Source organism: Pogoniulus pusillus, chromosome 1, assembly GCF_015220805.1.
Source record: "Pogoniulus pusillus isolate bPogPus1 chromosome 1, bPogPus1.pri, whole genome shotgun sequence".
Lineage (NCBI taxonomy): Eukaryota > Metazoa > Chordata > Aves > Piciformes > Lybiidae > Pogoniulus > Pogoniulus pusillus.
Genome location: NC_087264.1, coordinates 37059554 through 37190579, shown reverse-complemented (window position 1 = coordinate 37190579; position 131026 = coordinate 37059554). Strand labels below are relative to the sequence as shown.

Here is a 131026-nt window from a genome sequence, read left to right as displayed (position 1 = left end):
CTAGCCTCTACCTCCCAGGTACGTTGGGAAGGCCAGCAAAGGGGAGAGCCCCTCCTCATAAACTACTTGAGGATCTAAGACTGGAGGCTGAGCTTACAGATCCTATCTTTGGCCCTGGGAATCTGCTGACCACCTCTTTGTAGTAATGGTGAGAGAATCAAGAGCTATGTGAATATGTACTAAAGAAGCCGTCTGGAAATTAAAATTCACAACCAAAGAAGAACCGGCACATTTTTGGCCATTCGCCAGCTGTATTTGGATGAGAAAGGTTTCTGGCAGGATCTGCTTTCCCTAGCCATGAAAATCCTTTTCTACACAGTGAGGAAAAAAAGTACACAAAAGGCTAGACCCTATACACTTGATACGCTGAAGCTCAGGGTAAAACAAACCCCCAACTTGAATCAAGAAGCCTCAATGCCTTGAAGACATACAGTAAATATCAGTGCCACTGTCTGAAGACATTCATTCCAGTAAACTTCAGTCTGTCAACAACAATTTTGATGTTGGTTTAGAGGAAATCAGGAAATAATTATATCCCCTCACCCATCACCTGGCTTTGAAAGGGAAAAAAAAAAGTTATATTTATACTTTTTGATTAAACACAAAGCCCCTTCATAAACTGAGGTGGTGTCACAGCATAATTAATGTTATCCTGATGCTGCATGTTCTCATTTCTAACAGTTTCTCTCTTCCAACATTGATTCTGTGTAATTTCAAACAATACAATAAAACTCTCTAACTCAATATCAAATCTAGTTTAGTGACCTATATATCAAATCCAGTTTAATGACCCATAATAAAGTGTGACTCACAAAAGAGCTCTAGATTTTTTGAACATTTAAAGCTCTCCTAGGTCTCTGAGGATACAGTTCACAATTCAGCAGATGACATGATGGAAACATGATTTGGGTTAGACTGATCTAAAAAATAAGGAATGTCATTACAACTTTATCAAAGTTTACAGTGTGCTGAATGTCATCCTGCTCAAATGAGATGAGTTGCTGAAAGTTTTCTTTAAAGGAACCACTTCTCATCTGTTAATCAGTATTTAAATTTTGCTACTTTTACTGCTATGGGAATTGAGCTGAACAGAGCCAGTGAGCTTTGATTTTTCTTAAGAAAATGATGAAATTCAGGATCATCACTATGGCAAGCCAGGAGTCATAACCTAGTTGATATAAGATTGTGTGTGTCAGCTAGGGAAATGCAACTGGTAGGGCAAGCACCCTGTACACTCTGGGCTAGCCCCATCACGGGTGGTAGCTGTTCCCACCAGGCATCCTGCTCCAGGCCATGCTCTAGACCAGGAGTCCTCAAACTACAGCCCATGGGCCAGATACGGCCCCCCGGGGTCCTCAATCTGGCCCGCCGGTATTTACTGAACCCCCTCGCCCCCTCCCTGCCATGGGTTGGGGGGGAAACCAACCAGCCACTTCCTGCCACTTAATCCACTCGCAGGCCTCCCAAGCACCTGCCGGGACTGGGTTGGAACCAAACTATAGTCTGGCCCCTGAGAGCGTCTGAGGGACAGTGAACTGGCCCCCTGTTTAAAAAGTTTGAGGACCCCTGCTCTAGACCCTCCAAAACACATCTGGCTGTATGTGACTCCCATGTAAGCTCCTGCTTACTTCAGGTGCTACAGGGATAAAGTAGAAGCATGTCTAACATGGAGACAGAAGAGTACAGGGAAGGAGATCAGTCAGGAGCAGGGAAGAGACCAGACTATTTTCACACAGACTTCTGCTCTTTTATGTTAACTCTGGACCATAAAAGTCTGTCTATTCAAGTACAAAATGATAATAAGAAAACTGAGACACAATTATAATGATTTTGCTGACTTTAGAGTGCTTGGTATTTTAAAAATTTTAGTCTGCTCTTTATTTTCCCTCAAAAATGTTCATCCTGTGCCAGGGCACATGTCAGATTGCGTGCAAGACAGCTACACCAGAAGCATCCCAGAAAGCGTGGACACTAAGAATTTGCCACAAGGGATAATGAATGGTACTCCAGTGACTTTTCATGGAGGACTGCAACATTAAAGCTAAGAGGAATTTCTGCATTGTGAATACAAAAGGTAACATTCAAACATTTTGCAACCTTCTAATTAAAACTCTAGATCTAGAAGAAGAGATCTGGGCCTGCCTTCTTCATACACTTCTTTAAGGGAGGAGGAAATAAGAGTAAAGTAAAAGATTTTCAGTTATTCATTCAACCCAGGAGTGATATGATTAAAACCTAAGCTTTAAAATTGCTGTCCATTTGCAATCTCTCTGGTTCACTGGAACAGGAGACAGAGAGCAAGCAAGCCCAACCCACCCTACCATCACATGGACACCTTGATCATTTTGAAGTACCATCAGGAGATTTCCACGCCAAATGTAGAGGGCCTTGGCTTTACCTCTTTCCTATTATCAAAACAGAACTATTTTATTCTACTTTCAGTCATAAGAATTCACGCTGAAGATGGGCATAAATTTCTTATTCCAAATTCTCATTTTAATCATATTCTTCCTTTCCAACACAAGATATAGTGTTTTTTCATTTCCACGTACTGGGATCCCCCCATTTAATTTGAAGAGAACAATTTTATTGATGTTCATCTGAAAGGAAAAAGTGTTTCATCTTCCTAATGCCATTATTTTAATTTACCATTAGTTTACATGGATAACTACCATTTGCACACTCCACAGAAGTTTTCAATAAGCAAGCCTTTGCCATACAAAAAGGTACTGCTTTAAACTTTAGAAACTTCTGTTTCCCCTCGGTAAGATCAGTAATAAGCCAGGGGCTAACCCTGACTTGATTTACTTTCCGCTTGACTATGTTCAAGAAAATTATTCAAAAACAGTCTCACAAACACAGCTAAACAAATGAAAATACCACTGCAGACCTTTTCTCTGCAAAATCCAGGTGGGTTTTGTTTTGTTTCCCCCTTAATATGGAGGAAAGCAGTTGCTTACCAGTTGCCAGCTGCCCTACATAAAACTACAGAGGAGGACCAAAGGAAATGAGAATTGCATGTTTAGAATTACCTGTCAGCTGAGCCAGAACCAGCCTTTAAATTAAAACTAAAATCCATAGAAAGCAAAATCGTAATTACTGAATGCTGACATGCAACAGATCAGCAATGCATAATGACATGCAACAAAGGATGACATGATTCTCGGTCAATATTTTGCAATCCAGCTCCCAGATTCTGCATGGAGTGCCTTAACTAGACAGCTATGTATCAGGGTTTCCATTCAACTGATGACCATGCCTAAAGGAAAGGCCAGGTCATACACATTTATAATAACTCCATCTCATTTCTCTAAAACAAATGGGATATAAATCAAAGTCTCATTGAATCTATTATATAGAATCCATCAGCTGAATATTGCACTGCAAAGGTCAGAGAGATACATAGCCTACCTTGACTAAACTCATTAAACATCTATGTCTAACCATATTATAGGTAGAGGATATTTTTCATTCTATCATCAAGTTCATCTGAGCCTTTTCTCCTTCACTGAGTGGAACTGCTGCTCCAGCACAAAGCTGTACCCTTGTATGAAGCAAAAAAAGCAGCAATGCTCCCACAACTACACAACTCCAACATGCTGCCCAGAAACATACCAAATTTATCATGAATTTAGTGTCTCACATTCATACAAAATCATTAGGCAGGGTAGCCTCTGCACGTGATGACCACATACACACTTGTTACTACAGCCTAAGGAGGAACTGGGTCATTTTGCAGTTTGCAATCTGCATGTGGGTCTTCAGAGAGACCATGAGATTAAAAGGCTGAAAATCCAGTTTCCCTAAGTGGGATTGCTGTGCTTCATCTTTTGGAAGATTACGAAGCTTGCAACTGATAGTGTATTTCTTTCTTCTTTGCCTATAGCATGAATGCATCTAGTACAAACCTTCACAAACTATAAGAAACAAAACCAAACACAACCAACCTGTAAAGAACAAAGACAGCAGTAACTCTAAACCTGAAAACTTTTGGTCACCCTTTTTCTATATCCATATGGTTGATTTTCTTTTTTTCCAGAATAAGCCTTATTTAGTCATGAGTCAATGTACTCTGTCAGAGAACAATGCAGCAAACTCATTCCCAACACACTTAAAGATTACACCAAGGACATGAGTAATGGAGCACTTCTGTCAGTCACTAATGAGCTGAGGAGAAACACAAAGTCCAGGTGTTTTGGTCTAGCTCTGGACCACATGCTAAATTGTTAGAACACTCCAGGGCATATTATATTTTTTTAATTAGTGTTTTTGTTTTCCTTTGGTCTCATGCTTTCAACTACTCAAGAACTGTATTATTAAGACAATAAGAAAATGCTCTAGAAAGTCTTCAGTTTATTAAGACAACATTTATATGAAGAAAAAAGCCCCACAACTAGTAAGATTAGCTTGAGATTTTTCTTCTTGCATTACTAAATACAACCTATCTGCAGCATAAAGACCAGTCTCTTCTAGTATTAAAACTTAAGCATTCCAAAATCAAGTTGTAAATCTTGCTTCTGAACTTTTCCACCTACTCCATTATTTACCATAATAGAGGTCATAGTCTTGATTTTGCCTCTGTTACAGACACATCTGTTGACTAACAAACCCCATTGTGTGCACCTTTCTGTATTATCTGAACTTGTATCTCACATTTCCTCTCCACTTACACTGCTTTAATTCACAGTTGAGACTTGATTACTTCCTGTTTTTAAGACTGTGTATAGGGTTAACACTCCTGGGGGAGTGACCCTGAACCTGACCCTAGGGGTCTTGGCCCCTCCTCAGGGGTGGGCCACACTCCAGGTGATGGTTAGCCCACTCCCCCCACTTCCTGTGGTATAAAAGACAGGAGTTCTCCTGTCTCTTGCTCTTTTCGCCCTCTTTCTCCCTACCTGCGTTCACGAACACACACACACACTGATACTGCATACCAGCCACGAGGCAGAGACACCATCACACTACTCGGGTTGTATCCATCCCTGTTTTGTATTTTGCTGTTTTCCCTTCCTTATCCTTTGTAAACTCCCCTACCTCCAATCCCTTTTTCTAAGTTATTGTTAAACTTTTCCTTTTTAACTTCCAAATCGAGTGAGATTGATTTATTGGGGTGTCCCTACCTTTTATCTCTCTCCCTGTCTTTTGGGGAAAGGAGGGAGAGGAGGGGAGGGCACTCTATAAATTCTATAAATTGTCATTGGGTCTACCAAATTTATAAGAGTCTCTGGGAACTTGCATTTGAACCCAAGACAATTTATTTGGCGTCTCAACGTGGGGCTAGGTAGAAAGAATTCTTTCAGAGAAGATTTGGAAGTTAAAAAATGGATATTCTGAAAGTCTTAATCATTAACGCATTTGCATGGCTGTTGTGGGGCTGGCTGTTAAAGTTTATAAGTTACCATGTCTTCTGGATTGTCATTGATATGCTCTGGGAATATTCTAAGCATTTGCCTGCCCGAGTCTATGCCTATTTCCTGAATTCTGTTAGTAATATCACGGTGTTTAGAAATGTTTCTGGAACATGGAATCAATCTGAGTATATGCATTGGAGCACAGAAGCTCCAGATATTTTGGGGGAAAAATGGTACTGGATAGCTGTTATTTCACTGTGTGTAAATTTGGGTTTGGGAATTAATAAGATAGCGGTGAACTGGGACACGTGGAAATATCGAGTGGGCGCCGCCATTAGGGTGCTTAGGGGGAGGGGTGGTCCTCACTGCCCGAGCTGCAGTTGCGGGGGTTGGGCGACAGGTCAGGCCGTTCCGGCCGCCCCCAGCGCAGGCACCGCCCCTAGCGCGGCTCCGCCCCGAACTCCGCCTCCGGTCCCGCCCAGGGCAGCCCCCCGGACCCTGCCCCCTCAGCCCAGCCCCCTTCACCTAGCGCCAATTACCACGCGGCCAGCAAGATCAAATCAAAACCCTCCCGCAGATACCGATCCAGGGCAAGGGACCTCTTCGGGAACCAGCACCCCCCAGCAACAGCAACCAGCTGGAAATGGACCTGATAATGGAGTGATCCTTATCAGCTCCACGCCCAGAAAGGAAATCAGGCACATAAGGCAGGAGTATGCAAGGGCAAACGGACAGTCCCTTTTAGCCTGGCTTTTGAAATGCTGGGATGCAGGAGCAGAAACAGTGGACCTAGATCACAGGGAGGCGAAGCAGCTGGGATCCTTGTCGAGGGATGGAGGTGTGGATAAGGAGCTGGGAAGGCTCGATGGTACCCACTCACTTTGGAATTAGCTGGATGATCACACGCAGAGAGTGGTGACCAATGGCACAATGTCCACCTGGAGACCGGTGCCAAGTGGCATCCCTCAGGAGTCAGTGCTGGGACCAGTGCTGTTTAACATCTTTGTCAGTGACGTGGACCAAGGAACCGAGTGCACCCTCAGCAAGTTTGCAAACGACACTAAGCTGTGTGGCACAGTTGAATTGCTAGAGGGCAGGGATCCATCCAGAGGGACCTGGACAGGCTGGAGAGGTGGGCCCATGTCAACCTCATGACATTCAACAGGGCCAAGTGTAAGGTCCTGCACCTGGGTCAGTGCAATCCCAAGCACAGATACAGGCTGGGTGGTGAATGTCTGGAGAGCAGCCCTGCGGAAAAGGACCTGGGGATTTGGGCTGATGAAGAGCTCAACATGAGCAGGCAATGTGCACGTGCAGCCCAGACAGCAAGCATGTCCTGGGCTGCATCAAGACAAGTATGGCCAGCAGAGCAAGAGAGGTGATTCTCCCCCTTTACTCTGCTCTCATCAGACCTCATCTGCAGTACTGTATGCAGTTCTGGAGCCCCCAACACAAGAAGGACATCAAACTGTTGGAGTGAGTCCAGAGCAGGACCATGAAGATGATCAAAAGGCTGGAGAACCTCTCCTATGAGGACAGGCTACAAGAGTTGGGGCTCTTCAGTCTGGAGAAGAGAAGGCTTCAAGGAGACCTTATAGTGGCCTTCCAGTATCACAAGGGGGCCAACAGGAAGGCTCGAGAGGGCACTATTTACAAGGTCTTGTAACAACAGGACAAGAGGCAATGGTTTTAAACTGGAAGAGGATTAGGAAAGGGCTCCTTACAGTGAGGGTGGTGAGACACTGGCACAGGTTGCCCAGGCAGGTTGGGGATGCTTGCTCTCTGGAGGTGTTCAAGACCAGCTGGATGAGGCCTTGAGTGACCTGTTCTAGTGGGAGGTGTCCCTGTCTATGGTGGGGGGTTGGAACTGGATGATCTTTGAGGTCACTTCCAACCTAAACCACTCTAAGATTCTATGATTCATTATTTTCTATTTTAGCTTTAAACATTCCAGAAAACTGCAGTTTTCTCCTCCTGCTCCTATAGAATTGACTGCTCTTTGCTCAGACAGTAACTTTCCAGCCTGTTCCTCCTACCAGTTGTACACTCCCTCCTGTCAACAAGAAAAATCCCTGAGGGTCTCTCTGAGTTATAGATGTATTTTTTTTAAAGACTAAAGCAGTTGGCTTGCTCACAAGATGACACAAAACAAGTTATGTCAAACCTCTGCCACAGAGGAGATTTATCTGCCTTTTCACATGACCAGCTGACTAATGAATATGTATGCAACACAGATAGGTTGAAATCTGAATGTCTGGGTGCAGTGTGTCTATTGCCACTCTTCCTTGGGCTGGACATTCCAGCTTTGTTCAGCAGCAACACCAAGTCCTGCCACCACGCTGGAGTCCCTGAAGACAGCTAGAGTGAAAACACCAAGATGCAGCACTGCCCAGTGAAACACTGAACACAGTGGTTCCCCCAGACCCACAGAAGAGGCCAAGACCACATGAAGCCACCCAAGGGCTTTTCAAAAGACAGATTAGACCCAGATTGGCTGATCTTCATGTGTGTGCTTAAATTAGATTTCTGATTCAAAGCAGGAACATGTTTTTAAAGCAGCTCTCCCAATCATCCACATTTATTGCATTTGCATTCAAATCAGTGAGCAGTTTCTGAGGACACGAAGTGCATTTCTTTCTCATAAAGCTAAACCCAAAGATAAACTCCATCAGTACATCCAATACATTCCAAACGCTAAGAAGAATTTAACCCTGGGAATGGTCTATTCTGCAGTAAAACCTTCTAGTGTCTATTAGACACTCAGAGCTAGCTCTTTTGCTCCACAGCTCTGCTTTTGCTGAGAGACAGGGCTTGCTTGAGTAGTCATTACTAGTGAAGCAGGGCTGAGACCAGACTGACCTTGCAGAGTCCCTGCAAAGCACTTTCACTGCTCACAGCTCTAGGAAACAGCTGACTGTGAATCGGCATTATTAGCTCCAAGCTGCATTAAAGCCTCAAAATCTGTCTTCTCCCTGAAGATGATACAACTGGATTCACATAGTCCAACAACCAGTCTAACCTACGCTGGCTTTGCACCACTGTTTCTTGTCCTTCCAACCTTAAAACAGATCTACATCTCCTCCTCATCTCTGTCCTCCTCCAGTGCCTCCCTATGCCACATCTTACCACTCTTTTCCTTAGAGGCTTTGGAGTTTTCCCAGGTTCTTTTCTCAGGAAGCTGGGAGTTTAGCATAGTCTCTGATCTGGTTCCTCATGATCCCAATTCATCAGAAGCCCTGCAGAGGGGCAGGCAGGATGCCCACAGCAGAAGGCAAGGAGAGCAGACAAACATGCCTGAGCAATCCAGGACATGGATAAGCCCATTTTTTGCCTATGAGGCCTGCCACCACAGGAACAAACAGGCAAAACAAACTTACAGACTCCTAGCCTTCAATCAGGAGTGCAAAAGAAATTCAAACATGAATAAGATAGTAACAATGGTACTTCAGATCTCATTTTAAAACTGCTTTGAGAATTGAAGTGTGACGTGGATGAATCAACGTTCAGAATACTTTAGAAATCACAAGCAAGCTAATTTGATGTCCACACTGAGAAATAAGTAGAAGAAATAATTTATTGTAAACAATGCAGTGAGGAAGAGTAGCCACACATTTAAGAAAGGAGCATGCCCTTTACAGACCTATTGAGACCTTTGGGTGTGTCATCAATAGTATGACCAAAAAAAGGTTCAGGTGATACTATCCACGTGGATTTCCATAAGGTACACAACAGAGTTTCTCACCATAGGCTCTCAAGGACATTAAGCAGCCTGGAAATGAAAAGGTATTCTCCGATTAAATATTGGGAAGAGATAGCAGTGAAAAACAGATTTTACAGTAAAAAGAAGTCACCAGGGAATTTCTGTCAGTAGGTGAGGAGGCATGATGTGTTATTAATTCTAAGTCATTCAGTCTGGCAAAGATGGAGGCTGCTTCTGAAGAAGAGCTTACAAGAATGACTATGCAATAAACCAGAAGATTAAATTCAACAGACATCAGTGTGAAGTAATATGCCTAGGAAAATCTATCCTTATTTTGCAAATACAGTGGTAGGTGCTGAGGTGTCAGAGTCAGGAACGAGATCTTGTAGACTTCATAACTAACTCAAACTTGAGCATAGTGCTATAAAAATGGAAAAGTAAACCAAGCACTCTATTACCTGACAGATCAGTACAAGCAAGCACTTATTCTACTGCAATAAAGGTATTTAAGCCCATGTCACTATCTTCCCTACTGGCAGCAAGCCCACAGCCCATCTATCTTTCCTCACAGAATCACAGAATGTTAGGTGCTGGAAGTTGACCTCAAAAGATCATCCAGTCCAACCCCTCTGTCAGAGAAGGATCACCTGTACCAGGTCACACTAGAACATATACAGGTGGGTCTTGATTATCTCCAGAGAGGGAGACTCCACAACAGCTCTGGGCAGCCTGTTCCAGTGTACTGTCACCCTCATGGTGAATTCTTTTTCCTTTGTGTTTCCATGGAACTCGACTTCCACCCATTGCCCCTTGTCCTGTCATTGGGCATTGTTTGGAAGCACTCCAAATTCTTTTCTTCTCTCCACCCCACCTTGCGGGTTTGAATGGGGAGGAGAAGATGCAAAAACTGCTTTCCTCCCCACGCCCTGCAGGCTTGAAGGGAGAACAGCAAAAGGAGCCTTTCCACGTATGTACTGACCTGTGGAAGCCTGCATGGTTGGCTGGGTTTTCGTGGCCCATATAAAATGGCAAATGGACACTTTGTCTAGAAAAGGATAAATAGACCAGGGGAGAAGGTGCAAGGTGGTTCTCACCTTGACAGAGCTCCCAACAGCACAGGTTCTTGCTGTGACAGAATTCCCATTTGGACCATCCCTGCTTTTGGATGGCTCCTACCTTTTTACATGGCTCTCAGTTTTACACCATCCCTGCCTTTAGACAGTTGTCCCCACTTTTGCACCATGCAGTGCAAATCTGCAAGCTTGGCAAGTCCTAGGGTCCATGTGAAAGAGCTGCTGGCAGCACCTGGACCACACAGCAGCCAGCTTTCTGGCTGCTATTCTGAACTGGGGAGATGCTAGCAGTTTGGCTCTCCCCTGCCACTGCTGAGGCAGCATCACTTCTACGAATCCCTGTCTTGTGGAAGCTGTGTCTCAAGACATTTCTGACTTTGGCAGCTTTTCCACTTGCCATGGGCTTCTGCTGCATAGATCCAGACTACTGGATATTGCTTACAGCATCAGAAGGCAGCTGAGCTGCAGAGAAATCCAGTAAGAGATCATCACCAAATACCTGTTTCACCTTCAAGAGTAAAGCCTGTTTTTCCCTTAATTCTCTGCTCAGCCTGATTGACAGTGGGATAAAGCTGTGTTTATAGCTTAGCATTTTCCATTTCCTGACTTCCTAAATCTCTGAATTTATCCATAAAATCCTTTGAAGAATTCCCAATTGAACTAGAACCTGTAAAAAAACCTAACCTAATTCTGTATATAGTTTGGGGGCAGGGTTGTCAGGAAAATAAAATAATTCTATTTTTATAATTCCTGACTCGGCCACATTACTTTCCTGCCTCCAAGACAGGCATCACTGAGCAGAGCCTGGCTCCATCCTCTTGGCACTCACTCTTTACATATTTATAAATCAGTATAGGTGCAGTAAGCTTTAAATTTGTTCAGTAATAATGCAAATAAGAGCTATGTTCAGCATTAACAAAACAGCATAATTTGATGAACAATCCCCTAATAAGTTAATTTCTCTATAAAAGTTATAGTTGCTTTTGAACATAGAGGGTTACATACTTACTGCATCATGCACTAGAGTAAAATCTTTGTAAAATCAAATCTGTAGGTTCCATATCCTAAGACAATTTGTTAAAGTATTGAGCTTTCTTCTGCCTTTCAACACATTGATTTTCCAGATGTATTTTTTAAAGATCTAGCAATAACTGAACATTATCCACAAGACATTTTTGTAAACTCTAAAACGGGAAAGGGATTTATCCCAGGAATCTTCCTTTAAATTTTATGTCAGAATTTTGAGAGAGATATCCCAGAAATGCCTTTGGGAACATCACTAGTCTTATTTCCAGACTAATTGAGGAGGTATGCCCTCTCCCAGTGGGATGAATGATGTGGTGGGCTTAACCAGGTCTTGCCAGGAAAATGGAAACACCTGTCCATTTCAATGCATCCTCTCTTCCTGGCAGCACGGTAAGTGAAATTTAGCCAATATCCAAATTTGCACAAAAGCAACAAATTTACATAGGCAACTGTACTTGGAATCTGTCAAGTGTTCTATCTGATGTTGTATGGGTTTCAACTCCGTCTTTTCTGTAGCTACTCAGTCTCTGAATTAGTAGCACTAATGTTTTTCTCTCTTTGCTTCTCTTTTTCCCTCTTTTGTGAAGTGACCAAAATTTAAAAAGAAAATCCCATAACAGAAAAGCCCACAAAAGCAGGTGTGCTTGAGTAATCTTACTACAAGGATAGACATGCATGTTACACTAACAGCAGGCAGCTTCCCTGTGAAATAAAAGAACTGAATCCCTTTACACTGGGTCATGCCCCTCCAAGGGTTTACAGCTCATGGCTGCAGAGAAGGTATGAATCACAGAAATGTTGCTTGGAAGGAACCTGTGGAGGTGCTTGGTTCAACCCATGGTTTGAATAATGTTGGGACTATAGCTAGTACTAGATCAGCTACAGCTTTGTTCTGCCAAGTCTTGAAAACCTCAAAGGATGGAGCTTCCACAGCTTCTCTGCATAACCTGCTTGTACTTTTCAGCTCAGTCTCTAAGTAACTGCACTTTCTGAAGTTAACAGCATGTTTTCACAGATAGGGGCTGCTTCTAGCAGTGAAAACACTTGGTGTTTCTGGTTAGTACCAAGGGTTGGTGTGTAGACCAGTCACTGCTAAAACTTTTGAACTACGTTGGTGGTGCAGAGTAATAGGCCACACATACAGGGAGAAGCAGACAGGATAGGTGACCCTAAACTGACCACCCAAGTATTTAATTTCATACATATCATATATAAAGCTGAGGGATCACAGGGGTCAAGCTCTCTTTTCAATGGCCTGCTTCCTAGGAGGATGATATCAATTCTGCCTTCAACCTTAATCCAGGGGCACCTGAATTCAGTTCCAAAACCCAGACTCTGAATCTGGTTCCCGCTTTCTGTCGAGTGCAGCCGGGGACTTCTTCAGTGCCCACAGCATCACTGACGATAGTGACATGATCACCACCATCAGGGTTGGGTTCAATATTGATTATTTAATATATTTATATCCTTTTTTTTTTTTTTATTAAACCTGTTTTAGCTTTATTTTCCTGTACATGTCTCTCTCCTTTATTCACCTTTTTCACCCTTTTTTGAAGGATTTGTCTAGATGGGAGTGGAAAGCAGGAAAACTCTCAACACCATTTAAAAAAAAAACCCACACTATATAAGTTGTATAATTTAATGGTAGTGTCATAATCCCTCTCTCTGATTTCAGACAAACCAGGAACAGCAGTAGCAACTTACAAAGTTGCCATACATAGCATGTAGAATCTGTGAAGTATCAGTACTGTGATGGAATAGTGACAAGCAACATGGCTACAGGAGTTGAACAGTAGTGCTCCAAGGTGGAATACAAAGTTCTCATAGTCTGAGGACTTAGAGGCACAATTTTACAGCTTAAGTCTTCAGCAGAATGAGAATGTAATGAGGAAATCACATAATCACAGAATCAACCAGGTTGGAAAATACCTTCGAGATCATGGAGTCCAACCTATTGCCCAACACCTTCTGATCAACTAAACCATGGCACCAAGTGACACATCCAATCTTCTTTTAAACACTTCCAGGGATGGGGAATCCACCACCTCTCCCGGCAGCCCATTCCAATGCCAATCACTCTTTCTGTGAAGAACTTCTTCCTAACATCCGGCCTAAACCTGCCCTGGTGCAGCTTGAGTCTTTGTCCTCTTGTTCTGCCACCAGTTGCCTAGAAGAGACCAATCCCCGCATGGCTACAACCTCCCTTATAGAGAGCTGTCATGGTTTGGGAGTTCCCCACATACACTAGATTAACCAGACTAACTCAGCCTGGTGGAAGTTAAGGAATGAAGCTGTATTTATAACATTGCACAATTTAGAAGCATATATATATACAATATATGCTGATATTTACAATTATATACAAGCTAAAAGTAATACAGAAATTCAAAATCCCTCCTGAGCAGCCAGACTGCCCAGAAGGCTTCCAATCAACACCCCTTTCCTCTCTCCCCTCCCTCTGCCCCAAAACTCAGAAATAACCGGATAAATTTCTGTATAGCTCACATGATAAATCTGCAGAGGTCTGAGGTGACATGTCAAAAGATGACAAAGAGGTTATTAGATAGGGTTACATAAGTTTCATACAAAGGAGCTAAGGCAAGATGCAACCTGACACACAGATTGAAAGACAAGAAGTGAGAAGTGAGTGCCTTATCTTATATTTTGACTACTCATGCCTCTCAGCAGGACAAATGGGCAATATAAACGTCACTATAATTTTTCTTTTCACAGCAAATGATCTAATTTCTCTCATTAAAATATTCCATTTAGCCTCCAACAAGCACAAGAGCAAAAACATCTCCCCTGAGCCTCCTCTTCTCCAGGCTGAACAACCCCAGCTTCCTCAGTCACTCTTCATAAGGGTGTGCTCCAGCGCCTCACCAGCCTTGTTGCCCTTCTCTGGACTCATCTTTCTTAAATTGAGGACCCCAGAACGGGACACAGTACTCAAGGTGCAGCCTAGACAGTGCTGATTGGAGATCTCTTCCAACCTGGTTGATTCTAAGATTCTACAAAATGTATGTCCCTAAATTCACTTTTATTTCAAATATATATTCACTGCTCCTTTTCCTTCCTTCCTTTTCCTTCCCTCCCACATCAGCCTGAATCACACTGCCCCCAGCCCTCTGAGCTTTACACTGTTCAGAGAGAGCCAGTAGCTATGTTCTGACAGTCACAACAAGAAGTGCCAGCCTGTTTATAGAGCTTTCAAAAGACATCCTATCATTTCATGAATCCTATCATTGTCTGGAACCTCTCAGATAATGAGACCATGAACACAATTTTGTGATGCTGTTTGGCTCAAAGACAGTAAGGCATATGGGCATTCTCCTGTACATAGATTTTGCAGGGAAAGTAGGGAAAATCCTGGTGTCTGTGAGAGATTTTTCTTAGCATCATTTGCTAGAGGTTGGATACTACTAACAGTGGACAAGATGGAACTGGTCAGCCACAGATTGCACATCTCAACACAGCTTTGCTCTGCTTTAAGTTTCTGCATAGAGGTGTCAAAGAAATCATCAACATGGGATGTGAAAGCGGCTACAGCTTACTAAGAGAATTAGAGCAAAACAGTTGCAATAAAATCATCTCACTTGAATTGAATTACTATTTTTTTTCCTCTTCTTGTCAGACTAAATGAGTCTAAGAGGCAGGCCGAGTCTAGATTTTAGCCTACACAGACCGAATGACCCTCCTACAGGTTACTACTATGCAACAGAACATGATAGTCTTGAGATGAAATTGATCTGGGGGGGGGGGGGGAAAACAAAATAAAAAACAAAAACCTAAGCTCCCAGCTCTTGTATTGCAGATTGAGTTGACCATTTAGAATCCTAGATATCATCCCAAATTCTTCAAACTTGAGGGTTTATTTTGGAAAATGAAAGGCAGAGATTTTACTAGAATTGTTACATGGAGCTTCAACTAGCACTTTATCTCATTCCAAAATATCACTCCTGAGCTGTATTAGGTAACAGGTTTCACATTTATACACTTAACAAAAGGTTTTATTGAGTAGCTATTGCCTCATTTGGTTCAGCCACTACCCTCCATGCCAAATCACATTCTGGTGCTTGACCTCTTTATATAAAAATTACATAGGGAAGCAATACTCAATATGCTCCCTCAAGGAGTTATGTTAAGTCTTTTGGGGAAAAAAAAAAAAAACATAAAATGAGCTTGAAACAAGAAATTAAAACATTTTCCTTCCTGCTTTGATTGTTCTACATGTGATATATATTAAAATCCTCGGAATTTACTTATCAGATGCCATATGACAGCAATAAATTCATTGGCTCTAAAGTGAATTTTGAATTAATGAAATTAAATTTAGGGTTTTTTTTTTCTTTGAGGAATTTAAATTATTTTTTCTTTTTCACTTTAAAGGGCCACATGTTGTCAGGCAAATTCTTTAACTAAAAAGATGGTAGCTTAGAAACATTCAAGATCCAGCATTTCCAGCCTGAGCAAGGACAGTTCAACAGGTTTTACATAAAGTAGGTCAAATCCTATGTGGAAAAAATCTGGAGAAATCAACCCCCTACCACTTGAACTTCTCGTTGAATAGGCAAAAACAAAGCACAGGCTGTAGCCCACCTCACTGCCTACACCAGCATAAAGCAGAGCCAGCAAATGTAACCTCTGTGGTACTGCTTTGCAGCACCTTCCACAGATGTAACTTCTCTAATCAAAAGATTCCACTCAAGAGTTTTAGATGAGCTTGGCTCTCCCAGTGATCTGGACACATTCCAGCGTAAACTTGAAGGGGTTTATAACAATGTAACAGGAAGGAGGAATAAACAGACGAAATAGAGAATGACTCGCCTAGTGGGAATTTGCTACGTATTTCTGAAGTATCAGGCCCAGTTCTGCAGAGTAGAGAGACTTCATTGCTGTCTACAGCTACCTCAAAGGATATTTTGGAGAGGTTGGTGCTGGTCTCTTCTCACAGGTAATGGTGCTGGTCTCTTCTCACAGGTAATTAGTGATAGAACAAGAGAGAATGGCCTCAAGCTGCAACTGGGTAGGTTTAGACTAAACATTAGGATTTTTTTTTCCCACAGGAAGAGTGGTCAGACACTGACCAGGGAGGTGGTTGATTCACCAACCCTGGATATCTTTAAAAGTCGTTTGGATGTGGTGCTTGGGGATATGGTTTAGGGTGCACCTTGTAGAGTAGGGTTATCAGTTGGACTTGGTGATACTAAGGGTCTTTTCCAACATTAATGTTTCTGTGTTTCTGTGAATTAAAGCTCAGCTTTGATGACTCAGCAGATGTCTAGAGCCAGTTCTCTTCAATTATATTTTACCTTTATTTACAAAAAGAAGGTAAAGTTCTTCTCCTGGTGATGCAGGCATCAAGGTAAAAGGCTGCTACCTCTATTGAGGCAGTCTTGCTTCTTTGTACAATTATCTGAGCCTAAAGCACCTGGGAGGAGATACCAAAGAATTTGGAATATAGATTTAAGGGGTGAAAAAGACATTATTGTTTTTCTTTCTTAAGCATAGTTATCTGCCTTGATATCATTCTCTACAGAGAACTAATCTGTGTCTCAGCAGTTGTATTTACACCTCAAGGGAAGCACAGATTTCAGAGATGATAAAACCTGTTACAGCCTAGAAAGCCAAAACATAAAGCTAGCCCCTGTGGGGCAGTGGTAATTCCCTTCTTCTCCATACAGTCCCCATCCAATTCTCTTTGCAATTAAAATTATCAGGGCTCAACTAACAATGAAATAGCATCTGCATACTTATCTCACAATTAATCGCCAACAGCGCAGTGAAATATATAAGTACAATAATTAAAAGTCGCAGCAATTAGAGCAATTTCATGTCCTGATAGTCATTCTCAGCAGAAAGGAGAATCTAGTTGATTTCTCCTGACTGAGTGCCAAGATAGCCAACATGACATTGAAAAATTTAACACAGCAACTTGCAACACAGAAAAACTGCCTCCTCTCTTCTGTAAAAGAAGAATGAGGCAACAATCAAAGTTCTTACTCCTGTCTGTATTGTGCTTTCCTCTGCTGTACTGCTTTGGACCCTAACCCATACTGCAAGATACAGCATGTATTTTTATTCCCTGATATACTTATGTTCACAACCTGCATTTAACTACATGTTAAAATGCAAGCAAAAACTAGTGAGCATGTTCTCTGCCACATCTGGCAGTAAAATGTAAGAAGAAGGCCAAGTGAACTAAAAGAATTGCCAAACTGAAAATGCATCCCCCAAAACCATCCTGTAAAATGTTGGTCACCTACTACATTTCTTGGAGGAAATACTGGTAGATTTCTGTCACCCAGAGCAATGAGGAGGCAGAGAACTGGCACAGTGGAACTGGGAAAAGAAATCTGTACAGGGACTGGCATTACACAGTTAATCAAAAACAAGATGCAGATATTCTTACTACCAACATGTGTACTGGATTGTTTGTTCTTACCGGGCAAATATATCTTTAGAGCTCTAGAAGCCAAGAAAGCCCAGCCAGCATAACAATGTTTTCTATCATCATCTATGAGAAGCACAGAGCTGTCAGGTAAAAATATAAATTGTATGACTAAGCTTGAAATAATTCAGAAATTGTAATAATGGATAATATAGAAACATATAAATTTGATTAAATAAATATGTTCTGTGTTTTAATCCATAGAAGCATTCAAACTAAAGAGTATAAAAGTTCATAGAATTTGACTGGAATAAAAGAAAATTTGGGTTTATTTAGAGGGGTTTGACACACATTGTCTGCATGGTCTCAGGATACTTCAGAAGCAAACAGATGAGGAATTTTACTCCTGCTCTTTTCACACAGGTTAAGTTATGCACCAAGCATCCATCTGCAGCATCAGTCATTCACTCCATATGACCCAGATCACTAAGTATAAAATGGGAAAGAAAATGACACTTTCCTCCTTATGTATCTCTATTTCCCCATCCTGATCAGATCAGAATACATTTGAGTAACATCTCATAGTATATATGTGCAAAATACCTAACATGAAAGGATCCCAAATTTGGTTGGCTTCTGTCATTCTAACAGTAGCACAAATAGGCTGAGGAAAACCTTCTGTTGGAATAGTCCATCTTTGTAAAAGCTGGACTTCCAAAATCAGAGAGGCTTTTCCTTTCCAAATCTAGTTTAAGGAAAGCATTCATGTGATCAGTGATCTGAACTGTCTATGCATGTTACATACCAAAGAAAAAGGTTCTATGTATGAGCAATGGAGAGGTGAACATAGTCATTTAAGGTCAGACACATCTGGGTGAAACAAACCATGTTTCTGAATGAAATTCATCATGGAATAGCATGTTATCCTAAGTAGAAATTTCCACATTTTGCAAGGGCACAATTTCAGTCTCTACATCCAGGCTGCATGCTAAGGGCTCAGCCAGGAATTAGAAGACAGACATTAGTAATGTCTGGCATTCAGTAGCACTCATCATAGGCAATGAACAGAAGCTGGTGTATGTCTTAGGTTGATTACATGTGCTATGACTCAATTACAGAATAGGGATGGCAACCCTTGTAAAATGAAATGTAAAAAGTTGCAGGTCCAAGTGAGGACAGTCTTATCAATACATATTGCTCAAAATGGCCAGGCCAGGGAGGCTTAGGAGAGGGAGTGTTATGAAAGTCTACACAGTCCATGCAGATAACAAAAACTAAGGAAGAGATATGGCAAGGGATTTGAAGAATTGCAAGTGGTTTATGTTTTAGTGACCTAGGACAATATCAGCTTTTTTTTTCAACGGATTTAAGATACTTTTGGATAGAACAATGATTTTTGACTCTGCTACAGCAGTTCCTAGAGCCATTTATGAAAAGAATGGATTTTAAGAACCAGATCTTTTCCATTTCATCTCAGTAGTTTAGTGATTCTTCTCCACAAGGTGGCAGAAAGACCACACGGTTGACCAATAACGGTTATACTCAACCTCTGTCTAGCCACAGAATTCCCACTTTAAAAGTCCTACCACCCAAGTGAATTAATCCTTAAACAATTAATTCAGTGTTAAATGGAATAGTGCAATACATCCATGCCATATAGCAAAGACTTAAGGAAGATGACCACAAACAGGAGATTAAACTGCTTAGTCATCCTGACCTACTCAAACATTATCATGCAAATGGCTTCTTTGCACAAATGCCGTCTGGTGATACCTTGGTTATCTGAATGGAAATGGATATGAAAGCAATTTGGATAAGAATTTTAACATAAATTAAACCAGCCTGGAGGGCAAAAACCTCATGTTGGATGAGTTTTCAGATAATAAAGCCTCAGAAAAAGAAGCTCAAGATAAAGTGACTTTTAAAGTGCAAGTTTTAAGACGGGTAATGAGAGCATGTGAGGGGAAGGCCACACATGGCTGTGCCTCTGGCCACAAAATGAGAGAAGCTAATGTGTCTGTCAGACAGGAGCATGGTGCAGGCAATCAGCTCTTGGGGAACAGGGCTAGACTGAGAGGAGGAGGAAACGGGATGCAGAGAAAGGCAAGTATGCAGAGCAAGGGCTGGCTGGCTGGCAGTGGGAGCCTTCTGGCAAGACTCCAGTTGCTGGATTCAGGACAGAGGCAGGAGCAAGACATGAATTTACCATGAAGCATGAGGCTTGGTATCGTGGGGTAACAGACTGCAGACTGGAGCAATTCATGAGCTCACCTCTAAGCATAGCAAGCTGAGGGGATAAGCCTAGGACTGAATTTGAAGCCCCACTGCCTGGCTAGGGCCCTGCAGGGCACCACAGCCTTCCTCCTACAGTAAGATTGCAAGTCACTTCTTTAAACTAGAGATTACTTTCTTCTTCCCCTTCTGGATTGCCCTAACTGGCTATAACTGATCAGAGTGATTCAAAAGGGAAGAAATTCTTGCCCCACACTGGGTTTTTTGATCATTGCCCTCCCTTCCCCCCGCCCTGAGTATCTCAGTTTTTATCTCTCCTTTTTTTTTTTTCCCCAGCAGATAAAAAGATGTGGTGCATGTACATAAGAATCCCTTTCCACTTAGACACCAGATTCTCACGGGTTCGTCTACACCTCCAATCAATAAACTGCAATTTCCTCCTCGAGGATCAGCAGTAGGAATAATCCCCACATCCTCCAGAAGGGCCTCCAGCCCTGGCATACCATATGAGTAACTGGCCTTTTAAGAGGCTTAAAAAATAACAAATTCCAAAATATCTTTTACTGGAACCAACTGTTGTAGTTATTTCAGAATACATTAAGAACCAAAAGATGACCAGAAGTCAGGCAAAAGCCAGATAAAACTGACAGAAGCATTAAAGCCAAGCACGTAGTGGTGATGGCTGTAAACAGTCATGTGCTGAGGGGGCCCGACATGACCTTTTCTAAACGACACAAACAACTTCTTCAACTTGTAAAAATGTCCATGGTTTTGCTCAAAAATTCTTCCAACATCTGTTGGAGCCAGAAAATCAAATTAAGAAAGCATTTAAAAATCAGCTTACAGTGATTAACATTTTTGTCAAGTGTGAAAAAAGGGATTTTTAAATCACTTTCGCTTGTCAGGAAATACATACATCATCTGACTGGATGTGCTGCCTACACACAAACAGGACAGCTACAAGGAGCTGAGCTTTGCTACGTGACAGCTTCAGTGCCTCACCAGAGCGGATAGCCTCAGCAGTGTCTTCTTTAACTCTCTAACTCCTGCTCCAGCCCTGGAGATCAGGGAATTAAGTTTGTAAGATGTTTTTGTGTGCAAATCCATCAGACCTGCAGAGGTGCCTCAGTTTCACTTGCCCCATCCATAGGTGCCTGACCCAAGCAGGAGGACTTCTTTGCCTTTCCCTCTCTGCTACAATCATTAGCCAGACCCAAGTTAAAAAAAAACAACCAAACAAACAAAAAAACCCCACAAACCTTAAACAACAACAATAACAACAAAAACCAACAACATCAGAAAAACAAACCACCATTAATTCACTGAAATACATCAGCACTTTTGGGATGCCACAAACAAACCTTGTAGTATCCTTTCTTGGATTTTGGTCAGTTTAAAGCAGCTACAGTCTCTAAGGTAATTTAGAGGAGTTTAAGAATAACTTCAGTTTATACCAGTAAGACTATTCTTCTGCAGAGATATCTATTGCCCTACATCTCGAGACAAGCCAGGGCATTTAACAAGATTCTCTGCACAGAAAAAGAAAATGCATTTCAAGTGTTTCTGTTTCCTATATGAAAAATATGACTCTTATTCATCATGTAAACTGGGGAGGAAAAATAAAGAAAGAAAAAGGGAAAAAAAGTGATTTTGCAGCTGAAATTAAGAAAAAAGGGATTTGTCACCCCAATGGTTCACAGGTTCTCTGCATGGCCTCAAGTGAGTTGTGTCTCTGTTCTCACCTGGGAAGTGATGAAGGCAGCATGTCACATCTGCTTCATCTGCACCTTTCAGATCTGTTTAAATCATCTTCTTTTCAGGGCAGCAACAAATGCTGAGGGCTTGTTTTCTTTTAACAGAAGAACAATAAGGTAAACATCAATAAAGTGCTCTTCTGTACTTATACTCAACTATTCATGGCAAAAGAGAGGAGAGGGGAAATAAGAACACGGCAAGCCCCACAGAAACTGTCGAGTAGGGGACCTTCTGCCCTACTTTTGCTCTGATCCCCAAGCAATTTTGAATCAGAGCCAAGAAGGAAGTGTATCAGAATAGGCCAAATGCACTCTGTCCACGAGACACTGTTTCCCAAAGTATGCTGGATCCGTATTTTTAAGTCTAGCCAAACAGAGTCAGTGCTGATTTTCCCAGTCTTTATTGCAAATTCACTCTTTGATAAACGTCTCCATGATGTACAAGGGGGATGTTCATTCTGGCTGACAGCTCCTAGGCTTTCACACTGGCAGAGCATGGGGCAGGCAGGAACGAAGGAAATGAAGCAGTACACTGCCTTTTATGTTTGTGTGGGTTTTTTTCTGTTGTTGTCAAGATCCTGTAGTCTTCTAAAGCTGCCTGGTTTCAGTGCTAAATACTTGAGTTACTTGCTAAGAAAAGCCTATTCTCTTCCTCAGAAGAATGAGCCAGAGGAAACTCTACAAGTGCTTCCCAGCTTGCAACAAGAAGAGTTTCACCATATATGAGATAATCTACTTTGCCAAGGTACTTGACATAGTTAATGGGCATCAAGGTGGGACAGACAAAAGGGCTGAGGTAAAAGGAATGTAAGTTACTGAAGCACTACACAGAAGGAAGGCACTTTGCTGCCATGCTAAAACACCACAGATCTGATGCAGCCTTTACTGATCATGTTCACACAGCCATAACTACCCTGTTCATTTTCAAAATGCAAAACTGAAGGTAGCTTTTTGCACCCTGTATTTCTTACCTAGTAGCTGTCATTTAATGTCACATGTAGATGAACAGTACAAAGTTCTAAAAGCGATGCAATCAGGAACCTTCCTTGCAGATATTTTTTTGCAGTGCCTTCTGAGATGATTTATCCCAAAGTAAGCTGTTTAACTGAGTGTGAAAGAGACGGCATGGCTACATCTTTTTCACATAAACATTATCTGAAGTGCAATCAAGTTTGAAATTCTGTAAAAGAAAGTCTCAACTCTCTCATAAAATGTGATCAATTGTGTAAAAATATGTAAGCATTTATAATGTTGCATGTTTGTTTGCTGGGAATGCTGGAAGAAGAAGAAGGAAGAATTTAACGTGACCAGAAATTTAGCCATTTCTATTGAAAAAAAAAAATCATACAGGAAGAAAATTTGCTCAGTGTCAAAAGCCTTAGTCAGTTAAGCGTTAATTGCACTGCAGTTTAAGATGGAAATTACTTACAGAGCTCATCAAATTTATGTCACTGCAAGGGCTGTCACAGAAGATGTATCAGATAGTAAGCTGAGGATACATTTGCTCTTAGCAAAAGGCCAAGAAAAAATGTATCTTCTTCCTACATCCATCAGCTGAGGCGAGAACATATAACTGGTTTAGAAGATAAGGCAGTAACTAATGCAGCCATGTGGAAAGAGCTGCCATGAAATCCCTCCTACCACCCACGACATTTTTCCACCCACATTGTTTGTACTGCTGCACAATCCCCACCTAAACTTCCAGAAACTGAAATTCATCTCTTGGCAATCCTAATGCTTTGTTATTTCAACCCACGATTCTTTGCTTTGATGGTGGCGTAATATGTTAACAACAATGAAATCTCTGCAAACCTAATTCAAGACCTTCAGCTATCCATAGCAGCAGTCACTCGAAAGGGAATCTATCCTTATTAGAGAGGAGAAGATTTTCAATCAATAACTGTCAGCTGTACATTTTCTTAAACATGCTTGTCAATGGGATTTCTCTCCTTTCCTATATCAGTCAAATGCTTTTCATACTGACAAGTGTGAGAGCCATTTAGTCACTCCATGCATCTGTTCAAATTTTAGTTTCTCCAGTGAGAATGCCAACAAGGATCACTGTGATTTTTCTGTTTTCACATATATACATGTGTAATAGAAAGTATATTGAAACTACAAACTCATTTCATGTTCTGTAGGTCACTGAACAGCTGCTGGTAATGATTTTTGCTCACTAATGACCTAGGTTATATTTGAATCAGTGCCCTAGAGGTGAAAACCCTCTGTATTCAATTACTGATCCCCTGAGTCATAAAATCCCTTGACAATTTTTCTCTATTTGGCTGTTATACTATTGTTATTTATTATCTCATTAAAATTACATGAAGTTTCAGGAAAAAATTATAATAAAAAGTAAGAGATGAAAGCAGTTGTACTGAATAAGCATCAAAATGTGGTCAGTGGAATCAACACTATGTAACAGTCCAGGGGATTGGAGGTAAAAGACTTGCTACCCATTGAAAGGAAATATTCTGTCAGGAGAACACAAGTGTATAACCAAATATATTCATTGGTTTTCGCATAGTCAAAAATATGTAGTAAATTAATTAAACATTGGCTTTCAGTCCCATCTTTAAGTAATACTTTAACATATATCACTCACATATTTAAGCTAATACAGCCATTTCTACAGGGAAAAAGTACATTTCCTCTAGTAAGATATTATAAATATAATTCCCAACATTATGACCTCACATGCATTTCATACACAGTTCTTCCGCTCCAAGTGTGGGATTAGTTAAGGAAAACTCCCAGGCCCTTAGGAGAATTTTTTTAAAAATTAAAAAAAAAAAAAAAACCAAACCCCAGAAAACAACCAACCCCCCCAATTAAAGAGAGATACAGAACTTCACTTCTTGAGAGAGCCTGGCACAGAGCCAACAAGATGATTAAGGGAATGGAACCTCTCTCTTATGAGGAGAGGCTGAGGGAGCTGAGGCTCTTTAGGCATGGAGAAGAGAAGCTTGAGAGGTGACCTCATTCATGTTTATGAATGTGTAAAGGGTGAGTGCCAGGAGGATGGAGCCAGGCTCTGCTTGGTGATGACCAATGACAGGACAAGGGGCAGTGGGGGGAAGTTGAGGCACAGGGAGTTCCATGGAAACATGAAGAGGAATTTTTTCCCTGTGAGGGTGACAGAACACTGAAACAGGCTGCCATGGGGGGTTGTGGAGTATTCCTCTCTGGGCATATTCAAAACCCACCTGGACACATTCCTCTGTGATCTGCCATAGGTGATCCTGCTGTAGCGGGGTGGGGGGTTGGACTGGATGATCTTTTGAGGTCCCTTCCAGCACCTGACATTCTGTGATTCTGTGAAACCAACTAGCCAAAAAAATCCAAAACAAAACCCAAAAAAGCCCTAAACCTTTACTGTGAATCTTAAAAACACAGACTTGTGTAACAAACATAGTAAGGGGTTAAAATGATAGATAGAATTGTCTTGGTGTCTTTATGTACCAGCACTTTTCAAATACTGCAATCTTTCTACCTGCTGTGCTAAGCTTTAAAATTCAGCACTGCCACGGGAAAAATAAATAAATAAATCTGTTTGCTTTTTCCTCCATGTACCACATGGCTTTCACTTTCATCAAAACACAGCAAAAGTGTCACAGGGGAATTATTCCCTTGGCTGCCTTAGCACTGCTGATCTTTGACCTCTGCTAGAAATGGATTCCAGGCACACTTCTGCCTGACAAGTGAACCATGTAAAATCTTGATGAGGTGTGTGTTTTGTTTTGTTTGATTAGCAAGCCCTAAAATCAAGGGAAAGCTTTCCCTAACAACAACAACAACAAAGCCTACTTCCTTTATCCATGCTTTCCTGTCGCAAATTTACTGACCTAGAATGGAAAATGCTGTTTTCTACAGAGGTAAAAAGCACATTAGTGCTTCCAAGTGTTGTTTTAGCGAGACACAAAGGGCAACATCTACACACGCAGACCTTGTGGCAAAAGAGGAAGCCGCAGAGCCATGACGTCATAAATCTCAGCAACTCCTGCAATGCACTGTACACGGCCATGCAGCATAATGAATCTGCTCCCTGGAGGAAAAACCTTGGGAGCAGGAGGAAAGAAAAGATTATTTCTAGCTAAGGGAACCCTTTGTCTTACAGCATTAAAAATCCTTGAGTTGGCTTCTCACAAAAGCAGCCTTGTGCAGTGCTCTACTTTTAACTCATGGAGTGCTGTAAAACATAACAACTACAGAGCAAAGTGCCACCTTCTGAACTTGCCTATTTGCTTTTTACTAGGTGCCCATTCAGCTCTTATTAAGATTTTACACCTATCAAAGCTCCTGTTCTCATCAATTACCAAACTAAACATTTTCTTAAGTAGCACGTAGCTAAAGAAATCAGAGCAGCAAATGTCGTTTATTAGCCTAACAGGTTTAAAGTGTAATACCTAAAAATTTAACTGAAGGTCCATTCCCATTTGAACACTTTATCCAGTGAAACGCATATCATCCTTTTCCTCTGATGCCAGAGAAATTAGATTCTATGTCCATTAATAATACCAGATGTCAGCCATAGACAACTTTTTCATCAATCATTGCATTAAAGCACTGACCAAAAAGATATACCTATAAAAGAAGAAAACACACTTCCCACTACCTTAATGTCTTTGGAAGATTTTAAGCCATTTTGCTGTAGGCTACTTTTAGTAAAGTGAAAGGACGAGTTGCACATACATCTCAGCTGCAAAGAATTTTATTTTGCATAGCAAAATAAAAAAGAAGCCTTGCAACCTACATACTCCCAAGCATCATGCTACATTTTGTTGCATACATAGCTGTTTGCTAGGGCTGGTTTTGACTGGCTTTGACCCATCTTTTAGTGTACATAGAATAGCCATAACTGCCTATTTTTGCTTCAAGTGCCTGGGTGGCCTGGAATAGCTCTGTTAAATGGTTCAATAGGGGTCAGACTTAAGATGACCTACCTGAGGTACCTCCAAAAGCATCAAGCGACAGGAACAAGACAGACCCATCAGTGCAGTATTATCCTGGCTAATAAGCAGGGCTAATTAGTCTATGTGGGAGCTTGTACTAACAAATTTCAACGAAAATAGGCTGTATCTAATTCCCTAAGAGTTTTTCTGGTTAAGGTATTACTATGAATTTGCTGGTCCAGGGTAACCATCCACACGTTTAACCTTCAGTCCTGTTCACATCTGTTTCATTCCACCACCATGCCCCCTAGGACAGACCTCCTGACTGGCCAAAGGCAGTACAAGAAAGTTGTGGAACACCTTGATATTAGAACATAGCAGTTGGTGAACAGAAAAAATGTGATCCTACCACACTATGGCTGTTCTGTACATTACTGACTTCTGCTTAGGGCAGCCTTTCAAAAATAGAAGTACAAAATAATGGAGGTGGCAGTTGAAGCAACTTTGGTGGGAAAGGAGAGAAGTATTTGCCACTCCTGCTCTATCAAAAATCTCACACTGCATTGGCCCATATCATTGGGCAGCTCTTATAATCAGATGTCCTCAGTGAAGCAGCTGGAGGCACACATCATGTACCTGCCACACACAAATTATGACACTGCAGAACTAGAGCAGACAGGGTGTGCTTGCCGCCCAGAAGGCCAATAGCATCCTGGGACACATCAAAAGCAGCACTGCCAGCAGATGGAGAGAGGTGGTTCTGCCGCTTTGCTCTGGTGAGACCTCACCTGAAGTACTGCAGCCAGCTCTGGACCCCTCAATATAGAAAGGGCATGGACCTGATGGAGCAGGTCCAGAGGAGGGCCACAAAAATGACCAGGGGGTTGGAGCACCTCTGCTACAAAGACAGGCTGAGATTGTTCAGCCTGGAGAAGAGAGTGCTCTGGGGAGACCTAACAGCAGCCTGCCAGTACCTGAAGGGGTCCTACATAAGGGATGTAGGGAGACTGTTTACAAAGATCTGCAGGGATAGGACAAGGGACAATGGCTTCAAACTAGAGATGAGTAGATTCAGATTGGTTGTTAGGAACAAGTTTTTTACCATGAGGGTGGTGGAACAGTGGAAGAGGTTGCCCAGGGATGTGCTTGAGGCCCCATCCCTGGAGACATTCAAGGTGAGGCTCAACAAGGCTCTGAACAATCTGTTCTAGTTGATGATGTCCCTGTAGACTGCAGTCTGGGGCTTGGACTAGATGACCTTTGGAGGTACCTTCCAGTCCAAACCATTCTATGAATCTATGACTTGCCATAGACACTGCCTCTTGGAAAGCAGCAAGTTTTCTGTGTGGAAATCCAGACTCTGCTCCCATTTTTATAGGTGTGATTGTTACCAGGTATGCAAACCACTGTTTACAATATTGATGTGTTTTAAAACTGCTCCAACTTTGTTTGCTACTTCCTCCAAATACAAAGAAATGCAAATACTGTATAGCTATTCAAAGACTTGCCCATCAGGAAATGCTTCAGATCTTGCAAAGCTGCCATGCTTGTAAGGAAATGTGGTAGTGGTTATTTCAGGAAAAAAAAGTGGACACTCATATACAGTATGTCTATCCTAAACAGCAATCACTAAACAGCAGTGTATATAAGGAACACTAGTCCTATTAATAGTCACTAGTTATCACAGTAATTAGGAGTCTGAAATGCTAGTAAGTAGTTGCCATTCATTCTAATTTCCTACCACATGCAGTAGATAATGTACATTGCCTACCAACATTTGATACCACGGAGGTGCTCATTTACTGGCAGCTACAGAAACCATCAGACACTAAATATATTACACAAAAAAAGTCATAACTCAAACCTTGTTATCTCATCCCTCACAGGATAAGCATCTGAAATCTGTTAATAACTTGAACTTTAGCCATGTCTTAATGAAATACAGTCTTGATCCTTTTAGCAAGCAAGGCAATGATTTCAAATGCTGCTAAAAATACAGATACTACAATGCATTGTGGCCAAGCACCTTCTTGGCATGTGGTTCAAAGAACAACACTAATGAAGCATGACCATCCTTGATGGTACAGGATGCTTAAGCGTCTAATTAATACTAACAGGCAAAGACTGATCAAGGGTCATAAAGAATGTGCCATAAGCTGATATAAAGAAGATGAACCATGCAACGCTTGCTTGAAAACAAACCCTACCCTGATTGCCAATAATTGGACTTTAATAGGCTGGCTCTAGTGCTTATAGAGAGATTTTTAGAGTGGAAGTAGTTACAGCAGGGGAGATGGTGACATGCAACTTTTTACCAAAAGACAGCATTTCCACATGGAAGAAGTTCCATTATATAAGCATTTTAGAGTTCCTGCAAGGGGGGTGATGACAGATCAACAGAAGGCTCAAGGATTACTGTATCCTAGGCTTATTTCATACATATATATAAAATTCCTAGGGAAGATTTTGCATTAAAACATTTAATTTTAAGGGTGGATGCTACATGAGAATGCAGAGAAACAGCCTTCAGCTCTGAGATTGTCACAGATGAAGGGAAGAAATTTAGTTCAGGAAAAGACATCTAATTATGAAGAGTAATGTACTCAGACAGATGATATGTTAAGTGAAAGGACCATGTTTAACTGGACTAATGAACTAAGTGTGGTCAGAGAAAAGTAAAGCATCATTATACTGAAGAAAAGATCCTGAGAAGCAACTTAGAGATAATGAATGTATTATTGAGAATCACAAAATAGGACACTCTCCATGTAGTGGAAATGCATTGGGGCAGTAGTCCTGAACAAGGAGGGAGGTTCTCCTCCCTCCTCTACTCTGCCCTGGTGAGACCTCATCTTGAGTACTGCATTCAGTTTTGGGCTCCCCAGTTTGAAAGGGACAGGGATCTGCTGGAGAAGATCCAGTGGAGGGATAGAAGAGTGACTATGGTACTGGAGTACTGCCTTATGAGGAGAGGCTGAGGGACCTGGGACTTTTTAGTCTAGAGAAGAGAAAACCAAGAGGGGAATTAATAAATGTTTACAAATATCTAAGGGCTGGGTGTCAGGAGGTGGGGAACAGGCTCTTCTCACTTGCTACCTGTGATAGGACAAGGAGCAATGGGTGCAAGTTGCAGCACAGAAGGTTCCACCTCAACATAAGGGGGAACTTCTTTACTGTAAGGGTCACAGAACATGGGAAAAGGTTCCTCAGAGAGGCTCTGGAGTCTCCTTCTCTGGAGACTTTCAAGACATGTCTGGATGTGTTCCTCTGTGACCTGAGCTAGATTATGGTCCTGCTGTGGCAAGGGGGTTGGACTTGATGATCTCTTTGGGTCCCTTTCAACTCCTGACATCCTATGATCCTGAGAACAGAGCAAAGCAATTAAATGCTACCCAGGATACCAGAAAAAGATGCAGATATTCTTCAATGGCATGCCACATGCAAGGAAGGTTATAGTATAGGTTCAGAGGTGAATAGACAGCACTGAAATTAACTTATAAAAATAATTACCAGAGGTTATCTCATTATTCACAAAGATCATTAATAAATGTAATAACACTACTGCACCCGGGTCAGGGCAATCCCAAGTACTGATAGAGGCTGAGAGCAGTCCTGGGGAGAGGGATTTCGGGGTGCTGGTGAATAAGAAACTCAATATGAGCCACCAGTGTGCATGTGCAGTCCAGCAAGCCAAGTGTATCCTGGGCTGCATCAAAAGAAATGTGGCCAGCAGGTCGACAGATAAGATTGTCCCCTTTTACTCTACTCTGGTGAGACCTCACCTGGAGTACTCACATCTAGTTCTGGAGCCCCTGTTACAAGAAGGATATGGACATGCTGGAACTTGTGCAGAGAACAGTCATGAGCATGAGCATGATCTGAGGGCTGGATCTCCATTCCTACGGAGACAGATTGAGAGAGTTGGGGTTATTCAGTCTGGAGAAGAGAAGGCCCCAAGAAGACCCTATTGCAGCCTTCCAGTATCTGAAGGTGGCCTACAGGAAAGCTGGGGAGGGATTTTTTTGCGTGTTGAGTAGCGATAGGACTGGGCAGGAATAGAGCAAAACTAGACTTGGGTAGATTCAGAATGGATGTTAGGAAGAAGCTCTTCACCATGAGGGTGTTGAGACACTGGAATGGGTTGCCCAGGTAGGTGGTGGAAGCCTCATTCCTGGAAGTCTTTAAGGCCAGATTGGATGTGGCTGTGAGCACCCTGATCTAGTTTCAACCTCCCATGGCAGGCAGATTGAAACTAGATGATCCTTGAGGTCCATTCCAGCCATCACAATTTTATGATTCTGTGATACTAAAGACTTATCTATTTCTGGATAAGGCAGTGGCTTTTATAGACTTGATAACTAAATAGTCTCTCACTTTCAGAAACAGCAATGAAAAGAGGGATTGATCTTGAATTGAGCAACCATATTTGTTGTATTGAATAAAGTCATAAGCATATATATGTATAAATATATAAATATATTATGATACATAATAATATAATTCAGGAAATATGAGCTCTTGAAATTTTCACTTTCCATAGGACACACGTGGGACATATTTAGTTGAACATATTGGACAAGGAATTTTATGGATTTAAATAAAGGTGACACTTGGAACTTCTTTACATCAGATGGGCACATTTCCCATAAGTTGTACATGACTCAAGGAAAGGAAAATCTCTTACAGGATTAACATACCAGACCCAGCTACATAAATAGCAACTACTGCTAGGCTTGAAATTAAAAAGGCCTGAGAAAAATGAAGGCTAAGCTGTCAGTCTCCAATATCTTGTCTGTAAAGCTCAGATAGCAAAACTGACAGGATCCTTGCCAGAAAGTAATCTGAAAGCAAATACTCATTTTCAGGGAGCTTCAAACTGAGTTTTTGCCTGGAAAGCACTTCCCAGTGAAGTTTTTCATGAAATGGATTTTCCCTTCTCTGGCCCATTCTGCTTCTACTTTAGGTCTTGACTTAAGTTTGTTATTTAGCCCCTCCGTCACATTCTCTCTCTATGTGTTCATATTTAGTCTTACCTTTCACTTACACAAAAAGGTTGTGTTTTTTTTTAAAGATCTGACAGTTAAAAAACACTTCCCAATAAGAAAACATCATTAGCAGCTAAACCAGGTACCAATCCCTTTAGTTGGGACAGCTGTGTTTCTCTTGGGCCTTTTTTCCTTTAAGGACAAACAGGAGGTTTTTGCTCATGTCTTGCTGATTTTCTCTTTCAGCTAACCAAGGGCTTTAAAGGATCATGGAAGGTGAAGTTCTGGCCAAAAAAGGCCTCCTTTCTAAAGTGAACAGTCCTGTGTCTGAATTTCGGAGAAGTCTGGCTGCCCAGAGAGGTTGCAGAGTCTCCTTCTCTGGAGACTTTCAAAACCTGCCTGGCTGTGTTACTGTTTGGTCTGCCCTAGGTGATCCTGCTTTGGCAGAGGAGTTGGACTCAGTGGTCTCTGGAGGTCCCTTCCAACCCCTAACATCCTGTCATTCTGTGAATATTCATTACACACTGGCTCTAGGAAAGCAGAGAAATGAACAAGGACTGGTTAAGCTCTATTTACTGAAATGGTCTTTCTGGACATTTGGCAGTAGGAAGGAACTCCACCTGGCACCAAATATGAATCTGCAGTAATTGGTGTTGATTCTCAGATGACTTCCAGTACCCAGCCAAAGATGACATTCCCATCTTCCTCAGCTGCAGCTGTGGGGCAGGAGGACAATCTCTTCTCATGTAAGGAAAAGTGCATTTCTTTATAGATTTCTGAAGATTTCACAGCCATCCCCCAAGGTCAGTGACAAGCAGGTAAGGAGAGTGAATACGCTGTGTGTTACCAAACGCTGAATGACTTCCCTTTATGCTTTCCCTTATGACACACTATTTGCTCACTGACTTTTCCCTCTCCTAACTGATCTCTGTCTAAATAAAAGCTAAACGTGACCAGCTGGAATTATTAAGCACTTGATGAAATCAGGCAAAACTACAAGAAGTGTGGAAACATAAACTGATGTTATCTTCTATACTGAAGAGATTAAAAAATCAGTTATGGCATCTCATAGGGGAAAAAAATTAGGACAAATTAAAAACAAGGGACAAGGAAGAAAAAAGAGAGGATAGTTGGTGCTCTGATATGAAGAGAAATTCAGAAGAGTACTGTATCTCTGAAAATTAAGGAGCTAATGCAATCATACACATACAGGAAAGAAGTTGAGAGAATACTCTTTTTTTCAAACCAGAGATAATTAGCAGATTCCCTTGACTTCTGCTCTGAGATATCTGTACTCACAGCTGCTAGATAAGCAATACTGATATTTCAGGTGTCTACAGAGATCTTGTGATATAAGAAGCTGTAAAACACACTACAAGAATGCAGGAAATGTTAATCCTTATGTTTCAGGATAAGTACTTCCAGGGCTCGAGAGGGTCAAGGTGACATTTCCTGCATAATACACAATTTCTCCCCTGATTAGTACAAAGATTTTCACCTCAAGGAGTCCTTGTAAAGCCAGAAGGCAGACAAAGGAGTGACAAAATACTGTACTCTGAAGTACAGTACTTCAGTTTTTCTGTTTTAAAATTAGAAGCATCAGATTTCTCAGAAATTTAGTTTCATCTTCTTTTTGAGGTCAAGTTCAAAGGAAAGCTGTTGCTGCCGATATTACTATTATCATTATTTACTACTACAAATTTATTGTGGTAAAGCCCTGAATCAGTCCTGTCTGATTCAGAGCAAATTATTCCCAAAAATGTACGTATTTCCAAAATAAAGCATTTTATAAGGCAGGGAAATGTTGTAGCTGTAGCAGAGTTAAGTTGACAGAAATTTCATGTCTGAAATATATTTCTAGCAGAAATGAAAGGAAAAGAAAAGGGAAGTGTGGGAGATGGACCTGATGGAATAAAAATTTACAAAAATGTTGCTTACTTTTGGAAGGTTAAAGGTGAAAATAAAATCCCACTCTACGGGAAGAAGCAAATAAACAAAGACCCAAACAAAACAAAACCAAGCAAACTGTGAAGTCAAAAAGGTGTAAAGCTCTATATTTTCAATTTAAGAAAGATGTTGAGGTGCTTGAATGTGCCCAGAAAAGGGCAACAATGCTCATGAGGAGACTGGATCACAGCCCTACGAGGAGAGGCTGAGGGAGCTGGGGTTGTTCAGCCTGGAGAAGAGAAGGCTCAGGGGACACCTCATTGCTGTCTACAACTACTTGAAGGAAGGCTGCAGCCAGGTGGGGGTTGGTCTCTTCTCCCAGGTAACCAGCAACAGAACAAGAGGACAGTCTCAAGCTGCACCAGGGCAGGTTTAGGCTGGATGTTAGGAAGAAGCTCTTCACAGAAAGAGTGGTTGGCATTGGAAGGGGCTGCCCGGGGAGGTCGTGGGTTTCCTGTCCCTAGAAGTGTTTAAAAGGAGACTGGATGAGGCACTTAGTGCCATGCTTTAGTTAATTAGCAGGTGTTAGGTGATAGGTTGGACTCGATCTCAAAGGTCTTTTTCAATCTGGTTAAGTCTGTGAATATTATTTTTGCAAGATATGAGCAAAAGAGGAAATATTCAGGAGACAAGGATAGGATATTTGAGTTGTTTTTATGTTGCCTTGAAGTGCCATGTGACCTTCATTGAAACCCTGTGGGCCTGTAACTAGCAGTAACTGTCAGACAAGGTGAGCCTGGGCTGCTTTGTTCATTAGCATTTCTAGCTGGCTTAGGAAGCTTGACTGCAACATCCTGTTCAGAAATGTAAAAGTCTTATCTGTATTCTGATGTAATGAGCAAACATGGTGTTTAGAATAAAAATGCAGAGAAGGGTGAGGCTGCCTCAAGCTTGTGTTTTCTGGACTGGTTACAAAAGGCTGGCAGGCTATGCAAGCCATGCCAGCTTTCAAGAAGAAGGATTCCTTTACAAATCTGTCACAGCAACATCTCCTTGCTGAATCAGATGCAATCATTATGGTTCAGCTGCTTTACTCCTGTATTTATCAGTGTTTAACTTCTTCAGATTTTTCAATGGCAACATCAGATGCAGTTGAATTTGATCACCACCATCAGAAGAGCCAGTCATGCATATTAACTGGTCATGCTACCAGATTTTTTCAGGATCATCACAGCATATGCTGTGAGCCACATTTTACCAATATTATTCTCTCTCAGCAATTTTTCTGAGAAATATCTTGTTGACTTCAATGGATAAGTGACTTTTATCCTCAGTGACAGCAGAGTTGATTGCAATTTTTATTACAGGCACAAATCATTCCCCAGCTTCCATCCCCTATCATTACCCATCAACCAAGTATCTTTTCTTGAGAGCATTTTCTACTGCTGGAAACACTACTCAAAGCTTACCTTAAGAAGAAATGCTTGGAAGCACCTCTATTATGCTACAGGACAGCTCAGATAGAAGGGAATAAAAAGCTGGTGAAAAATAAGCAGTTCCTCTAATTAGAATCACAAAATCATAGAATGGCCTCCACTGGAAGGACTTCCAAAGGACATCCAGTCCAACCCCCACTGCAGTCAGCAGGGACATCCTCAACTAGATCTGGCTGTCCAGAGCCCTCTTGAGCCTCACCTTGAATCTCCAGGGATGAGGCTTCAACCACCTCCCTGTGCAACCTGTTCCAGTGTTCCACCACTCTCATACTAAAGAATTTGTTCCTAACATCCAATCTAAATCTGCTCTTCTCTAGGTTGAAGCTTTTTGGAAACAAAACATTTCCCAGTCTTATTCTAGATGTGCTACCAATCTTGCAAATAAAGCAGCAAAGAAGATGCAGGACTGATTGGTTTAGGGTAATTTTGTAAATCTTTTTCAGGAAAGACAGAAATGTTGGGACATTGAGCCTGCTCCATGTTCTTTCTATAATACAGTGCCAAGTTTTTCTGTCTTAAAAAAAATCATATGTGTGTGTGTATACACACACACATAAAGTAAACAAGAATTCATCACTCACTTTACCAGCCTGTAGTGAATTTTTTTGTGTGTGACACTTCAAGCTTCATGAATTTGCATTTGTTGTAAATGGATGACAAGGCCTGTTAGCAAGAAAGCAGGAGTGGTATCACCACTTTTGGACAGATAGAAAATAAGTTCTAAGGCTGAAGCAAAACAGAGGGAACACAGAATTACGTTTCCTACTGAAGTAGATGCTCCTACATCACTCCATACACAAGCAGTGATGCAGATAACCTTGCCATGTGGCTACAGCTCAATTACATGAAGATTTCCTCTCCCTCTTCCTATCAAAGGCAAATAGAAGAAAAATTGTATCTAGATGTCAAGTAAGGTACAAAGAATAACACCAAAAGTGAAGAAATAACAAGAAACAAACAAGGCTCTTGTTTTTCTCCCAAACACTTGAGACATTAGAAACACACAATCATATTTATTTCCCCACATATTAAATGTCTGCTCAAGCATTTGCATACTGGGGAAAAAAAAAGTAGTAAGTGGATTCTGGCTCAAGATGTATCCCCTGACAAAAGTGTAAGTAAAAAAAAACCAAAACAACAACAACAAACAAGGCACATCCTGATTTAAACAACCCACTCAGGAACCTAAGCCTGACTTCAGACCATAATTTTGCAAACAACAATCTTTTTAGTGGGCAAGGAGCACTCATTCCTAAGATAAACGGAGTGAAAACAACATCTTCCTTCTCAGTTTTTTAATCCATTCCTGCTACCATCAATAGTTTAAAGTAAGTGGATGCACTGAATGGCAAAGGCTTTAGCCAGTTGGATGACAAAAGTTCATTGGAGGCTAGTCTGCAGCAAAGGAGTTTGCCTGTGCATGCCTTCCAAGATTCAAGTCTTTGTGAATCGTTTGCTCTTCCACACCCCTCCAGCTACACAGCTGAAGAGTAGGGGACAGAGAAAAGCAGAACTGCAGGAAGGAGCCTGAGAGAAGCTGCAATTAAAATAGGCCTGGCCAAATGCCAGCCCTGAATACCTCTAGATACAATGGGTCCTAAACCTAAATTAGGCCAACTGCCAGGCCTGGGGATGCATGCACAACCATAATCTCCCAAGGACAGACGGAGACAGACAGTAAAGTGCAATTAAGTGTTCTCAGTTCAGCAGTCAGTCAGAGCAATCCTCAGACGTTGCAATACTTGCCAAACATTTTCCACATACACCACAAATAACAAAAAAAACCCAGATATTTATTCCATTCTTATCACCTTGCAGAAAATCTGAGATCTAGGAAAATAATTACTAAAATGCATGTATGGACAGAGCTAAAGAAGATTTCAAAGCTATTTTTTGACAGAGACACATGCCTGCACGTGAATGGCACTATTCACCTTTCAGTAATAAGGGCAGTTGCAAAAATTTTGGCAGAGGCAACAAATTAGATTAAAAAACCACACAGCAATATACTTTGGCTGCAATTTATGTTTGTTGCATTCTCAGCTTGTACAAGACAGACTTCCAATAATCCCCTCTTTGACACTACCACCATGATCCAACTTATTCTCATTAAGTTCAGTTATTCACCATCTGTCTGTGCAAAAAAATAGTCTGAATATTATTTATTCCTTATAGTGTGGAAGCAGTACTGAACACATTACAGGAAAAGCAAGCAGGAGTTTGGGTGCCTCTCAGTCCGAATGAGAAAGACCTGGAATGTGAAAGACCTAATTCTGCTGAAGTCCAAATCCTGACACAGCCTTGTACCAGGAGCCAACTTCAAGGACTGCCAGTGAGGGAGAAAGCCTTAAATCACAGCCAGCACTACTTAGGGTCAAGAGTCAAAAAAAAAAAAAAGAGAGTTTTACTTATGAATAATGCCACTGCAAAGGAAACAAACCCTGGAAGCATGTTCACATGCAAAAATCAGAAGCAGTCCAGGTAGAAAGGTCTGCGAGAATGAGGTCATCCTTCCCAGGCTACTGCAGGACAGAACTCTTTCTCTGTTTCACATTAATCAGAGCCAAGCGGCAGTCTCAAATTCTGAGTATCAGGACCTTAGCATCTTCCCTTGTCCATCCCATTCCTCTTTCCTCATCATTAGATAGACTGGGATGGGTTGAAAGCAATGTTTATTACTTACCTGGATATCTGCAGGAGCCCGCTGTCCAGGAATTGCCCTGTGAAATGGTGTGCAGCTGACTGCAGGAACGTGCAAATTCAGGGTAGCAAGTGCCAGGGCAGGGGACAGTCCCAGGGGGCAATTGTGAGATGGCTGCTGCATCTCAAGAAGGGACCAAGAGCATGGCAGGCAGGGAAGCAGTACTTTCAGCTTGGGCTCAAAAGACAAAAGAGCAGCAAACAGGCATCCGCTTGTGCCTGCCAAAGGGTACTGTTCCTGTAGGTAAAACTAGGGATGATTTCAATAAACTTCATTCCCCTACAAACTCTAAAGATAAGGATACATAGACTTCAAAGAATCCACAGTTCCTAAGTGTTAGGCCTGAAAAATCTGTCCTGAATAGCCAAGCTTTGCAAGAATAAGATAAGCTTTGCCTTGATACTTGTTTCAATGCCAATAACTGTCTTCCCACTTTCTTCTATACACAACATTTATGTGGAGAGTTCATAAATAAACCTGAGGATATAGAATCTCATCACCAAGTAGCTGACAAAATTAATCAATATGCAGAATTGCTCAGTTACTGATCAGTATTGTTTCTAGGAAGCCAGAGATATTATGAGAAAGAAAGCAATACTCAAACATTTCTGTGTACCTTTTATCTCATCCTGCCAAAGAGACAATCATGAGGTATTCATTGTCTGATTTTTATTTTTTATGATTAGTAAACATGAAGAAAGTCACCCAAAGAAGCTTATAAATAATATAAATAACACACAAAGCGGTTACCAGTACCCAACTACATTCACCCTGGCTGTAATTCTGCTTGACCCTAACATTCCACCCTCAAAGCAGGTAGACCAAATGACTAATAGAGAGAAAGAAAGAATTAAAAATATCTGTCTCTTGCAACAGCTATACTATGTCTGGATATATATTCAAAATCTAAGCTGTGTTTTCAGAAATCTCTCCAGGAAATCATTTGCTGAACTGCTCTGGGATCTTTGCATGGACTCTCTGAAGTCTAAGTCATTGTTTGCTACCACAACTTGCATACCACTACTTTGAATACAGGCAATACAAAGTATGTGCAAAAGAAGTTATAGGAGTATTTTAACTCAGGGCTTCAAGCCAGAGAATGTTAAAGTATATAAGCTGCCATTCTGTCTCTGGAGGTTTTAAAAAATATGATGAATGCTTGAACTCCTGTTAGCCTTGTTCCAAGAGTTACGATGCACTAACTGTTCATCTGAATGCAAGCAGTCCATTGTAAACCTAAGTAAACTGCATACTACCCTCCAGTGAAGATGAAGCATTGGTTTTCAGAGTTTTGTTTGTTTCTGGCTGTCCTAGTTTAAGACAGCCTGCTCTCATGAGCAAGCCCCTCACACACAGACAAGAGGGAAAGTAACACAAAAAAGCCTGTACTGAGATAAGGGGTTTAATGGAAATAATACAGCATACAGTTGCCTTAGCTGTTTCACAGAAAAGCACAGCACAAGTAGCAGCAGAAGCAAGCCAGCTGTAAAATGACCCTCCCCAAGCTCACAGCCAGCCCTGTAGTAAAAGGACCAACACCTCGAATCCAGAAACATCAACCAGAAACAGGAAGCCTCTCACGTTAGAATCTGAACTTCAAGCCCCATGATACTTTGCTCCAGACAGCATTTTGATTTTAAAGCTGGCATGATGTTGGATACTCACCAGCAGAGTCAAAATGGCTAAACCCATGACAAGTGTAAAAGAAACCATTTGAGTTAAAAGCTTTCTTTTCAATACCACAAAGGTGTTAAAAGATCTTGGTTCAACTGCTCATTTAGAAGGCCACATCAAAATGGCTTTTGTTTGTTTGTTTATATAATTTGGGAGGTAAGAAGTTCTTTTTCTTGTAAATATTCTTGAGACCAAATAAATCTGGAAGCTGAATTTCATTACCTAGGGAAAACATGATTTGCTGCAGCATCCATAGGAAAATCTATCTGAAATAAACCTCTGCTGGGGGAGAGAAGAATTGCCATGGGTTGAAATGAATCTGCTGAATCCTCTTGAAATGACTCTCAAAGCATCTCCACAAGACACAGGTGATCCCAGACAGAATTAGACAGGCCCTGCCTCCAACCAGATGGAGGAGAGGGACAGCTGGGTTTATTGGACTGTGTGGATCCTATAGCTTGGCATACTGAACCCACAAGAGTATAAATCTTTAGTAGTGTCTTGGAGTCCTGAATACTCCAAAATTCCTCTCACTCTGTGGTTTGAATGGGAGAGGAAAGGCATGAAAAAAATGTTGTTCCCCCGCCCTGCAGGCTACAGTTTGCCTTCACTTGGAGGGGTGGAAGGAGTCACTGGCATCAGCTGCTGCAGGGGTGGAAACACATTTGGAGTGTTCATGGATTGATCCAGACTGTGCTAGAACAGAGTGGAGCTCCAGAGCATCTGAAGCAAGAAGTCTTCTGTGTACTGCAAAGCAATCTCATTTTGAGTGAGAATGGACAGTGACAGATGTGTGATGTTTGTTGTTTGATGTTGATTGCTGCTGGGCACGACGTAGATGGAACAGAATAAGGGCTTGAGAACGTCACGATTGAGTTGAATCTGCTGCTCATATCCAATACCAAGCTGCTATCGTGGCAGCTTCAAAGTCAAAGTGCTGTCTGGAGCAAAGTGTCAAGGGGCTTGAAGTTCAGATTGTAATGTGAAAGGCTACCTGTTCTGGTTTGTGCTTCCAGTTTCTGGGTTTGGGGGTGTTGGTCTTTTCCACTGGGCAGGCTGAGAGTCTGGGGATGTGCCATGGTTGCTGCCTTCTGCTGCTGTTTCTGCATTTTGGTGCATTTTTCTGCAAGCAGGCAAATGTAATTGTGTATTATATCGCTTCCAGTAAAACTTTTCATCTCAATTCCTTATCTCAAACCAGGAGGCTTTTTTGTGTTACTTCCCTCCTGTCTATGTGGAGGGGAGAATGGCTTGTGAGAGCAGGCTGTGTTAACCCAGGACAAGTATATTCTTTTGTTTATCAAAGCCAAAGTGCAAAGCATAAATGCCATTAAACATTTCAAAATCTTTGTCAGAGGTAGAAATATTCTCCCTAGTGAGGAGAAAACCAAAGCCAAAAAAAAAAAAAAAAACCCAAACAGAACAAAACCAAACCAACCAACCAAAAGAAATAAGAACACCAAACAAAACAAACCCCAAACCTACACCTTTTTTAATTCCTTCTATGAGATTTTACCTTTTATGTCTTTTAAAGCTCCTTTCTCATCCACAGCTAAAAAGGCATTTCCAACAAGAGAACTCAAGGATTAAATGTTTTGTAGTCTGTTTGACATATGGAATAATTTAATTAAGAAACAAATTGTTTGCGATATAAAGAAATTACTTTATGGTTTCTTAGCTCTATATTAAGTGTCAAGAAACATTCACAGAATTATAGAACCTCAGAAGTTGGAAGAGACCTCAAGAGATCATTGAGTCCAACCCCTCTGCCAAGGAAGGATCGCCTAGGGTAGTTCACAGAGGAATTCACCCAGGTGGGTTTTGAAAGTCCCCAGACAGGGGACTCCACAACCTACCTGGGCAGCCTTTTCCAGTGCTCCGTTACCTTCACTGTAAAGAAGTTTCTCCTCACACTGAGGTGAAACCTTCTGTGTTCCAGTTTGTAGCCACTGCTCTTTGTCTTAGTGCTGTTGCCCACTGAAAAGATATTGGCCCCATCCACTTGACACTCACCCCTCAGATACTTGTACACATTGATAAGATCTAGCAGTCCTCTCTTCTCCAAACAGCCCCAGGTTTTTCAGTCTCTCATCATAGGGGAGATGCTCTGTATAGGGTTAACACTCCTGGGGGAGTGACCCTGAACCTGACCCTAGGGGTCTTGGCCCCTCCTCAGGGGTGGGCCACACTCCAGGTGATGGTTAGCCCACCCCCCCCCACTTCCTGCTCCTCGCGCTTTTTGCTCTTGCTCGTTCCTCCTCTACCTGCGTTCATGATCACACACACACTGATACTGCATACCAGCCACGAGGCAGAGACACCATCACACACTCGGGTTGTATCCATCCCTGTTTTGTATTTTGCTGTTTTCCCTTCCTTATCCTTTGTAAACTCCCCTACCTCCAATCCCTTTTTTTTCTAAGTTATTGTTAAACTTTTCCTTTTTAACTTCCAAATCGAGTGAGATTGATTTATTGGGGTGTCCCTACCTTTTATCTCTCTCCCTGTCTTTTGGGGAAAGGAGAGGGAGGAGGGGAGGGCACTCTATAAATTCTATAAATTGTCATTGGGTCTACCAAATTTATAAGAGTCTCTGGGAACCTGCATTTGAACCCAAGACAATTTATTTGGCGTCTCAACGTGGGGCTAGGTAGAAAGAATTCTTTCAGAGAAGATTTGGAAGTTAAAAAATGGATATTCTGAAAGTCTTAATCATTAATGCTTTTGCATGGCTGTTGTGGGGCTGGCTGTTAAAGTTTATAAGTTACCATGTCTTCTGGATTGTCATTGATATGCTCTGGGAATATTCTAAGCATTTGCCTGCCCGAGTCTATGCCTATTTCCTGAATTCTGTTAGTAATATCACTGTGTTTAGAAATGTTTCTGGAACATGGAATCAATCTGAGTATATGCATTGGAGCACAGAAGCTCCAGATATTTTGGGGGAGAAATGGTACTGGATAGCTGTTATTTCACTGTGTGTAAATTTGGGTTTGGGAATTAATAAGATAGCGGTGAACTGGGACACGTGGAAGTATCGGGTGGGCGCCGCCATTAGGGTGCTTAGGGGGAGGGGTGGTCCTCACTGCCCGAGCTGCAGCTGCGGGGGTTGGGCGACAGGTCAGGCCGTTCCGGCCGCCCCCAGCGCAGGCACCGCCCCTAGCGTGGCTCCGCCCCGAACTCCGCCTCCGGTCCCGCCCAGGGCAGCCCCCCGGACCCTGCCCCCTCAGCCCAGCCCCCTTCACCTGGCCCCGATTACCACGCGGCCAGCAAGATCAAATCAAAACCCTCCCGCAGATACCGATCCAGGGCAAGGGACCTCTTCGGGAACCAGCACCCCCCAGCAACAGCAACCAGCTGGAAATGGACCTGATAATGGAGTGATCCTTATCAGCTCCACGCCCAGAAAGGAAATCAGGCACATAAGGCAGGAGTATGCAAGGGCAAACGGACAGTCCCTTTTAGCCTGGCTTTTGAAATGTTGGGATGCAGGAGCAGAAACAGTGGACCTAGATCAGAGGGAGGCAAAGCAACTGGGATCCTTGTCGAGGGATGGAGGTGTGGATAAGGAGCTGGGAAGGCTCGATGGTACCCACTCACTTTGGGCCAGGCTTCTGATAGCTGTGAGGTACAGGTACCCGACTAAGGATGACATGATTTTCCATCCCCTTAGATGGACAGATATGGAACAGGGTATCTCATACCTGAGGCAAATGGCGGTTCAAGAGATAATTTATGGAGCCGACCAGAGGCCCTCGGACCCTGATGATGTCCGCATGAAGCCAGCCCTCTTAAAGAAACTGACTCAGTGTGCCCCTTCCACATATGCCCCCACATTGGGAGCACTGCTGCTGGGCAGAGACCCCAACAACCTTCCCACAATCAGGGAGTTTGTGAATGACCTAAGACAGTTTGAAGACAGTTTGTCGAGGAAAACCTTAATTGCCACTGTAGAGACCCTCACCCAAGAAATGAACGAGCTGAAAGCCTCTTTCTCTGAAATGCAGAAGGCAGAGGATGACTGCTCTTCACCTTCAGAATGGGTGCAAGTCTCAGCTATAAGGAACACACGCCGCCGTGCTCCTCCTCCTCCCCGCAGGAGACCAGCCCAGAGCAGACAGGGTACACACAGGGGGTCACTCTGGAGAACACTGTGTGACCATGGGGAAAACATGGATAGATGGCAGGGCCAGCCCACCTCAGCTCTATGGGCCAGGGTAAGGGAACTGCAGGGGACAAACACAGGGAATAACTCCTCCAGAAGAGGGGTTGCCCCAGTGTCCCGCAGGCAGCGCTCTCGCTCAAGGGGTGGTGAAGCCAGTAACTCAGGTCCATGTGCCTCATGCAGTCACACTACTCAGAATTAGAGGTGCCCTGTCTCCAGCCAGGCGGAGGCCAGGGATAACAGAGTATATTGGGACGTGTTTGTGAAATGGCCTGGCACTTCTGAAGCCGAGAAGTACAGAGCGTTGGTAGACACCGGTGCCCAATGCACTCTGATCCCCTCCAGCCACAGGGGGACAGAAACTGTTACAATTGCAGGAGTCACAGGGGGGTCTCAGGAGTTGACTGTGCTGCAGGCTGAGATAAGCCTCACCGGGAATGTGTGGGAGAAGCACTCCATAGTAACTGGCCCTGATGCACCTTGCATCCTGGGGATCGACTTTCTCCGGGAAGGGTACTTTAAAGATCCGAAGGGGAACAAGTGGGCTTTTGGCATTGCAGCTGTAGAGACTGCAGACAAAGAGCAGCTGTCTATCATGCCTGGCTTGTCAGATGACCCTTCCGTGGTTGGTACCCACAAGGTGGAAGATGTCAAGTTACCTATTGCTTCTCGTGTAGTTCATCGCAGGCAATACCGCACCAACAGAGACTCCCTGCTACCCATACAGCAGCTGATTCGCCGCCTGGAGCAGCAGCTTGTCATCAGCAAGAGCCACTCGCCCTTCAACAGCCCGATATGGCCAGTGCGAAAGGAGACAGGGGAGTGGAGACTCACGGTGGATTTCCGAGGCCTGAACGAAGTGACTCCTCCAATCAGCGCAGCCGTGCCTGACATGTTGGAGCTGCAGTATGAACTGGAAACAAAGGAGGCCAAATGGTATGCCACAATTGACATTGCTAATGCTTTCTTCTCCATCCCCATTGCAGAAGAATGTAGGCCGCAGTTTGCCTTCACCTGGAGAGGAGTCCAGTACCACTGGAACAGACTGCCTCAAGGGTGGAAGCACAGCCCTACAATCTGCCATGGCATCATCCAGACTGCACTGGAGAAGGGTGGAGCTCCTGAACATCTGCAGTACATCGATGACATCATTGTATGGGGTGAGACAGCAGAGGAGGTCTTCCAGAAGGGTGAGAAGATCATTAATATCCTGTTGGATGCTGGTTTTGCCATTAAGAGAAGCAAAGTGAAAGGGCCTGCCAGAGAGATCCAGTTCCTGGGAGTTCGATGGCAGGATGGCCGACGCCACATCCCTATGGATGTGGTGAATAAAGTGGCCACTATGGTGGAACCCACTAACCGGAAGGAGACACAATCCTTCCTGGGGTTTGTGGGCTTTTGGAAGATGCACATTCCCGGGTACAGTCAAATTGTGAAACCCCTCTTTGACGTTACAAGAAAGAGGAATAACTTTGGGTGGGGACCTGAGCAGCAGGTGGCATTTGACCAGATCAAACGAGAGGTGGTCCATGCCATGGCCTTGGGACCAGTTCGAACCGGCCCAGAGATTAAGAACATTCTCTACACAGCAGCCGGTGAGAATGGTCCTAGCTGGAGCCTATGGCAGAAAGCTCCTGATGAGACAAGAGGCCGCCCACTCGGGTTCTGGAGCAAGGCATACAAAGGCTCAGAGACCAAGTATACCCCCACAGAGAAAGAAATCCTAGCTGCCTATGAGGGAGTTAGAGCTGCCTCTGAGGTGATTGGGACGGAGTCACCACTCCTTTTAGCTCCAAGGCTTCCAGTCCTGACTTGGATGTTTAAAGGGAAGGGTTCGACTCCGCACCATGCCACAGATGCCACTTGGAGTAAGTGGATGGCTCTGATAACTCAGAGGGCTAGGATGGGGACTCTCGAGCGTCCAGGCATTGTGGAGGTCATCACCAACTGGCCAGAGGGCACTGACTTTGGAAGGCCAGCAGAAGAGAAGGCAGTGACCCGTGCCGAGGAAGCCCCCCCATACAGTGACCTCCCTGAGGAGGAAAAGGCATATGCTCTCTTCACAGATGGATCCTGCCGCCTGGTAGGCAGCAAGCGAAGATGGAAGGCTGCCGTCTGGAACCCTACACGCAGGGTTGCAGAGGCAAGAGATGGAGAAGGCGAATCCAGCCAGTATGCTGAGGTGAAAGCCATCCAGCTGGCCCTGGACATTGCAGAGCGAGAGCAGTGGCCAATGCTATACATCTACACCGACTCATGGATGGTAGCAAATGCCTTATGGGGGTGGCTGAAGGAGTGGAAGAGAAATGATTGGCAGAGAAAAGGGAAGCCTATTTGGGCTGCTGATCTCTGGCAAGACATTTCTGTACGCCTGGACAAACTACCAGTTAAAATCCGACATATCAGTGCTCACATCCCAAAGAGCAGAGCCACTGAAGAACAGCAGCATAACCACCAAGCTGACCAGGCTGCCCACATCTGCCAGATTGACCTGGACTGGAAACACAAAGGTGAACTGTTCTTAGCTCGGTGGGCACATGACTCTTCTGGTCACCAAGGAAGAGATGCCACATACCAATGGGCCCGAGACAGATCCGTGGACATATCCATGGAGGCCATAACTCAGGTTATCCATGAATGTGACATCTGTGCCACCATAAAGCAAGCTAAGCGCATGAAGCCTTTGTGGTACGGGGGAAGGTGGTCAAAGTACAGGTATGGGGAGGCCTGGCAGATTGATTACATCACTCTGCCTCGGTCTCGCAGTGGCAAGCAGTATGTGTTAACCATGGTGGAGGGAAGCACGGGGTGGCTGGAAACCTACCCAGTACCTCATGCTACTGCCCGTAACACCATTCTGGGCCTGCAGAGCCACATCCTGTGGAGACACGGTACCCCAGAGAGAATTGAGTCAGACAATGGGACCCATTTCAAGAACCACCTTGTAAGCAACTGGGCAAAAGAGCATGGGATAGAATGGGTTTATCACATCCCATACCACCCACAGGCTGCAGGAAAGATTGAGCGACACAATGGTCTGCTGAAAACCACCCTGAAGGCTATGGGAGGTGGAACTCTCAGAAACTGGGAGAAGCACCTTGCAGAAGCCACTTGGCTGGTGAACAGCAGGGGATCAGTTAACAGAGCTGGTCCTGCTCAGTCTGCCCTACTGCCCACAGTTGAGGGAGATGGAGTTCCTGTAGTCTGTGAAAGGAATCTACTGGGAAAGACTGTGTGGGTTGCTCCTGCCTCTGGTGGGGGAAAACCTATCAAAGGGGTGGTATCTGCAGAGGGCCCTGGTCACACATACTGGGTGATGATGGAAACTGGTGTTATCGAGTGTGTCCCTCAGAGAAATCTCTCTTTAGCTGAAAAGGTTTTGAAATCTCAGAGTTGATTCCATGTGTTCCAGATACTTTCAGGTTATCTTGTATAATAGTTGTATCATAGTTGTGCAATACTTGTATCATAGTTGTGCAATACTTGTATTATAGTTCATAAGGGGTTACAAGTTGTTTTTGTAGTTATACCCTCACCACTACACGGCGTCCAACAGAACCTACATGACAGCAGCAGCTATCCAGAGTCCTACAACATCGCATCACACCACGGCGTCCAACCAGAACCCTGCATCTGATTCGTCACTGATGCCCTGCAGTGAGAGACTGTTCCTGATTTCCCTCCAGAGGATGTCTACAGCCATCTCATCCACACCTGTTCCCCTGATGCCAGACATGAAGAGACTGTTCCTGATGTTTTCTTCACAGAGGGAAAAGACTCTTTTCCTGAGTTCCAACAAGAACTGTTCCTGCTTCACTGACTTTTCTTCCGTTCCTGCCCTGCTCACACCTCACCAACCTGCACCGGACCAGAGGAGCACATCGCCTTGGGATACAGCCGGGGACCAAGAAGGACTTCACGAACTCTTAACCCATGGACAGTTTTCCCATCTTTGGAGAAGAAGACTGTTCTTAGGAAGGTGGAAGTGGTCTAACCAAGGGGTGGAATGTATAGGGTTAACACTCCTGGGGGAGTGACCCTGAACCTGACCCTAGGGGTCTTGGCCCCTCCTCAGGGGTGGGCCACACTCCAGGTGATGGTTAGCCCACCCCCCCCCACTTCCTGCGGTATAAAAGAGGAGCACTTCCTGCTCCTCGCGCTTTTTGCTCTTGCTCGTTCCTCCTCTACCTGCGTTCATGATCACACACACACTGATACTGCATACCAGCCACGAGGCAGAGACACCATCACACACTCGGGTTGTATCCATCCCTGTTTTGTATTTTGCTGTTTTCCCTTCCTTATCCTTTGTAAACTCCCCTACCTCCAATCCCTTTTTTTTCTAAGTTATTGTTAAACTTTTCCTTTTTAACTTCCAAATCGAGTGAGATTGATTTATTGGGGTGTCCCTACCTTTTATCTCTCTCCCTGTCTTTTGGGGAAAGGAGAGGGAGGAGGGGAGGGCACTCTATAAATTCTATAAATTGTCATTGGGTCTACCAAATTTATAAGAGTCTCTGGGAACCTGCATTTGAACCCAAGACATGCTCAAGTCCCCAAATCATCCTCATGGCTCACTCTTTTCCCACAGAAAAATATTGCAACTCCGCTGTAATGGGTCTTATGAAGCTAGCCAGATCTAAGTATCATTTGTGAACCTGAATTAGTTGTGTGAAACAAATTAATGTGTCAGTCCTCAGCCATGATATGTATGAAAGGACTGGCTTTCAGAAAGTTCCACAGAATGCAGCTGCCTCTAAACTAATCACTGATAATGGTAACGCTTCCTAAGATTGTTTGGGGAGAGCAGCGTTCCTCCCACTCTGACACACCCACACCACTGTGTGATCTTCCTCAGAAATCTTTACTGATCTTGCAGCTCAGTAAGATCTTACCTGGATATTGATTGCTGCATTCTTATTTGCATCATATGTACTGCCTTAATAGATCTTCAGTCTGCTCTACTGTCACTCAATCTCTTCACTTGTGTCTGCACTTGGAATTCAAAAAGGATTCTGAGCGATGCTGACTTTCTAAAAGTGCAGCAACACAGCTAAACATGCCCTGATTTGGCATGTGGTAAAAGCCTGCAATTATGTACAAAATACAGCTGAATCCAGCATGGATAAAAATCACTAAAGACCATCATGTGAATTTTAACACAGCAAACTCTGCAGAATTTGCTCCTTAAGAACAAATGCTAGATGAAACAAGAGTGGTTTAATAGAATTCATAGAACCTGCTTTACAAGCATAAAGAACATGTACTTTTATCTGCATGTGAAAGTAATTAAAATTCAAAGCATTAACATGAATAGTAAGAATAGCAAGAACTGTAATGCGTCCCTAAGGAGCATAGGCTAAGCTGGCTTGTTTGGCTAAACTCTCTTTCATAAATGTAACTGCACACAAAAATAATAAAGAAGACAGAAAGACAAATAAATGTGAACAAAGCAGAAAAGTAGGAATAAATGTAAATTCAGTGTAACAAATATAAATGAGAATTACAGACAAATGCATCAGCACGTAGGGAAGATGACAGCTAAACAAGTATTCCTGTCTCGCAGCCACTACCTTTATCTCCTGCTGTGTGCCTGTTTCATGTCACAAAACCAAGACAAAAGCAGTAAAAGTACTTCTGGGGGAAAAAAAAATACCAGATACATACCACAACATCACACTGAAACACCAGCAGATACACACTGCTTTTTCCAGATGACAGCTAGAAAGACACTCAAAAGAAGTTTTCCTGCAGTCCACCTCTCCTGTTGCCAACTGATTTGCGTCAAAGCAAGCAGTTCTCCCTCAGAGGAATATCTTTTAACAACTTTTTAAGTCTTTTAAGCACCAATTTTCCAAATATACTCCAAAGACGCAAAAGAAGTCAGTCACTCCAATTCCTGCTTTACCTGAAGGATTTGATTAACCATCCAGAACGTATTACCTTGGGACACATGACAAGCTTACATCTCTCTATCTCCACTACATGATTTTTCAAACTGCTTGTGAAAGAGCTTCCCAAGGGATGTATTACACTACAGTTTCAAAGTTTATGGAAATGAATGATAGTTCTCTCTAAAATGTTACATTTTAACCTAAAACGTAAGACCCTGAATCATAAACAACTTGGACATGGTCAATGTAGGGCAAGAAACTTGGAGAAGTTACTGAGAAAGTTGTCCCAGCACAAGCCTTCCCTGTTTCTTTTCCAAGGCCTGAGAATACCCTTCGTTAATCAGGCTAGATCCACAGTTGGCTTTCAGAGCACCTATTTTTCAACACTTCACGGTCTGGTACAATGCACAGCATTTAATTGGGACCTAGACTTCCATTATGATGTGTGGAAAGATTTAATAACTAAAAGAAGATCTACAAAAAAGCTAGTCTTGGCAGAGAAAATAGGGACTGAACTAAGGGGTTTTGTCTGCATGGAAATCACGGTCTTGAGCCTGGTCCTGAAATTTGGTGTCTGCAACAGGCATTGCTCATAAAACAAAACCAGAGACCAAGCATTGATATTTCAGTTTCATCTTATAGTTAAATGGTTGCAAAGCTCATTTAAGACATAGAAGAGTTGCATCCAGGTCCACTTAAGACATTTTGAATCTTTTTGTCTTCTCTCCAGTGATAGTGTGGGCTGCTTTAATCACAAAAAGCTGGGTTTTGAGTCTGCTTCAGTTAACATTTACACACAAAACATTCAGTAGGGCATGGACAGAAAGGAAAAAAATAGCAGTGGGTTGTGTTTGTTTAACGTTCATTATTTTAACCTGTTGCTAGTCAAGATCCTCACATAATTCCAACATGTAGTAAAAGTGTCTGCATAGATACAAAGCCATGGGAACAACATCTGCACCAACAAAACAAAATCCAACAATATTATTAACTTCAGGGTGAATGGGACTGATGCAGCACTAGAAATCTGAAGAGAAACAACACGCTCAGGCACATCAGTTTATGCTGCTCTGTATAAACAGTTTTTTGCAGTATTTACTCTCATCATCATCAGCCTAACTCACACTTTTGAATCACATCAGGTTCCTGCAGTGTTAAGAGCCTTAAGAGTAATAGAACAAATAGCTTTCTGATTCAAGAGATTTGCCTCTAGCACACAACCATTATTCTAGCTATGATACAATTCACATCTGGTTAAAGGAGATGTGCTGTGCAATAAAGTGTCTGCCTATCATGCAGACTTGATGCATTAAGTCTTTCCCTTTACTGTTCCTATACAATTTTTGTGCTCCAAAGTTCAATGGTGAATACAAACAGAGGTCTCACAGGTCTTACTTTACTGTTTAGAGGTCAAACCTACTGTATGAAGTGGAGGGCGAGTGGGACGGGACAACAACATTCTTTTTAAAAGCTAACCCATGGTGAAAATTATTCCTTGTGTATCTTATTAAAGAGGGATACTCAGTGTTTACAGTAGGGCCACTACTCAATACAGATATTTCAGTGGAGTATTTGCCTCCAGTCTCATTGCTGACAAAGTAAAGTAACAGCAGCAATGGCAAGTTGACATTGCTACTTAACAGTGGGAAGTTGTCACATAGATAATTATTTTAAGTGGCAATAGTGAGTCTCACAGTGGTAGAAAAAGAGAAAAGCTACTTTGTTCGGTCGGTTTTCTTGGTTTACCGTGTAGGCTTCAAGAACTATATACCCACTAAGGACACTTCAAGATAAGAGCCAATATAATAATATATATGAACACCAGGAATTCTGTTTTATCATAGAATGGTATGGGTTGGAAGGGATCTGCAAAAGTCATCTAGTTCAACCCCCTCTGCAGTCAGCGGGGCATCTTCAAGTGGATCAAGGTTGCCCAGAGACCTGTCGAGCTTCACCTTGTATATCTCCAGGGCTGAGGCCTCAGCTACCTCCCTGGGCAACCTGGTTTATACCCTAACTACATATACTCATTTTCTAATCATGAATAGGCTCAAGCAAAGGCATTTTAAAGTGGCTAAATTAGTTTAGAAACATGAAAATACTTAATTCTCTAGTTTTCCTCACATTAAAAAGTAATGCTTAGAAATCTCAGGTTAAGTCATACGCATGCAAAAAACCCAAGGCAAAACTCTGGAGAGAATAAATCTGCATAAAGACCCCTGTACAGTTTCAAGAAAGGGTACAAAGAACCCCACACTGTGAACTGAATGAGCAGCAACTTTCCTTAGGGATTACTCTTCACCTGGTTATGTTAATGAAAAGAAGTTGTTATGGCACAGTGAGCAAGACTGTTACCCTATCTTCCATAAAACCCAATGAGCTAATGCTAAATTCTAGATAGTCTGAAACAGATAGATGAAACCTTGCAAGAGCATAAAAACATGCTAAATAAATTTATATATAAAATTAATTAAATATGAAACTCAAATAAGAGAATCCCCTGTGATAGCCAAATCCTCCATTGTACCAAGCCAGTGCCTGTGGCAGAATGGGGCTTGTAGCCCATGACTCCAGTTTTGGCCTCCCCAGTTCAAGGAAGACAGGGATCTGTTGGAGAGAGTTATGAGGATGACTGGGGGACTTAAGTATCTCTCCTATGGAGAGAGACTGAGAGCCCTGAGGCTGTTTAGTCTGGAGAAGAGAAGACTGAGAGGGAATCTGATCAACCTCTATAAATATCTGAGGGGTGGTGTCAGTTGAATGGAGCCAATCTCACTTTGGTGGTCAGCAGCAGAAGGACAAGGAACAATGGATGCAAACTGGAACACAGAAGGTTTCACCTCAACATGAGGAGAAACTCCTTTACAGTGAGGGTAAGAAAGCACTGGAACAGGCTGCCCAGAGAGGCGGTAGAGTCTCCTGCTCTGGAGACTTTCAAAACCCACCTAGATGCATTCCTGTGAGGACTACCCTAGGGGATCCTGCTTTGGCAGGGGTGGTGGTCCCTTCCAACCTCAATGTTATATGACTCTGTGACTCTATTGTCTCAAACAAGATGTGACATACCTGGCCTTGAGTAGACAGGATGATGGTCTTCGCAGTTCTGGTGGAGAGCTGCTGGATTAAGAATGAAAAGAGAATTCTTGCAGAGGCAAGGTGGCAATTCCTTCTTTAAAGCCATGCGTAACAGCACCATGTGACAGACACTGCACTGCAAGGGCCTGGTGGATAGCTGCCTGCAATTTGGAGAGATGCACTCTCTCAATATGCACACCTTGCCAAAAGGCCAAAAGGACCACAATTTCTGGAGTCCATGTGTTGCATCTACAACAGAAGACTCTGCTGGGATGTTCACCTGCCACTGAAGGACTTGGACTACGCCTGTGGAAACATCTCTGGATCCAAGGAGCGTTGTATCTTTCTTCTTCTCTGACTTCTCTCTCTTTCACTCTTTTTTACTCTTCTCCTTCTTCCAATTTTCTGTCTGCTCTAGTCTATTTGAAAGAGTTGTCACTGGCTCTAACAAACCCAATTCATCAGCAGTTTGGTATTGGTTCACATTAATTTACTCTGAAGGAATTTCTGAATCCAACCAGGCCCTCCCCCAGAACCTGGAATTGGCACAGGATAACAGGTCAAGACAACACCTCATAAAAATCATTCCTAAATTTCCATGTAACAATGACATATTGTCCAGTGGTATACTGAGTTTGCTGCTGGTGGCAAAGGAAATGGCTTAACTGTTGGGCAGCTATCCAGCGAGACCTCAACTGAGGGGAGAGCTGGGCACAGAAGCAGCAAACGAGGTTCACCAAGGGCAGGAAACTGCTCTGCTCTTCTATGGGGTCTGTGGGGAGCTGCTGGATTGCCAGCCAGTACAGCCTTTGTTCCCTTTGTTTGCTAGAGTGTTCTTCAGCTTTGGGCTTCCACCCCCCACGGAACCAGGTGCAGACTGTCCAGGCGGTGGTCCACCGTCACCGAATTCAGGTGCACCACCTGAAAGCCAGGCGCAATCCCTCCCCGGTGCTCTCCCAGAGCAGTTCGTGCAGCAGGCGGACGGGTCCCCGTCCACGGTTTTGGTCGAAGGCATAAGCGAGTATTTTAGCACCACTTCCATAAGCATTTACCTCCACCCGAGCCTCACAGGAGTAGCTCTCCACCAGCGGGATGTCCTGCTCGTCGGCCAGCGCGTACCTGGCCTTGCCGGCCGCCCGGCCAAGCCGCACGACGCCCAGCTCGAAGCCATGGCGGGGCCGGGCCGGGGCTGTGGCGCCGCGCGCTCCCCTCAGCGCCCGCCGGCGGGAGTCGCCGCTGCCGCGCGCCGCGCTGCTCCGGGGCGTCCCTGCCCGCGGCGCGGGGGCCGGAGCTAGAGGATCCTTCTGGCACCGTCCGACGCTGCCCGAGTCTGTGACTCTTAAGGACAAGAGCAGTGTCCGCCACCTGGGAGGGAATAACCAACTGCACCAGCACAGCCTGGGAGGGGATCTGCTGGAGAGCAGCCCTGCGGAGAAGGAGCTGGGAGTGCTGGCAGATAGCGAGTTATCCATGGGACAGCAATGTGCCCTTGTGGCCAGGAAGGCCGCCGGAATCGTGAAGTGTATTAAGAAGAGTGTGTCCAGCAGATCAGGAGAGGTTCTCCTTCGCCTCTGCTCTGCCCTGGTGAGACCCCATCTTGAATGCTGCATGCAGTTTTGGGCTCCCCAGTTAAAGAGTTGAAGAGAGACAGGAATCTGCTGGAGAAGATCTAGCAGAGAGCTAAAGGATGATTGGGTGACTGGAGGGCATGCCTTTGTCATGGAGGGTAGCTACCTTCCGTGGCAGCCTTATGAGGAGAGACTGAGGGACCTGAGACTTTTTAGCCTGGAGAAGACTGAGAGGAGATTTAATTGTAAACATCTGAGGGCTAGTCAGGAGGAGGGGGACAGGCTTTTCTCATTGCTCCTTGTCCTATCAGAGAAAGCAACTGGATAGAAGTTGCAGCACAAGAATTTCCACCTCAACACAAGGGGGAACTTCCGTACTCTAAGGGTCACAGAGCACTGCAACAGGCTTCCCAGAGAGATTGTGGAGTCTTTCTCAGGGCAGTTGGACTCAGTGATCTCCTTGGGTCCCTTCCAACCCCTAATATCCTGTGATCCTGTGAACTGCACACTTGGCTGCACAGAAAGAGGCCACACTGTGAGGCAGCAGCGATCAATAGCACATCCGAGATGATGCCACGTGTAGCTTTGTGTGTGTGCACAAGTGAACACCTCAAATGATGAGAATAATCTCAGATGAAATATTAATAGAACATTCAATATGTTATTCTGGAGTCTTTAATTGAGGTCTAGTCCAGCTGTGCAAGCCACACGACTGAAATCTGCCTGTACAATCACACACGAAGGAGAACAGTAAGTTACATAACGATAAGCTGAAGCTTTTATCGCAATATTGCATCCCAGAGACTCATATTAACTCCATTCTTTTCAAAGGCTATACTGATTAACTGAAAGGAGGATGCCAAGAAGAGAGTAGCATTTTGGTCAAATTCTTAGTCAGTCAATAATATATCTCAGGAACGGCACTGTAACAAAGAGAAGAGATTCAAAAAGGTTTCAGCACTGCCAGAACTAAGATTTTTTAGCCAGGGAAAATACAAGCTAATCCATCTGTGAGAAAAGAAACTGAAACACAGCAATAAAAGATGACCAAATATTCAGTGGAACACTGTGACCACAGGACAGCTAGGGAAAGGTGAAGCAAGGAGCAGAGGTGTACAAATGCTGCAGGGGTTGCTTCTCCAGAGCCTGATTTGCTCACAGGGGCGGGCAGGATGCCAGCTCCCAGGCACTCTCCTGGAGATGGGAGTGGAGATGTCAAACCTTGGAGAGAAGGTATCCTGTGTTTCCTCCTACATAAACATATGCACAGGGGGCTAGGTGACCCCCTGACCTTTAGCTGTCTGTAGTGAACTCTCCTGTCTTCCTGCATGTGCCTCTGCTGGAGCATTGACTCAGAGTTGACTGCTGGAGAGAAAAGAAACTCTTATGATGTTTCTGCAAAAGGTCTGCATGAGTTCTGCTTGGTTCACTGAGCAGCATTGCTGAGCCAAAGAACTGCTCTGCACTTGATCCTTACCAAAAAAAAGAAAAAAAAGAAAAAAAAGAAAAAAAAGAAAAAAAAGAAAAAAAAGAAAAAAAAGGAGAGAAATAAAGGAAGGCACTCAGACTGAAAAGGAAACGTGAGGATCACTCCTGCATCTAACCCAGCCTTAGGACATGTGAAGCCCTTGGCAGCAAATGCTTCCAATGACAAACATCAAGATGTGCATACCTAGCTTAGAGGAGAGAAGGAATGTCAGGACTGGCCCAAGTATTTTGAGGAAAGGGAAAAGAGTTTGGTTTTTTTTTTTGTAATAGTTTAAGCAGGTGTAATGCATTTTAAAAGGAGTAAAATGTTACAGATCAAGCAAGTAGCATGCACTTTGAAATGAATTAACATTTCACCTTTCAGGTACTATTAGTGAAAGCTTGTGTCATGTAGTATTCCACATATCTCCCTGCTTGCCTGCAGGCATTATGTTGTTTCATAAAGATGGTAAAGCTAGAAATAATGAGAAATTGTTTTCTATTTTTTCAACAGGAACATTTTGGGGGTTGCTGTTTTCTTGCCCAGTCATGTGCCTTCTTTTTGCCTGCTTCCTTATTAGAAATTTGTTCACTGAGCTCTGAAGCCCAGCTGTGAAGATCTGCGGAAGGCAGCATACCCATGGTCTGTAGACAGTACTGGGTCTGTTTGGCAACCCCAGCCCACATGGCACTTTATCCTGCCTTCACAAACGTGCCATCTCAGAACCACCCTGCTCCTGATGTGTGTCAGTCAGCTGTTACTGAGAATCAAATAACCACTTGCAGGCCAAATGAGTAACACTACATCCAGCTAGCTAGTCATCAGATCCACCACCAAACTGATGAAGGAAGCTCATCTAAATCATATTCACAAGCCTTTGCTAGACAAAAAAATCCACCTGTCACTGTTATACAGATAATTTTGGTGCCTATTCCAAGTAGCACAACGTAAGTGAAAGACACAGAGGTCCTGGAGCATGTCCAGACAAGAGCAATGAGACTGGTGAGGGGTTTGGAGGGCACGGCATACGAGGAACAGCTGAGAGAGCTGGTGGTGTTTAGTCTGTAGAAGAGAAGGCTAAGGTGAGATCTTATTGCTCTTTACAACTACCTGAAAAGAGGTTGTAGTGAGAGTGGTGTTTGTCTCTTCTCCCAAGTAACTAGCAATAGGATGAGAGTAAATGGGTTTAAGTGGTGCCATAGAAAGTTCAGATTGGACATTAGGAAAAACTGCTGAGAGTGGTGAGGTATTGGAACAGGCTGCTCAGGGAGGTGGTGGAGTCACTGTCCCTGGAGATGTTCAAGCAGCTGTAGATGTGGTGTTTTGGGATATGGTTTAGTGGTTCTGGTAGTTGGGTTATGGTTGGACTTGATGACCTTAAAAGTCTTTTCTGACCTTAATGATTCTGTGATTCTAGTAGTGAATACTCCGAGTGCTTGCGTGATCTTCCAATTCCACACTAAACTCAAATACATGTGGTCAGTATCCTCTTGGTACTGATCAGCTCACTCTGGTTCCCAGACATAAATGGGGTAGAAAGAACAAATTAATCTTTTGCTATTATCTTAGCAATACACAGACATGCTGGACTGCAAAAACTATATCCACTTATATTTTTTTATTGTATATGTAACCAGAGCTGTCTGCAGTGGCTTGGCAATCAATGGATCCTATGGAAACCTCATGCTTATGTCAATAAAACTTCCACATTCTTAAGGCAGCAGACTGCATTTCTAGCACAGTATGCAGTGCATTCTATATCATACCACATCATGTCTGCATGGCTGTATCTATAAATATATCAACAAGAACATTAGAGGAATATGCTTTCAAATGGGATATTTTTCTATAAGCAATCCTTCCATGTTGTTTTCTTTTACAGGTGTACTCCAAGCTATTTGCTTTGTTATTTAAGAAACTGCTGCTTCGATATTTTGGAAAGCACTGCCAGCACTAAAGGCTGAAGGGAGTTGATACCATGCTCCAGACTCAGTATAACTTGATTAATGGCCTCTGTTGAAATGAGAAGTCACACTGCAGCACTAGGGATTTACCTTTCTATGTAAAGGAAGAGAGAAGAATGTGGACAGGTATGTGTTTAAAAGTCCAAATCACAGATTTTCAGAGAGTGTTATTAATTGCAGAAATTAAAGGAAGGGTTTTTTTTAATTGTCTTTAGCTTTAGAACAGACAAATGGAACCATAAATGTAATAGTCAAATGAGCCTTACGGAAACACGACATTAAACCTTAAATTAGTGTGTACTAAATGAGTTCGTTATTATGGGCTTCAGTGCCAAATATATATGCATTGCTTGTACAACAGCACATATATTTGTTCAGACAAAGCTAAAATGCTGCAAGAAAACCTTCATTTCTTTCAATTTTAGAACAAGGAGTTATAAAATGATAATGAGGTACTCTGAGAAATAGGAAGGATTTGGACATTTTGGATACACTGATGTAGTTCAGAAGTGAAGAGATCTGACTTACCTCATCTAACTATATTTCTCTCTTGAAAATTACAAGCATCCATAAAGAACAAATATTAATTCTAGAATCCTCACTGAATGAACAAACCTATTTAAATACGCTTTAAAAGCAAGCCAGCCATGGTAATTGAGGAAAAGAGCACATCTGAATTCAAAATAGTGCAAGAAGAGACACGTCTTCTATTCCTCACCGCTCAATTCTGTCACCATTTTGAAAGGCTGCTTTTGCTTTCACTCAAGGCTGTGTCTTGTGTGTTCTCCATCATCCTTCTCAACAACAGTGCTGGATCACAGGGTTGTGGCATGATTTAATAGCTAGTATTTCAGGAGCAACTAAAACCAAATCAGCCTGCCTCTCAACTTCTTTAAAAAGCAGAACTGCAAACCCCCTCCTGCATCTTCTCCCCAGCACTCAGGCACTTACTTAGGAGGTGCCTGTAACCCAACAGTTCACTTCATTTCAGTTCCTCAAGTGGACAAAAGCATGCACTGAACAGTGGAGTAGAAGCCTTGGTTCTGGTGAGCTTTAGCTGAAACCAGTTTCCCTCTTTGAATAGTGCCATTTTACAAGTACCCACTGGAAATAAAATTTGGAGCTTATGGTACATTGTCTTAGGTCCTATCAGCATTACAAGCTATTTACAAGATGCAGGAGATATTACAGTAGTGGAATCTGTATTAGGAGTGGTCAAGACTATGCCCAGTTTGGACAACCAATCTACTTTTTTAAAAGGCAACACAAACACTATAAACTTCATGGATATAAACTGTGAAAAAATCTTAGAGAAACAAAGAAAACACAGCTGTGGGAAGCAGCAAGTGAGAACTAGAGCACAGCAGTCTTCCACCATCTAAAGATCACCATAAAAATGACAGTGACAAATATTCACCACATTCACAAAGGGATACTGAATCACTAAAGCAAAACAAGAAGAAAAATGTAGAATCTGTTTCACAGGTCCAGAAGAAAAGTATAGATGAATACCTATAAAGGATCTCAGTATCTGTGTAAAATTTTAAACCTGTTGGGCATTTGTATGGATTCACTTAAATACAGAGTAGCCAAACTCACTTGCACCCTTGAGCTAGAAACTCTAGATACATGCAGCCACTCCCCTCTGAACTAACTTGCCTTTTGTGAATTGAAGGAGATCTTCACCTTCTTAAAACCTAAATTCTTCCGTCTTTGAAGACTTTCTTCTTGAGTCCAGTTCTTACCCATTTCCTTAGTTGCTTCTCCAAGTTATTGCCTTTTTTATGTTATCTCACATTATCCTTTTTTTTCTCCCACAAATCATACTTTTTTTTTTAATCTGTGCAATCTCCACAATTTTCAGAATCTTACTGGAAGAAAATAGTATGTGGTCGTAGACATCTACCACCTAGCAAAGGAAAATGCAAAGAAAGTAACTTGTCACATAAGGAAAAACTGAAAGCACTTCCAGAGCATCAAGAGAGGGGAAGGGGATTAGTGAGTAAAGACAGAAGTATTATAAAACCTCTCAATTCTGAATGTAGTTCCTATTAAATGCTTATCCTTTCTAGGAAAACAAAAGAAAAAAGCTATTACAGTGTTCTTGGTGTTGTAGCAAATGAAGTGTCACCAGTATGATGTACAAAAATCAGCACCAGTCCATCTACATGTATTTACCAGCTTATTGTACAGATGTGGGCCCTGGATGCAGTGCCAGGCAAATGCAAAATATCCCATAGCATGAAAAGGTTCTTGTTCCAAAAATCTTTGATTTAAGCATAAGGCAAGAGACGGGGCCTGGCAGTAGCAAAGGACCGAGGCAATGTACCATGTAACAGTGGGTGGTGCGAGTCAGGCAAGGCCATTCCCTGCTCTTCACTGTTTGACTCAACTGGGGAAGTGGAATTGGACCAAAGAATTTTGATCAATAAGCTTGCTAGGAATAACCCAAAGGGCGAGATCAGATCCCTAGATTTCAGAAGACCACTATAACTCACGCATTTTTATACGTATCTTTAAAGCAACTGTTTCTCATGAGTCAAAAGGGAAAAGGACCTCATTACTTTCTGTCCCGTATATGCACATGAAGAGCCCATGTATTTGAGCTTCTTTCTTCCATTCTGCCCTTTAGTTATTCTGAAACCTCATTTACACAATTCTTTACCTCCTACATCAATTGAAATAAGAAAGATGAGGGGGAAAGTTTGCAGTTCAAGAACAGAAACATGTTCCTTTAAGCCTCTTGAGGAAAAGGGCAAATACATTGCTGACGTAAAAGCTGAGGACATCTTTTCAAAACCAAAGGGAGATCTTTTCCTCTGCAGTATCTGAAGAGGGCAGTACACAGCCACGTACCACAGGTTTTCAAGGCCACAACTGCATTATGAAAGGCCAATATTTGAGCCTCTGTCCTGCCTAGAACGAGGACAGAAGGGACTAGCTACCCAAGTGCACCAGGAGGAATGGAGCAGCTGGGTTTCTTCCATAGACACAGAACATGGGCCAGTTTTCAATGTAGAAACTCACAGATTTCTCTGAAATTCAAAGAGGTGAAATCACACACCTGTAGCTTCTCTTCTGCATCTTCAGTGTCAAATATATAGATAAAACATGGATGTTCCAGAGGAAGCAGACATGGACTAAGGATTCCTGCATTTACAGCAAATTTGAGGTTTAGTTTCCAACACAAGTTGGAAAACTCAGTGTGCTGTGCCATACATAGCTGTACCTGAGACATCTAGGGGCACAAATAATAATTAACAAACAGAAAAACCAGCAGTGTTGGAAAGCCATTTTCATAACTCTATATGCACATATACCTACATAAGCTTTCAATTGATTAGAAGTTGCCTGCTTAGGACTTAACAAGAACCACAGAATGTTAGGGGTTGGAAGGGACATCAAAAGATCAAGTCCAATCCCTCACCAGAGCAGGAGCACCTAGAGCAGGTCACACAGAGATGTATGCAGGCAAGTTTTGAATGTCTCCAGAGGAGACTCCACAACTTTCTGGGCAGCCTGTTCCAGGGTCCTGCCACCCTCACAGTGAAAAAGTTTTTCCTTGTGTTCACATGGAACCTCTTATGCTTCAGCTCACACCCATTGCCCCTTGTCCTACCATTGGACTTCACTGAGAAGAGCCTGGCCCTGTCCTCCTGACATTTGCTCTTTACACCCTTATAAACATGAATGAGATCATTCCTCAGTCTCCTCCTCTCCAACCTAAAGAACCCCAGCTCCCTCAGTTTCTCCTCATAAGGAAGATGCTCCACTCCCTTCATTGTCTTTGTAGCTCTGTGCTGTACTCTTTCAAGCAGTTCCCTGAGGTCCTTCTTGAAAATAAAAGCTGTAATTCCTTACTAACAGAACCTTTGCCAAAGCAGCCAATGCACTTCCAGCTCCAGCAAACACTTACCTCAGTGTGAAGGTGAAGAAGAGAGACTTAGTCTAATTGCAAAACAAGACAAACCAAAACCAAAGACTGGTTTTGGGCTGCATTCAATAACCCTTCTAAATTGAGGTAATTCTGCCATGGATTTAATTTTTGTTTGTTTGTTGGTTGGTTGGTTTGGGGGTTTTTTTGTGTGTGTGCCCATGTGTAGACAACTTATCTTTTAAAAGCAATTGGGTACAGGTCAGAAATGTGAATACAATGATAGTAGGAACATAGGTCTGCCAAATATGTTTTATATATGGACAGAAAATATAAATAGGGCATTTACACTTGGCCAGATTGTGTGATAAAAATATAAAACAGGCCATGAGAGTTCTTCTTGTAGTAGAACTTCCAGTAAGGAGCAAAATGAAGCTATGCTTTTATCTGTTTTACCTACTGCTTCTTTTTCTGGAAAGTTACAAGCACAGACCAGGTTCTCTCCTTTGTACATAGGTGCTCCAGATGCTGCAGTTGAAAAAAATCCAACAAACTTCTGTCAGTTCAGGCAAAAAGAAAGGTCACTCTACTTACTCCTTAACAGGGAGGAATTTCAACTGTCTCCTTTTTATATTCTCAGTAAGAAATCTGGATCCCCTATACTCACCATCAGAAGAATAAGGGGCTCCTTGGGTTTGAAACTACCCAATGCAAGTGCAGCAGTTTGAAAATGACATTGATAGGCCTGTAAATAAAATATGACATAAATCCAGAAGAAAGAACCTGGTTGATAGTCAAGAAATTGTGATGCCATTAGGAGAACTTAACAAGAAAATGTTCTTCTCTGCAGTAGAAATACTTCATGGGCATTTCCAGAGCTACTCAGCTAATTCACACACTTCCTTTTGAAATTAAATCCCATTCCCACTAAAAATAGAGTAATTTCCAGTTCAACAACAAAAATATGAATTAGCTTTTTTTTTTACCCTCCTGTTCAGAAAACAAAAAACACAGAACACCCAAAAGAGAAAAAAAAAAATAAAACAACCAAAACCCAACAAATAACAACCAAACCAGCACAAACAACAACAACAAAAAAACCAACCAAGCCCAAATCCCAGAGAACCTGCTGAAATTCTGTTGAATCTGCTGGTGATATTCGAAACCATGCTGCACTCATGCCAGCTTCAAAATGAAAGTAGTGGCTGAAGCAAAGTATTGTGGGGCTTGAAGTTCAGATTGCAACATGAGAGGCTTCCTGTTCTAGTTGCTGGTTTCTCATTTTCAGGGTGTTGGTCGTTTTCACTGGGCTGGTTTCTGCATGTTCAGAGGGAGTGGGGAATCATTTTATTACTGCCTTCTGCTGCCACATCTGCATTTTGCTGCCCTTTTTCTGCAAACAGACTAAAGTAACTGTGCATTATCTCATAATACTCCTTTCCCTGCCATCTGCGGAGTGGCCATGGGGGCTTGTGAGATCTGGCTGTGTTAGGCCAGGACAGATGTATATTCCCAAGAGCTCTGTCCAGGTGGGAAACTCTCTTATCCTACATGAAACCAGGAAAAGGCTTCTTGTAAGCAGGCTCTTGGTTATTATGTTGAAATGCAAAGAAGGCTGGTGCAAAATAGTAGGTTAAGAAAGGTTCTCCTCATCTACTTTGCCCTGGTGAGACCACATTCGGAATACTGTGTCCCTGGTTGTGTCCCTGGGCCCTTCAGTCCAAGAAGGGCCTCAGGAAACTTCTTGAAAGAGTCCAGTGCAAAGCCACAAAAATGAACATCTTCCTTATGAGGAGAGACTGAGAGAGCTGGGGCTCTTCAGCTTGCAGAGGAGGAGCCTCAGGGGTGACCTCATTCATGTTTATAAATATGTAAAGGGTGAGTGCCAAGAGGATGGAGCCAGGCTCTGCTTGGTGATGCCAAATCACAGGAAGAGGGGCAATGGGTGGAAGTTGAGGCATAGGAAGTTCCCTGGAAATATGGGGATGATTTTTTTTTCCTTTTAAGGATGACAGAACACTGGAACAGGCTGCCCAGGGTGGGTTGTGGTATTTCCTTCTCTGGAAATATTTGAGACCTGCCTAGATGTGTTCCTGTGTGATCTGGTATAGGTGATCTCACTCTGCAGAGCATTGGACTGGATGATCTTTCGAGGTCCCTTCCAGCCCCTAACATCCTGTGATTCTGTGAAAATGTCTTCAGCACCCTCTCAACAGTCTCCTCATGGAGCACACAATTAATGGCTGCTGAAAGCATCACAGCACTAGCAGAGGAGTGTGCTGGAGCATGTCCTCAGATTATATAAACGCAGACAGAAGCCAGTGAAAACACTGGAAGGGAAAAAACACCAGGAATAGTTCCATCAATTTGCTTTCAAATTTCTAAGCACTTAAAATTTCTTCGATTCCCACTGATGAGCTACACTAGTCACACATATTGTTTGTTCATATCTAGCAAAGGGTAGGGAAGTAACATTTCTGAAGATCAGACTCAACCTCTTTACAGATCAGTAGCTTAAAAGCACATTTATTAGGGTCAATGTTTTAAGAAGACTGCATGTGAGAGAGGGGTCAAAATGCATACAGGAGTTACGAAACCTTGTCCCTTGGCTTTTGAGAAGCACATGATCTTGGAGAAAACAGGATGTATCCAGTTCCTCCTAACACTTGGAATACTAGGATTGGGCATAGATGTCTGCAGAGCTTAAGATGTTTCTAGTGTCAAACTATTTATTCATTTTCCCATAGGGTCAGAGTTCAGCTTTGACAATCACATTACACACACACACACACACATACACAGAGAGGAGTTCACCTTCCTTCCAGGAGGAAAAAAAAGAAAACTTCCTTCAAAGTAGAACTATAGCCACAAGGAAGACTGTAACAATTCACTTACCCTGACACACAGTCTTCCAAATGACAGTAGGACTCCTCCAGTCTGTAGACAGCACCTTCCATTCTTCATTGAATAAGCTGGGCATTTCCTTCTTGGTGTCACTGTCACGGTACAAAACCACGCCTCTGGCAGATAGCAGTACAACCCTCTCATTTTCCTTAGAAATTACCTTACCTCCTCTGAAGAAACAATATAATACTTGATAGCACCATGTACGCAAGTAGAATACAGCTTGACTTCTACTTCCCCAGGAGGATTTCAGGTCAGAGAAGCTTTGAATTCCAGCAAATAAATCTGGGCAGTTATGAAGAGGTCTAAGGATGACTTAGAACTCCAGATCATGCTGATGGTAACACTCCAAATTATTTTTCATTAAAAAATTAGTAACAGAAGGCTCTCAGGGTAGCATGCTCCACGAACAGGGATGCTGAGGAATAACTCAAGGTTGGTATGTATGTGCCCAGTTCAGCTCTACCAATTTTACTTGACAGTCACACACTAATCCATGAGCCTTTTTCTGCGTGGCTGAAACTCCACTTCAGACAGAGGACTTGTTGCCCCAAACTCTGCAAGAACACTGACTCTTGGAGTTCAGGAAGAAGGGTATAGACAATGTCCTCCTCTGGTTACACTACCAGTGGGAGGCTTGCAATCTCACTACACACAAATCTCTACCACAGAATTGAAGCCGAGTTGAGGGGAACATCTTCACCTCACTCATACCATTGTTATCCTTCACCATTTTTGCATCATCTCTCATCTGAGTGCAGAGTGCAGCTCAGGAAACAGAAAACAATTACCCTGATATCTACACCTCCTAGCAATCAGAATCCACACTCATGGAAAAGTGCCGCATTGCCTCGGGTCCTGAATAATCCAAAAGAGCCAGAGAGAAGGGGACAAAAAGGTACTGACAGGCTTTGATGAACTTGCTGTGGAAGCCAGTATGTTTTACAGGAGACAAGTATTATGATCATGTAATAAACTAAATTTTGACTTTAAGACTCATTAAATCAAAAGGAAGTACTAAGAAAAAAAAAAAGAATAAAGAATGGAGTTAAAAGGGCATAAAATCAGGCTTGTGTGACCACATACGATAACAAAAATGAAACCAATATTAAAGGTACACAGCTCACAGATAGAGTTTACAATTAAACACGTCTGCTTTGTATTCAGTCACTAAAATTCACTATCATCTGAATTGTAAGCAAATATTTATCTGCAGCACACTGGCCACCTGTTACTATGTTAGAGCCACTCTACCAACATCTGTTTCATTACCAAGTTAAAAAATGTACATGTATAGATGTAGACATTTCAATAATGTACCACAGACACTTCTTTCCTTTCTCTATATTCTAGGTTTAATAATTTCCTCTGAGTGTTTGAAGAGGCAGCTGTTCAAAGGTGGGGTTTTTTTGGTGGTGGTGGTTTGGGTTTTTGGGTTTTTTTTTGAGGTAGGTTTCTTGATCACTTCTTCATTCCCAACTTGCATGGTGTTGATATGATCAAGTAAGGGTAGTCACTGCATAAACTCAAGTTGCACTGCCAAGCACTGAAGGGGGAACCTTCAAGAGACCACATCACCTGTCACTTAATAGCACAACTTGCCTTTTTCCAGATGCTTCATCCATTTATCACACTCAGTCAACCAAAGGACCTAAGCTCCTATCTTACTACTGTATGTTTTCTACTTTCATTTTAGTAAAGCCCTGCAAGAGCAGCAGTTTAGGAGCCCCTGACAATTCTCATCAGTGGCAAAGCTGAGAGAACTGCAAGAAGAGATGAGAACAGCTACTTAAGCCTTCCCTTCACCTTCTTCAGTTGTTATGTAGAAAGATCTTAAGGAGAAAACTTGATACCATAATTCTGGGGAAAATGAAAGCTACCTCTATAAATTAGTCAGTCACATGAGCAGCCAGAGGTACTCAAGTCAGTGTAGATACCCCTGAAACACCGCAGTCATGACTAGAAGTACCACCATGAATTTCCCTTACCTTAAACAGCTTTCAAGCAGAAGCAACATGGGCCTTCTGTTATTAATCACATCCTATGACTGAAAAAAGGTTACTGCACTGTAGGCATTCGGTGACATTAATTCTCCATATTTTCTATATCACACCAAATGAAAAACAGTAACAGTCAAATTATGAATGTAGTCAGGTATATTGAACATTATTTTGCAATATAAAACCACCAGAATGTTGGCTAGGCATCAATGACACTCAATTCACCAACAAAAATACCAGGTCCAAAGACACATTCATTGTATTTTATAAGGAAGATGAGAAACACATGGGCAATGGCCGTGACATGCACATTTTAGACACTTGGGAAAGAATCTGTCAATAAGAGGAGGAAGGAAGTGTTTGCTTTCACTAGCCATGATGACAAATTAAATTCCTCCCTCCTGATTCCATGGAGACTCTGAGTTAGTTGAAGGATCAAATTTTACACAAGCAAACAGTTACACTTTGGATCTCTGGAACAGTGATTCATCAGAAACGTGTGGTCTGCTGTAAAGCCTGAACACAGTCTTAGGCTTCAAAGTCAGCAGAGATGATTTTTGGATACAACAACCTAAAACCTTGAGATTCGCATACTGAGTAAATGATAGGCATGATGTATCCTATCTGATATTAAAATGCTCCATCATTTGAAAGTTTTAAGATACAGAATAAAATCTCAACAGCATTCAGACCTGAAGTCTGTCAGGAAGCTTCTGCAGTTTTTAGTGTTTTTTGCATCAGCCATATGAGTCAAGATACTCTGAAGAAACAAACTACTCATAGATGTTGCATGCACAAGAATTAAGAGCAGCACTATTATCGACATTGCGTTTACGCCATACTGTTAGCAGAATTACAACTAACAACACACAACTCTCAAAATTTAAAGCTAAGCTTAAAATCCCCAATTTTTGCTTCTGTTTTATAAATTTAAGAGACCCATTCCTTTAGCATAGTAGAAATCTGAAAACCTGATTTCCATAATCACATCCTTTCTCGATGAGCAGCTTCAATTAAGTGAAAATTGTAAGAGGTCACAAGAGCCAGGATTTCACTCACACTGCACAATTAAATAGAACATCTTGTGTTCGGTCACCTCAGAGGTCTGGTCTGTTGCTTAGTGCAAACATGTGCCAATCTTAGGGGAGGGCTCTTCCTACAGGCAAGCCTTCAGCCTTGTGAGGATCACTTCTTAAATTCAGCTGTTTAAAAGACACTTCAAATGCAAGAAAAGCAACACCCTTTCCTCCCCACTTCCTCCCCCCTCCCTGCCCCAAGAACACCTTAAACACTCTGCACTCATCTGAGCACAATTTACTACTACATTTCATTTCTATCAATGTGAAAGACAGGGTGCTTTTGCCTTTAAAGACTTAGTAGGCAACTAAACTGACCATTATACACAGTAAGCATCTTAGTATTTTATTTGTTGCATCTTTTATACAGAATAAGCTCCACTGATATTTAATTCACTGCAATATTCTGCTGTTGTAGCAACAAAAGATTACATTATAAACAAAGAACAAAATTTTTACTTCAAAATTTTTTATGTATTTTTTGTTTGTTTGTTTGTTTTTTCCAGTTGACAAACAGCATCACAATTACTGAAGAAACCCTGAAATAAGCATGTAAGCTAAGGCCAAATTTTTCATCTCCAATTGGTAGTTTTCTTCTATACTTATAATAAATATTGGGAGCTAAACTCCAGCAAACTAAAAATAAACATACTTGTAATTTCCTAGCAACCAGGATTGAAATAATGGAGAAAACATAAAACAAACCAAAACAAAACCCAAACAACTCTTTTCACTGAAGTTGACATCTGCAATCTATTTACACTATATTTGTTAAAATTCCAGAAGATCGTGGAGGGCAAGGAATTTTGAAAGAGCCTGTTAATCATTACTTCAAATGGCACTTTTATAACTCGGGTCTGGGATTTTAAAATTGCTAAACCATTGCAAGATAAACACACTGTAGAATGTCTATACCAGTATTATGAGGGGAAGGGGAAAAGACAAACTACTCCATAAAGTGTCACTGAGATGCTCAACCAAAAAATAATACATCTGCATCTTTATCAAGATAGACATTACTGTAAAAATGCTCACATTCAAAAATATAGTTATTGTTTGGATTTTCATTAAAACTAGAAGGGACTACATGAGCCAAGGTATGAGGAACTCGTATATCATGACATGCTTCCTCGTTTTGTAGCACTAATAAAAATAATAGAGAAAGCTCTGTGATAAATCTTTAATAATGAGGGTATCGTTTCCTAGCATCTTTAAGAAAACCCAACCACCAGACACTTGACTCTGTGGGTATATGTGCATGCAAATCTCTGCACGTATGCTCGTGTGCAGACAGATGCAGAAGAACAACGGGAGTATCAAAGCATACACATGACGCACACATATCCACATTCCTTCCACAATGCAAGCAGTATGAAGGGACCCTTCGATGTGACAATCGAGTGCCACATGGCAGGCTTTCTTGGTACGTCTCATGTTTTATTTGCTTTACTTGGCCCAACACAAGTGTTAAGATTTTTGTAAAAATGTAGCCATGACATCACACAAGAAAGGATACTGCAAATCCTTCTGATGGCAAGTTCAGCATGAAAAAATCATCAGGAAATGGACTGTAAATGACTCTAAAAGTTAGTTTTCCAAGATGAGTTATATATTATGGCATAAAACTTGTAATCTGTAGAAAGTTTAAAATGTAATTCACATTACAAAGACCGGAGGTACTTTATAGATAAGACTTTAAAATACGGATATGAGTGGCATTTATTTTTAAGCTTACTTCTATTAGAAATAGACTTGTTTCCTGTACAGGTGATGCTTTGTCTATATGATATACAGTAGAAAAATAAATTCTTTAGCAACCTAGAAATACTTTATAAAACTCTTGAAGTTTCATTTTCTTCGCTAAACATGCCAAGATTAGACTGACAGCTATAAATAAAAGCTATATAGACAACAGGTAAAGTAGAACAAGTTAAGAATACTACAATTTACAGGACAGACTTTATTGTACTATTAATTCCTGTGTGCTTCGCAATAGGAATAGGGTTGACTTTTTTTTTTTAATGTTTTCTTAGAAAAGATAATTACTTGCAAGAATATAACACAATATCAAGATAATTTATAATATACATGTACTTCAAACAGCGTCCGGGTGGATGGTATCAGAGTAATCTAGAAGGATAATCTAAGTCATAATTAGAAGTACAATACCTAGGACATAAGTAGGAAAGGCAACTTTTATTTGGGGAAAAACGGAGCAAATCAAACTCTTAAAAGCCTTAATTCTCAAAATCATCTATTTTCTATAATACATACAAGACGATCTTAAATCTTGTTATAAGAAGTGAAGATTACAATAGTGACCATCATAAAGCTTTTTTTTTTTCCTACTTTTTTTTTTCCTTTTTTTTAACTACACAAAACATTCTAGCAGCTGAATGAGTCAAAACTGTTTTCTTCTTTGCGGACCTAAAAAAAGGCAGATTTTGTGCATGAAAGACAAAAATGCTGCTATGAGAAGTCTCACAGGTAGTGTTTTCTCTATGGTCTCCCCCTCTCCTACAATTTGTAACCTTCTAAATTTTTGTTTTTTTAAACACTAACAAAATATTTAACCAAAAGATTTGTTTAAATTAAGCAGCATTCTTTTACAGCAAAATTGGTACCAATGTAAAAGTAAAATAAATGAAGGATTGAGAAAAAAAAAAAAAGAGATAATTTAAAAAATATGGTGAAGAGAACCATAAAAATAACAAAACAAATCAGTCATCTGAATGTTTAGTACAACATACCACAGGAAAAAAAGTATGAATACAAGTTTATGTGATTTTTATATATACACACTCCAAAGAGGTTAATTGTCAGTACCCAAAGTATTTATTGCTATGTATTAGCAATGCATTTTTTTTTAATATCTTTAAAGGGTCACATAAAAATAGATTTAAAGAATAGATTAATTGAAGTCCTAGATTAAAACATTGTTTGGTTTAGAGAATTTTACTACAACAAAAGTCATGTTTATGTATGAAAAGTTATATAACCTTATATGAAAATGTCATGAACTATCTTCTAAACACTACATGTATTCCCAAGTGGGAAAAAATTAAAATATCTAAAATATATTAGATTAAGTTTACAAGACCATCAATGATCTTTTAAACATGCAGCTGTTTACAGAATTAACAGTTTTACAAAATGTTTAGTTCGGTAATGGAACAGAGAAATAAGTAGGCAACATCAAAATTTTCTTTACAATATTTGAAACTCACTTTTACAACAAGCATGTCCTTGGTATTGTGCTGTAAGAAATAATAAGCAAGTTCACCCATCCTTAGGAAACTATCCACAGGTTTACTTACAGGTAAAGATGGATGGTGAGGGACTGTAAAATTCTCAACAGTGCATTTCGCATTCTTCCATAAACCATCCTAAGCATACCGTCGCCTAAGTAGCCAGGAGATTACAAAATAAACTATAGCTGGGCTTTAGTCGTTTTACACAGAATGCCTGAATGGGAATAAAATTGCCAAAAATAGCACGTTAAATAACAAAAACAGCCATAAAGCAGGCTGTAAGCATCGAATGTTTCATAAATGTAACTTTTTAAAATCATTAAATTTCTATAGAAAAAATTTTTATTCACAATATATCGTGACAAACCGTCACGGGAATGATATAGTGATTGCAATAAGGTAGCATGCAGCAGCAGCTTTGTACTTTATAGCTATTTTTGCTCTTAAAAATGAAACCTCTCCAGTCATGCTTATCACATAGTTTTTTGTTTTTTTGTTTTTTTTAAATCTGCAGTGTGTACAAATGAGGAACACAGTACGGGATAGAACAAAAAGATGTCCAATCAGCTGGATGGGAATTATTTCTCATAAATATCAAGTACATTACTGTATCCTGAAACATGCACGTCTATAGCTTGTCTTTACCGTCCAGTGCCAGGCTGCTTGCAATCATCTTCCACTTATATAATACCAAGAGGATCTGCTGGTAATTGTGTCTGTATCAACTGAGGCTGCAGTGGTGGTGGTAACTGCAGAGGTACCATCGGTTCCACCATCTGCACTGCACTGGAAGGCGGTGGCTGACACGCCACTGGGTTAGGTGCTTCTACGATCTCCCCGTTGTAAAAGAAAAATTGACACTGTTGAATGAAGGTCTCTATAACAGACTGGTGGATTTTGGTGGTTGAAAGAAACTCTCTGTTTTCAAAATCGGGTCTCATCAAAGTAGGCCAGAAACAAATCGATAAGTTATCAGCAGTCATAAAGTTGGTTTTATGTTGCTGGCTAACCCTGAAATGAGAACAACATGCACAGAACAAATTAAAGCCAACACGAGATCAACTACAAATATTTTCACAGCTCTAACTAAGCATTTTTGTAAAACAGCCTCAAGCTTTTTCTTATTTTCCTCCAGCTATCCATTAAAACTATTGTTCTTGGTATTTTAAAGCTGTTATTCAGGAGAAAATTTAGAAACCACGTTTTTTCCAGATTTGGATAGCTTAACAATTGAGAACTGAGTAAGATCATCAATGTTTTACTAATATTTGGAAGTCACAGCAATAAGCTATCTTTTGACTTATCAACCAGCTAGAGGGTTTCATAAAATTAAAATCTTATCCATTAAAATATGTAGAAGAAAAAAATGACAGAAATGGCTTCTTACTGTAAGGCAGTCAGATATTAACTAACATCTGTGGCACTCAAAGAAAATTCATCACACTTGAAAAATAACACAACAATAAATAGGTAAGCATCAAATGCTAAAGCACACGCCTGCAGGGTTTTGTCATACTGGCCAGCAACAGAACTTGGCCAAGCTGTAAAGAACATCACCAGTGGAAACTTCATTAACATCACCACATATCAGTTTTGGTTGGCTTTTTTGGGGGTTGTTTTAGGTGGGGTTTTGTTTGTTTGTTTGGTTGTTGTTGTTTTTCCAATGTATAACATGCAGGTTTCCACCTATGTTGCTCCTTCTAGAACATTCCTGTCTTTAAGCAGGGGCTGAACCAGGGTCCTTCACTCATGATCTAAATTCATTATTACAATGCTATTAGGAAAAGAAAGAAGACACTCCAAATCCAACAAACCCTCCTGCTACTGAATTTGTCATCTACTATTAAATGCTACCTCAGAAAAGAAATGTACTGCTTTTCACAGTAGTAAGCTAGAAAGAGACAGGATCTTTTGTTTTCTAAAAATACTCTGCATTCTGAAGTAACATCACAATTTTATCTAGAAACAATCAGTGAGAGAAAAACTCTCTGCTAATAACTGACAAACAACTAAGGTATTCACTCAGCTGGGAACATGCAATTCTTCTATTAGAGCAGACAGCACCAAGGTAACTGAACTATAGTAGTCTTGCAGGAACAGACAGAAAATAAAAGCTTCAGCAACTTGTCAGTTACAGTTCTGACGATTAACAAGAGCAGACTGAAAGAATTTCTGACAGTTGGCTGTGCTCCATAGATTCAAAAGCTGTGAAAACCATAGTAAACACTAGAATTAATGCTATAAGAAAATATTTTCCCTCATTTACAATGCACATATAGTGTTAACTATAAGGGGTAGACTTCCCTTTTAGCATGCGCATTACTTATTTCAATAGTGTGAGGGTACACAAATCCTGCCTCTCAATCTGTCTTGAATAAGTTTGGCCCAGAGGGTATTTGGATACTGTTCCTGAGTGACAGTGACATTCAGAATCTCTTTCCTAAAAGAATGACATTTTAACTTCATTTAAGGATTACAGAACCCCAAAGTATAAATGTACATTTATATTTTGCTGAGTATTTTTATTAAACAGTTTTCTTCCTATACCAAATTCTTCTGTGTATAAATTCTTCCTAGACTGGACTCTAGAGATAGAGCAAAGACTTACCAGGAACTGAAAGAAATTCAAGTGTAAGACATTGTGATGGGACAAGGAAACTATCAGATTTTTTTAAACAGAAATGCCTGCATCTTCTTCCTGAATCGAGAAAAAACACCCAAAGGGATTTCCAACTCTACAGTAGTATTTCTTTAGAGAACAAACTACAACAAGGCAAGTTACAAATCCAGGGGAAAACCAGTACTTGCTGTGTAATAAAACTGAAAGGAAAGCCAGCTCATCTGGTTTGCACACGTTTTTTTCCTGTAATCTTTACTCTGAATTTAAAAATCTTTCAGGGGCTTCTTCAGTTACATAGACTAAAGTATACACCCTCTATCATCCTGAAGCACCTCTAGGATTTGATTATGTGATTGGTCTTCTCATACACCTTTTTTTCTTCTGTTGTAACAAGTTCACTGCTTGCTGTCTCTCTCATATTTTCTTAAATCTAATTTGACCTAGTTGTAGATTGCTGCTGCTCTGGATGCAAGTGAAGTTTCATTTGTTCCCTCTTCATTCTCCCCCTCAACCAACTTCCTGGAGTCTGGCCACAGGGTGTCCTAGATCAGCTGGCACATTCTGCAGATCATTATCCCCTATTTTTGTTTTCCTTTAGAAAACAGCTGCATAATCATTAGATCCAGCAAATGAAGCAAGCGAGACCTTATGGCTTTAAGTGAGAAAAGAAGAGCTGCCTTGCACCTAACTAGATTAAACATAACGAACAATCAACTTTATTCTCCCCTGTGTTTCAATGTCTGGCCTCTCCAAGGAGAAACAAAAACTTAGCAACTTGCATGCCACCTCCTACCAAACTTTCCCAAGAATCTTCTCTAAGTGCTTAGCAAATGTCTATTCACCCTCTTTTACTCTCGGTGCAAATGAAAAATGAAGAGCTTGTTTTTCTTGAATCTGCCCCCTTTCTCCAATGCAAACTTCTCAGGAACTTCAGGCAGTAACTCTGCTCTACAGTCAGCCCTTAAAAGCGGTATCCTTATGTGCAGACTCCAGAAGCCTATTATGTTACATTAGCCCTTAAAAAGCGAGTCATTATCAAATAGCAAAGAACACTATCTAGAAAGACAGTATCAACATTGTCCTCTTTCAACTCCACCTTTAAAACTCAATTAACCACAATTACATAGCTAGTATGCTCTGAAAGGTGCCTATCATACTAGAGAAAAACTCACCTCACTGTATATTTATGATATTGTCATGGTTTCTCTGCTATTTCAACAGTACATTCCCCTGGGTAATGCTTGCATTCGTCATTTCAGTAACCATATTCTATGCTTGTGCTCATATCCAGATAGTATCAATCACCAACCACTATTAACTTCACAACACGACCACATTCCTTACTCTAGTGACATCTTCTGCAGACATCTTGAGTGCCATTATGCAGCACATGCAGAGCAAGCAGGTTATCAGGCCCAGTCAGCCAAGGCTGATGAAAGGCAGCTCCTGCTTGACAAACCTGATCTACAAGAAGACGACCCGCTCAGTGGATGAGGGAAAAGCTGTGGATGTTGTTTACCCAGACTTTAGTAAAGCATTTGACACCATCTCCCACAGCATTCTCCTACAGAAACTAATTGCTCATGGCCTGGAGTGAATGGAGTGAAATCCAGCTGGTAGCCAGTCACAAGTAGTGCTCCCAGGGCTCAATTCTCTTTAATATCTTTATCAATGATCTGGATGCGGGCTTTGAGTGCTCCCTCAGTAAGTTTGCAGATGACACTAATCTGGGGGGCAGCATTGATCTGTTTGAGAGTAAGAAGGCTCTACAGAGGGACCTGGATAGGCTGGATTGATGGATTAAGGCCAAATATATGAAATTCAACAAGGTCATGTGAAGCAATGTTACAGCCTTGGGTTAGAGTGGCTAAAAGGCTGTCTGGCAGCAAAGGACTTGGTTGACAGCTGACTGAATGCGAACCAGCAATGTACTCAATCCTGACCTGTATCAGGAATAGTGTGACAAGCAGAACTAGGGGAGCAATTGTCCCCCTGAAATCAGCACTGCTGAGGCAACGCCTTGAGTAGTGTGTTTAGTTTTGTAGTGAGAGGCTAAAGAAAGACCCTGAGATACTGCAGTGAGACCAGACGAGGGCAGTGAAGCTGGAGAAGGGCCTGGAGAACAGGTTTTATAACAAAGAGTCTTGAAGCCCAGAAACTGAGGTTATTTATCCTGAAGAAAAGCATGCTGAAGGGAGAGCTTAACACTCACTGCAACTACCTGAAAAGTAGTTGTTGCTCTCTTCTACCTAGTAACAAGTGACAAAATGAGAGGAAATGGCCTTAAGTTGCACCAGAGGAAACTTCTTCACTTAAAGTATTATCAAACACTGGAAAAGGCTTCCCAGAGAGGTGGCCAAACTCCCATCCCTGGAGGTATTTAGATGTATAGATGTGGTGCTAAGGGACACAGTTTAGCAACAGGCTTGGTAGAGCTAGACAATGGTTGGACTTGATCTTAAAGGCCTTCTCCAAAATCAGAACAATTCTATGATTCTATGACATAAGATGTAAAAACAAGGCAGTTAAAACATCCATTGTGATGGGGAGAGAACTCTTCCATCACCCTGAAAGGCGTTTTACATCATTTAATGACCAATTCATTTGACAAACAACATTACTATTATAGTTATATCTACATAAATTAATCTCTTTAAAAAAATAGGCCATTACAGGTCTTCTTTAAGAGCCTGTATCCACTTATATACCTCTCTACATATATGCAGTTTTCTCGCTGAACGGAATCCACCTACCTAATACTGCAAATGAGACAGAAAGTAACAGTCTTCCTTACTTAAGAAAAGATTCCTTTGCTACTGGTAGCCCACAAAGTAAATTGGTCATTACTGAAAGAGAGCAGACTGGAAAGCAAATGCCAGTGTAGGGGCTGTAAGGGACCTCGAAAGATCATCCAGTCCACCCCCTCCCCCCCCCACCAGAGCAGATGGCAGAGGAATGCATTCAGGTGGGTCATGAATATGTCCAGAGAGGGATGCTCCACAATGCCACTGGGCAGTCTGTTCCAATGTTCTGTCACCCTCACAGGGAACTGTTTCCAGGCATGGAAGTTTCCATGGAACTTCCTATGCCTTAAATTCCACCCATTGCCCCTTGTCCTGTCCTTGGGCAACACTTAGCCCAGCCTGGCTCCATCCTCTCGGCACTCACCCTTTACACATCCAGAAACATGAATTAGTCACCCCTCCACCTCCTTCTCTCCAAGCTACAGAACCCCAGCTCCCTCAGTCTCTCCTCATAAGGAAGATGTTTCACTCCCTTCATTTTTGTGGCTCTGTGCTGGACTCTCTTTAGCAGTTCCCTGGGGTCCTTCTTCAACTGAAGGGCCCAGAACGGGACACAACACTCCAGATGTGGTGTCACCAGGGCAGAGTAGAGGTGGAGGAGAACCTCCCTTGACCTGCTAATCACACCCCATCTAATATGCACATCACTGACACTCTCCAGTAAGTGCTGTGATGAATATATTTCATTTGTCTGTGGATATTCAGGCATAAGACCTTATTTAGGATTTTTTAAAGCATATTTAGATCTAACTTGCATCAAAATGCAGGTACTTGACACTGTGCATTCAGCTTTGCTATGCCAATAGGTGACCAGATGAAGACTTCTGATGGTTCAGAGGTTGCTGCCCTTCCATGAAAACTTCTATCAGGTTCATTAAGAAACATTTCAGGTAACTAATTACTGTGTCAATTTTGAGATGTTTTGTTATACTTCAGATATATAATACAGAATTGCAAAGTATACTTGTGTGTATATGCACTGAATAATTTTATCCATTGATAGGGTTTTATCTATTTTTAAGGATGAATTCATATTCACCAAGATAGAAGTGGAAAAAACCCGATCCATAGAATCATAGAATCAACCAGGTTGGAAGAGAACTCCAAGCTCATCCAGCCCAACCTATCACCCAGCCCTATCCAATCAAATAGACCATGGCACTAAGTGCCTCATCCAGGCTTTTCTTGAACACCTCCAGGGGCAGTGACTCCACCACCTCCCTGGGCAGCCCATTCCAAAGCCAATCACTCTCTCTGTGAAGAACTTCCTCCTAACATCCAGCTTACACCTCCCCCACCACAACTCGAGGCTGGGTCCCCTTGTTCTATTGCTGGTTGCCTGGGAGAAGAGACCAACCCCCACCTGGCTACAACCTCCCTTCAGGTAGTGGTAGACAGCAATGAGGTCACCCCTGAGCCTCCTCTTCTCCAGACTTAACAACCCCAGCTCCCTCAGCCTCTCCTCATAGGGCTTGTGTTCCAGGTCTCTCACCAGTTTCATTGCTACCTCTCTTGAATTGAGGAGCCCAGAACTGGACACAGTACTCAAGGTGTGGCCTGACCAGTGCTGAGTACAGGGGAAAATCAACCTCCCTTGTCCTACTGGCCACACTCTTCTTGATCCAGGCCAGGATGCCATTGGCTCCTCCTGGCCACCTGGGCAGACTACTGGCTCATGTTCAGCCTACTATCCACCAATACCCCTAGGTCCCTTTCTTTCTGGATGAAGAAAAAATGTTTAACTTTATAAAACTTTAGCAAGTTATCTATGTGATGCAGACAAGTGTAAAAGTAGATGCTTAAATTCTGAAGGTCCTCCTACACTGAGACTCTTTCCAAACTGCAATACAGATAAATTATATTGTCTCGGTTGACTAAATATGAAAGGTCAGAGGTCTCACTTCTGCAAAAGCAAAAAAAAACACTAGCAAAACACTGGAAGGATTTAGTAACTTAACCGTCATGAAGAGATTATTGGTTTATACACACAGAACTGCCCGTCCGTTGCAGAGAAGGACCTGAATGCTCTGGGGGTCAACAAACTGAATAGGAGCCAGAAACATGCTCCTGTGGCAAAGGTGGCCCAACAGCATCATAGGCTGCATCAGGAGTGCTGCTAGCAGGTCCAAGAACGTGACTTGCACCCTCCTCTCAGCACTACAAAGGCCACATCTGGAGGACAGGGTCCAGCAATGGGCTCTCAAGCCCATCTGACACATGAATACACTGCAGCAAGCCCAATAAAGGGACATAATGATTATTAAGAGACCAAGGACCTCTCAAATGGGAAAAGGCTGAGAAAGTTGGGACTACTTATCCTGGAGAAGTTCAGAGGATGTCTTATCACTAGGTTTAAGTATCTGATAGGGCAATGTAAAGAAGATAGATTGAGAGTTCTGATTGGTGTTTGGTAACAGGACAACACACAGAAGAAATTCTAGTTGAGGGTAATTTTTTTTTTCCCCTCTGTGAGAGTGGCAGTAGCACAAGTCACCCAGAGAGGTTGCAGAATCTCCTCTCCTCACGGATATTGAACATCCAGTTGTACACTGTCCTGGGCAATCTGTTTGAGAATGAAGTTATGACTCAAACTCCAAAGGTCCCTTAACATGAACAATTCTGTGATTTTTGTGTAAAAAGGAAAACAAAACCCATAACAAACTATACCTTTACGTGACAGATTGCTGAATAATGCAGTTTTGTGTTTAAAAGCAGTTATTTAAGCTTTGTCAATGCTCCTTCTTTAATAACATGGCTAAGAATAATCATATTTTAGCTGAAAAAAGAAACATGAGTAAACAAGTGTTTTTATTCCTTTTTAATGACTGAATATTGTACACTCGTGCACACACAGGGCCAGGTAATGAAGTAGTATATATCTACTTGTTATCAGATTATTTTAGAAGCTAGAAAAATAGTTTTCAAAGAGAAAACCATTAAAATTTACTTGTAAGAGGCAAGATGTAGGAAGCAATTTACTGTTACCTAGAGCTTTGTTCTCCATTTCACTTATTGAGCAGGGGTGTTTGGATGTTACATTTTAGATTCTGATTGAAGCTAGCCCTTATTTGCAGAGTGATGGGAGGGGTGGGTTTAGGTCAACTTACTTTCAAGTCACTCAAAACTTATGTTAGTCTATACATTTAATAGCTACATCTGGGAAAAAAAAAAAAAAAGAGAGAGAAAAAAAGACCAAAGAAAAATGAGAGAAAAAAGAAAAAATAAGAGGTATCTGCAACAGTGGTGCATAGTTATTCTTTCAAGTTTTTTGTTACATACACCATTCCTCTAACTTCGTAGTAGCAGTATTTATATGTCAATAAGATCTGAGATACAAACCTTTGCTAATCAGCCTCTAACTCCTCCCTTAATTTTTGCACGTTTTTACTAACAGACAAGCAACACAGCACAAAATTTTCCATTCTAGCAATCAATTCTTTGTTACTAACACCTTTTCTTGCAATTGTTAATAACAACAAAACGTTAGTAGAAAAATACTGAACCTGTTTAGATGTGTTATGACGTATTTGAAGACGTCGTAGTTCACCGGGTGGAATTTCTTCACAATTTCTTTTAGCTCATGCAGCCGTTCTGTCTTGTCCATGATTTCTATAGAAGTAAGTGACATTTTCTGACACATCTAGGAAGGCATACTGAATAAAGCATTGCTAAGTGGTTTTCCTTATGTAGTGGTACAGATAAGATACCCACACAGAAAATATCAACCGAGAACGTATTGCACAGAATGACTGGTTGATTCCATGACTATTCTATGACTATTCTATGACTATGACTTTATCAAAGGTAACTATCTAAACACAAAAAAAACAACCAAAAACATTTTCTGTGTTTAAAGAGAATTAATTGCATTTAACAGCAAAGAATCCCCTTACCAGGTGATGCTTGAAGAATGACAACTAACACTGAGAGTCATTTCTTAGGAGGTTTTCTCTGCTTGCAAAATGTTGTGACTTAGATACAGCTAAGATTTTTTCTGGACTGAAGTTTAATAGAGATCATCAGTTATTTAAAATAATTAGGAGTTAGTTTGGTGCAGCTGTTTTAAATGTTTAATGGAGGAGAGGGATTTTCATGGGGCCAAGGGACATTATTTTCAGGCTCTAGCCCTAGAAGCATTCAAAGCCAGGTTTCACGAGGCCTTGAGCAACCTGATCTAGTAGAAGGTGTCCGTGCCCATGGCAAGAGATTTGGAACTAGATGATCTTCCAACCCAAGCTATTCTATAATTATATTACTATTTGTGCTTTAAAGAGGAAATAAGCCACATGTAAGAATGGACTACAGAATAAACCTTTTCTTGTAAAAAAACACAAAAAAAGCCAAATAACTAATGGAGCCACCAAAACACTTGTGGAAAATATGACAGTAGCATTGTAGACCCATAGATATTGCAGAATGTACTTCTATGCCATAATGACTGCATGTCCAAACAAAGGGCAACAAAGCTGGTGAAGTGTCTACTGCACAAGTTTTATGAGCAGGGGTTGAGGGAAATGGAGTTGTTTAGGTTGGAGAAAAGGAGGCTCAGGGGAGACATTATTGCTCTCCACAGCTACGTGAAAGGAGGCTGGAGCATGGTAGGTGTTAGCACCTTCTCCCAGGTAACAAGTAATAGTGCAAGAGGAAACAGCTTCATCTTATGCCATGGGAGGTCTAGATTGGGTATTAGGAAAAAAAAATCATTGAAACAGTTTGCAAAGCATGGGAATAGGCTGTCTAGGGAAGTGGCTGAATCGCCATTCGTGGATGAATTTAAATGATGCACACATGCAGTGCTTAGTGACCTGGTTTGGTGGTGGACTTGGCAGTGTCAGGTTAACGTTTGGATTCAATGACCTTACACATCCTTTGAAACCTAGACAAGTCTAGGATTCTATGGTTCATATCACTAAAAGGAACACAATCTCACCTCTGTCACTTAGATGCACTGCTAAAAACAAATTTGATATACCTCGATACTGTGAAAATAATGTGAATTATGTTCCAATATATCCAACTATAGCAGTACTACAGGTATTTTAAAACAGTAAATCCACTTCTATTCTTATTGCATGCTTTGACAGAAATTTATCCAATATGCTTTTAAGAAAAAAAAAAACCACAACTGTTTACATTAAACAAGCAATTTGTCTGAAAAGTACAGCAGAAATACCTCAATCTGCTATCTTCTGATATCCAAAATTACAAAATTTCTCAGAGACTACATATATGTTAATCAAGTCCAGGCCAAAGCTTTAGATTTACATTAGTATTTTCATGTTTTGAACAAAAAAAGCTTTACAAATACTGTAGGTCACACCTGTACCCTGCAAAAATCCATAGCAATCTTTTTCTGAAACAGTTTGCTGCCAATACAAGAGAGAAGGGAATAATTTAGTCATTTCACTTTGAAGTGCCTGCAAAGGCAAACAAAATTAAGCATTTCGTTTTATAGGAAGTTCAAAAGTAATTTAAATTTTAAAATCTAAAAGAGAATTACCATTTTATTCCCCAGACAAACAATGTTTGATTGCTAAAGCCTATTTTGAATGTAAGTTTTTTTCCCCCCTGTAAGTTTCAAGAGCTTTCACCACATGCAGCACCAATACAGAATGGTGAAAAAAGTGCAGATATCACCAATTCAATTTTCCAGGAAAACAAGAAATAAGTAGTGACTTCTTTGGAAAAAATAGGTATTATAATTATTTCCTCACATAGTTCTGTCAGTTTTAAAGAGTATCTTAGAATGTAGGTGTCTAAGCAAATAAAACAATATGTCAGGGCAGCTAGTCCTTTCAAATACGATGAAGTAAAAACTGCAATAAGACCAAGTAATATGATTAAATCAACACAAGTCTGTTAGATTATTACTTACTTGATGTTTCTAACAAATCCTGATGCAAAGAGTAAGGAATTAATGGATCTGGCAAGTCTGCAAAAAAGGCTTTAAGAGCACCAGCCACTGCATTTACTGTTACTCCCATAGACTCTAGACTGATATTATGATCTGCAAAACAAAATTAAAACAGCAATGTAAGTAAAACCTACAGCTCTCATGCCTCACAGTGTTTTCTGAAAACATGACTTTAGTCAAAACATTGAAAAGCAAAATGTTGCCAAACATTTGTTTACAAAAAAGCATGAAAAAAAAACAAACCTATGGATAAGATGCCATCACTTTCACCTCTGTGAAATCAAATACAAGAAAATCCAACAGTATTTTCTGCAGAAAACAATAATTAAAAAAACCCCACCCAGCAGAATATCAGAAAAATAAAGTTGTCTCATTCTCCATGAAGACTTGAAAGCTTTTTTATTTGTCAGTGACTGGCTTCTGATTAAGCCTTTTTTGTTCAGTAATACATTTTAATCCTAGATCCCAACATTTTATTTAGAAATGGTACAGGGCACATGTTATCTAATTTTTAAAGTGTGCCTAGAAGTGGAAGCCCTGTAAGCCACAGGACTTCATACATTTGAAAACTGAAATCTTGAAAATGCTAAGTTTACTTTACAGAAGTCCACTCCACCTGGAACATCTTTTAACAAGACAACTGAAGAAAATCTAGCACTTGTGCTAGTTTGAGCCTAGCTAGAATGTTTTGGTGAGAAGAGCTAGATTACAGGCTGTGAAAAGGAAACACTGGTGATATCTACTTCACTCATAGGGTTGCTGAGATGTTTAAGAATGAGAACATAAATGTAGATAACAGAGTCGCTCTCTGGGCTGTGTGGGCTGCACCTCTCTCTGACCTTACCTGCCATCTGTGTGGCTAATCCATCTGCTCCCTAACTCCCCTGGCTGACCCACCAAGCTACCTTGAGCATAAGGCAAGGTAGAGGGATGGGAGGAAGGTAGAGGGATGGGAGGAAGGTGGAAGGGTGGTTGAGAGCCCCTCCTGGGGACTCAGGTTTCTGAGAGGGCTGTTGTGTTTCTGTATTACTTTTTAACTTGTATATTTCTGTATAGAACTGTACATACTGTAAATATCTGTTTGTATCTTGTGCTAAGCTGTAAATACAAAGCTTCATTCAATTTCCAGAGCCCCTGAGTCTAGTCTGGGTGATTTTTCTTAGTGTGTGGGGGGGTGAGTAACAACCAAACCATCACAGCACTATACTCAGATTACCTGAAACAGTACAGTGAGGCATAATAAGAACATTTCCTTTCCAGGAGAAATCCTATTTTTCACAGACTTGACTTCATGATTAATATACAAGAACTTTTAAGAAGTGCTTTTTACTTTGAAATAGCAACTGAGATTGTAAATTACATGAGAAAATAAGAGGAAAAACATTTCAACCTCCTCTTTCAACAAAGTCAACAGCATAATCTAGCAATCACATTTCAGTACGCTCTAGTGTGAGAAAGGTTAAGAATTTATTATCAAGATTTAATTCTTAATCCATATTATTAGAGAGAGCTTTTGATGAAATAAGTATCAAGTAGTACTACATTTGGGAGCAGTAAAAAGGAGAAGTGAAAGCCTTAATGCTTAGGACTGAAGAACTACTAACACAAGAAGCAGCTGGTTCTAGTGTTTAAAAAAGTTACAACAACTAGAAAACATTTTAGCACTTAAAGCCTGCTGCAACAAGATTTTGTCCCAGTTTTGGTTATACATAGCTTCATTGGCAATAACATGGACTACACCAGTAACAACTTATCAAAGCATTAAGTACTACAGAAGTCTGTTTGAAAAGTACACTCTTTTATATCGCACTGTGACAAATTCATGGAGAATTCCAGTTCTGTTTTGGCTTTAAATAATAAAATCTGTCATTACCTTGATCAAACTGTTTCTGAATGTTGTCTTGGTCTGTTTTGTTCCCACTAACACGGTACAAGCCTTCAGTACATAATCCTTAGAAGGGAAGAAAAAAGAAAACAACATTCAAAATCAAGTTTATATGCTATAGAGCAAAACACATTCAATCATAATTACTAACTCAGAAACCAAGAAGGAATACAAATCTTAAGTACCTAAAAAGTAATGTGTTAACCCCTACACTGATGCAAGACTGTCGAAACATAACATACTAGTTGTCTGTTGAGCCCAGTGTTCCATTTAACATGGATCACAGGACACAATATTGTGGGATGACAAGAACCTGACTGCATGCACTTAGACAAAATTATTCTTTTCTCTACTACACTGGTGCTATTTGCCTATTTTTAATTATAAAATTTTCACTGTGGGGGTTAGTACCCACAGAGCTTACATTTTCTAAAATGTCACCGTTTGGGCTTAGCATCTTACAATAAACCACCAGTAAACTACTCTAGAAAAATCAAGCATCTGTAATTGATTCTTTATTTTCAAATTTCTTGATGCAACACCCTCCTGTATGAGCCAAGCACTTAATGTTCTAACATACTGTCCCTTTTACCATTTATACTTTATAAACTTTGCACAGGTTTCTACTCCTTTTCTGAGGTAAATTATCACACCACTCAAAATTCATTCTTTGAAGGACACGGGCAGAGGGGAAAAGGAGAAGAGTGTTAATAGGCAGAGGTTCTCCAGGCTTCTCCTTGTTACTTTGCCTTATTATGAGTTGTAGTCATCACAACTACAGCAGGCATTCTAGTTAAACAACATTAAAAACACACCTTTATTGTGTGCACGCACACTTACTCCAGCAATTATGCTTCCTATCACACTGCTGTCTTTTTGCCCACAGCTACTGACCAAACAAAAGCATCCATCCTGCTAATCACATCATTATAACCAAGACCTTTTAATTTGTTCATTTAGAACCCATTAAGGAATTATAGTTCCATAATTCTTCAAGTTACTTTTATAGGTGCAAAGTTATCTATATAGCAGTACATTGTTCTATTTAAAAACTCACAAGTTGTAGAGCTTTATGAAACCTCTCAGCTTACTATTACTAATTAATTGAATGCATTTCATACTATCAGATCAATACACAGCTCCTCTGTCATATCTCTAAGTGTGCCTCCTAAGTTACCAAGAATCACTAGGAAACCTACTATGATGCCCAAAGTACAGAAAGCACTTTACTGCTTCATACTGCTGGGAAACTCCTACCAATTAATTTGATATCAACTCTTCGAACTCAAGTCTTCCTTCTTAGTCCTTGATGATTAATATGTCTCTTCACTTGGTTGGATCACAGATATTTGAGTAAGCCTTTAATAATTAGGTGTCACAGGGCAAAAGTGTTTTCAATGATTTCCAGACTTGGAAAGGCTTTCAAATCTGTCTTCAAAAGAATGCCATGAATGTACTACATGTTGTCACTGACAGAAACACTTTGCATTTCTCTTCCACAAGATGTAAATAATAAAAAAAACCAAACAAACAACAACAAAAATCACTGTTAGGTAAGACTAAGCTAGCATTGAGATTCTCTTTGTTTAGTTTGAGAGAATTCTTAACTGGAGATCCTATAGCCCCAGGGTAGTCTGTGTTTTTTCCAACTACTATTCATGTTCTTTCTGCCCAACAGGAATTGAATGTGATGCAACAGCCATTTCTGAGAAGTCTGATCCAGCCACTGGTTAGAAGTGTGTAAACTTCAACTGGGCTGCCCCAGAGAGGGAACTCTAATGCACTATCTAGGTTGGTTTGGTTTATTTTGTTTCTTCCTATTTCATCAGACAGTAGGTAACTTTTTTTTTGCTCAGACCAGCACAGATCTGAGAAACAGATAACTTGCAGTACTTTAGAAGCTTTTCAGGTTAAGCAAGGAGATGCCTACTGAATTAAGGCACTGCCCAAAACCAGCAAAGTGCTGTAATTCTGAGTTAAACTAAGTTTCTCTTTCAAACTCCTCAAGCAAAGCTATTTTTTCTTGCTTGTATACTCCAGGAAGAAACACTTCATGAAACAGTTGGTCAACTCTCATTATACTGTTTCTCTAAGGCACACAAGAAGGCATATTTAATCTGTTTACATACATACAGAAATCTGAAAAGATAATTTCTATGTAATGCTTCAGTTCTTGCTGTTGTCTCTGCAATACTTGTTACATCAAGTGTCAGGCACTCCAGTTGACTAGTTTTAGCTTTTAAATATCTTGCATACATACATACACATACACCCATGGAGAGAGAGAGAGTGCAACATCTGTTTTTTTCTTTATGGCTTTTTAAAACTTCAGTTCCTTCATCTGCAAGCCCATTGACCTTTTTTTTTTTTAAACAATTTTAATCTGTGTTCTTATCCTGCTTCCTTTCTAGTCCAGTTGTAATTTTCAAGATATCCCTACTGGATACAATGGCTCTTGCAACATTAATAGATCATAGAATCACAGCGCGGTCCGGGCCGATAGGGACCCCTAGAGGTCATCTAGTTCGGCCCCCTTGCAGCCAGCAGGGACATCCTCACTAAACCAGGTCACCCAGAGCCCCGTCAAGCCTCATCCTGAATGTCTCCAGGGAAGGGACCTCAACCACCTCCCTGTTACAGTGCTACACCACCCTCATAGTAACAAACTTGTTCCTAACATCCAAACCATCAATTTATTTGCTTCTCTGTCTTGCTAGTTTTACTACACTTTTAGGTTTAAAGAATTGGATCATTCTTATTTTACATCAAAAATAGCCTATATTTACTTCAAGATAGAGTTCATCTCCTTTTTCTAGGTTATTCCTTTACCAAAGTAGCCCCTATTGCTCAGTAAGTTCTCTTCATGTGCCTTTTTGTGTGCTGTTTTTCTTCTTTATAAAATTTTCCTCTTAACAAGTAGTCACTTTTCTAATATTTCCTAGTACCAGTTTTTAAAATTTATGTTATTTCCTTTAACCATAATTTTTCTAAGTTAATCAATTTAGTGTTCAGTTTGGGCCTCCCCAGTTCAAGAGAGACATAGAACTGCTGGAGAGAGTCTTAACAGTAAGCCATGAGGATGAGTAGGGGACTTGAGCATCCCTATGAAGACAGACTGAGAGACCTGGGGCTGTTTAGTATGGAGAAAAGACGACTAGGAGGGGATCTGATAAATGTCTATAAATATCTGAGGGGTGGGTACGAAGTGGATGGGGCCAACCTCTTTTCAGTGGTGCACAGTAATAAGACAAGAAGTAATGGATGCAAACTTGAACATAGAAGCTTTCACCATCGTGAGGAGAAACTTCTTCACACTGAGGGTGATAAAGCACTGGAACAGCCTGTCCAGGGGAGTTGTGGAGTTTCCTTCTCTGGAGACTTTCAAAACCCACCTGGATGCACTCCTGTGCAGACTAAGTGATCCTGCTTTGGCAGGGAGGTTGGACTCAATGATCTCTGGAAGGACCTTCCAATCTCTAATGTTCTGTGATTTGTTTGCTCTTCACACAAGATTTACTGTCATATGCAGTATTTTTTCCAGCTGTCTACTCTAAGACAGACCGGCCCTCATTGTAACCAGTATTCAAACTGTGTGCATGGTTTTTCCCCCATATCACTCACTCTCGTAATTCTTTTGATTTGTTCTCCTTGCTTGACAGCAAGTTCTAAAAGATGTTTTCAGACAGCTGTCCATTATGATTTTAAAGCCTTTTCCCAAGTGACATCTATACCAGTATTTGGCCTACTAAAAAGTCATACAGTATCTGCCAACTTGCTATCTGTAGCCAGGTTTCACTATCACTGTCCAGTCTTTGTTAACCACAGCAAGTCTGTCACTCTCCAGTCTAATTCCTTTCCCTGCAGTGTTAAATGAAGTGTTTCAGATACTCTTCTCTACAATAGCTATCATTCCCACATTTACTTTTGTACATTTAGTCAACCAATATATAATTTTATTCCACAGACTGACCTCTTCTTAACCCGTGTGTCCCAGACTACACAAGACTAAAGGAACCACCACCTTAGTGACCCAGAAGGGCAATTTCTACACACATCTAGAATATATGCAATCACAGAGTTAAAAATCCAAATTCTTTTCAAGTGCCTAACACTAAATTCACTTCTACAAGGCACATTTAATGTATTTTTATCTGTGCATACTAACATTGGCATTTAAAAGCCCATAACATTTGATCCAGAACCAGTTGAAATGTGAAATAAAAAGCAGTACAAGAAAATAGTCTGTATTTTCAGAAATACTCAAAAAGCAGGAAGCTCTCCTCCAATGCTGAATTAACATCCTATAACTTACATTATCCAATTATTAAACAAGCTCTCATATCAGGAAGTGTCACTCAATCACATGCCATGGCTTACTTTGTAAAAAGAATAAACACTTCAAATAACATGGCATGACACACATGCATAGGAAAAGGTAACTGCAGTCTTCATCAAAAATGGGTGACACCTGAAGATACACTGCTTTTCCAGGCATATTAGCTGTTTGGTCACTTTGGCAATGGAGAAAGCCAAGCACCATACCTACTGTAAATACTCCACAAAATAAGTTGACATCTTGGTCCTATCTGCATTGTTTACAAATCCTTTACCTAATTGCTATGATCTTTCCTTTGAAGAGATACCTTAATTAGCAGTACAGCTCAAGTGCTCAAGGGTTAACAAATACTTCAAAACAGATTTTTTTTACAGTTTTCAGTGCTTCTCACACACTAATAAATTTATACACGTCCTCATCATCCTCCATTCATCTGCTAGCCAGCCTGTTTCCCCCTTTTCTGAAGTCTGAACTGGGTTTCATCCCTGTTGACTAATTACAGAGTTGCAAAACAAACTGGTGTAGCCTTTCCTAACTACTGAAACCTGTTCTATGGCACTTTTAAAGGGAGCCTGAGGAGGTCACCTGCTCCAATCTCCTGCTCCAACAAAGGTAAACACTGAATTCAGATTGGGTTGCTTATCTAAATTTGATCTTGAATATTTCCAGGGACTGAGAGCCTTTGGGCAACCTGAACCGGTGTTTCCTCAGAGGAAAGACATTTTCCTTTCTTTGTAGTTGGAACCCTGCATTTTAATGATCACTGTCTCTAATCCTCCTGTCACATTCTTCAGCTGGGCTGCACTTTCCCAGTAACCTACTCATAGGTATGCAAAGGCACTTTTGGGTGCCTCAGCCTTCCCCTCTTCAAGCTCAACAAACCCACAGGTCAGGTGTTACAGTCCCTGATTCTCTTCTGCTAAATCAAATAAAGTTTGTCAAGGTCCTTCTTGTAGTATTTTGGAAGAGGTCTAATGAGTAGGGGAAAAACAAATAATCACTACTGTTGCTGTAGTACCTAAGCTCCTGTTGAGATAGTCCAGTACAGAAGGCAGCATACACTATTGAATCACGCTTAGCCTGTTCTCCACCATAAGCACCCAGATCCTTTTCATCAGCATTGCCATCCAGCCAGTCGAGTCTTCAGCATATATCCCTGAAGAGCTTTAGTCCTTGCAATTCTAATTGCAGGTCTTGACATTCATCCTAGCTGAATTTAATCAGATTTCTATTGTTTCATTTCTCCAGGTCATCTACATCTAACTGAAGCTCTGTTCTTGAATATATTAACCATACCACCCATCCTAGGATCACTCACAGCCTCGATGAGGGTACAAGACCTATTGTAGGGCTATTTAAATCTACTATTACTGTATCGATCTGGAATCAAGAGGAACAGAACCATGCTCAATGCATTTCCTTGATAAATATACAGTGTCATGGGCAGCTAAGTCAATGTAACTGATTATTATGACCAAAAAAACCTACCCCTAACTCCCTGCCTCATCAGTCAGTTTTTGTCCTCCCCTTGCTACTAGCTGCACGGCCCTGCTCCCTGTTTTGCACTTGGTGTGATGTGTATTTGATCATTAATTTACCAGCTCCAACACTAAACAGCAGGACCTTGTCTATTTTTGCTTTCCAAGGCAGTGAAGTCTACCAATTCAAAGATGTCTGACAAGCATCCAAAAGGGAAAGTGGCAGAAACATACAGCAGGAGAGGATCTTACTGCCTGGTAAACGTCCTTATGATACTACCCTTGAAATGCCAGGTCTCAGATGGTCAAGGCAGGTTGCCACTCTTGTCCCATCCTGTTCTTTCTGTCCAATAGAACAAACTCCTAAAAACCTCAAACTCTCCCAAGCCCTTTGAACACAAGGGAAGACAATCCAGCTTGAATTTCTGGATTTTGCAGCTGCTGTGAATATATTTCAAGAATTTACCAGACTTTTTACCTCAAAAAGCACTGCTGACTCATTCTTTCTGCCTATTTCTACCCAGTCCTCATTCTCTGGAGACAAACTTTGCATTATCTATAAACTTTAAATGTCAAAATCTGGCCTCATAGCAGACTCAGTATAAAAGATGTCGGTGAGAGGGAAATACACAGAAGGCAGTATTCTTTTAGTTAAATTAGCTGTTGGATTGTAAGTGTAACAGCATTACAAAAGGGTATAAATATCAAAAGCAGTAATTACTGTATAAACACAGAGTACACAATTTTTAATTTCACCTATAGCTCTCCACAGAGACCATGTGTGACAGTTTGGTTGCTACCCACCCCCTTACTCTTATGAAATCACCCAGACTAGACTCAGCCAAGATGGAAATTAAGGAAGCTTTATATTTACAACTTAGCACAATATGCAAGCAGATATTTACAATATAGACAGAAATACACAAGTTAAAGGTGATACAGAGACACAACACCTCTTCCAGAAATCAGAGTCCTCAGAACAGGCTCCCAACTACCCTTCCACCTTCTTTCCACCCCTCTACCTTATCCCAGAGTTTGCCTTACGTGCAAGGTGAGCTTGGAGGGTCAGCAAGGGGGGAGGAGTTAGAAAGCAGGAGGATTACTTACACAGAAAGCAGCCAAGGGAGAAGGCACAGACTCCCAGACACACACCCTCTCTATTTATGTTCTTGTTTTCATATGTCTCAGCAAGCATATGAGTGAAGTAGGCATCACCATCTTTCATTAAACTATTCCTGTTAACCTCAATCTAGCACACCAAGTGAGATGTTAAAAGAATTGTGGATTTATCAAATCCATTCCTCATTCATTCTTTGTTATATTCCTTGTCTCAAACATTGAGTAACTGAATTATTAAATTACATATTGTTCTAATAAGTTTCTTTTCCCTCATTTCAGGTAGAATTAACACTGCATTCAGGGTATCACTTTTCAGCGAAGTACAGAGTCTAAAATTTCTTGTCAAAGAAGGACAAGCATATCAATAGTCCACAATCGAGTACTAATACTATCATTCAAGCTGAATAATCATTTCCCAAAGTATTATAAATTTGGGGACGTTAGAATCAGTCAACAGTATGTGCTGAACAGCATACAGACAATGCTTTGAACTGGTGGCATGGAAAACATCACAAAAATATTACTACCAAAATACTCAAGCTACAAACAGTCCAGAACCTTTTACAGTTTTACATTCAATAGGTATTTTTACATGGTACTGCAATGTAAAATTCAAGCTACATCAACATTTTGTTGAACACCGAATTAACCTTCTGAAATCTGCATTCCTCTCTGTCAAACAAAACTATCAGAATATCCTCCTTACTCTCTACATAATTCATAGAGAAACACAGAATTCATGCTTTCAATAAGTTAACAAACTTCAGCTTCAAAAATTATCTCACTTCTGCTGCCTACATTTAGAAAACAGTTGTGTCTAAAAAAGTTTATAAAAGCAAAGCACCTGGTGTATTAATAATTAGCAGGGGGGGTTAATAGCATGTCTTATGTACTTCCACACAAATCATTACTTCCATACAAAACAGCCACTTCAATTTACGTAAAAATCAAAACTGAATTCTAGTTCCCCTGCTAAATATACTCCTCTAAATCTAAACCTATTGGGAAACCAATTAAAGTTTATTTTATGCGATATAACACAATTACATATTCAGTCCATTAGGAGAAAGTAACAAAACCTCCAAAACAAGTGTACTGTCAAAACTTTCTTTTGGAAGCTCATTAAATGAAAATAATTACCCTTGTCAAAATTCAATCTAAGCAGTTTCCCCAGTAACATAACAGTACAGGAAAATTAGATTTTCTGAAAACATGACACACTTACACCAAGATATTTAGAGGAAACCTTGCTAACTCACCATTATCAAGTTACATGCCTGAAAGATAAAAATTCTTTAGATTATCTATTCAATGAAAGATCTCCGACAACCAACCAAAGATTCTCACCCTACTATACAACAATTAATTAAAAAATTAAAGGCTAGATATAAAAAAGGTTTTCCCATAATCATGAACATTATGTAAACACATAAGTAAAGTTATGATATTTAGCCAGGCTTTCCTCATTGCTTTTTCAGATGAGACAGTGTTATTACATTTAAAGATAGTCTGACATGGTATTGTACAATTATTTTTTACTCAATAGGGTCCAAGAAGACAAATTATTATGTGCTGTTACTGACTTGTATTATTAGTGCCACAACAGTACCCACAGAAGCAGAAATGAAGATTTTGATAGCTACTTAGGTATCGACCTAACCTACTTACTAGATTTAGATCTGCTCAAGTATTAACCACTTTGCTCCCTCAGTTTTCACTTATACTTTCAACTAGATTCTAAAGGGATTCAAAGCCCTAGGTTATCTTTCAAAATCAGAACTTATTTGACTCTGTAAAGCTAAACCAGTTCAGAATAAAACTTCTTTTTGGAAAATATTCAAACTGAACAAAAACAAATAGAAAATACCTTTATCTGTAGGCCTCGGCTTCGGATCCCTTATCCCTACCAAATCTACCTTTACCCTGACACAGGATTCATAGGTCCCCTTCAACACAAACATCTGTTGATTTAAGGCTGAAACTTTTCAGCTCCTGGTTTTATTTTATGTTTTCCACGTTGTCCTTGTTCTACTGACACACATTTTTTTTCCTTGCCTTTTTTTTTTTTGTTTGTTTTGGGGTTTTTTTGTGGTTTGTTGTTTGCTTGTTTGTTTTTGTGAAGATATTCCAGAACAGTATGGTAAAACAAAAATCTGCATGCTCTCAATTCTTAAAGGTTTACAGTGGAGCAAGAATCTTCAAAGACACTCTCTGATATTATCTTCTCATCTAAGCATCCAAAACAAAGCAGTAAACTGGTTTTTCACATTGCATACCTGTGTCACAATTTAGATGAGTAGGTACAAAGCAATATTTTGTATAATTTCATGAAGAAGAGATAGGGAACATCAAAAATTGAGATGAGCCCTTGAATTTGAGATCACATCTTCACAAAAACCCTGTAGTTCAGCCACAACGTAAAATACATGCGGTGATATGAAAGGGAAGGAAGGGGCTGATCTCCTCAAAAGTACCTTAACAAGAAAAGCTAAACAGTATGTCCTCTGTAAGAGAAATATACTGATTAGCCTCACTCAAGAAGAGTTGGAAAAGACTGCACTACTTGATTAAAGAGACAATGATAACAAACCCTGGTACTCAGTTCAGATAGCAGACTGAGAGCTGCTAAGAGACACCTGAAGTATTGGATGATTCTCCAGGGACAAGTAGCTGACACAACAGCTCTGTCAAACGGGAATCCTACCATTCTGGACTCCATCCTGAAGCAAATAGATCCTGACTTGCCTTCTGCAGACTCATCATCTCTAAAACTGTATGACAGACTCACATCACTGACTTTGAGACTATCTTAGCACAGAATTTGAAGGCCATGCAAGTGAACATCCTCTTTCAAAGGCAAAAATATATATTCTATTGAACACTACTTGAAACTTAAAATACCTACAGAATATTAATCCCATCTAAAAATAATACATAGGAAAACCAAGATTTCCACAGGTAAACGTGGAAGTTGAAAAGAACAACAAAAGCTACTGACACACAATGCACCAAAGGAGAAAGAAAATTCTAATACACATGAATAGTAGAGGTTTATCCTGTCTTCACTAAGTCCTTCACAGAAACAGCATGACAACCACTCTTTACAGCCACAAAGCATGCAGATGGCACAGTATTTGTCCAGCTTACACATATGGCCAGAAAGAAAATTCTCTAGCATTCAGTAACCACATAGCACCATCCCAGGACAAAGTAACATATATACTCAATCAGCTGAAGGAAGAGCAGTATTCCCTGAGTCGTCATTTTTGAGGAGCCCCTTACACTTTTAATACCTTGGCAGCTTAGTCAAACATCTTATTGTTTAGGCAAGCCATTAGAGGAGCATAATAGTGGTAAATCTTCTAGGTACTTGCATTAATTGACAGCTATTACAATTCACAAGCTGGTGAATATCCTTTGGAGGAAATACCAGACTTTATTTTCTATGTTTACCACTAAGGTCAATAGATACTAGACAATGTCACCTTTAAGCAAACACAATCTTATTTAGAACTGAATTTATAAATCTGTTGTTTCAAAGCATTCTTGCAAAGGCAAACATGCTCAAATTTAAGACATTCCACATTGTCTTTAAAAAGTCGTTTTGTCTTCATTGCTGGTAAATGTTTTGTATAGCTATACATAGTAGCTGTTAACACCACTACTACACGTTGCCTTTTGTTGTTCTTCCCCATTTTTTTTTCAGGCTGAAGCAGGAATAGCAAAAGCTTGAAGGAAGAAAATACAGTTCTTACCTTTGGACAAGGAAATATAGAAAAGGTGAAGGCTAAAGGCAGATTTATACTAACACTTCTGACTCCCAAAATATCAGTGCCTGAGGTTTCACCTAATTTTTTTGATAGCAGTAATGCAGGATGTAAGTCTTCAAACATAGCTACTAGGTTTACCACCAGTAGTGGTTCTTCTGGAAACACTACTCTCACAGATGGCAATAAAAACTGAATTTTAGTTAGAGAAAGAAAATCTTTCTGGTTTACTCGTGCTGTAACTGTTACTGTCATCTTACAGCTAAAACTGTCTTATGAAACTAAGAAAACACTGAAAAAAGTGCTATTTTACTTTACGCTAAACAAGATTTCACTGCAGACACCCATCAAATGACAGTTTTGCTTATGTTTCAGCTGCAGTTTCATCCTCATTTGCTTCAAAAATAGCAATATAGCATTTCTGCAACTTCGGAGTATGCAAGACTTACACACTAACCAAAAACTGGTGTATGGTATCTTTAAAAGTAACACACACAAAAAAAACCAAAAAGGCAAACAAAACTCAGTCACAGGTCACTCCTATACCTCAAAAGAACTTCCCACTCCTAAATGTTGTCTTCTGTTGGATGAGCATGATCATTCTAATTGCTTCATGGTCATGGAGTAAATAGGCTGAAAGCAGGGACAAGCACACAACCAGGGAGCCAAGGCGAAGAGAATCAAAACCATACTGTGAGATTTCACTCTAGTGCAAACACATGTATGTTACTAATTAATGTGAAACTGGAAATCTGCAAGTCAAACCATTTTTTTAATGTAGAATTACATGTTATTTAGCAACAAAAATGTTTCTGTCTCTGTAACAAGTTAAAATGAAAAACTAAGTATACCAACAAAATAGATGAAGTTGACTTGGGGAGATCAAGTATCTGATTTCTGCAACTAGGAAAAGGGGATTTCAAAGCTTTTTAATATTCAAGGTAAAATACAGTGGCAACAGTGAGACATGTGAGACTGGAATGCTGTTTGGTGAGAAGTCATTTGGCATTAGAAAGTGATGTAAATTTTTTAAATTACAGAAAACAAATGATAAACTATGAACGTTTGTCAAAAAGAAGTTAAACATTTGTGTAAAGATGAAAGAGCATCACATATAAAGCACACAATTTAGAGAATGTATTCTTTTAAAATGTGCTTTTCCCATAATCATGTATTTCTAGGATAAAATTCCAAAAGGGCTTTAGAACAGAAAATGAGAGGCTTTACTCATTATGCAAAGTTCCTTCAATAGTTTTCCTATCTTACCTGTATCTTCAATGAATTGCACACATTTTTCAACAAACAGAGGTATCGGTTTCTCAGGTGTAACCAGATCCTGCAGGGGCATCCCAAAGTAATTACTTTCCCAGTTTCTACGGATTGGAGGATTGAATGTCTTAGTTTTCTTTTTCGGCTACAACAAAACAGAGTATTTTAAGTGATATTCAAGTAATAAGTCATCTAACTCACACTGCAGTCATTTGTGAAAAGAAACAGATCACACATCTAGCAGACATTAAAATTCCTCTATGGCAAACTGAGTGGAAATAAATGCACATTTAAAATAGCATACAGCATATGCAAAGCACTCAACTTCTACTGGATCTGGTCACTTTCATATCACATTAGGAACAGGGTGACCCAATGCCCCAGTAACTGAAATACTGTAGGAAAAAAAAACCCAAGCACACTACTTGGTCAGAGTGATAAACCATTCCTGTATATACTAACTTTTAGCATCACTAAGCAATCTGCATGCATTACACTTGAAGCACACCTCAGCAGAAATTATTTTAGCACACACACACACACGCCCCCCAAAAAAATCCCAACCAACAACCCTGATTGTCTTTGGTAAACATCTCATTGAAGGTACTAAATAATCTATATTGCAGCTACAGTAGAAATGTGATGATGCAGAACGCACAGCAATGTTAGAGTTGTAGGCACTCTGTTAAGCTTTATTAAACACACAGGATTCTAGCCCAAAGGAGTTTTGCACCCAATCAAACCTAGTAAGAGGGTGAGTTTCATAAGGAATTTTCTTCATTGGTTTGATATTTTTTCCCCTGAGAGGCATTTTCATTCAGTTCGACTGAAAAAAAAATCATCTTTGGATGATTACAAGGATTATACTGTATCAGATTACCACATTTTATCTTAGAATGATGATGAAAATATTCAGAGACTGTCATAGAGTGGTCACATTGTCAACTAAATATGGAAAATGAAAACTACTATTTAAATTTAGCATTTTATCCTGAAGTTTATACAGAGCAAGAAGTTAGTTAAAAGCAGCTGCATTTTCATATAAACTCTCTTAACATCAAGAAATAAAAACAAAAGAAAAAACAAAAGGCACAACAGCCACATTTAAATTTAACATAAGATTTTTACAACTTTTATAATTTATAACAAGATTACACCTCAATTAGCTATTAAAAAAAGAGTTAAATCCCTAGACTTTCATACCAAAGGCACTTAGCCATTACAGACTACCTGGAACTTCAAGTTGGCAAAATATCTACTAATGATTGACTTGCTCAATGGGAATAAAAGAACTGAAGTTGAACTCTATGGGGTAAGTGGAAACAACAGCCTGAAAACCATTTCTCCAACCATCACCCTTCATCATCTGTGGTACTCCTCCACTTGATTAAAAATATCCATTAATCAAACCCTTACAATAATCTTATTAAACAATTAAGACTTTTTAGGCCAAATGTCTCTTTGTGCCTCTTGAAATCATTAACAGAGTATTGTGACTAACCATGGTAACAGCAGGGAAACAAAAAAAAAGGCTTAAGTTTCAAGTTTTAGATTTCTATAAAAGGTTTGGTACTTATAAATTTAGAAGGGAGGAACATTTGCAAAGGATTCTTCAAAACATTACACAGAAATTACTCTCCAGCAATTCATTTATCTCCAAGTATTATATGAATTAATGTAATAAAATGGGGGGGAGAAAAAAAAGTTTAGGATTAAATTTGTAGGAAACTTTCATGACTAAAGTATCAATATTTGAGTGCATTCTTTTCAACTGTCAACTCTCTGTGTAAGTTTCATGTATGCTGGATAAGAGATCTACAGTCCCATCAGGATGTACTTGCAGATTAAAAACATTTTTTTCTCCTTTCCTTCTCAATGTGACAGCCCCCTGAGATTTGAAGTCCCCAGCGCTCAGGCCTAGCTCATTGTCCATTTTATCTTTATCATAAGTGTGGCTTAGGGACCTTGGAGATCATCTCCTCCAATCTCCCTACCATAGGCATGGATGCCTGTCTCAACTGGATTTCGCTGCTCGAGGCCTTATCCAACCCAGCCTTGAACAACCCCAGAGAGGAGGCATCCAAACACCTTACTGGGCAACTGTTCCAGTGTCTTACCACTCTTGTACTGAAGAGTTTTTTTCCTAAGATCCAGTCTAGAACTACTCTCCCTCAGCTTAAAACCACTCCTCCTTGTCCTACTGCTAGACACATCCAGTTCAGCAGCTGAAGGGGCCAAGATGAAGCTAAAGAATGTGTTAATAAAATATTTCTTAAATGTTGAACAAAAGATCATTTTAGAGATACCTACAGTAACACAATGAAAAAAGCAACAATAAATTGATTTTTTTTCCTCTCAAGATCTTCAGTGCACATCCCCACCACCTTAGAATAAATGCAGTAACACTCAGACTGTGTATTTCAGACCCATCAGACAGAAAAAGACTGTGTGCATCTCTGATTAAGACATAATGTTAGTGTAACATAAATAAATGTTTCTATAAATACATCAATGGCAAGAGAAGGGGCAAGGACAACCTCCAGTCCTTATTAGATAGAGAGGGAAATATAGTGACAAAGGATGAGTAAAAGGCAGAGGTTTCTTCCAAACTGGTTGATTCTATGATTATATGAATTATAATACTAATGGTTATTATTGTCTGTGTAGAATACCTGGACATAGCATGAAATATCAAACACATGTCTGCTAAGTCAGAATAAAGAATATTTTTTTCTAATAATTGTCCTGAGTTTAGAAAAATGGTTCTAAAGGGACTGAGATATCAAGTGTGTCACAAAAAAAACCCAGAAAGGTTTCTTACGATTGTCTATCAAAAAAAAGAAAGTTTAATCTCCAATTTGGAAAGTGAAAGTTTTCCTAAAGAATTTAAAGAAGAATACACACACAAAAAAAACCCCAAACAAACAAAGGAAAAACACAAAATAAAACAAACACCTTGAAGTCCTTTTCAAACTGATCTATGAGTAGGAGAGAGGTCATTGCTGTAGAGTTATTCCATAAAGATGCAAGTAGAATTTCACAAGACAAAGTTAAAGATAATAATTGCATCTGTTATTTCCAATTATGCATCATGCCTCTCTCCTGCCTAATATTTATTAGAGTATCTCTCATTATTTGTCTTTGTTTTGGAATGAAGTGAGTAAACTCTTCAACGACAGCAAAAACCAAATCTTCCTGCAAATAACTCTACATAATCGTCACCAAAAAATACTGCAAATGAAACACAAAATTTTAAGATACTAAATACACACCACGTTATTTCCCAATGCTACTCATCAAATCCCCTTACCAAAGGGCTGCTTAGTCTAGCAAGTCTTTTCTGACCAAGAAGGGCTCCTCTTCTTTTCTTCCTCTCACCTCCATCCCACCAGAACTACCACCATAATTTATCAGAGGAAATTCAGCCATTTCCCTGCTTCCCACATACTTCACTACTGCTTATAATGTAAAGAAAAAAAATTGCCTGCTCATTTGCAGTCAGCCCTGGGGCCACAGAAGACAAAGTCAATATTTTTGGGACCACTAAAATATTTCATAAAACCACACACCAGTAACAGCTTTCATTTTAAAGGCTTAATAAAGTATTTGTAATCTCTAATTCATGGCTAGCTGCTCAGAAACTACACAACATATGAATAATGCAGATGATGGTCCCCCAACATTCTCTCTCATTCCTCCTTTTATGCCATTTTTAGAGTTCCAGCTTGTTACACTAAATTTTAAACTACAGCGGCTCAAGAAGGCATATGGCTCCAAATATGCATTTTGAGAGTGTTAAATTTGAACAGACGAAACTTTGAAGTACAGCTTTCGGTATTTCCTATACTCCCTGTGAGAAAAAATAATTCACTGCACATCCCAGCCTGAAGTAGACAGTACCTTGCTAAATCAACCACTGAATTTACACAAGAACAGCTGAATTAAAAAAAAAGAAGTTGATCTCCCATTTCTTACATTTATCTTAGTCTTATTAAAACTCAGATCAACACACATGGGCTATACAGTTCCTGACACTATTTCAGTAATACTTTAAAGATAAAATTTATAATGCTAAAATTATAATGAGAGTAAACAAGTTTAAGCACAGAAAAATAGATATCAAGCCTGTATTACTTATTTTAGAATATAATTCAGAGGAAGATACATGAGAATTCATGTAGCTGCTAGTGGACTGTTCTTGCCAAAATACTGAAACAATTTTCCAGATTTAAAGCAAAAGGCATCTTATGATGATATTGGTATAAGGCAAAATGAAAAGAGTGCAACTCACGATCCTTGAAAGCAACAAATGTTGTTTGCAAACAAGGTTACAAGGCAGAAGTTTTAAGGCACTGTTATGCAGATTTAATTTAACAATGCAACTGGAAACTTCAGTCAAAAATAAAATCAGATTTTTCATAATAAAACAATTGACTGTTGATCAAAGAATAAAAATAGTGAAGCATTTTCAGAATTAATGACTTTTAACAGCATCTCAGTTATCAGTGGTTAGTTAACTTACTATACTGTTTAAAAGATCTGAAAACAAACTCTAACCACAGAGAAGCATTTAAAATAATTTTCTACTACCCGAAAGAAAATATACACGATAATCTTGCTCCTACTTTTACACATGTATTAACAAAATATTTTTTCCTGTCAAGGCAAAAAGTCTGCAGAATTTATTTCAATATGAGGTTCTGCCTTTCCCTTTGCTGAAACTTGTTCAGGATATTTGCTGCTCTTGATATGCTGAGAAAAATAAAAACTAAAACTAAATGAGACACCATATCTCAAAAGGCTCACAAAGACAAGAGCTCTAAAGCAGATGGCTAAATTTTTATACTCATAAATATCATAGTAAAAACAAACCATAAGTTTATCAGTTGCAACTCTATGGAATAACTATAGGTTTTGAGATCACCAGGCTTCCTGCTGTACATGCAATTACTAAATTAAGACAAGGGTCAAATTTTACTTTTGATTGTTTAATATGGTAATAATAATAGATAAATAATAATAAAAAAAAAAAAAAAAGACACCAACATATGTTTCTATCAAGCTTGTTTACACCATAAGAACATGATGAGAGCAATGAAAAGCCAAGGAGCACTGTGGTTTGGGCCTTTTATTGGCTCATAAGCTTCACAGCAGTTGCAGCTTTAGGGCTGCTGCATCCATACAACTTCCTCCTGTCCAAGACATCAGAAAGCTTCCTCCAGCAAGATCCTTATCCTCTAGGAGAGCTTACTGCCCTTTCTTGTCCTTTCTGCCTTTTCTGTCTGTTGCTTCCTATTTCCAAACTCATTAAGTTAAACTACAGACATAATGAATTTATTATATAGTCTGCAAGAACGCTACATTTGAAGAGACTCGTGTGTAGAAAGAGACAATGATGTTCTCTACTACACTTTTGTATTACATCGCTGAAGTTTGTAAGTTGATGCCAATAAGCATCTACTTGCAGTTTCCACTTGCAATTTTTGAAATGGAGATGAATAAGCACATATCTTAGCTCAGCTGGAAAGGTCTAACTTGGCAAAGCAGAAACGACCAAGGCAAAGTTGCAAATGAACACTGTAGTCTGCTTAGTTCCTCTGAATTTGGCAACGCTGATAAGGAAACAAACACAGAAAGCATGTTGATTCAGGGGAAGATTCACTCTGGAAAATGCATTTGATCTGAGACATACTTTGTGTAATAACAGCAGGAAAGACAAGGTACTTTCTCATAAACAAAACTTTTACAGAAAAAAATCCATAGAGGTAAAATGGACAAGGATGTCTCTCAACTAGACTCAGCTGCTCAAGGCCTGGACTTGAACATCCCTAGGGAGAAGGCATATACAGTTTCCCTGAGCAAAGGGCACCCTTATACTGAAGAATTTCTTCCTAAAATCCAGTCTAAATCCACTTTTGCTCAGCTTCAAACCATTCCCCCTTATCCTACTGTTAGGCATTCTTAGGAAAAGCCCCTCTGCAGCCTTCCTGTAGGATCTCTTCAGGTATTGGAAGGTAGCTATAAGGTCCTCCCAGAGTAGCCTCTTCTCTAGACTGAACAATCTCAGCTTCCTCAGCCTAACATAGCCCTTGGATAATCTTTGTGGCCCTCCAAGGCTATGATAGATCAAGTCATCTTCTCTACTGAAAACATGTATTCTTTTCTAGAAGCAAAGAAACTACTGTGATCAGTTGATTTTAACAATCTGGACTTTGGTAAGGCACCTGATGGTGGCATATAGGAAACTACTGTAACAGGCTACAGGATGATATTTGTTAACAAAAACAACAGTCAGAGAGTAAAGGGAAAAAGCACGTACTGGAATGTGCATGTGTCATGTACTATATAATACATACATACAGTAGATATACATTAATGTGTGTGTACTATAAACCATCTGTACTACATGGCAGGAAATAATAAGCTGGAAAGGAATAGGCCAAAGTTTCCTGAAGTAACAATAAATACAGCTAAGAAGTTGGACACCCTCATATAACTATGTCTGCTACTAAATTCTACTACAGATATACAAACGTTGAAATTTTATTATGAACTACTATAATACTGTTTCAATGTTACACTATGAGTCATCCCCATTTAAAAAAAAAAAAGTTCATAGGGAATTACAAATCTTTTTTTATATCTTCTAAGCCCCAGATCAAGCAGCAGCCATATTCTCTTTATTTGTTCAGAGGTGCTAGCCATCACACAAAAAGGAAAACAACTTTTCTGGAAAAAGGAAAGGTGAGAACTGGACATTACAAAAAAATTCCTCCCCAGTAATTGAGAACAGAGCTCAAGGATTGTGCTGACAGTTCTGGCTACCAGGATATAGAAACAAGTCCTAAGAATGTAAACATGATGTTAGGGACAACTGGCAAATACTTCAGACCAAAGCGGGCTTACTTAACTGGTCTGTTTTAATTGTTTCATTTCTTTTGGTACTAAGCAATGGTAGAGGACCTTGAAATGTAATGTTATCCCTTTGCCACAGATTTCTCATTGTTAGAGCTTCCCAGGGAGGAAAAATCTAACTTTTGCTTACAAATAGCAACAAAGAACACAGAATCACAGAATGCTAGGAGCTGGAAGAGTTCTGCCTTTAATAACACGTGCACACAATAGATTTTTTTTTAAGTTTTGTAGATATGTGTGAGCAGACCAAACTACAGCTGTTAGTTTCAGGACTGTAAAAAGGAACTGTTGTATTCCCTGCTCTATTGTTTGCCAAAACTCCCTTCCTATACATCTAGTTCTCACCTTCTTCCCCTCAATTTTTAACCTGAATCCTACAATCACTCTACACCTATCCTCTTCTCCTTATCTATCCTAGTGTCAATACCTTTACGTCATTTTATCTTGTAAGCTAGGGGTCTGAAAGCCATCAGGACAGAATGAGCATCCTTAGGCAAAGTCATGTCTCATACTTGAAACATGTTATCTTTAAAAGTTTTCACATTCTGGGTCTGCCTTTAAGACATTTTCCAGAGCCCCCAAGAGAAAAGTAGATGTCACTTTAAGAAACTTTCCTTGTGCTTAACTTTAGAACAATTGTCATAAGGGTGGGGGTGCCAAACCCCCCAAAACCAAATCAACACACCCAAACATAATTAAAAAATTCTAAGCATAAACTGCACAGGCAAATTGTATCTCTAGGTGAAATCTGCTTTGCATAACTGAAAACTCAAGTGCAAAACCCACAACTGGTTGTACATAGGAGCATTCTGCAATACCATAAAAGGAACCCACCCAGAAACACCACATTCCTCAAAACAACAAAGATGAAAGGAGTATCAAGAATGTTACATCCTTTTTGGGCTTTAAGAACCAATGGCATACTATAAAGCTGATTTTTTTTTTTAAACAAAACAGACACACACAACAAAAAAACCAAGACACACACACCACACACACAAAAAACCCCCACTTAAGTAAAAAGGTCAAGTTGTAATTAGTGGCAGAGACAATTATGATCTCAGACTTCAAAGGCTGAGTTTTTCCAAATTAATTTTGCTCAGAAATTTTCTATTTTGTAACCACTATAATTTTAGCAAGAAGAGTTGCACATGTCTCTTACATATCCAATTTTGAAAAAGTATCATTAAGGGCTTTAAGAAATATTCAGAAACAAATACAAAAGTAATCTGTAAATAGTGATGCACTAACATCCCTCACATGGACTCCATAAATCTCAAAAAGGAAAATGTCATCCAAATAATGTTTGAGTTTTTGTAATTAAAGACTGCTGGCTGCTCATCTAAAACAACATGGGAAAACATGGTGGGTAAGTTACGAAGATATATTACTGCATCTCTCTTGAAAAAAAAAAAAAGTTAATGGTTCAAAATCTTAAGGAATATATTACAAAATAGAATGTCTCATCACATGAACTAGAACTACTCTCACTTCAACAAAATGCAAGTCAACACATATATATAATTCACTACTTACCAAAAGCACGAAGCACTCAGTGTTTTTAGTTTGAATGCTTGCACACATTTTAGCTTTGCTATGTTTTCCCTACCATTATAATAATTTGTTCTTCTGCTATTAAGAGTTTTCTCTGACAAATCTGAAAGTTTAAAAAACATCTTGCAAGTTTAAAAAAAAAAAACAAACAAAAAAAAACAAAACAAACCACCAACAAACCCAAGGGGTTTGTTAAAGAAAACTTGAAACAACTCTTGTACTCAAGAACCTTAACCACTAAGAAAAAGCTTACAACAGCCTGAAATTTCTGACTCAGTCTGCCTCTCAACTGGATAAAGCCAAAAGTGGAGGATTTAGTACAAGTATCAGAGGGTTTCCTGACACAATGTCAGGAAAACAAATCCCACTACACTAGCTCCACACAGTTTAGACATAAATATTGAATTCCAAAGAATTTTCTGTCAACACAGCTGAGACAGTAGGAGGATTATGACTACTACATTTCAACTTCTATGTAGTGAGGTTATTTCAAAAGGATATAAATTGGCTTGGATTAAAAAACTGTTTCACAAAGAAAATAATATCTAAGTATGTTTAACCAAATTATTTTATACCCACAAGATATCATTATCTATGCTTATGAGAAAGCCTTAAGAAAATTTAGTGTCATGTAATTCAATTCAGCTTCATAGCTGCCTGCTAGGAAGTGCAATTCAGAATTTAGTCAATTAGTAAACTAACCATGCCATACTTGAACAAAACTTATTTCTAAATGCTATTCAAGTACTGCCAGATCAAAGCTAAAAACCATGTTTCTGAAATGCTACAAAAGACAATATTTAAAAAGTTAACTTATTTTGAGACCAGAAATAAAATATCTGACCAGGAATGTATCTGTTTTAATGCTAAATTAACAAAAAAAACCCCAACCAAACACATATTCAAGACAATGACTGTTAGCCCAAAACTGTAATCTAGACCATAGAATCAATTAGGTTGGAAGAGACCTCCAAGATCATCCAGTCCAACCTAGCACCCAGCCCTAGCCAGTCAACTAGACCATGGCACTAAGTGCCTCATTCAGTCTTTTCTTGAACACCTCCAGGGACGGTGACTCCACCACTTCCCTGGGCAGCTCATTCCAATGGCAAATCACTCTCTCTGTGAACAACTTTTTCCTAACATCCAGCCTATACTTCCCCTGGCATAACTTGAGACTCTGCCCCTTGTTCTGTTGCTGGTTGTCATATCCAGAACCCACACAACAAGGCTACACTGAAAAAATGATTTTTAAAACAGTAAGTAAAAAACTAAGTAACTATCAAGTATAAAGGTCAAAACAAAACAGAGATTTATTTTTTTAAGTTGAAAATTACATAATTACGCAGAAACCTACACTGAGTAGGCATTTTGTTCCCTTTATTTTGTTTGAATAGAGATTTGTACAGGCAGCACAGCTTTTGACTTGCTTATTTGCTTGCCCACACTAGGAAAACACAACCATCTGTAAAACCACTGTACAAAGTTTCATGCTCTTGGTTTACAGTTCCAGGCAGACAAGTAAGAATTAAAAAAGAAACCACTCCTTTCATTCACCACCCCTAAACTTCATTCCAGCAGCCAGAACTGCACAAACTGAAAGAACCAGTTCTACACAAGAACTCATAACGCAGCTTTTTTTTCCCTCTTTTTTTTCCTTTTAATTTAAAGTTACAATTAACAAAAAGAGACTGAACTCTGTCTTCACTTACTCATATGGAAGGGAGTCTGCACTTGTACACACACACACACACAAAGGTGAAGAAATGAAACAGAGCAACTGATCAGGTAGACCAAGCATCTCATTCCCTCAGCTTTGCTTGTTCCAAGCAATACAAAAATCAAACCAAAATTTTAAAGCAGTTGTTTCAAAACTGGGTGTACATATTCTGACTCTTCCTTTCTTAGAAAGCAACAGAAATCATATACATAATGTACATCAATTGACTTACCTTCTTATCTTCTTTTACTTTTTGGGTTTTCTTTTTCATTTTTTTATCATCCAGTTCTTGATCTGATGTAATAGCAGGGTTATCTATGCCACCCTTCCATGTTTCAACAGGTGAAAGCAGTGGGTCTTCTTCACTTCCACGATGCCTTCCTTTCCTTTTAGTTTTAGAGGTGGTGAAAGCCTCATCATCACTTGCATCTGAATGTGTTCTCCTATAGTAAGACTTTGCCTTGCTAAACAAAGTTTTAGACTTATATTTGTATTTGGAAGGCCTTCTTTCCCCATGACTTTTGGACATCCTATCAGAAAAACCATTTTCTTCCTCCCCTTGGGTATTTATAACAATTGAGTTTCGAACTTTAATAATACGGTTCTGAGTATCATCTGGAACAGCATAGATGTCATCTGCAAAGCCCTTATGTTTGAAAATAGTGTCAAGAGGTTCAGCATAGTTGTCAGATTGGTCGGTATCTTCTGGAGGTGCTGCAGGCACTCGAGAGGGTTGTTTCCTGGGGTTTTTGCCAATACCTGCCTCGATTGTTTTCAAGAGGTTAGGATCCAGTTTTTTCACATTTGTTCTTGGGACAAGGGGCTTCGGTTTTATTGGAGGAGGCACTTTATGGTTGCGTTCATGGTCATGACAATTGAGGGGCGTACTGTGGATAGGATACTCATTTCCCTCCAAATCCAGTCGGTACTTTGAACGGTCACTAGGTGCTGGAAGTAACCTTACATCATCACCAATTGGACTGTAAGGTGGTGGTCCTTCAGTGTCATCCTCTGAATCTGGATAATTGTAGTCAAGGGAACCTCCTCTGGGAGATCGTGGAAAGACATCTTCACTTGTATGTGTTGTTTCCCTTGTACTGTCTGACATGTAAGAACTTTCAATCATGTTTTTCTTCTCTAACACATCACTGAAGAACAAAGTGAAAACCTCTGTTTGACGGTGATACTGAGACAACGAATATAAAGCTGTAAACTTAGCAGTAATCTCTGTTGCTATGTGTTCCCCCTCAGTCATGAGTTCCTTGATTGCTTCATTCTCAAAGAAGTCTGCCTGGCTATCAGTAACAGCCACCAGCTGGACAGGAATTGTATCCTGAACTTCAGAGAGAAATGCCCGAAGCATTCCCATGGATGCCTTTCGCTTTGCAGAATAGACCAGAATGTATCCATGAACAAGTTCATCTTTCCTTACACCAATTGAGGAATGATAGGACAATATAGTTATCTGTATCCGCCGCCTCTTTTCACCTATTATTTTGTCAAGCATCAAAGAATTATTTTGGCCAGCCTGAGCAGCACTACAGGAGTGAGAGTCCAGGAAGGGTGAAAGAATCAGATCCACACTAAACGGATCACCACACATGGCACACATGACAATTCTTAAATCGGCTTCTGACAGATCTTTAATGGTCGGAACTGGACTTACAACATCAAAATTGTGTTTAACTGATTCCAGTACTCCCCTCAAAGCTTGTTTTATTTGGGTCTCATTAAATTTACGTGGATACGTACCAGCAGGCACATCTACAAAAGGACACTGTAATTTGTTGGCCAACTGCTGTCCTTGATGTCTAAGAATAGGCAGATTTTTACTAACACTGTCCCTCTGGTTAGCCAGTATTAACGTAAATGGAAGATTAGCCATATACTTGTCCCTCCTTATCTGAGATGCTTCAGCCCTGATTTTTGCAATGCATTCCCCAATAAAGTTCAGTGACTCAATAGAGTTAAAGACACAGAAACAACCATGTGGTTTGAAGGTCGAGGTCCAAAGCTGAGTCAGCAGGTATGGGGATTTTGCATCAACTGGCCTAAGATCTAGTTCATATATTTTTCCATCTAATGCATATTCATCATCAGTTGACTGTGTCCGAATTTCATTTGCTAATTCTTGTGCAAGGCCATCTTTGCCCAAAATAAAAAGGTTGACTTTGTCAATGTTGGCACTATCATGATATAAATCTGAGCGGCCATGGTCTAGCTGCAAAAGACTGTTGGCAAGTAACTGCTCTACTTTAATGTCAGTGCAATTTTGGCCACTGAGACAAGTTTCTTTAGTTGGGTGATAAACAAACCCTATGTGTTTAAGCAGAAGAGATTCTCTATCAGGTGCAAGTTTCTGTAAAGCTTTGTATCTAGGTTCTTCACTCAGAACTGCATGAATTTCACTCATTTTATCTGAACTTGGTGTTGCATTAAGATCCAGGTCATAAAACAGCTCTGAATGTTCAAAAAGCATTTCCTGAAACTCCTCTTTGGCTTTTTCAACTATCTCCCTCTGATGCCTACCATACACTTCTTTACTGTCTGCATCAGTGATGTATTTGAATGCTTCATCCTCCACCACAAAACAAATAACTTCTTCCCATGGCTGTCCGGGTGAAATGAACTGGATTTTCTCCAGAGTTTTTTTGAATTTCTCCTTCATTTCAACCCTCCTTTTTTCAGATATAAGATGCTGCACGTGGTTTTGATAAACTTTTTCTGCTTCTAGTGTGGTGAGAAGGTCAAATGGAATTCTTCTGTCATTCACTTTATCTATATGGTCAGTTTCGTCCCAGGGTGTTTTTTCAAGCACTACAAAACAGGACTGGAAGTCAGGCCTTTTCTCCATTATTTTCAAGGCTTCTGACCAGCTCAAGTGTTCAATTTCATCAAGATTTGACAGCAGAGTATTAAGAGCTCTTGGCAATGCATTAATGTATTCTTCTTTTCTTTTTCTAATGTGTTCCTGCTTAAGTTGCTCTATGTGTTTTGAGAATGTATTTTTAGCCTTTTTTGTTCCTTCCAAATTTATGTACTCTTCATAATCAGGGTGGTTTTTCAGTTTATTACTAACAGTTTTCCATGTTGCATGATAGTCTCTCACAGTTTGGACAAGCTTTTCAAACTTATCTGTTGCTGTAACAACCAGCTGTCTTTGAGTTTTGTAGGCATCCAAATAGGGGATTATTTTTGGTTTGCCCCGAGTTTTGTCCATCATTTGTACCAATGCAGTAAAGCATGTTTCAACATTGACATTGAATCTTGCTGAAGTCTCCACAACCACAAGATTCTTCTTATTTGAAGCAAAAGCCTGAACCTCCCGCAGATAATGATCCACACATTCATCACACTTGGTTGCTGCTATTATTATGGGTTTCTTAGATTTTGAGAGTTGGACGTAGAGATTATTCACAAATTTAAGCTGATCATCAAACTTCCTATTGCATCCTTGGCTTACATCAATGCACAATAAAAACCCATCTATGCTTAATTTCCCTTCAGGCATTTGTTTTTGCTCAAAGTCTTGCTCCAAGCCTAGCTGATCTGTGCAAATGTACATGAGTTTTTCTGCTGACTGCAGTTTGGAGGCAGCTGCACGTTTTATGTATGGTTGTAAATTCGTACTCCGATGAGGCAAGAAAGTCTGGTCATCAATGAACTCAGTCTGTTCAATTACATGGATTCTGCACTCGATTCCATCCTCACCACTTTGTGTTACGTCACCCCAGTACAAAAAGTGGTCATTGTTAACAACTCTTCCTCCAAAGTCAATTGTGCTAAGCACAGAGGTATGCTCAGGATAATATTCATCTGCTTTTGAACGAACAAATCTATTGCACAAACAGGACTTTCCAACTCCACAATTGCCTTTATCCTTTTCAGTTCCAGACAGTCCAACAACACTAATAGCATAAGATGGGGGACGTGGCTCTTTGTTTTTTGCCATCATAACTTTCCTCTCATCCTTTTGCAATTATCAAAGTAACTGTATGTGGTTTTCATTCTGGAGAAGTTCCTACAAATGTAAGTTGTATATCCAAGGTTCCAGAAATAGGTTTCAGTTGTTTCTGCCTCAGCTTGTCATCGAGAGTTTCTCAGATAACCAGAATGAGCAAGATCATCTTCCTAAATAAAACAAAGAAGGGAAAAAAAATTAAAGATTGCAGTTATTTCTTTCCAATATGCACAAGAGGAAAGAGATTTGGAAGAGCATTTTTGTCTGCTCACTATGAAATCATTTCCTTCGCATATGAAAAAATTACAACTACTTTAAATGAAATCTTACATTCATAGTTCATTCATGGTAATACTATTTATATGACTAATTATAAAATGAACAGGTTTTAGGCAGTCTAATACCAGTTCAACACTTTTTCTAGTAGCTGATCAGTACATTACTTTAAAAAAAAAACCACAACAAAAACCAACCAAACAACAAAATCTCAACAACCCCAAATTACTGTTTTCCTCCACATCTCACAGCATTTTCCATTATGATACAACAGAAAAACTTGACATCCAATGCAAAATTCATATACATGTTTCTAGTCACACTCATTCCTCCCCTGGACAGCATGCTTACTGGTGTGAATAACACTACTTCCACGTGTGTTTGTAGGTTTGATGTTTCAGTAAGGAAACCTTCAAAATAAGAAGTTACAAAATCAGGAATCCAGGAATGTGTTTCAACCACTACCTACCTGCAGAAGTAAGCTACTTCACTTGTACAGTAACAGTAAAATGATTTCAAGAAACTTTTAATCTGAATTCTACAGAAAATAGAAGTATTATCATACAGATAGTAGGGACTTATGACTGAGATTTTAAGATTACAATGTTGTATGATATCTTCTGTATCTAGGAAAAAAATAAAACTTTTATTTACTATAAAAAGAAACTACTGTACCTAAACTACAACAGAATTATTGCAAGTTTACAGTGGTTTTACTGAAGCTGTCATCAAGTATAACAATTATCACTAACTCTCAGTTATTAATGAGAAGACTTTATTTACATACACAGCAAAGAGAAAGATATTTACTGGTTTAGAAACAATTACATTATGAGAAAAACATATAAAATCGAATGGTTGAATGCCTAGGCCAAGCAAGTTGTGATCAGTGGCATAAAACCTAGTTGGGGGCCTGTAACTATTGGTGTGCTCTAAGAGCCAGTACTGGGTCCAATACTATTCAACATCTTTACTAATGACTTGGATGATGGAGCAGAGGGTACTCTCCTCAGCAAGCTTGTGGATGGCAAAATTAAGAGGAGTGGCTGATACAGCAGAAGGTTGTGCTGCCATTCATAGAGACATCAGCAGGCTCAAAATGTGATCTGACAGGAACCTTGTGTACTGCGAAGTCATAGAATGTCCCACATAATAATTCCAAGTAACAGTATATGCTAAGACCCTACAGACTGGAAAGCAGCTTTACAGAAAAGGCTTGCAGATCCCAGTGAACAGTGAGCTAAACACAAGCCACCAACTTGCATCTGTGGTAAACAATACCCTGTGTTGCATTCAACAGAGTTAAGGTAGGTGAACCTTCTCCTCTACAGAGTACTGGTGAGGCCACACCTGATGCACAGGGTCCAGTTCTACAGTACAAGAGATTTAGAGCTACTGGACAGAGTCCAGCAAAGGGCCAATAAGCTGATTAAGATACAAAAGCATCTCTTACAAGGATTGATGAGGTCAACCCTGAGCCTTCTCTTCTCCAAACTAAACAATGTATACAAGTATTAAGAGGAAAAGTGCAAAGACAACAGAGCCAGACTCCTGATGGTGTGCAGTGACAGGGTAAGAGGCAGTGAGCACGGACTGAAACACAGGAGGGTACATCTGAATGTCAGGAAATGCTTTTTTATTGTGAAGGTGACTAAGCACTGGCATAGGTTCTCCTGAGAGGTTGTGATAGCTACCCCACTGGAAACATTCAAAAGTTGCCTGAGCATGGTCCTGGGTAGGGGTCCTGCTCTAGGAGATCCTGCTTGAGCAGGGAAGCTGGATAAGGTGACCTCCAGAGACTGTCTAGAGGTACCTCCCACTTACACTGCTATATAACTGTGAAAGTATTTTGATAAAATAGTTTTCTTTTACCGAGAAAATATAATACAGTGCTATAAGTTTAAGGTACAGACTACTGTACTTATTTTTTACATTTGTGGAGTAAAAAAATAACAACCTAGTTGTACTTGAATATATCTGTAAATAGTCCTTATATGAAGGAAAAAGTAAAATGAAATACTGAAATTTTAGTCTCAATATATCTCATCTTCCTTTGTTACCTGTTTTGTCATTCTTAGCAACAAGTTAAAAATGGTACCGCAGTACCTGCCTTTAGCTTAAAAGGGAAGGATAGGTCACACAAAAAGCTTTAATACTTGCAAAACTACTTCATGACTGCTAAAACATATCTAAGAACATGCAATAGGCAGAAATAGTCATAACAGTAAAAGTTGCAACAAATGAAAAAAAAAAGAATATTGAAACCTTCAGTATCTTGTATACAATTGGTGTGTGGCAAACAGACCTTTCCCATATACTAACACCTAGAAATAGAAAACTGACATGCTGATCAGAAATATAGTATTGATTATTATTTACAATAGAGTATTTGTAATTAAATTCACAGACCAAAACGCAATATAATAACCACACAGAAAGCCAGCTTTCAATCACAGTCAAGGAAAGGATCTTTTTTATAATGAAGTATCAATTTCATGACAAAATAAAGAGGAAGATAAACTTGGTTTAAATTCTTATACATGATAGTTTTCAGATTTCAAGAACTCAAAGTTTTCTTCTATGTTTTAGGTATGATTTTTTCTTTTGTTCAAATCAGCTTACTCAGACACATACAGCATGAGAACTTGTATTTCACATTTCGCTTTCTACTGTTTTCACTGCATTTTTTTCTCATATTCTTAAAACATGGAATTCAGTTAACAGAAATGGCTCTGGGAATAAAAATCCTTAGTGAAAGTAAATCCTTCCCAAGCAGTGTTTATATTACTACAAATAAATCCAGTGTTTTTTTTCTAAAGTAAAGCTTATCACAGTAGCATCATTCAGACTATTAGAATGAGAATTTTAGTCAGCACTTCCACTACAAAATGTTTTCTGTTTACCACAGCACAATACAGACTTGACACAAGTGAAACTAGAACACAAAGATCTTCATCCACGAGTTTACTTCATTTAGTCAGGAAGACACTGTCAATTTGCAACAAGTTTACAAGGAACAATCAATACTTTCAGATACTCTACATTCTCACATAGCAAAGGTTCTTCCTCCTCCAGCAATAAATATTTTGTCAAATCAATACATTGAATAAGTACAAAGAGAAAGGTGAAAAAGGACACTGACAGAGGGAAAACAAACAGTCTCTCAAATTTTCTGATGTTTTTCACAATAGTGGTAGCTGAATCACTGAAGGGATTTAAGACCAGTGTGGTCTTCTTTTCACAGTTTAAGGTTTCTACTCTGCACTGATTGTACAGAGCAAATCACAGAATGGAATCTTTGTTAATCTAGTCATAAATCTGGTAAAAACCTGACTTCATAATGGCTTCACATTTAATGCTCAATCAACATTAAATTTCTCCCCAAATGGAAGATAGCTCTTTTCAGTACACCACTAATTTAAAGTTATTTTATAATTTTGTACAGTTTTTAAAATACACACACTAAAAATTCATGGCAAGTTAGTTCAATTATCTTATTTCAATCTGCCTAATTGTGTTATAACAAATTCAATTCATTGTCCCTTAGTCTTTGTTACAGATGCAAAGGAGCGGTTGTTTGATTTCCCCAATTGATCTTAGCCTTCCAAGTTGAAAATTACTAATAGAGTATTTCCGAGTTTAAATAGAAGAATGCTGAAGAACTACAGTAGACACAAAGTGTATGACATCACTGCAGAAAGAATCTCTGACCTTCTACAGTCACACCACAAGACCCCATCTCTACAGTCTTTTAGACTTGTAAATACGGTTATAAAGAGAACAAGGTGCATCACCTTGTACTTATTCACCCATCACCCCCTCCCTTAAGGACAAGATTATGAAGACCTAAAGCCCAAACTTACCCTTAGGAAAACAAGGTGCAAAGCAAGATGATTATCCTGCTGTGATCTTCCTGCAGTAATGTCACGCATTTAAACAGTGTCCTTCAGTAAGTCCTTCCCTGAGGGATCTAAAAACAGAAAGTAAGATTTGTTAGTATTTTCAAACTTACGAAAGAAAAAGCAACAATTGGTGCCAATACAACACTTCACCCATGTATGAGCATTGATTTCCTCATTTTAAACCTGCAAGCAGAAGTCAGAACTCAAGCTGGTCTTCCTCTAAACTCAGACAGTTTAAATCCTCTAAGCACAGTATTAATATACTTGAAACAGAGGGCACAATTCTTCTTAAGCAACTGTGATTTCCTAAGTTCCACTTAGTATTTTAACAATACCTCGGCCACAGAAGCCTCTTCTGAAAAAAATTAACACAGTGTCTCAGGTAACAGACAACATGCGAGACATAAAAATCACTGATCACTTATTTTAGAATTCCAAATTCTGCTACATCTAAAATGTAGTTTTGCAAGACAAACCTGCTGTAGTAGGCAAAAATACATAAAACAAACACATGTCTAAATACATTTTTTACTTGAAAAGAGTATAGTCTACTTCAAAACCCTTTTACCTGTAGTACAGTATTTCTAAATTAAAATGCCTCAGACTGTGACAAATCAGTAAATGAAAGTATAATTACATTTGAACATTGCAAATTTTCTACTAGGATATAAATTATTAGTAGAATCTTAATAAATGTTGATTTTACTGCAAGGATGCTGATAGAAAGTGACAAAAATCTATCTCTCTTCAACTAATCTCTTCAGTTTGCAGCCACACAAAACCCAAACTCTGAATGTCAGGCCAGCAAGGCACAGGTTAAGATAATGAAAAGGAACTCCAGGCACTCGCACTGGATCACGATGTAAGCCAACTTTAGCTATGGAAAGGTGTCATTTTAAGCAATATGCAGCATGATGTTTGTCTATGCTGAACTTAGTTAAGAAGATATGTAAGAGTTTCTTGTACTAAGCCAAAGGTTGGCCTGGATGATCTCCGAGGTTATTTCCAAACAGATATATTCTGTGATTTTTCTTGTTTTGTCACTTATATTCTTAGTAATCCCACTTTGCTTTGGGAATAATATAGCTAATTGAAAAAAGTCTAAAATTTAGTACACTTTCTTCTGGGCAAAAAAGGTTCAGCAATAGCAATAAACAATATACCACTAGAATAACAATACTGCAATTCTCAACTCGTGGCATCCGAGCAACACCAAAATCATGAGGCATCAGGCTATCAGTCCTACACTATGCCTGGCCTTGCTGCAAAGCCAAACTTGAAAGACGAGAGTTTATGTCACCTCCTAGCTGTGGCACTCCGCTGTTCACAGCTAGGTGAGCAGAGCTGATAGTTCCACATGAGGAAACATATTATGGGACTCTGAAGAAGAGAATGTGAAAGAGTAGACCAAGAAAAGTGTCTCCACCTGCAAGAACTTATCTGGGGCTTTGGGAGGGAGATGCCTGGAATTCTGCAATTCACAATACCACAAGAGACAGTTCAAAGACAGGCTCCCACAACCCCAGCCAGAAGCACTAAGAGGCCAGAGAAAGCCTTGTTTTCAAATCCGTACGTCCCAAAGCCTTCTGCTAAACATTAGCATAGAATACCATATTATTAGCATCTAATAAATACTAAAATAATCACCTCACATTTAGTAATCATGGATGCACAGAACTTGGTCTACAGCCAAAAAAGTCACTTTCAGATAAATACTCCGAGTACTTTTGAATACCTTTCAAAATCGTTTTCCGAACCTAAACATGTTTCCTATCTGCAGAAGTAGAAATGTTGTCCCAAAAACTACACAGTTGTTCATGACCAACAGCTACTTAAGCAGGTCAAAACAAACATTTTACCACAGTTCTTTACTCACTCTGTCTAGATGCAAGAGTTTATGAACAAGTATTTTTTCAGAGTTAATTTCAATTACCATTGTCTTGTGATAGTGTTTGCAAACTAGCTGGCCACACAAAGAAAAGCACACTCAAAAAACAAAAGGCAATTGCAGCCTAGTCTGCTTTGCAGCATATATGAATATACTAACAGAAAGTTACTGTGACCTCTACAGCGGATGACAAAGTAAATTCAAACATGATAGATATCACCAAAATGGTTTGTAGGATGTCTTTTGAATGCACAGCACTTTCAAGTATCAAAGATCTCTATTCCAAGGAAGTTATAGCTCTGGATTCAGGTTACTGCTGACACTAAGTTTTCACACCAAGTCATCCCTCACTTCATAATTTTCAATAACTAAAACTGGGGTTGGAAAATACTTTGTATGGTACCAGAATTCCAAGATCTATCAACACATCAGTAAGTACAGTTGTACCCAAAATATACTGGAGTAATAATTGAACAACTTTCCCTTTGAGCGGGAAAAAAACAACAACACAACAACCAAAAAACAAACACCACAAAACAAAACACACTTCTAATGGTCTTGTAGATTAAGGTAATGTTACTCCTGATTCAGTATTTACCAAGAGGTATCTTTTTCACTTAAGCATAAGAAATCTTCTCATCAAAAACCTTTTTAGACACTGCATCAGATAAGGAGTATACCAAGAGGACTCAGATTGCTTACCAGGAAATAAGCTTAATCAAGCAATAAACAATACAGCAAAGGACAATGCCCTGAAATGCCTGCAATATTGACACTGACTGAAAAGGACAGTGAGAGAGGGGTATGATTAGCCTGGCAACATAAATGAAGGATGAAAATGGATTACCACAACTGCTGCTCTTTTTGGTTTCATAGAATCATAGACTTATCAAGGTTGGAAAAGACCAGATTCCTCTGTAGATCCTTTCTACCTTCAAGCAGAACACTCCTGCCCCATCTGGTGTAGTCTGCAAGCTCACTGAGGAAGCACTCAATCCCTTGCTCCAGATCATTGTTAAAGATATTAAACAAGACTGCTCTAGAGCTGAGCCCTGGGGAACACAACTTGTGATCAAATTCCAACTGAATTTAACTCCATTCACCACAACTCTTTGGGCTTGGCTGTCTAGCCAGTTTTTTACCCAGCAAATAGCACACCTGTCTAAACCATGAGCCACCAGCTTCTCTAGGAGAATGCTGTGGGACATAGGGTCAAAGGCTTTACTGGAGCCCAAGTAGACAACATCCACAGCCTTTTCCTCATCCAGTTAGTAAGATGACCAGCAATCATCCCTAAAGGAGTTATTTTGCCTAAAAAATTCTTTGCATACAAAACCAAAGCAATCAATTTCTTTTAAAACGAGTGAGAAAAATTAATGTTCAACTTCTTGTAACAAACCAATGCAAAACTGTGTTTAAAAAAATAAAAGTTCAAAGTTCTTAGCTATTACTAAGTTTACTAAACTTCTCCTATTAATAACAATACTCTGAAGACCACCAGGGTATTACCCAAATTTAAATCAAGGCCTGAACTTTATTCAGAAATCAAAACAAAAAAGGCATTCTTTAGCTGGAATCTAATATTCCAGAGGGCATCTATTGTCATTGTTGCTGTTCACAAAAACACAACCAACCTACCTACACAAATTAGATCAAGGTACAACAAACAAGTAAACTGCAAAGGTTCAAATTACCAGCATAGCACTGGTCTGACCTTAGGCCTCTCCAGTTCCTTATCCTCAACAATTCTGATTATCTGAAAGCATTCAAAACAGGCTCAAAGCCTGTATTTTAACAGCAAATAGAGCAAATTTACAGGGAAAAAAACAAATTCTTAATTAATTTCGCACAGTAAGGCCATGCAGAGTGTTCACAGAAGCTTCTAAGTGCAAGACTACCTGATCAGGCTTATTTACAAAGTTATTCAGGAAGAACACAAAAGTGCTAATGGAGACATTTTACAAAAGGAATCCATTTTAAAAAAAAAAAATGCAGAATAAAACAAAGAAGCAGATGAGGAAGGAGGGATCAGGCTAATAAAAAGGATAAAATGCATTTCCTGTAAAATGGAAAAACCATATCCTGGCAGCAGCAACTTCAACGAATTTCATTGATCTACATATTTGGATCAGCTCATTAATTTTCTTCATAAGGAACTGCAGTATAGAGAATCAAGGAATCAACATTAATTTTTGAGACTCAAATCAAACAGTAACTTATGCTGTTTGACCTTGCACAAACTACATGGGCAATTCCTACTTGTGAAAATGATAACACTGTTTCTCCATTTCTTTTTTAAATTGTGGTATGAGCAAGTAAAAAGCAGTATGTAAGCAGCAAATAATATACTGCATAATAATTACCCAACTTAAGTAAATCAATGCCAAGATGCAACAATATGAACACTTCCAAAACTGTGCATGCAGGTACTGGATTTACTTTAAATGCAAGTACTCTTCTGTTATGTTTGTGTCAGCTGATGTAGAATTGCAAAAATGTGTATGAATTAACTCAGGGAAAGAATTCTAACTTACCACAAAATGTAACTTGCAGAACTAGCCAGAGATGAATTAAATCAGCTTTCAATAGCTCTCACTAACTGAAAAAGCATAGTTAATACTGACAGTCCAAATAAATTCACTACAGTTGTTTCTGATTTTCCTGTGGAGACCTCTGAACTTGTTTTTCTTTAAATACGTGATTAAAATCCAGATACATAAGGAAGAAACGATGTGAGGGTTCAACCAATAATCTGTACTACGTAATACTCTTTGAAGTACTTTTAAAACCGATGAAAAAAACAAGAATATCCCAGCTCGCTTACACTGACCCTTAGGGTAACACTTCACAGGGAAGAAAGGGACAAACAAAAAAAGAGAGAGAGAGAGAGAGAGAGAGAGAGAATTAAAAACCAAACCACCACACAAAACCACCAAACTACGATGAGTCTCGTGCTCCTGTTGGAGACAAGGAACACAGAGCCAGGGTAAAATAGGCAAGCCGCTACAGCAGAGTTCGGGCAGTCCCAGCCCCCGTCACTCGCTCGTCTCGGCACTCGGCGTTCCCGCAGGAAGGAGCGCAGCGAGTACCCCACCGCCGAGGACTCCGCTGACAGCGGCGATGCGGGCAGGGCGCGCAAGGGCCAGGCCGCAGGAGGCGGGACCGGCCCGGCCCGCCCCGGGACACGCGCGCTAACGACGCCCCCTAGCGGCGACGCGGCTGGCCCAGGAGCTCTCCTCCCCAGGACGGTGAGTTCTCCGCCCCGTCACCGCCAGCTCCCTCCAGAAGCCTTCTTCCGTTAGCACACAGCAAGAGTGCACCGCGGGCTTTACTCCCACAGGTACGTCACGCCTATAAATGTGACCGCTTTCAGCTTGCTCACCGACAGTGTCATGCCAGCAGAACTCTCTGCTGCATATCGGGCCTTACAAACTTCCAGTCTTTCGGTCAAGGTCAGAGAGTATCACCCCTGAAGGATGCCTTCTACCTGTCATCTTAAGAACACAGCACATATTAGTCCACTTAAAAGTAGTGGTGGGGAGTGTTTTGAAGTTTCATGCAAAACATTCCCGAAGGATGCCAGTAGATCGGATTTCTCTTCTGTTAAGAAAGTACCTTAGTCTTAAGGTACTGGCATCCTTTCTGGCACCTTTCTGAAACAGAATGGAATTCCTTTTGTATCATCAAGAAACAAGTCCCAAAGGGGAAGCTTGGACAGAACAATCTATTCTTCTGATCAGTGTTTTTCTTACCTACAAAGTTTGTACACTGAAAAACACCTAAAGCTTTAGAAAATCACATTTTATCTCTAACCTCAGAAACGTGCAGCATTTCATTCTGGTAGTGCTAAATATAGCATTTTAAAACAGTCTGAGCCCAAAGTATTTAATTGGATTATGTTACACATGCAACACCTTAGCTAAAATAAAGCCCAGTACCAGGGAGTGGTAGGCATTTGGTTGCAATTATTTACATTTTTACAACACTGGCAGCTGCTTTATACAAGGATACTTGGTGGGGGAAGGGGGAAATCCTACTATTTAGGTTCAGTGTGTTCCAATCTTAAAAGCAACTTGTTACAGTAAAACAAAACAGTGACAACGTAACAAATGCTTAAACAATTTCTGCTACACTATTACATACTTTAAAAACTACCAAATTCACATCATACTCCCTAAGCTCCACTAGCACTGAGTTTCAAGAGAGTGCTATAAATAGAATTTTAACATTTCAGCACTCCTTTTAAATAGTTTTCAAAGCAGCACAAAAGATAATACACCCTTCTAAAAATGCACCTGGGTGAATGTTTGTAACACTCTCATTTCAGGTACGTACTATAAATTTAAAATACATGTGGAGTTTTTTGAGAAAGCACTTAACTCCAGTCACTGATGTCACTGTCGAAAGCAGCTGTCACACTGAAGAACCTTCAGAAGGTAAGACAGCACAGCAGAAGAAGAGCTACCTATCAATTTCTCATTCATTTACGAAAAAAAGTATCAGAGCTGTCACTGGCTTCAATGCATGGGTTTAAAATGGACGTCCAAGTGACCAGTGAAAGCTGTTCTCTCTTTACTGCTTTCACTCTGCAGTGTAGAGTTTTTAGATTTCTGTCAAGGATCTTTATTAAGAGAAAAAAAAATCCTCCAGTTATCTGCATGACACTAAGCTAAAGAATACACACATACCCCCACAGACCTATTTTAGTCTAGATTAAAAATGTTTCCCTCCTACTTATTAAGGAAATATATTCCATACTGATAGCAAAAGCGATACAGGAGAGGGCACAAGGGGAGTACATAGGAAGGGTGGGGTGAATTCTGGGGGGAAGGTGACCAGTACGTCTCCCTTTTATAAGTAAATGGTCTTCTATTTTTATAGGAACGGTGGTTTATACTCCTTATATTCTCTATCGGTAGCATTCTATCTGTATATCTCTCGTGCTTTCCTTGGGTGGAGAGAGTCTAAAGGTTATGCTGGTTGAAGGGATTCAAAATGCTTGAAAGCTGCAACACTGCAACTGGCTACCCTATTTCAAAGCCTTAAAATCCACCTGGTGGAAAAACAGAAATGCACACACATCATTAGGAGAGTGAAGTTTTCCGAAATCTAATATCAAGCAATATCTGAAGGTGAAAGGAAGGAGGAGAGGAATTGACAACTGTTCAAATTTAGTAGAGAAGGCAAAGAACAGTGAAGACGAGAATGAGTAGCAGGGGGCAACGAGGAGGAAAATAAGTAGAACGAAGAGCAGGAGGGGGGGGGCATGCACTGGGAAAGGAAGAAGGAAGAAAGCTAAAGGAGTAGGGGGAGAAGAGAATGAGGAAGGAAGAAGGGAATGAGGAAGGAAGAAGGGAAAAGCAGGGAAGCTCCCCTTCCTGCCTTCCTCCCTCCCTGGAGAGCCGTGACCAGCTGGCAGCCTCGTATAGCAGGCTCAGACCCTCCCATTGCTCAGGCCTTCATCACCTGTCTGGGACCAGGCACACCGCTCCTTGCCCTTCCTACCTCCCCTCCCTCGAGCGGAGGGCCGACGGGGCCGAGTCGGGGGAGCAAGAGAGGGGGCCGACTGCCCTCTCCCCACGCCAGCCCCAGCCCTTTGAACTGGTTACAGCCAGCGGCCACCGCACCAGCTCGCGGGGCTACCGCCACCGCCTGCTCCTCCCCGATCCCCTTCCGCCTGCTGGGCCGGCCGCCCTGCTCCGGGCCGCCGGGCCGGGCCAGGTCCCATGGGACCGGATTCCTCCCCTCACCTCGCGCCGTCGGGATCCGGCTCCTCGGCGGCGGCGGCGGGAGCGGCAGCATTCCCGGGACGCTCTCTCCACGCCGGCGCCCCCGGCGGCTTCTCCTCCCCACGGGGCTCTCTGCGCTCTCCGGCCCGCAGCCACCGAGCGCCACCGAGCGCCGCAGCCCCGTGGCACCTCTCCGTTCCCTCCCCGGCGCTCTCGGCTCAGTAATGGCGGCCGCCGAGCTTCCCCGGCTCTCGCTTCGCTGACGGAGTCTCTCTCTCCCCCTAACTTTACCTCAGCAGCTTCCCTCCCCTCCCCCCTCCCTCCCTCCCGCCGCCGCGGCTCAGCGCGCGCCCGCCCGCCCGGCCCGCTGCGCGTGCGCGGCCAGCGCCGCTTCCTGCCGCCGCTCGAGCCCCCGCGAGGCCTGGCAGAGTGCGCGCGCCCGCCCGCCAGCCGCGCGCGCCCGCGCGCCGCCCCGCCCCTTCTCCCCGCCCCGGCCCGCGCGGGCACGCGCGTGAGGCGCCGCGCTCGTGTGCCGGTGGCCGCACGGGCAGCGCCAGGAGCCGGGAGCCTGGCGGGCCGCGAGTTCTAGTCCCGGCTCGGCCGGCGGCGGAGCCCGGGCCGCCAGGGCACTCCCGAGGCTACCGCGGCACCCAGGCGCGGCCCAGTACACGGCCGCGTAGGCGGCGACGGGGGCTCGTTCCCGTGCGCGGCCGGCTCCGCGGGGGGCTGGAGTCCTGCCTGTGCCCTCACCCGCAGCCGAGTCTCTAAGGGAGGAAAATGGTGGTTGGCTGGGGTCGGAAAGAAAAGATGCCAAAATGTTGCCACGGTCGTCGCTTTGCCACTCAGCTATTTGTTGCCAGGCTCCCAGAAACTTTTCACGATGTTTCGCAGCGTTAGCCAGTCTAACACTGCACTCACCTCAGATTTTAATCATTACCGAGCGAGGACTGCAGCGGAGCCCACTCTGGCCTGCAGAAGTAACGTCTGCCTGCCAGGGAGCTATAGGACGCGGCATGGCAAACACCAGCAGCCACCTGGACAGCTCAGGAGTCAGATGAAGCACGGAATGCCCTGCGCTCTCGGCAGCATTTTCCCCGACAGGACACCATTCTGCAGGTGCCTAGCAGGAAGCAAAACCCCTCTCCCACTCTCAGAGGCCTCCTGACTTGTAACGAAACACACAGTGATGGTGTTGCAAAGAGGCCAGCAAGGGTACTCGTGCTTTGGAGCTGGGTTGCCACAGGCAGTGGTATGTAAGGTAGCATACACAACAAAAAAAACTACTAAATCCGTGCTAATCTATTCCACCCACTGCAGAAAATGGCATCATGAACATATACCTTATTTCTGCACACACAAGAGTGCATATTCTATGCATCATTTATTACTAAAGATCATTTTCATACGTACCCACAAAAGAACAAATTAATATTTTACTAGCAAGCTTCTTCTTCTCCCAGCCCCAGTTTTGAGTGTTTTACTGGGAAACATAATATTTATATATAGTTTATTCTGTGCAATTTTACACATTGCAAGCACGTTTTAAAGATTTACATCTAAAAATAAGAAAATTCAAATATATTAAAATTCAGGTCAGTTTTAATGTTACATTGTCTGAAAACTAGAATTTTGGAGAAAATTCTAACTAAACCATTTTTGGTGTTTAGTTGGAGCAAACAAACAGCCTTTTGTGGAAGCCCGCCTTGCAGGAAGGTATTTCTAGAAATAGGTAGGTCTGAACTAAGGAGATGTTAAATTGTTTGTCACTGTAATCATAGCATCCACTCAAAAGCTTTCACAGTCTCATCTTTTCATTTGAAATTGCTGATTTTGATTTTCTTGGTGGTTTTTGTGGATTGGTGGGTTTGGTTTAGTTTCTTTGTTCTTCTTGTTGTTGTTCAAAAACACTTTCCTTTGGAGTATTAAAGCTCCATTTTGCATTACCAAAGCCAAAATCTTATATTCATGGGAGGGCAGGGAGGGAAATCATTGGAGATTCCTTAGCTTAATAAAATAGAAACTCAACACAGTAAGTTCTAGGTCAGTTAGTATTAATGAATTTTGATAATGTCCTACGATGTAGAAGACCTTTGATGTAGAAGACCTCTCACACAGAAAATTATTGTATCATTTACTTTGATTCTGATCTGAATACATAAATAAATAAATAAAACATTTAGCAAAGCAAGTAGGCTTACATAGGTAGAGATGTGATAAATAAAATTAAGCAGAACGTGAGCTTGGGGACAGCAGGAAGCCTCTCCCAGCATGCTCAAACTTAAAGCATTTCAGGACAGCAATGAGTCAATGAGTGCTTCAGCCAAAAGCAGATGGCAACACCATTAGTATCAGGGAGGGCAGAGGTACTCTCCTCACAAGGATGAACAGTGACTGGGCAAAAGGCAACAAGCATCTTATGACAGTCCCCAGAAGAAATGCCATCTCCAGAAGCAATCCTTGGTGAAAGAAAGGAACAGGCTTCCAGGCAGAATTAGATCATTTAATTCTTCTTCCTCTGACCCTAAATACTCCTTTAAAAAATAACCTAATAGAGGAAGACTGTAAAGTCAGAAATAGATTTTCATGCTGATTTCCTCACTTCAGATCACTGCAATTAGAGGAAACTGATGTGCAGAAACTCCATTTGCTTGTTGCCTTCCAGGAAGCATGCAAAGTTCTGGCAGGCTACAGTAGGCAGCTTGTTATGATTTTGCAGAGCTTATTAAACCCTTTGATTTTTGGATAAAGCTACAAGAAGTCAAGAATTATGGCCAATGGACCAGCAAGCAGGGTTATAAGTAGATTTGTGACACGGTGTTTTTCCTAGACTCTAGGAAATTTATAAGCTTTGTGATTGATTTTGTACTATCGGGTAGAAACATACACACAGCCCATTCCATATGCAAGCTTTTTAATTTTTCCAATAGAAGGTGGTGAGGAAACTGCATACCCATGAGAAAACAGAAGACATACAAGTAGTTTGATCACAGAATCACACAACTGGTTTTGTTGTTAAAGACCTTATGCCATTATGAGAGCGCATGAGCTATAGGGCTACTTAAAGATGTCATGCTGTCCCTGGAGGTGCTCAAGAAAAGACTGGATGAGGCACTTAGTGCCATGGTCTAGTTGATTGGACAGGGCTGGGTGCTAGGTTGCAATGGATGATCTTGGAGGTCTCTTCCAACCTGGCTGATTCTACGATTCTATGTCACTAATTAAAAGATAAACTAAAACAGCTCTATCAAAGTATGTTTAATATAAAAATGTATTTAGATTATTCAAAAATATTTGTGAATATTTATGAGAATAAATCTTTCCAAAGATATTTTCCATGGCTGAGAAGAATACATTGTAACTTAGAGACAGCATAGAAATAAAGTGCCACGATGAAATCCAACTTTTAATTTAGCTAGGTTAGTGTTTTGTTAATTATACAGAAAGACATTTCTGCTAAATGTTTTAGTAAACTTGGAGAAACTCAGAAGGAAGTCATTAATAATGTGCAGCATTTGTTATTTCTAAGGGCTACTGTTATTTGATCCTTTTTCTGTAGCAAATTGCTGCTTAGGAACACCCTTCAAAGGCTGATTATAAGCAGAAATTAAACAAGCACCTTCTAGTTATCTAGGAGCCTAGGCAAGGCAAGCGAAGAATGGACAGGTTGCTTGTCTTTCCTGTTGGACTGCAGGATCCTAGAAATAGAAAGCAATGAGAGCATCAGCAGTCCACTACTTCCCAGGCTCAAACCATGAATCAGATCAGCAATGTGCACATCTCTCACGGGTACAGCATTTTCTTAATTGCCTTCATTCTTCTATTGTTGCTTTCTTCACACCACAGTGCAAAGCAAACAATCTTACCAGTGTACCAAACCGAAAATCAATGTGCTGCTGTTGGTTGTAGAACACAAAATGTGCACATATTATTTTACTACAAGCTGCTTTTCAGCCCTCTTCCCCAGCATCCCTCATTAAACAGCAGAACTGCCAGGTCTGTCTCACTTCAGGGAAAAGGCACTGCTTTGCATAAAATTTAAGAATTGATGTTACAGCACCTTCCCTGCAAGGAAATCTTCACGTACTTTGAAAGTGTTCTACTATCCACACTCATGTTAAATCATCGTGCTGTGTGTAGAAACACTTGGATACAGGAAGAGAAGGCAAAGCAGGAGTGTAAATACTGATGCCATCTTCTCAAATTGCTAAGGAAAAACTGCTTGGCTTCTAATAGGAATCATACATAAGTGCATTCACTTATTAAGACGTCTGGATCCTGTGTTAAGGGGAAACCTTATTAGCATTATTGGTTTCTGACCAAAAAACACCAGCAACTAGAATATTGCCCTTTCTTTACCTTTCCCCTAATCTCCACCCTTGTTCTGGTTTGGGGCTTTGTTTTGGTTTTGTTTTTCTTTTTTATGAGTCTTTTACTAATTTTTACTACTACATTCATCACCCTTTTTATTAATTTGGATAACCTACCATTTCAAAAGCAACATTCAGGAGCATGATTAATGACTGCACTGAACCTGACACACAAAATCAGGCATTTTTTTTTCCTGCCACACTTCTTCTCTTGAGGATTCTTCACATAAATACAGAAAGCTATTAATAAATAATTGATTACCCAGAGATCACTGTTAAAGTTTTCAGAAGTCAATAGTTTTGGAAATAAATGATGGAGAACTTTCTCCCCTTAAATTTGTATTGACATTTTATGCAGCAGAATGCTGTTTTATCCATTCAAAACTGAAATGTAAATAGACATTTGAATATGTCAATGCACTGCTTTATGAAAGTTGGCTGTATGCAACATTGTTTCCTAAAATCATAATTTCATTTAATGATTTCTGTGTCAAGAATATTACTATGTATGCTCACGAAATTAGATGCATTTCCCTTGTTCTATGGCTTCACTATGGTTTGGCTAAATGTGAGTGACAGAATCATCATTCTTTCATGTCTGTAAGAAAATCAAATAGCATCCAGAGGCTTACTTGTTTACTTATATTGTTTTCTCCTCACAAAACCCATTATTTTAGATTATATTGCCTAAGAGTGGGCATTGCATAGGCAAACCACAGGAAGGGGAGCTGAGTGTGGTCAATATCTGCACTACTACTTAACTTTTTTTTCAATGTCTTCTGTAGAGGCTGACACATCTACATTCTTCTCATCCTAATCACTCCTGTGGACCAGCATGGTGCTACACTACTGTATTTCCATGTACTACCAGATAAATAGTCACTTCATAGGAGTAAAACAAAGCCAAAAAAACCACATGTGCAAACAAAAATCCAGGCACAACAAAAAAGGGCATTTTTTAAGGAGATCTTGAGCACAGCATGTTGCACAAGAAAGCTTTTCCCTGTCCCACTGTACGCCTGAGAAAGGCACAAAAAAATTATGCTTGTGAAGGAGCACTAAACTGAAATCTGACATACAGAAGAAGTTGTCCTGTGTTTTAAGTTGGATCATCCATTTCACACTCTAATACAGGGGTGACATCTACCTGCCTTTTTCAAAGCTATGATACATTCCACTCTGCCAATATGGAGCTCATGACTTTTAGAGACTGGAAAATCCCAGGAGTGCAGAAAGATCCAACAGAGCGTGGGTGTGCAAAGACATGGAATCCAGTTCTACCTCTAAAAATTAACTAGAAAGGAAAATCAGTCAGACAGCTTACATGGTTTAGTTTAGAAAAAGAAATGGGAAAACTCTTTCAAGATAAGTTTAGTGGTTTTACTAATGAGACCTAAACACTGAGGAAAGAGCTTAGCCCAACATAGAAGAGGAAACAGCAGATTGTTTTGGTTTGGTTTATTTATAATGAGCAAGTTTTCAGTCTTGCTGCAAAGCCCTGCCTGCCCGAGCCCAGCTTCACAAAAGTCTTGGCTTCAGCAGAGCACCCTGCCACCGACAGAACTCCGCATCCTTTGCTGAATGCTTGCAACAAGATTCCCCAGAGCTTCTTGTCCAGCTGACAGAGGCTACTGCTGTAACCCACGCAGGTTTGAATATCAGTTTCTATGGAGCTACTGATGATAGCTCATTTCAGCACAAGCATCATACTGATGAAGGGAGAGGAGGACAGGTTTTTATGAACGATGCCTCTTCTATTGCTTGCTTGCCTGTTTGTTGAAATCAGTGAATGGAGGACTGGGAGCTGCTGAGAAGATATTACACTTATCACAGGTGAACAAGAAAAGGGCTGCAAGGACAAGATACCAGAAAAGACTCCTGGGGACAAGGTCATGAAGGAGGCCTGCTTTTGATATCATCGTGTCTCCCTGTACGCTTTCAGACAAGAGAGGGTTTTCTGCTTAGGGGCACATTGGTTGTAGGAGTAAAGAGAGAAGAGAGAGTTGGAAGTAAGAAGATTTTCTTGATTGCTTGTGATAAGTAATTAGTATTGATATGTTTTTGTTTCAGATGCCTTAGGGATAATAGAGCTTTAGGAAATGGGTGGATTTCAGCTGCCTGTTTGTTTTACAGCTATAATTGAGAATTTCTTTTTCTAAAAGGGGGAAAAAAAAGGTGCTAAATGTGCCTCGGGAGAGGTGATGGAAAATATTATGACACTAGTCAAGATGATTGCAAACGCAGTAAGGCTGAAATGTGTTCAGCTGACCTAACTAAGCATGAATAATACATCGCTTCATTTGACTACAATATTACTGGTCAAATTCCAAACATATCAAGGTGATTTCAATAACCAAGTTGTGGTAGTATCAGATAGTAACAGTTTAGATGTTAACAAGAGAAGTATGCTAAAATATTAAGTTTCAGAAGAAACAGTACTAAGAATTGTATTTCAAAGCTGTCTTCCTTATAAGGGGAGTACATTTCCTTCTCTAATATAAACTTGCCAGGCACTGCAGATTTTTAAGATCACAAGAAGAGCAGTTTCCTCCAAATTACAAATATCTGAGGGGACTGCAACAATTTCTATGGAAGGAGTAAGGGGGGATATTCATTTTACCAAGAGATTACAGTTACAAGTGATCACAGCATTGATTATATTGACTTCTATTATTGAAAGCAGCCTGTAAAGATATTTTTCTTGTTATAGAAATTGTCTTGTAATCTCATAGAAATAAAGCATGTTCATCATCTACCTACAGATTGATTATAGACTGCAATACTTTCAAGTCAAGTTACAATTACTGGGCTGTACTCCCTTGTGTCCTCTGTCTCCTTGGACATAAAAGAAGAGAAGACAGAACTATGCTGGAAGGGATTGCCAGATGTGGCACATTGGAGAAGCTGAATAAGCTTTTGCTTTGTGTAGGTATTAGAATCCTGGGCAAAGGCAAACTAATATATCTCCCCTGGAAATCTGCTCTTTGTGCACATGTTCTCCTTTTTCACCAAAAGTATCTGTGGCTCTTTTTTTTTCCAGCGTGAAGAACACAGAACAGTCATTATTTTCCTAATAGGTGCTAATTGCTTTCAACAGACACCCAGTTCTGTTCTTTTGCCCAGCGGGATGAATTCAGTATATAGTTAGGTGAGACTAAATTAGAAGAATTCAGGCTGTTTGAGGTCACAATAAGTTAAAAACGCTAAGAACATTTACTCCTAAAATTGGATTATGAGCTAGGACTCCGAAATGGGTTCTGTACGCCTATGCCAAATACTTTACATCCAAATCAGACACTGAAACACATATGAAGGAAACAGTCAGTTAGGCAAACATCTTTAAAAGTGTTTCTAAGAGAGAGCCCAAGGTTTTATGCACATATAGCAAACAGGAAATAGATCATTTGATGTCATTGTTAAATGAGTTAATGGGTTAGTATCAACACATTTAAATGTAAACCTAAATTTATTATTGTAAGGGGAAACTTTGACATTATGTTGTGCACTTCTTTTTGTAAAGGTAATTTCTGCAATGAAGCAAAATAGACTAAATTTTGAAAAGGGGAGGGGGGGAGCACAAAGCCTTGGGATCCTTAAGTCCTTGGTGTGAAGCTTGTGCTTTGGAGTCCTCAACAACAGCAAACAAACAAGTATGAAATATATGCTCTAGAAATCCATTGTACTTGCACATGTTCTATTTTTACCACCAAAAGTATATGTGGCTCTATAGCATGTGTGAAGAATGCAGAACAGCCATCTTTTCATAATGGATGCTAATTGCATTAAGTACATTTGCAGTTCTCTCCTTTTGCTCACTGGTGTGAATTCAAGGTAACAGCCCTATTCTTCCCTTTCTCTGTGTGTAGACTTTACAGGCTGCAGTTAAGAGAATGACTTCGTTGGCTGGGAACAACTTACATACATGCATATTTATGGGAAGTGTCCCAGTAAAGAACAACATAGACATTATTCTCATTTGGTGTCTAAAAGTAATTATTTGCCATTTTATCCAGGTGTATTTCTTTCTTGGTTTTATCCAGGTGCATTTCTTTCTTGGTGATTTTTGTCCTCACTCATTGTTACACACTCTTTTCACAGTTTCATTGTGGGGTTTTTACATTGGTAAAGCTGAGTAAAGTCATAGGGTGAAATGTTAACCTGGTTGATATAAATGGTAAAATGTCCATTGACTGTAAAACTGAGTGAAGTCATAGGGTGAAATGTTAACCTGGTTGATGTAAGTGGTAAAATGTCCACTGACTGTCCAAAAGCCACAATGTACCTGACTGGGTGTGTGGAAACAAGTAGTGGCAGAGAACTCTCTGTGGATTTGCTGTGCTGACAAACCAAAGTTGAAAAGGAACCAGAGGAGAGACTCCTTTCAGGTGGTTCTTTCATATTCAAAGCATTAAAATACTCTCCTTTTATAAAATCACAATTTTGCCTAGTTAATATGAAAATCACTGCTTCCACGGTGATCTTTTTTCCTGCATTCCTGCCTTTCTAGTTACACTTGTGTGTGTGTACATTCACAAGTACCATGTCAAATGGTACAGCAACTGGCTGAAAGGCTCTGTTAAGAAGGTTTTGTTGCTAAACAGCTGCTCTCCCCCTTTAGTGTTATTCATGAGCCTGCCAACTTCTTCCTCTTCTGACAGTGAATCTGTTGTGCACATGAAAGAGGTGAGGCACTCCTCTCTATCTTTCAACACATGAGTAAGAAAAAATCTGGTGTTTATTAAACAGTAGATATCATTATTATTACCAATTTGTTATCTTGCAGTCTAATCCTTCTTCATGAAGTTTCATCTTAACAAGCCTGAAAGTGATAGATGTATTTATGAACTATAGACCTCATTGCATCAAACAACTAACATGGCACCAAATTACTTTTACTATTAGGGGATTTTTTTTCCTCCTTAGTAAAACAGAAAATTAAACACATTTCAGCCATTCTGGGTGTTTTGAGATAAATCAAGCACTTGAGCTGTATTAATAATGTTCATGTAGATTTGCCTATGTAAATTATTTAAATTAGAAAAGCTACAATTATATTATCTTGTTAAAAAAAGCAAGTTTGTATGTTTGTTTTTTAAAAGCAGTCACTCTTCAACATTCATG

At 40.5% G+C, this 131026-nt stretch overlaps 1 protein-coding gene across 2 annotated transcripts; it reads right to left on the bottom strand.

Moving 5' to 3' along the window:
• Positions 1 to 67470: 67470 nt before the first annotated feature.
• Positions 67471 to 121853, bottom strand: ARHGAP5 (Rho GTPase activating protein 5). Of its 2 annotated transcripts, XM_064148439.1 has the most exons (8): positions 121560 to 121853; positions 113883 to 113989; positions 106015 to 109913; positions 95591 to 95738; positions 83613 to 83690; positions 81701 to 81832; positions 79329 to 79434; positions 67471 to 71412 (listed from the first exon to the last, which is right to left on the bottom strand). In XM_064148439.1, the coding sequence occupies exons 3-8, from the start codon at positions 109735 to 109737 to the stop codon at positions 71082 to 71084; spliced, it is 4518 nt and encodes a 1505-aa protein (XP_064004509.1). In that variant the 5' UTR covers positions 109738 to 109913; positions 113883 to 113989; positions 121560 to 121853; the 3' UTR covers positions 67471 to 71081. The 2 variants fall into 2 exon arrangements, with proteins under 2 accessions (XP_064004509.1, XP_064004518.1); XM_064148448.1 differs by lacking the exons at positions 113883 to 113989; positions 121560 to 121853 and adding an exon at positions 110371 to 110397.
• Between the last annotated feature and the right edge of the window lie 9173 nt (positions 121854 to 131026).

Excerpts from the sequence above, each read along its gene's own strand:
- ARHGAP5 (XM_064148439.1), bottom strand. The coding sequence starts at position 109,737 with ATGATGGCAAAAAACAAAGAGCCACGTCCCCCATCTTATGCTATTAGT. Across the intron at positions 83,691-95,590 it reads GCAATTCATTGAAGATACAG|GATTATGTACTGAAGGCTTG; the intron begins GTAAGATAGGAA and ends TTCCCTTCTAAG. Across the intron at positions 81,833-83,612 it reads TCAGAAACAGTTTGATCAAG|ATCATAATATCAGTCTAGAG; the intron begins GTAATGACAGAT and ends TTTGTTTTGCAG.